The sequence below is a fragment of the Mixophyes fleayi genome, chromosome 4, assembly GCF_038048845.1.
Source record: "Mixophyes fleayi isolate aMixFle1 chromosome 4, aMixFle1.hap1, whole genome shotgun sequence".
In the NCBI taxonomy this organism is placed as follows: domain Eukaryota; kingdom Metazoa; phylum Chordata; class Amphibia; order Anura; family Limnodynastidae; genus Mixophyes; species Mixophyes fleayi.
Genome location: NC_134405.1, coordinates 344314300 through 344458478, shown reverse-complemented (window position 1 = coordinate 344458478; position 144179 = coordinate 344314300). Strand labels below are relative to the sequence as shown.

At 43.5% G+C, this 144179-nt stretch overlaps 3 protein-coding genes across 5 annotated transcripts in view; 1 reads left to right on the top strand and 2 right to left on the bottom strand.

Moving 5' to 3' along the window:
* Window positions 1-72891: 72891 nt before the first annotated feature.
* GYS2 (glycogen synthase 2) lies at window positions 72892-119121 on the top strand. Its single transcript, XM_075210809.1, has 16 exons — window positions 72892-73257; window positions 77645-77826; window positions 81885-82076; window positions 83371-83556; window positions 87975-88119; window positions 88260-88377; window positions 88911-89031; window positions 91600-91706; window positions 93018-93077; window positions 94069-94147; window positions 95515-95628; window positions 97945-98071; window positions 101435-101530; window positions 102508-102671; window positions 110732-110812; window positions 118689-119121. Exons 1-16 carry the CDS (start codon window positions 73137-73139, stop codon window positions 118908-118910), a joined length of 2115 nt encoding a protein of 704 aa, XP_075066910.1. The 5' UTR covers window positions 72892-73136; the 3' UTR covers window positions 118911-119121.
* A 1810-nt stretch (window positions 119122-120931) lies between these two features.
* Window positions 120932-128019, bottom strand: SPX (spexin hormone). The gene is made up of 6 exons (XM_075210810.1): window positions 127839-128019; window positions 124152-124232; window positions 124003-124060; window positions 123583-123645; window positions 122614-122700; window positions 120932-121306 (listed from the first exon to the last, which is right to left on the bottom strand). Exons 1-6 carry the CDS (start codon window positions 127842-127844, stop codon window positions 121248-121250), a joined length of 354 nt encoding a protein of 117 aa, XP_075066911.1. The 5' UTR covers window positions 127845-128019; the 3' UTR covers window positions 120932-121247.
* A 10739-nt stretch (window positions 128020-138758) lies between these two features.
* Window positions 138759-144179, bottom strand: part of GOLT1B (golgi transport 1B) — a 6630-nt gene continuing 1209 nt past the window's right edge. The window contains exons 2-6 of one of the 3 annotated variants that reach the window (XM_075210807.1): window positions 142713-142804; window positions 141480-141658; window positions 141018-141099; window positions 139508-139541; window positions 138759-139298 (exon numbers count right to left, since the gene is read on the bottom strand). In XM_075210807.1, coding sequence (XP_075066908.1) covers window positions 139533-139541; window positions 141018-141099; window positions 141480-141658; window positions 142713-142804 — 362 coding nt within the window. In that variant the 3' untranslated portion in view covers window positions 138759-139298; window positions 139508-139532. Of the gene's footprint in view, window positions 139299-139507; window positions 139542-139576; window positions 139768-141017; window positions 141100-141479; window positions 141659-142712; window positions 142805-144179 lie in introns of those variants that run through there. The other 2 variants (XM_075210806.1, XM_075210808.1) reach the window with 2 other exon arrangements.

Here is a 144179-nt window from a genome sequence, read left to right as displayed (position 1 = left end):
GCACAGTTCCCACAACCTAACCTATAGGTCATTGCACTAATGTTTCAACTAGAGATGTTCACTGACCTCTGCGTTTTGGTTTTGGTATTGGATCTGGATTAACTTCGTGTTTTGGTTTTGTAAAAACCGCCCCCACGTGTGTGGTTTTGGTTACCTATTTTTTTCTAAAATCCCATTTTTTTTATTTTTTTTTATTAAATCACATAATTTGGCTCTCTTTTTTTTTTTTTTTTTGTTTTTTTTGTTACTACATTATTAACTTCAATAACATTAATTTCCAGTCAATTTTATCAAGTGACTAGAACACTGCTACCCCTCCTGGTTCTTTATGAGCATAGACGCTGGATATCCTGTGGAGGGAGATACTTATGGAATCCAAAACCAGCGAGATCTGACAGCGCAACAACGACGTTTTGCCTCAAATCAGATCCGAGGACACGCGAAGGTACCGAGCCGGCTCAGATCCCCTAAGTTCGTAGAATTCAGGCCGCTCTACGTTTGGTGACCAAGGATATAAGATAAAAGGGTTTATCAAGTTGTGACTCTTCTTTTGTAATTTATCTGTTGACGTGTAGTTGTAATCTGCTGTACATTGGTAGAACGACTAGAACTTTGAACACGAGGTTCAACGAACATAGACGCAATATCTTGAATGGATTTAGAGCACATTTTGTTTTCTGACATTTTGCCCTCAAGCATAGTTTTTACCCTGATTGTCTTTCTGTCACTGCGGTAGAAATAGTGAAAGCCACTCCAAGAGGTGGCAATTGATTTAAAAGATTGAGCAAACAGGAGCTTGGGGAGCTAAATGAATCCTTGGAACTTAACGAAATTATTTAGCTTGTTGTTATGCACTATTTGTGTTGTCCTCTTCCTCTCCTTAATATAGAAAAATCAATTAATTATCTTTCCAATAGGGTTTTCTTTTGACTTTCCTTGGCCTCACTGAGTAGACCTCCTCCTCCACCCACTGCCTTGGTCACTCCCTTGATCTTGTCTTCTCTCATCTATGTGATCTCTCTGACTTCAACTCTCCCTTCCCACTCTCTGACCATCATCTACTCTCCTTCAATCTGTCCTCTTCCCCTGCTCCCCCCTCCCTAAAACTACCCTCACTAGGCGCAATCTTGATGCTGTTGACCCTACTTCCTTTTCCTCCTCTCTTGAAACTCTACTCTCCCCTCTTCCCTCCCTGGTCCGCCCTGACCACGCCACCTCTCTCTCTATAACCACTAATCACCACTGCCTTTGACGCTGTCACCCCTGCCACTTCTGTCCACCCCCGCCTATTTCCCCAACCCTGGCTCTCCAATTTCACCCACTTCCTCTAGAAGTGCACTCGTGCTGCTGAACGCCTCTGGAGGAAATCTCGCTCCCTGGCTGACTTCCTTCACTTCAAGTTCATCCTCTCCTCCTACTGCTCCACCCTCTCCCTTGATAAACAATCCTTCTTTAAGTCCCTCATTTCTTCTCAGTCCTCTAATCTCCGCCTCTTTGCCACATTCTCCTCTCTCCTCAGCCCTGCTCCTCCTCCTATCCCAATCTCCCTCTCTGCTACAGACTTTGCCTCCTTTTTCTCCTCCAAAATCGAGCCACCCGACTTAATATCTCCTCCTCCCTTCCCCCTTCTGCCTCTCTCTTCGCTCCTCCCTCTTCCCACATCCCTCCCTGGTGCACCTTCTGTCCTACTACGGGCGAAGAAGTCCACTCCCTCATTCTTTCCTCTCCCCCATTCACCTACCACCTGGATCGCATCCCCTCTGCCCCCCCTGTAGGAGTCCCTCAGGGCTCTGTTCTTGGCCCTCTACTCTTCTCACTCTATACTACCTCCCTAGGTGCTCTCATCACCTCATTCAGTCTTCAGTATCACCTATACGCCGATGATATTCAACTTTACATCTCTTCTCCCCATCTCCCCCCCCCCCCCCCTCCACTCTCATGTATCTGACTGCCATCTCCTCTTGGATGTCCTCATGCTTTCTAAAAATTAACATTGCAAAAACCGAACTCATTGTTTTCCCTCATTCTAAGTCATCATCCCATCTGGATCTCTCCATCACTGTTAACATTTCCACCATCTCTTCTGTCCCCCAACTCTGCTGCCTGGGAGTCACCCTCGACTCTTCTCTCTCTATTGCCTACCTCATTCAATCCCTTGCCCAATCTTGTCGCTTCCAACTTCGCAACATCGCCCGCATCCAGCCCTTCCTATCTCATGAAGCAACCAAAACTATTATCCATGCGCTTATCATTTCCTGACTGGACTACTGTAACCTTCTCTTCACCAGCCTCCCCTGTTCTCACCTCGCCCCCCTTCGTTCTATACTCAATGCGGCTGTGAGACTTATCTTCCTTTCTCACTGCTCCTCTTCTGCCTCGCCCTACACTGGCTTCCCTTTCCTTTACAAAATATTTTTTAAACGTCTTACCCTCACCTACAAGGCCCTCTCCCACTTTAATGCTCTTTATATCTCCAATCTCCTCTACATACACACTCCCACCTGGTCCCTGCGATCGGCCAATGACCGTCGCCTCTCCTCCAATCTGATCACCTCATCCCACTCCAGAATTCAAGACTTCTCCCGAGCTGCCCCCCCTGCACTGGAATGACCTCCCACGCTCCGTCCGTTTGTCCTCTAACTTGTGCTCCTTCAAACGGGCACTCTTCCTTAAAGCCTTTCAGCCTTCCACTTAACCCTCTCTCCATGCTCGCTCCCATCCCCTGGCTCCTCCTCTGTAGAGGTGAGCGCTTGCTCCCCTCCTCTGACTGCATTTGTGCTGGCGTCTGTTTCCCCTCCCTTTAGGATGTAAGCTCTTATGAGCAGGGCCCTTCTCCCTCCTGTCTCTCTACCTTCTCTCCTGCTCCAACTTCAATATATTTGCTTTGCCTGGAGCCTCTGAAGTCTTGGTATTACTCATTTATTGTTCTGTACTGTTATTCCCTGTACTGTCCATTGTTTGTACTGTGTACAGCGCTGCGGAAACCTTTCTGGCGCCTTATAAATAAATAATAATATTATTAATAATCCAGGTACTCTAATAGGTGGGGCTTTCTACCCCCTTTCTGCACAGAAATGCTCCTCCTTGGCAGCTGCCACACACTCGCCCCTTCCAGGGGTCTCTGTCTGCCATCCATTCATGTCTCTCTCTTCCAGACACTGTCCTCTAAGCAGCTTTCTATCCAAAGGTTTTACCATCCTTAAGACCCTCAATGTTGGGGACTGTCCCCCTCTTGTCCACTGTCATCCTGGTGCTCCTGTCATGCAGTACTGCATCACTTCATGCTCTCCCCTGCATTGGTGCCTCTTCTGAGGCACCCCTAAATGTGGGGATCCCCCTCAGCAACTCTATTTCTCTCTATATGACTCTTAGTAAATGGGGTCTCTTTTCTCTTTTGTCTCTGCCCCTTCACTGTAGGGCTTTCTCCAATAGGAACTATATCTTCCCCCTACAATGGTCATACACTTGAAGTCGCGGCTCCGCAGTAAACCCTAAATTTTGATCTCCCTCACTGGGCTATTAACTTTGGGGCACTGTTCCCCTTACAGGAGTTTTTTTAAAAATGTGCCCTGCTGCATTCGCCGTTTACTCTCCTTGCCAGGGAAAAAGGGATCAGCTTCCTCCTTCTCAGCTAACAAAAAAAGGGCTGCTTTCCTCCTAACACAGGAAACGAAAGTCTTAAATTGATGTGGGGCTCCCATAGCCAGCGCTAGCGCATTCACGAAGCACAGATAAGCTCCGTCCCTCATCTCACGATGACATGGCTGTCCACGTCATCACGTACCCCACTGGCGAGGCTCGCATCGCAAATGTCTACAACTTCCCCTCCGATGGCCTTGCCTGCCATCACAGGGGAGGGGCAGGGCCACCATAGTAATGCTGGATGTATTATATCCCAACACCTTACACAGACATTGATGAAAACCTGCATGTGTGGGGACCCTCTGCTCAGTTATACCCACGTCAGAGAGCTAGCCGGGGCAGAGGAAAGTGCAAGTGGGGACGTACATTACCCAGCTATGTAATTAGCTGGACCCAGCTAATTACATTACCCAGGACCACATGCAGAGACTGGGTGTTGCATATAAAAATATATGTTGAATGTTAATATTGTTATTGTATATTTATAAAGTGAAATGTTTAAGTTCAGCATATCACAAGGATAACAGCAGGTAAAGTACTGAACATTTTAAAAAGCATGGATTTTATACAGTGCCTAACACAGAAAAGAGCAGGCAGAAGAGCTTACAATCAAATGTGGAGGAGGATATATAAAATAATGTGAGAGAGGGTTTTCAGGGAGTAGAGTACTCTGGGTGTTAGATAAAGCAGCAGGGTGGTGCGTGGTTTAGTACTGAGGGATATAGGACCGGTGTTCGGTTACACAGAAGTCATGTAAGAGGAGTTTGTGTCATACATGAAATAAAAGACGTATATTGTTTGACCACTTTAAATCCCAATTTTAGCCACACTCACCACTCTGTACTTGCCACTTGACCTCCTCTTCCTGGGAACTCCTGCAGGGAACGGTTATACAATCGACATGTATGATTGGAGGAACAATCAGATTACTGAAAAGCAGAATTGTTGAAGCCTCTTCTTATCTGCCGAAAAGATATGACTCTGCTCCTTCGCGAGGTCACACAATTAGCACAACAATTACCTGTGTGCAGGGAGAGAACATAAAAACAAAAACCAGCGCAGTCATGCAGCTAATTCTGCTCCAATGAATTCAACTGACCGCCTTATTTTTGGGAATAACGTGGCCCGCACAGAATTACCGTTACTATGGTAATACGCATTATTACCGCTAGTACAGTAATTTCAGCGCTGAATTTTGCTCACAGCTCTCTGAGCCGCGAGCAGAAATCTACATTAAAATGACCTTACTAACGGTAATAGTGTGTGAGCATAAGGAGGGCAATTGAATTCCCCCAATATAGTATATTTTATTGCATGTTATCTTTACAAACAACAATCTTCTTTATGTGATTTATTTTAGTCTCTTAAACATTTTCCAACATTTTTACTTATAAAGAAGTTCTGTGCTGTATTCTGCCCTTTCCAGATAAAATGAATCATTATCAAAAATGATCACCACCTCTGGAGGTGTGCGGTAAAATAAGGGACTTGAGCATATTTTCACCCACTTAGATTATTGCAGCTTTATTTGTCTTTTTTTGCACTGGCGTAAAATTTACACAAAGAGGAAAAATTTGTTCCTAACGAATTGCCCCTTAAATCCACTCAGTTTCAGCAACTTTTATTATTAATCACTTATACAAAATATAATGAGCTTTATTTTTATAACTTATAACATTTAAAAATAAAAAATACAGTTTTCAATAAGACTTTGGGAATAACTACCCTAATTTCAAACTAGCTCATAATAGTAATAATATTCAAGCGTACAATCTATTGGATATAAGTGATTTTATTAGCATAGTGTCACTGGGATTAGATTTGGTATTTTAGGAATATACATATAATCATTTTATTGTTTAGCTTCTCAAAGAGTAAAAATAAATCAACCCGTTTATAGAAGTGTGTAGAAAATATGTGTGATAATCACCAAAACATATTAATGAAGGTAAAACAAACCTCCTCACACATCAAAATTATAGATATCTCTGCCCACAGCCAAAAAGATAATTTCAGATCTATCTGATCCTGTTCTGAATATTAAGGAGCACAGAAAAAAAACGATTAAGCGCGTTAGAGTAATTGTGACCTTATTACTAACTTTTGTTGGGTCTTTGCAGCAGTTCCTAATTAAGGATCTTTATCTCTGTCCGGCTAATTTGCAGCATTCAACTTCCCCCATCATTTGGGTCTATATATATATATTTTATTTTATTATATAGATGAGGTTTTCAGCTGTTTAAAAATCCTCATTAAATCATCTTATTTTTATTACCTAGTCCATTAACAGTGATATGTTGTAATGTGTATGTACACTGTGTAATTACTGTTACAATGAAAAGCAGGTTTTCTACTCACATTTACTCTACTAATTTATATATGTTACAGTCTTTGGGCTGAGTCATTAAGGATAGTAAGGCAAACAAAAGGAACAAATGTTCTCCCAGACAAACCATGTTACAATGCAAGGGGTGTAAATTAGTTTATTATTTTTCAACAAAAGATAAATACTGGCTGTTTTTAATGTAGCACACAAATACTTGATAGCTTATTTGTACACTGACATTTAAAGTTGATCTAGGACATGTCCTACCCCAGCTATTAATCTGTCCACACATTTTACATTTACCTCCCCCTCCAATGTAACATGGTTTTGCCAAGGTGCAAAGTTACTCCTTTTTTTGCTTTACTTTCCTTAATGAATCAGGCCCATTGTTTCCTCACATATCTGAGTGTGACAGTTAGTGCTGGTTTTTCTTTCCATGTGTATAACATGTGCCTGATTTCCTATTAACTGACCTGTAAACCTGAACTCTGCATTACTGACAATGGTAATAATAACATGTGATACATCATCTGCTGGTATAACGGGTCTGCAGATACAATGTATCACAGGGGCAGACACAATGTATCACAGGGGCAGATACAGTTCTTATTAGAGGATATTTGTGTTCATCAGTGCTGTCAGTGTTACTGTAATTACACATGTGGTGACATAAATACTCACATACCTGAGAAGTGTTGTACAAAACAAGTGGAATTCAGCATGTGTCCCTTACGTGTTACATAGAGGCTGGGACTTGTAGTACCACAACAGCTACAGAGACTCAGACTGTCTAATACAATAATGCAAGATTACAGGAACAATTTGTGGCATTTATTAATTACATTACTGACATATAATTGATGAATAATCATTGGACATTAGATTTACATAAACATATTGTTCTGAGTTTTATTAATAATTTTATGAATGATTTCATATATGATGAATACACACATTAGATAATGTTGGACATAAAACACAGCTGCTGGAACATTGAATGCACAACTTGCAATGAAACAAATTACTTGCACCAAGATCATATTCCTCATATACATATACACAGCTGTAGCTCCACCCACTGCTCCATTCTATGGACTAAATAAAAAAATTAATTTAAAAAAAAAAGTAGGGTAAATGAAGTACTTTTACCTCTTCCTGCAGTCATTACATCTTAGTATTGACTGTTTGGTTCAATCATTATTATTATTATTATTATTATTACTATAGAGACACCGGCTTCTAATACAATAATGCAAGATTACAGGAACAATTTGTGGCATTTATTTGCTACATTACTGACATATAATTGAAGATGATTGGACATAATAATTAGGTAAAAATATTGTTTTGACTGTTACAAATGACGCTATGAATGATTTACATTTACCGTGCAAGGAATAAAAACATTAGGTAACTTTGCACATAGAACACAGCTGCTGAAACATTGAATGCAAAACTCGCAGTGTCCACAAGATTATACACTTATTACTTGTACCAGGATCATATTATTCCTATATATATATATACACAGCTGTAACTCCACCCACTGCTCCATTCTATGGGCTTTATGTTCCACCAATCAGATTCCCCTCCCTGTAATGTCATCAGTCTCTGGGCAGATTTCTCCCAGCTCCTGACTCCCCCAGATATCTTTATACAACCGTCCCATACACAGTGCTTGGGGACTGCTGACCTGTAAAAGCCGTGTGCAGGTAAGTCTTTAGAACAGATAAAAGCATAATAATGGTCATGTAAGGATCAGCCAGAAGTGTAAGACTTTGGCGTGAGCTGGTCAGGGTAACCTATATTGTAATATGTGGAACTAACATTCCATTTAATATAGAAAAGCAGCTAGTACAAAATGAATTGTGTATTAGGTGAATGCAAAGTGTCCATGTTTTTTTGTTTATACCAGTTTTTACTAAACCCAGTCCTCAGGGCCACCTAACAGTGCAGGTTTTCAAGGTCACAAGTGAAATAATTATACAACCTGTGGCTCTTTCAAAATGTGTCATTCAGTAATGACTACACCTGTGCTCCAGCAAAGAGAAACCAAAACCTGCACTGTTACAGGTCCCTGAGGACTGGGTTTGGGAAAGACTAGTTTATACAATGTGGGCAACCCCCTTTTGCACCCGAGTCTGTACATGGAGAGTGCAGAGGATCAACTGCTTTTTGAGATATATATATATATAATTATACTATATGTAGCTGATCTCCTCTCCTGTCTATACTGGGATGACACCTCCCTACACTCCAGCTCTGTAATTTACTGATCTCCACATCCCAGTAATGTCTCTCTGTGGACACATCTCACTATTTTTGAGTTTGTGATAGTGGAAATACTAATTTTGGTTATGTTTATCGTCGTTGTGATCGTGAAAATGGAATTAATTTGTTTGTGGTGTTTTTGGAATGGATGATTCTTGAAAATGGATCTGGTTCTGCAAATGAAAATGATTGTGGTTTTTGTGGTGCTTGTAATGTTACTGATGGTGATGGTGAAAATGGAATTAAATTGTTTGTGGTGTTTTTGGAATGGATGATTCTTGAAAATGGATCTGGTTCTGCAAATGAAAATGATTGTGGTTTTTGTGGTTCTTGTAATGTTACTGATGGTGATGGTGAAAATGGAATTAAATTGTTTGTGGTGTTTTTGGAATGGATGATTCTTGAAAATGGATCTGGTTCTGCAAATGAAAATGATTGTGGTTTTTGTGGTTCTTGTAATGTTACTGATGGTGAAAATGGAATTAAATTGTTTGTGGTATGGATGATTCTTGAAAATGGTGCTGGTTTTGCAAATGGAAATGATTGTGGTTTTTGTGGTGCTGGTAATGTTACTGTTGGTGCTTTTGAAAATTGTGGTGTTTGTGCTGCTGGTAATGTTACTGATGGTGCTGCTGAAAATAATTGTGGTATTTGTGGAATATATGAAAATCTGTTTAATTTCCCTGGATAATTCTGCTTTCTGTCTGACCTGGATGCAGTTTCCCTGCTACTTGACATAACATTCTTGAATGCTACGTCTATATCCAGTAATATGTCTGTAGGTCCCAGCACACAGGTCCTTACGTTTATACCTGCTATTATATCAGATAATCCTGTGTGTAATATCCCTGAGATGAGACCCACATCCAGATCTCCTACACCATGGACCTGGTCATCATGTGTCTCTCCCTCCTCAGTATTACATGAGTTATCCCTGTGTGATTCCTCTTCTTGTACAACAGTCACAGGATCAGTCATGTTACTCAACTCCTCCTCATCATCACACAAGTCACCTGTATCTGGTTCCTGTAAGACAGTCAGTGGATCAGACATGTTACACAGCTCCTCAATGTGACGCATCTTCCTGGACAGCTCGTCCTTCTTTATTTCCAGTTGCTGGATCAGATCAAAGACCGAAAGTGAAACGCTCTCTTCCTGCCTGGAGATCTCACTCAGGACTCTCTTCTCTAGGTCTTCCAGCTGTCTCCTGATGTCTCTAAACAGGGCAGTGACTCTCTCTGTTACACCAGCTGCTTTTTCCTGATCTTCTCTCCTGCGCTCCTGCAGACTCTGGACTCTTTTCTCAGTCTCCTCTCTCTTTGTGGTCAGTTTCTGCAGAACATTTCTCAGTTTCTCCTTCTTCTTCTCAGAGGCCTCATCCAGCATCTCTACCAGGTGTCCCCGATGTTCTCCGGCCAAACTGCAGGACACACAGATACAGGCAGCGTCCTCTGTGCAGTAATACTCCAGGATCTTCTTATGGACGGAGCATTTTCTCTTCTCCAAGGAAGTGGTGGGATCAACTAAGACATGTTCTGCTGACTTGTTGTGTGTCTTACAATGTATATCACAGAGAGAAGCTTCACACCTGAGGCAGGTTCTGAGGGCAGGTACTGAAGAGTGAACACAATAACTGCAGAATATCTCAGTTTCCTCCTTTGGAATAGAACGGACATGTTCTGCTATGTTGCACAGCTTCCTGTTTTTCTCCAGGACAGGACGGTCCTGAAACACAGCTCTGCATTCAGGACAGGTATAAACTCCTGACCCCTCCTGTGTATCCAGCACCTGATCAATACAGACCCGGCAGAAGTTGTGTCCACATCTCAGTGTTACAGGATCTGTATAAATGTTCAGGCAGATGGAACAGTCCAGCTCCTGTCTCAGATCAGCAGTCGCCATCGCTGACAGCAGAAGAGAGAAATGAAAGTTACAGACTCTGACACTCAGATACCAGTGTGTGTATTGCACAATTCCCACAGCGGGGGAGGCTGAGCTTATCAGAGTAAAAGTTTATTAGTTTATATCTGACAGCAGAAGAGAGAAATGAAAGTTACAGACTCTGACACTCAGATACCAGTGTTTACATTGCACAATTCCCAAACAGGGCGAGGCTGAGCTTGTCTTTCAGGTTATTAAAATGTTCAGTGCTAATACCTTTTATCCTTGCACTTATAACTTAATGATTAAACACTTAATACCTCTTATCTAAAAATAACGACACGGACACCAGATATAAGTTTGGCAAAACAGGGGCGTATTTATTTTGTGGAAGAATTTTATTTTAAAACTCTGAATGGTGACAAGAGCGAAGCAGTCAGCTAACGACTAAACTTTAAACCAATACAGCGTAAGGTGAAGCAATACCGCTTCCCAAGACTTTACGCATCCCAAGTCTTTACGATTGGTCGGTACTAACTTGGCGTCATCGTGACTGCCCCCTTCTGGACTCACATTGTCGTATACGACCGTATATCCTCCGCCCCAGAGGCCAAGAGTCAGGTTACTGCAAAAGGGGCAGTGACGTGTGGCCAATTAAACGGTAGCACCTTCGATTAGCCGCTGACTGCATTGCTCTCCTACCCACAGCCAGGACCCTTTAACGGGAACCTGGCCCGCCACACAGAGAAAGAACTAAGGGACCTAAATGCCTATAAAGATGAATGATGAACCAATCCATGCCCTCATCTGTGAGGTGCACCCCATCTGTACGGAAAAAATGAGTGTGCCTCACCGTGATCCATGGGTGAGCAATAACAAACCCACCTAAAGCTTCGACCACTTTACTTGCGGCCTTATTGACCTTCCGAATTATGGTTTTCATAATGGGAGGGGCGATGGGAATTCTCCAAGCAAGGTGGGGGATAATGTGGGACCAACCTATCCTAATCCCAGGCCATCTAGCATGTAACGCCCTCAAATCCTCTCTTATACCGATAATTAAATCCAAGGATTTGACATGGCCTAGATCATTACCGCCTGCATGTACCAATAGAATGTCAGGGGGGCCAAAATGGTTAATTTCGTTGTCCAGAAGTGGCATGATAGCGTGCCATAACAATCCCCTCCTTCCAACCCATATGAATGTTATAGGGTTGGTAAATAGGGACCAGTCGTAGGCCATATGATGTTTCTCGGCCCAATATACATATGAGTGGCCTATGACCCATACGTTAATCTTCTGCAGGCCTAAGACCAAAAAATATAATTGGTTAGGGCCATAAAATTAATTTGCTCATTTGAACCAAACATATATATATATATATCCGCTGGTGTGAACCAACCTCTGCACTCCACAGTAGGTCATTACAAGCTTATCCTGAAGCTTAACACCCAGCGGTCCATGAGCAACTAGTTACCATAAACTTTTTCTCATAACAGAGAAAATCGTAGGTATCTAAATCCAAGCAGGTCTGGGTGTAAATTTAAAGAGACCACTTTAACCTTATAACGTATTAAAAATGGAGAAACGACCAAGCGGGTTCCGATGCTACTAACGAACCGCTTTAACATAAATTAGTATACCAAGCCGGTCCAAATGAACTATGACACGGCTTTAAACTCCATAAACTGCAGTATACACATACTAAATATTGAAGGTTCAAATACCAAGCAGGTCAATGTGCACCATAAGACTGCTTTATCCTCCAAAGCTGCAGCACATAAATATGCGTATAAAAGGTTTATTTTAAAAACACAGGTCTACGTGTTACTGCCAGACCGCTTTATCCTCCGTCCACTGACGTATGTCATACCTTTTATACTTAAAGTACAAATTATCGGGGGCTTAACAAAGCAGGTCCAATAAACTGTGTGACCGCTTTATCCCCTGAAGTGACATACGACAGCTAAAAACTATAACATGCAGAATAATGTTAACCAAGCAGTTCCCATGACTGTGGATCCGCTTTACCTTACCGATCCCTGCATGTTAGAAATACATTCCGCCAGTGCGATCCCATCACAAGAGCCGCTTTACTGTAGACTTACCAACGTGCATGCTGTTCAAACTTACCAAGTGTAAACACCTAAGCGCACACTTTACGTATTGCCACCAGCTTAAACTATTATTTTCCCTACTTCCCTGACTACAATCAGCCGTACAAGCCGACATAATATATGAATACCTGTAGTAGTACAGTGAACCATGATGGGAAGGGGTAGGCAGCAATAACCAAGGTGAAGGACAAAAAACCTGCAAACCCTGGAGGCCCATAGCCAATCAGACCTTGATCCAGTGAGAACAGGGAAAAAATCCACTCACGCCCTCGCTAAAAGCGACAAGCAGCAGAGCCCAAGGTTATTGCCATGGTGGGGCAGTATTCACCTTATGTTAGGGTTGTGGGCGTATATAAGACTTATATGCTCCTGACTTCCAGCGGCCTATTGCCTGTATAACCGAGGGCGACTCGCCTCTCTCTGCTGCGGCAGTAGCCGCCCCGATTCTAAATGAATGGGTACCATAGAGCGACGGGTCTAAACCCACATACACCAACGCACGTTTAAATACTGCATTAAATTGGAATTTGGAAAGAGGTGCACCATCTGCATGTATCAGCCACATCTTTCCTTCTTTTGGGCGAACTATTTTAAATTTTAAGCACCAAACCACCGGACATATACCCGTATCTTCGTGTGCTGCTATGTTAAACCAATGCCATTTACTGAGTTGGTCAGTCTTTGAGCGGGCTAATTTACAACCCACGTGTGAATCAGTAATATATGTATACTTCGCCAATAGCGCATTGCCAATATCTGTATTAGATTGCGCAACCAATTCGCTTATTCTAAAAGCCCCATGGAAGGCCATGCAAAATGCCGTGCTGAAAAGGAGCGATTCGTACTGATTCGTTGTGACCGCTGTGAGAGCACTCACCAATAACCTCAATATAGCTACGGAAATGGGACATCTTGCGTCCGCCTCCACCGGCCGTTCCTTTGCCCAACCTCTCAATGCCTTGGAGATCATGAAGCCCTTAGTGGGGTCCGCCACACTATGCAGACGAGCCATAAAGGAAATCCCTGACAGGGTAGAGGCCATATTGGATTTTGATGCTCCTTTTAGGTACCTACTCCACATGAAATCTAACATGGGATCCTTTTGAGTTGAAGGGTGACAGCCCGGATACGAACTCAGGAACAATTGCCATTGGTGCCATGCAGTTCTATACGATTTTCTCGTGGAAGCAGCCAACGACAATTCCGCTAGACCCATTATACCGGCTCGACCATCTGCCAAGCGGAAAGGGGACAGGGAATACCTATTAGGCTAGCTTGGGGTGCTAAAGACCGGAATCGCCGCCATTGGCAGCGAGATAGAGAGTCAGCTATGTGATTCTCTATGCCAGGAACATGTTTGGCCCGAAATGAAATGTCGAACTCTAACGAACGCAACACCAGTCTGCGCAATAAGTTAACTGCCGGCAGAGAGGCAGCGGTCTGACGGTTAATCGCTTGAACTACCCCGAGATTGTCACACCAGAATACTACGTTCCGGCCAGACAAACTCTTCGCCCATAGCTCTAGGGACAGTACTATGGGAAACAGCTCTAGCACCAACATGTTCTTAACTAGGCCATTTATATGCCATTCCGTCAGCCAAGTAGCCGCGCACCATTCCCCTTGAAAAAAGGTTCCGAAGCCGTGGGCTCCGGAAGCATCCGTGTGCAGTTCTAACTCCCTACTAGATACTGGACATTCAGGCCAAATCCGCACGCCATTAAAATCTTGCAAGAAAGTTGCCCAGATCTTAAGATCTGCCCGAATATCGGATGCTAGGCGAATCCGCGCATGAGGCCTTGTCATGCCTGCTGTGGCCAATTGTAACTTCCTGCTAAATATCCTGCCCATAGGGATCACCCTACAAGCAAAATTTAATGTACCCAGAAGTGACTGGATGCGCCGCAGAGAGCTAGCGTCGGAACTCAGCACCTCTGATATGATTGTTCGCAGTTTCTCAATCTTATCCCTGGGTAAGCGACAACATCCTACCGTGGTGTCTATCTCTATTCCCAGAAATGACAAGCAGGGGGCTGGGCCCTCTGTTTTGTCATGGGCTATAGGAACTCGTATAACAGCAAAAAGAGCTTTTGCTGCAAACAAAACTTCAGAGCGAACAGGGGATGAACCTGGGCCTATAAACAAAAAATCGTCTAAATAGTGTGCTACCCCAACGTGGCCCGTTCCTGCTTGTATACACCAATGCAGGAAGGAGCTGAAGCACTCAAAAAACGAACATGACACCGAACAGCCCATAGGAGGACAGCGATCAATATAAAAACCGTCTTGGAATTTGAAGCCCATGAATCTAAAAGATTCTGGGTAAAGCGGGAGAAGTCTAAAAGCAGACTCGATGTCCAGCTTAGCTAGAAGTGCGCTTTTCCCATAAGATTTCACTAGGGCCAAAGCTTCCTCGAAAGACTGGTAAATTACCGAGCTGTGGTGAGAATCTATGGCGTTGTTTACCGACAAACCGAGGGGGTGGGACAGGTGCTGAATTAACCGGTATTTACCCTCAGCTTTCTTAGGCACTACTCCTATAGGGGATAAGATTAAGTTCGCCAATGGAGGAGACGGAAAAGGACCCTGCATCCTTCCTAAGGACACCTCTTTATTAACCTTTTCGAGTACTACTTCTGGCAAGACCGACGCCGACTTCAAATTCCGGCCATCCCCGGACCGTACCGGCCCGGATATGGGAAGCCTAAAACCTACAGTGAAACCTTCTTTCAGAAACTTGGCTTGTGCGGCATCAGGAAAGAAACCAAGCCATCTGACCAACACATCTAACTTAATGGGCGATGGGGCCTTGCCCAGTGGGTCCAGACATGCCCCGCCCCCTTCCTGTACCTGGAGCAATCCTGGTGCATTCCCGCACTGGGTGCGGGCCTCTACAGATCGCACAGGCGTGCCTGTACCTGCATGTGTTCCCCCTGTTACAGTTGGAATTATTGAACGCAAAACATCTGTTCTGCTTACGGCGGGGGGCTCCACGCCCCCCTCCTCCTGGAAACCTGACACTTGGCCGTTGCTCTTCACTCTGAGGTCGCATAAGCTTCGACCACATTTCCACATCCTTGCATTCAAAGGGGATACGCCTCATCCCGTTGGCTTTATCCCTGAAACTCTCGTCATACCTACGCCATATTGTAGGCCCCTCACCGTTATGAGGTGGAGGTAGCGCCATACATCTACCAGTGCCTCGGGCCTGGTTTCCACGTAGCAGGCCGCGAATACGCAGAAGCCTGACAGCCAGTTATGGAATGACCGGTAAGCTTCCTCACCTATTCCCCCTCTACTACACACTGCTGTCAACTGTTTTTTGGATTGTTTTGTTAAGGAAAACATATCCACCAGGATTCCTTTGTTGATCCTGTCCCTCACACATGGTCTCACACCTGGCAGTAGCGCCGTATTGTCACACAACACCATGGGGCCCCCTAACGCTGCGCGAGGCAAGGCTACTGCGGGAGCCGCTTTCACTGGTTGAACCAAATGTTCCTTTAATAATCGCAGCAGCTTGCGCGGTCCTTGCTCGTCGTCTGACGAATCATCATCAGTAGATGACATTGGAGCGCTATGTGTCAATGGGTGCAATGTCAACAAAGAAGGGTTCTCGCCAGCAATGTTAACCGGAATCCCTTGTCCCGGCTGTGGGGCGATGGCCTGAGAACCATCAGCCGCTGTGATGATTCCTGGCATCTCGGGTCCACTGGCCGGGATACCAGCTTGTTGAGTCGGAGCTCCTCCTCCAACCGCGACGATTCCATTATCTGGCTGTGCCTGTGTTACTGGGCGAGAAGAAACGTTAGCAGACGGCAAAACATCCATTACTGCACACCCATGTCCCAAACTGCTGAGCGACATTAAGGCCCTATTGTCCCTGTTAGCACCACTACCAACACCCCGGGTTTGTGGATGATCCAAAGGCATGCCAGCCGGATAGGGGGCGAGGCTATGAATGGGACCTGCAGGAGGGAATGCATCCTATCTCAATGAAAAGCTTGCTCCGATCTGCGGCAGGCTTCTCTCCTGCGGCGGATAGGGAGCAATCCAAAGTCTGGCCACACTCTGTTCCCCTTGTGTCTGAGGGGGAGGGTAAGGGAGGGACCAGGTGCGTTATTACTTGCCTGAATGTTATGAACGTGAGAGGGCTGCCCGTATTGGGACTGATTGTTGTAGGCATTAAAGGGGGGGTTCCCCGACTGCGTTACAGCCCGCCCTCGATAAGGCAATATATTGCCCACCCCCGAAGGAAACCAAAATGAACCAGTGACTGCTGAATGTCCCCCCTGACCATAATCCCATGCTTGGTGCGCACCGTGGCCATGAAGATTATTAACTGCTTGCTCCAACATAGGGGACTGTGATCCAATTATGTTCGGGGCACCCAATGACGCTGAAGGACCTCCCGATGAAAATGGGCCACCTCTATGCATTGACCACCCCTCTGGCATTAGCGGGGGCAATCTTGTGTGTGAATACCCCGTCTGAGCACCCCTTACGTTATTACTCCATTGACTTTCAGGGGGAGGGGGCGGCCTAGCAGCGTTAGGTATGATGGAATTCTGGGATTGTATTGAAGGGGGTGCTTGAATAAAGAAACCAGGACCTTGTACAGGGACATGACTTACATTGTTTACCGAAACCACCTGTTGCCCGCTTACATTCGCCGACTTATTAATACTAACAGGATTAAACATCTGAGGTGTCACATTATTTTCCCTTAAGCGATTAACTGACAGGGATAGCCACCTACCTCCCCCCACCTCTTTTTGCTCCCCTTAATTGTTTACGCGCACCAGCATTAGAAGGGCGCACAGCCCGTTCTGGAGCACGTGATCTTCTACCCCTCTTATTAATTGCCTGGCGAATGGAGGCGCTAGAAGCCTCCTGCACTCATGCTATCGAAACTCCTGCGGCGGTGAGAGGCTCCCCTCCACCGCTGACAGGCTCATTCATTACAACTGGAGGAGAATCAGCTTCTCTCCCTATGCCCTCTTGTGTCAGCCCACTCAGGAAGCCTGTGGTGGTGTGAAGCTCCCCTCCACCACTCACAGGTTCCACATTAAAATCACTGCCCTGGTTAAGATTTCCCCCTGATCCTGCAGCGGTGTGAGGCTCCCCTGGAAAATTGGGTGAGGCTTGGGCAGGTGAGGAGATGAGCACAGGAGGGAGGAATATGAGGATTTAGAAAAGTAAAGTAGGGAGGGAAATAAAGGAGTTGAGAGAGGAAAGTATAAAGGAAAATACAGGCAGAGAGAAGAATCAATGAAAAAATGACAGAACCACAAAGTAACTAAAATATACTAAGGGTGTGCACCGGACGCTTTTAGTGTTTTGTGTTTTATGTTTTGGGTTCTGATTTGTTTTGCCAAAACACCTGACAAAAGGTTTTGGTTCTGATTTCGGCTTTTGGGTTCTGATTTATATTTAAAAAAGCATAAAAAGCACTAAAATCCAGTTTTTTTGTTTTTTTCCACTCCTACGCTATTATTAACCTCAATAACATTTAATAACAATCATTTCCACTAATTTCCAGTCTATTCTGAACACCTCACAATATTGTTTTTAGTCTGAAACGTTGCACCGAGGTATCTTTCTGGACTGCGTAGTGGAGTGGGCCCGGTACCCAATTTGCTACCGGGGCCACAATACCTCCTCCAACCATGGTACAGAGCATTCATCATTGAGATCCCATCAAGGATGTAAAAGACAGACAGGGTCGAAGTGTTATTTGTTGACTTTGTGAACAAAAAAACTGTCCCTGTTGCAAATCTTCGTGCAATGAAGAGTGACTTTTTCATTTAAAGGCTCAAGCTTTCAAGTGTAGTGTTTATAAGTTATATTATACTTTTGGTTTAATTTGTTTAATTTGTTTTAATTTTGTTTTACTTTGTGCTCATGGCAAACGACTGTTGATTGGTCATATAATGCCAAAAAAAGAAGTGCAAGATGGAATTGTCCTTGAGCCCTCCCACCCACCCTGATGTTGTTGAAATAGGACATGCACACTTTAACAAACCAATCATTTCAGCGACAGGGCCTACCAAACAACTGTGGCTGAAATGATTGGTTTGTTTGGGCCCCCACACCAAAAAAGCTATTCATCTCTCCCTGTACAGACTAAACAGGCTCTACTGAGGCAAGATGTCATCCTCATCCTGAACCTCTGATTAATCTCCCCCTTCAGTGTGTACTTCCTCATCCTCACACATTATCAATTCGTCCCCGCTGGACTCCACAACCACAGGTCCCTCTGTAGTATCTGGAGGGCAGTGCTGTACTTCATTGAGGAATTGATAATTCATTTTTATGAACATCATTTTTTCAACGTTCTGAGGAAGCAACCTCCTTTGCCGCTCACTGACCAGGTTCCCCGCTGCACTAAAAACTCTTTCCGAGTACACACTGGAGGGGGGACAACTCAGGTAAAATAGAGCCAGTTTGTACAGGGGCTTCCAAACTGCCTTTTTTTCCTGCCAGTAACAATATGGACTGTCTGACATGTCTACTTGGATGGTGTCAGAAAAATAATCCTCCACCATTTTTTCTATTGTGACAGCATCCAATGCAGCGACAGTAGACATGTCTGCAAGGTTGGCAGGTCCTTCAGTCCAGACCAGATGTTGTCTGCACGCTAGCGGGTCTTTTAGGAAAACTGAGTTTTTTCCTCGCAGCCACAGGTGTGGAAGAATATAAAGGTGAAGCTGTTGGCACTGCTTAAAAATTGAACGTATTAAATGTAATATAGATTGCAGTACCTATTCTCTGGAACTGCTTAAAGAATGAACGTAGTAAATGTAATATAGATTGCAGTACCTATTCTCTGGAACTGCTTAAAGAATGAACGTAGTAAATGTAATATAGATTGCAGTACCTATTCTCTAGAACTGCTTAAAGAATGAACGTAGTAAATGTAATATAGATTGCAGTACCTATTCTCTGGAACTGCTTAAAGAATGAACGTAGTAAATGTAATATAGATTGCAGTACCTATTCTCTGGAACTGCTTAAAAATTGAACGTATTAAATGTAATATAGATTGCAGTACCTATTCTCTGGAACTGCTTAAAGAATGAACGTAGTAAATGTAATATAGATTGCAGAACCTATTCTCTGGAACTGCTTAAAAATTGAATGTAGTAAATGTAATATAGATTGCAATACCTATTCTTTAGAACTGCTTAAATATTTTTTTTTTTTATTTATTTTGTATAATTTTTAAAATAATTTTTTTTTAGTAATTTTTAAGAGATTTTAATAATTATAAAATTTGTATGGACTTAGCACAACAAAGCACAGGACAAAAGCACCGCTGGACTCAGCAAGGACAGAGCACTGGACTGATGCACCACTGGACTCAGCAAGGACAGAGCACTGGACTGATGCACCACTGGACTCAGCAAGGACAGAGCACTGGACTGATGCACCACTGGACTCAGCAAGGACAGAGCACTGGACTGATGCACCACTGGACTCAGCAAGGACAGAGCACTGGACTGATGCACCACTGGACTCAGCAAGGACAGAGCACTGGACTGATGCACCACTGGACTCAGCAAGGACAGAGCACTGGACTGATGCACCACTGGATTTAGCAGGACAGAGCACAGCACAGCACAGCACGAGAAATAGCAGGACAGAGGACCACCTAACACACCCTCCCTCTTCCCTGATCAAAGCCCGAGTGAAGATGGCGGCGGCAAGCGGGGAATTTAAAGGTTCCGAGTATCGCGATATCCGACAGCGGTATTATGACTCAGAGCCTCGTTTTAAGTTTCGGAATCGGCGGGAATACCCGGACAGTGCTCGGATCTGACTCGGATCCGCGATGTTCGGGGGGGCTCGGATTCCAGGAATCCGAGTGCGCTCATCCTTAAAATATACTGAGCCTTTCTATCACACAGACGATGTCTCCTATCTGGCATCCAGGACAAAGAGAGAGCCAGCCCCCATCTCCCATGTAATTTATGCCCTCCTGGAAAACCACTCCCCCAGGAGTGATAGGCTGGCTGACACCAAATGTTTAACCCCTAATTAGGGATGAGCGCGCTCGGATTTCTGAAATCCGAGCCCACCCGAACGTTGCGGATCCGAGTCGGATCCGAGACAGATCCGGGTATTGGCGCCAAATTCAAAAGTGAAACTGAGGCTCTGACTCATAATCCCGTTGTCGGATCTCGCGATACTCGGATCCTATAAATTCCCCGCTAGTCGCCGCCATCTTCACTCGGGCATTGATCAGGGTAGAGGGAGGGTGTGTTAGGTGGTCCTCTGTGCTGTTTAGTTCTGTGCTGTTTAGTGCTGTGCTGTTTAGTGCTGTGCTGTGCTGTGCTGTGCTGTGCTGTGCTGTGCTGTGCTGTGCTGTGCTGTGTTCTGCAGTATCAGTCCAGTGGTGCTGTGTGCTGTGCTCTGTCCTTCTGAGGTCAGTGGTGCTGCTGGGTCCTGTGCTGTGTCCTGTTCAGTCCAGTGGTGCTGTGTCCTGTGCTCTGTGCTTCTAAGGGCATAGTTATTTCCCCAATATTCCCCTGTGTTTAAAAAAATAAAAAAAATTTTTTTTTATAAAATACCAAAAACTACTTTAATATTTTTTAATTACCACAAAATTTTCACAACCAATCCTGCAGTATAAGCCCATTGGTACTGCAATATTACCAAGTTCACACATTCAGCAGTAAAAGTCCAGTGGTACTGCAATATTACAAAGTTTACACATTCTGCAGTATCAGTCCAGTGGTGCTGTGTCCTGTGCTCTGTCCTGCTGAGTTCCGTAGTGCTGCTGGGTCCTGTGCCGTGTCCTGTTCAGTCCAGTGGTGCTGTGTCCTGTGCTCTGTGCTTCTAAGGGCATAGTTATTTCCCCATTATTCCCAAGTTTGTAAAAAATAAAAAAAAAGTAAAAAAAAATAAAAAATTAAAAAAAAAAAAAATAATATAATAATTATAACCAAATTTGCAAAACCAATCCAGCATTATAAGTCCATTGGTACTGCAATATTACCAAGTTCACACATTCAGCAGTAAAAGTCCAGTGGTACTGCAATATTACAAAGTTTACACATTCTGCAGTATCAGTCCAGTGGTGCTGTGTCCTGTGCTCTGTCCTGCTGAGTTCCGTAGTGCTGCTGGGTCCTGTGCCGTGTCCTGTTCAGTCCAGTGGTGCTGTGTCCTGTGCTCTGTGCTTCTAAGGGCATAGTTATTTCCCCATTATTCCCAAGTTTGTAAAAAATAAAAAAAAAGTAAAAAAAAATAAAAAATTAAAAAAAAAAAATAATATATAATAATTATAACCAAATTTGCAAAACCAATCCAGCATTATAAGTCCATTGGTACTGCAATATTACCAAGTTCACACATTCTGCAGTATCTTGTGCTACATATAATGGAGAGCAAAAATTTGGAGGATAAAGTAGGGAAAGATCAAGACCCACTTCCTCCTAATGCTGAAGCTGCTGCCACTAGTCATGACATAGACGATGAAATGCCATCAACGTCGTCTGGCAAGCACGATGCCCAATCTCCTAGTACAGGGCATGTAAAATCCAAAAAGCCCAAGTTCTCAAAAAACAGCAAAAAAAGAAACTTAAAATCATCTGAGGAGAAACGTAAAGTTGGCAATATGCCAATTACGACAAGTAGTGGCAAGGAACGGCTTAGGCCCTGTCCCGTGTTCATGACTAGTGGTCCAACTTCACCCAAGGATCAAAGCCCTCCTCCCCCCCCTACAAAAAATTTAAGAGAGTTATGCTGTCAGAAACAACAACAAAACAGCAAAGAACTCTGCCTTCTAAACAGATGACATCACAAATCCCCAAGGCGAGTCCAAGGGTGTTGTTGGTTGTGAACCCTGACCTTCCCATCACTGTACGGGAAGAGGTGACTCCATCCAGCATTTGCAGCACGCCCTCTGCATATGCTGGAAGGATCACCCACAGTCCAGTTACAGATTTGGCTAATGAAGGTGTGAATGTTGTGCACTGGGAGGAGGATATTGATGTAGCTGGCGCTGAGGAGGATGTTGATGATTATGATGCAGACAGATACCAAATTGCATTTCTCAATTTCTATTTATATTCTAGATTATATAACGGCTGAAAAGTTTTCTGTTTTACTCCTAGTGGAGAGGGGATCTGATGCAGACAGATACCAAACTGCCTTTGTCCATTTCTTTGTATATTTGAATTGCTAGTTCTACAGTCTATGCAGGCTGCTTTATTTATATTCAACTACAAGTGTAGGGCGGGGGGGGGGGCATAGATAGCCACCAAAGTAACGTGGTCCATTTAATTTCACTTTCTAGCTCCACAGTCTGTGCAGCCTGCTTTTTTTTATCTTCAAAGTATTTATATTTACAAGCCTTGCAATCTAAATTAACTAGAGGTAGTGACGTGGTAGAACTCCAAAAGGCAGTTTGGAAGCCCCTGTACAAACTGGCTCTATTTTTTAACTGAGTTGTCCCCCCTCCAGTGTGTACTCGGAAAGAGTTTTTAGTGCAGCGGGGAACCTGGTCAGTGAGCGGCGAAGGAGGTTGCTTCCTCACAACGTTGAAAAAATGATGTTTATAAAAATGAATAATCAATTCCTCAATGAAGTACAGCACTGCCCTCCAGATACTACAGAGGGACCTGTGGTTGTGGAGTCCAGCGGGGACGAATTGATAATGTGTGATGAGGAGGAAGTAGACACTGTAGGGGGAGAGGAATCAGAGGTTGAGGATGAGGACGACATCTTGCCTCAGTAGAGCCTGTTTAGTCTGTACAGGGAGAGATGAATAGCTTTTTTGGTGTGGGGGCCCAAACAAACCAATCATTTCAGTCAAAGTTGTTTGGTAGGCCCTGTCGCTGAAATGATTGGTTTGTTAAAGTGTGCATGTCCTATTTCAACAGCAGACCTCTCAACTGCAGCTCATCCCTCCTCTGCGGGGATAATGTCTCCTGTGCTCTGACACGTCACTCTGTGTACTCTCAGCCTCAGGATCTGACACTACAGCTACCATGCCTCTTGTAGCAGCCCTCACTCCAGGGCCTCTTCCATGTGCAGTGTCCCCCTCTCTCTTGGGTTCACTATAGTGGCATGGAGTTCTCCCCCTCATCCAGGGCACACATTCCTTGCCCTGGCTCAGTCACCACGCTCAGACTTCCAGGCAATGCTGGGGGAGCCTGGGAGCTTCCACCCCAGGTCCCCAGCTACAACTCTCCTCTCCTGTGTCTTCTCTCTCTTTCTGACACTTTAAAGATCGTGCCTTTAAATGAAAAAGTCAGTCTTGATTGCACGACTATGTGCAAGTGCAACAGGGACATTTTTTTTGGGTTTACAAAGTCAAACAGTAACACTACGACCCTGTCTGTCTGGGGTCTGTCAATGACGAATTGTCTGGAGCATGTTTTGAGGAGGTATTGTGGCCCCGGTATCAAATTGGGTACCGGGGCCACCCCACTATGCAGTCCAGATACTTGTTTGGTGGAATTCCGACACGTGGAGGGTTTTTTAATTATATTGTGGCCTCGGTACCAAATTGTGTACCGGGGCCACCACACTACGCAGTCAAGATACTTGTTTGGTGGAATTCAGACCAGTTGAGGGTTTTATTATTATATTGTGTGGACCACTCTATCTATACCACACTACAACTCTATACCACTCTATTTCCTACTTTAATTCTATTTAATTCTATTTCCTACTTTAATTCTATTACTAATTAATTACCATAAAGAGGAACCAAAAAAAACCAATTTTACCAAAAGTATAATATGACTTAGACTTACAAACACTACACTTGAAAGATCGTGCCTTTAAATGAAAAAGTAAGTCTTCATTGCACGACTATGTGCAACAGGGACAGTTTTTTTCTTTACAAAGTCAACTAATAACACTTGGACCCTGTCTGTCTTTAACATACTTAATGGGATCTCAATGACGAATTGTCTGTAGCATGTTTGGAGGAGGTATTGTGGCCCCGGTATCAAGTTGGGTACCGGGGCCACCCCACTACGCAGTCCAGATACTTGTTTGGTGGAATTCTGACACGTGGAGGGTGTATTTATTTTATTGTGGCCCCGGTATCAAGTTGGGTACCGGGGCCACCCCACTACGCAGTCCAGATACTTGTTTGGTGGAATTCTGACACGTGGAGGGTGTATTTATTTTATTGTGGCCCCGGTATCAAGTTGGGTACCGGGGCCACCCCACTACGCAGTCCAGATACTTGTTTGGTGGAATTCTGACACGTGGAGGGTGTATTTATTTTATTGTGGCCCCGGTATCAAGTTGGGTACCGGGGCCACCCCACTACGCAGTCCAGATACTTGTTTGGTGGAATTCTGACACGTGGAGGGTGTATTTATTTTACTGTGGCCCCGGTATCAAGTTGGGTACCGGGGCCACCCCACTACGCAGTCCAGATACTTGTTTGGTGGAATTCTGACACGTGGAGGGTGTATTTATTTTATTGTGGCCCCGGTACCAAATTGTGTACCGGGGCCACCACACTACGCAGTCAAGATAGATAGATGCGTATCATAGATAAAGTACATTCAGTGGTGTGGGGCAAATTGAAAAATATTCAAAATGCACTGACATTATCAAAAACAAGAGGTTGTCACACGCTAAAACTCCAACATGTATATGATGGAGAGGATGGAGGAGCAGCCGTATGTGTAGTGTAATGCAGACCTGTTGAAGGTTTTTTATATATTTTATTGTGGTGCCCAGTGCCCACTCCTCTAACGCAGTCCAGGTACATTTATTGGTGCGAATCAAACAAGTTGATGGTTTTCTTATTATATATATTGTGGTGACCCACTCCTCTACGCAGTCCAGGTACATTTATTGGTGCGAATCAAACAAGTTGATGGTTTTCTTATTATATATATTGTGGTGACCCACTCCTCTACGCAGTCCAGGTACATTTATTGGTGCGAATCAAACCAGTTGATGGTTTTCTTATTATATATATTGTGGTGACCCACTCCTCTACGCAGTCCAGGTACATTTATTGGTGCGATTCATAAAAGTTCAGGGTTTTTTAATATATTGTGGTGACCCACTCCTCTACGCAGTCCAGGTACATTTATTGGTGCGAATCAAACAAGTTGATGGTTTTCTTATTATATATATTGTGGTGACCCACTCCTCTACGCAGTCCAGGTACATTTATTGGTGCGATTCATAAAAGTTCAGGGTTTTTAAGATATTGTGGTGACCCACTCCTCTACGCAGTCCAGGTACATTTATTGGTGCGAATCAAACAAGTTGATGGTTTTCTTATTATATATATTGTGGTGACCCACTCCTCTACGCAGTCCAGGTACATTTATTGGTGCGATTCATAAAAGTTCAGGGTTTTTAATATATTGTGGTGACCCACTCCTCTACGCAGTCCAGGTACATTTATTGGTGCGAATCAAACCAGTTGATGGTTTTCTTATTATATATATTGTGGTGACCCACTCCTCTACGCAGTCCAGGTACATTTATTGGTGCGAATCAAACCAGTTGATGGTTTTCTTATTATATATATTGTGGTGACCCACTCCTCTACGCAGTCCAGGTACATTTATTGGTGCGATTCATAAAAGTTCAGGGTTTTTAATATATTGTGGTGACCCACTCCTCTACGCAGTCCAGGTACATTTATTGGTGCGAATCAAACAAGTTGATGGTTTTCTTATTATATATATTGTGGTGACCCACTCCTCTACGCAGTCCAGGTACATTTATTGGTGCGATTCATAAAAGTTCAGGGTTTTTAAGATATTGTGGTGACCCACTCCTCTACGCAGTCCAGGTACATTTATTGGTGCGAATCAAACAAGTTGATGGTTTTCTTATTATATATATTGTGGTGACCCACTCCTCTACGCAGTCCAGGTACATTTATTGGTGCGATTCATAAAAGTTCAGGGTTTTTAATATATTGTGGTGACCCACTCCTCTACGCAGTCCAGGTACATTTATTGGTGCGAATCAAACCAGTTGATGGTTTTCTTATTATATATATTGTGGTGACCCACTCCTCTACGCAGTCCAGGTACATTTATTGGTGCGATTCATAAAAGTTCAGGGTTTTTAATATATTGTGGTGACCCACTCCTCTACGCAGTCCAGGTACAATTATTGGTGCGAATCATAAAAGTTCAGGGTTTTTAATATATATTGTGGTGACCCACTCCTCTACGCAGTCCAGAAAGATACCTTGTTGCAACGTTTTGGACTAATAACTATATTGTGAGGTGTTCAGAATACACTGTAAATTAGTGGAAATGCTTGTTATTGAATGTTATTGAGGTTAATAATAGCCTAGGAGTGAAAATAAGCCCAAAAACTTGATTTTTAAACTTTTTATGTTTTTTTCAAAAAAAATCCGAATCCAATACCTTAAATCCGAACCGAGACCTTTCGTCAAGTGTTTTGCGAGACAAATCCGAACCTCAAAAATAACGAAAATCCGGATCCAAAACACAAAACACGAGACCTCAAAAGTCGCCGGTGCACATCCCTACCCCTAATGCAGTGCTGATGAAATATAGCACAAAATTTTAATTGCCCTCAGCTTAGGGCTTCACTTAAACAACTTCAGGCACAGTACAAAGGGCCATCATGCAGAACCATGTACTTATTATGGAAACAAAAAAGAAAAAAGATAATTTAATAACCTGAGAATTATTCAGGGATTAGACAAAAGTTTTAGGAGAAATACAGTCATTTAGTTTGTTACTATTTTAGAACAATGATTTATATTATTTAATAATAGTTTTGACCTCTGACCATTATACTGGAACCACTAAGGGCAAAGTTGTCACACAAGGGTTCCCAAACTTGGTATTAATTTCAGCTCCACAGTTTAGGGTGCTGGGTAAGAGCCACATTTAATCCCGGGGCCGGTAATCTGTCGGAGGTGTTGAGGGGTAAGCTGCTTTTTGTAGTCATCCTCCCTATGGAGGCAACAACCTTGTGCTGACCAGTTTGCAAGCCCGGCGCTCCCATTAGGCAAGGTTAGGCACTTGCCTAGGGCGCCGGGCTCTGGAGGGCGGCTGGAGGGCGCCACAGAATGGTAAATGACTTTAAAACTGTGCGGCGACCGCTGATCATACCTGTCGCAGCCGCCGCACAGCATCAGATGCACGGGGGAGGGGGGAAGAGGCTATTGCTCACCACCGCCGCCTCTCTGCTCTGTCTCCTCCCCTCCACTTACTAGTGTCAGTGAGTGGAGGGGAGGAGACGGAGCAGAGAGGCGGCGGTGGTGAGACAAGGTAAGGAAAGACGGGGTGAGGGCGGAGGAGGGAGCCGATTTTTGCGGGGGGGGGGGGATCAGAAGCCGATTTTGTAAAAATGCCTAGGGTGCCATGGACCCTAGCACCGGCCCTGCCAGTTTGGGACTAGAATACACTACAGTGTGTGCACTTCACCCTGCTATAGTTTAAACAGCCCAGACTGTCTGACACTGGCTCTGGTTAAGGATTTGCGGAAGGAGCATGCTCCTGTCTTTTAAATATTTTATTTTATTACACAGTTCCTGCAACCTCACCTACAGGTCATTGCACTAATGTTTCAATTAGAGATGTTCACTGACCTCCGTGTTTTGGTTTCGGTTTTGTATACCTATTTTATTCTAAAATCCCGAATTATTTTTTTTTGCCAAAATCACATAATTTGGATTTTTTTTTTGTTACTACATTATTATTAGCTTCATTAACATTGATTCCCAGTCATTTCAGTAAATTTTTGTCAAGTGACAAGAACACTGCTACCCCTCCCACTTCTGTGTGAGCAATGGGACTGGATGTCCTATGGGGGGAGGTACTTATGGAATCTAAAACCCGCGAGATCCGACAATGCAACAATGACATTTTGCCTCGATTCAGATCTGAGGACGTGCAAAGGTACCAAGCCGGCTCGGATCCCCTAAGTTCAGGTGGGCTCGGTTTTCAGAAAACCGAGCCCGAGCATCTCTAGTTTCAGTGCATGAATCGCATAGGAGAGGTGGCCGTAATTGACATGGTCCCAAGATTAATAACAAGGTACTGTACAAAATGAAAGCGGTGATTAGGCCACCTAGTGGATGCGCTATGTACTGCAGCTTATATATAAGAGGTCCTATACAGAGGGGAGAGCATAATAATTTATTTATTTATGCCCACTGTCAGGATGAGAGCATAAATCTGATATGCTGAAATAGAATATTAGATGTCAGGACCCAAAATAACTCTTTGCATGAATACCTAAATTGACTAGGGATGTGCACCGGCGACTTTTGAGGTCTCGTGTTTTGTGTTTTGGATCCGGATTTTCATTATTTTTGGGGTTCGGATTTGTCTCGCAAAACACTTGACGAAAGGTCTCGGTTCGGATTTAAGGTTTTGGATTCGGATTTTTTTTGAAAAAAACATAAAAAGTCTAAAAATCAAGTTTTTGGGCTTATTTTCACTCCTACGCTATTTTAAACCTCAATAACATTCAATAACAAGCATTTCCACTAATTTACAGTGTATTCTGAACACCTCACAATATACTTATTAGTCCAAAACGTTGCAACGAGGTATCTTTCTGGACTGCGTAGAGGAGTGGGTCACCACAATATATATTAAAGACCCTGAACTTGTATGATTCGCAGCAATAAATGTACCTGGACTGCGTAGAGGAGTGGGTCACCACAATATATATTAAAAACCCTGAACTTGTATGATTCGCAGCAATAAATGTACCTGGACTGCGTAGAGGAGTGGGTCACCACAATATATATTAAAAACCCTGAACTTGTATGATTCGCAGCAATAAATGTACCTGGACTGCGTAGAGGAGTGGGTCACCACAATATATATAATAAGAAAACCATCAACTTGTATGATTCGCACCAATAAATGTACCTGGACTGCGTAGAGGAGTGGGTCACCACAATATATATAATAAGAAAACCATCAACTTGTATGATTCGCACCAATAAATGTACCTGGACTGCGTAGAGGAGTGGGTCACCACAATATATATTAAAAACCCTGAACTTTTATGATTCGCACCAATAAATGTACCTGGACTGCGTAGAGGAGTGGGTCACCACAATATATATTAAAAACCCTGAACTTGTATGATTCGCAGCAATAAATGTACCTGGACTGCGTAGAGGAGTGGGTCACCACAATATATATAATAAGAAAACCATCAACTTGTATGATTCGCACCAATAAATGTACCTGGACTGCGTAGAGGAGTGGGTCACCACAATATATATAATAAGAAAACCATCAACTTGTATGATTCGCACCAATAAATGTACCTGGACTGCGTAGAGGAGTGGGTCACCACAATATATATTAAAAACCCTGAACTTTTATGATTCGCACCAATTCGTACCTGGACTGCGTAGAGGAGTGGGTCACCACAATATATATTAAAAATCCTGAACTTGTATGATTCGCACCAATAAATGTACCTGGACTGCGTAGAGGAGAGGGTCACCACAATATATATTAAAAACCCTGAACTTGTATGATTCGCACCAATAAATGTACCTGGACTGCGTAGAGTAGTGGGCACTGGGCACCACAATAAAAAATATATAGAAAACCTTCAACAGGTCTGAATTACACCCAAAAATAGTATCTGGACTGCATAGAGGACTGGCCACTGGCCAACACAATATAATATATAGAAAACCTTCAACAGGTCTGAATTACACCCAAAAATAGTATCTGGGCTGCATAGAGGACTGGCCACTGGCCACCACAATATAATATATAGAAAACCTTCAACAGGTCTGAATTACACCCAAAAATAGTATCTGGACTGCGTAGAGTAGTGGGCACTGGGCACCACAATAAAAAATATATAGAAAACCTTCAACAGGTCAGAATTACACCCAAAAATAGTATCTGGACTGCATAGAGGACTGGCCACTGGCCACCACAATATAATATATAGAAAACCTTCAACAGGTCTGCATTACACCCAAAAATAGTATCTGGACTGCGTAGAGTAGTGGGCACTGGGCACCACAATAAAATATATAAAAAACCTTCAACAGGTCTGCATTACACTGCACATACGGCTGCTCCTCCATCCTCTCCATCATATACATGTTGGAGTTTCAGCGTGTGAAAACCTCTTGTTTTTGATAATGTCAGTGCATTTTGAATATTTTTCAATTTGCCCCACACCACTGAATGTACTTTATCTATGATACGCATCTATCTATCTTGACTGCGTAGTGTGGTGGCCCCGGTACACAATTTGGTACCAAGGCCACAATATAATTAAAAAACCCTCCACGGGTCAGAATTCCACCAAAAAAGGGTATGGACTGCGTAGTGTGGTGGCCCCGGTACACAATTTGGTACCAAGGCCACAATATAATTAAAAAACCCTCCACGGGTCAGAATTCCACCAAAAAAGGGTATGGACTGCGTAGTGTGGTGGCCTCGGTACACAATTTGGTACCGAGGCCACAATATAATTAAAAAATTGGGCATCAACTGTCACCGTTGTTTAATATCTGATACACCTAAATATGGACTGCACAGTGGAGTGGCCCCGGTAGTAAATTTGGTGCCGGGGCCACAATACCTCCTCCAACTTCCAAGTGTAGTGTTTATAAAGACAGACAGCGTCGAAGTGTTATTAGTTGACTTTCTTAACCCTAAAATTGTCCCTGTTGCAAATATTCGTGCAATGGACAGTTACTTTTTTATTGAAAGACTCAAGCTTTCAAGTGTAGTGTTTATAAAATATAAACAACAATACAGTAGTTTTAGAGCACGTCAATACCTCTTGTTTTAAATTATGACACGGCATTTTACTTTTGGTTTAATTTCTTGTATTTTTTTAAATTTGGTTTTACTTTTTGAACATGGCAAACGACTGTTGATTGGTCATATAATGCAAAAAAAAAAGGTCCAAGATGGAATTGTCCTTGGGCCCTCACACCCACCCTTATGTTGTTGAAATAGGACATGCACACTTTAACAAACCAATCATTTCAGCGACAGGGCCTACCAAACAACTTTGGCTGAAATGATTGGTTTGTTTGGGCCCCCACACCAAAAAAGCTATTCATCTCTCCCTGTACAGACTAAACAGGCTCTACTGAGGCAAGATGTCGTCCTCATCCTCAACCTCTGATTCCTCTCCCCCTACAGTGTGTACTTCCTCCTCATCACACATTATCAATTCGTCCCCGCTGGACTCCACAACCACAGGTCCCTCTGTACTGTCTGGAGGGCAGTGCTGTACTTCATTGAGGAATTGATTATTCATTTTTATAAACATCATTTTTTCAACGTTCTGAGGAAGCAACCTCCTTCGCCGCTCACTGACCAGGTTCCCCGCTGCACTAAAAACTCTTTCCGAGTACACACTGGAGGGGGGACAACTCAGGTAAAATAGAGCCAGTTTGTACAGGGGCTTCCAAACTGCCTTTTTTTCCTGCCAGTAACAATATGGACTGTCTGACATGTCTACTTGGATGGTGTCAGCAAAGTAATCATCCACAATTTTTTCTATTGTGACAGCATCCAATGCAGCGACAGTAGACATGTCTGCAATGGTTGGCAGGTCCTTCAGTCCGGACCAGATGTTATCAGCATCCCCGCCAGCGCCTCTTTTGGGAAAACTGAGCTTTTTCCTCGCAGCCATAGATGTGGAAGAAAATGAGGGTGGAGCTGTTGGCATGTCACGGTCCTCTTCAGAGGACAATCTCCTGACCAGCAGGTCTTTGCACCGCTGTAGACTTGTGTCCGCCGGAAACAGAGACACAACATACGCTTTAAACCGAGGATCGAGCACGGTGGCCAGAATGTATTCCTCTGACTTTAAAAGAGTGACCACCCTCGGATCCTGGCAAAGCGTACGAAGGGCTACATCCACAAGAGCTACATGCTTGGTGTAATCGCAATGGCTTACCAGCTCCTCCCTCACTTTCTCCAGCTGCTTCTGCAACAGCCTGATCAGGGGAATGACCTGACTCAAGCTGGCAGTGTCGGAACTGACTTCTCGTGTGGCAAGTTCAAATGGCTGCAGAACCTTGCACAACACGGAAATCAGTCTCCACTGCGCTTGACTGAGGCGCATCCCCACTCCTTTGCCTATGTCGTAGGTGGCTGTGTAGGCCTGAATGGCCTTTTGTTGCTCCTCCATCCTCTGCAGCATATAGAGGGTGGAGTTCCAGCGCGTCACAACCTCTTGTTTGAGGTGATGGCAGGGCAGGTTCATGCTTTTTTGATGTGCCTCTAGTCTGCGGTAGGCACTGGCTGAATGCCGAAAGTGTCCAGCAATTTTGCGCGCCACCGCAAGCATCTCCTGCACACCCCTGTCACTCTTGAGGTAATGCTGCACCACCAAATTAATGGTGTGGGCAAAACATGGGACGTGCTGGAAATTGCCCATATTTAATGCCCGCACAATGTTACTGGCATTGTCTGACACCACAAATCCCCATGAGAGTCTAAGTGGGGTAAGCCACTGGGAGATAATTTTCCTCATTTTCTCTAATATGTTGTCAGCATTGTGCCTCTTATTAAAGCCTGTAATGTACAATGTTGCCTGCCTTTGCACGAGCCGCCATTTTGTAGTTGCTGCTACTGATGCAGCTGTTGCTGTTGCTGCGGAAGGGGATGCATCTACCCAGTGGGCTGTCACAGTCATATAGTCCTTCGTTTGCCCAGAACCACTTGTCCACATGTCCGTGGTTAAGTGGACAGTGGGTACAACCGCATTTTTTAGAGCACTGAGGACACTTGATCGTGCTTCTCTGTACATTTTTGGTATCGCCTGCCTAGTGAAGTGGAATCTCGACCGGATTTGGTACCGGGGACACAATACCTCCATCAACCCTCTAAATCCCACTCCACTGATGGCGGACACCGGGCGCACGTCTAACACCAACATTGCAGTTACAGCCGCAGTTATACGCTTTGCAATAGGGTGACTACTATCGTATTTTGTGGTCATGGCAAACGACTGTTGGACGGTCAATTGTTTTGTGAAAGACTTAGCGGTCTTACGACTTCCCCTCTGGGAAGATGACCGACTAACAGCAGCAGTGGCAGTAGTAGGCGTACCGCTGCAGGATTCCTCGGATGAATCCCGTATTGAGGAGGACTCAGTCTGGCTGCTGACTTGGGCTGCAGGACTGAATCTGATGGAGATTGTGGAGGAAGTTGACGAGGAGGGTGTTGCTGGTGTGTATCCAACTGGACCACGGGATTTAGGTGTCCCTGTACCGATGAGGGTCCTAGCCCCAGTTCCTGAACTAACCACTGAACTATGAAGGTTATTCAGGTGACGTATAAGGGAGGATGTTCCTAGGTGGGCAAGATCCTTACCCCTGCTTATTTGAGCTTTACATAAGCTACATATGGCCATACATTGGTTGTCTGGATTTGGATAAAAATAACTCCAGACCGAAGAGGTGCATTTTTTGGTCTTCTGACCAGGCATGACGATGGGCTTTTTCATCCCATGGACATCAGCTGTTTCCCCCCCTGGTGCCTCATTTACAATAACCACATCACCATCCTCATCATCAAGTTCCTCCACAGCGCCAGCTACATCATCAATAGCCTCCTCCCGAGCCACCTCTTCCCGTACAGTGATGGGAAGGTCAGGCTTGACAACCACCAACACCCTTGGACTCGCCTTGTGGATTTGTGATAATTTCTCTTTAGAAGGCAGAGTTGTTTGCTGTTTTGTTGCTGACAGCATAACTCTCTTCAATTTTTTGTAGGGGGGGGGGAGGAGGAGGGCTAAGATCCGTGGGTGAAGCTGAACCACTAGTCATGAACACGGGCCAGGGCCTAAGCCGTTCCTTGCCACTCCGTGTCGTAAATGGCATATTGGCAACTTTACGTTTCTCCTCAGATGATTTTAAGTTTCTCTTTTTGCTACTTTTTCTTAACTTGGGCTTTTTGGATTTTACATGCCCGGTACTACGAGATTGGGCATCGGGCTTGGAAGACGACGTTGATGGCATTTCATCGTCTATGTCATGACTAGTGGCAGCAGCTTCAGCATTAGGAGGAAGTGGGTCTTGATCTTTCCCTACTTTATCCTCCAAATTTTTGGTCTCCATTATATGTAGCACAAGATACTGCAGAATGTGTGAACTTGGTAATATTGCAGTACCAATGGACTTATACTGCTGTATTGGTTTTGCAAATTTGGTTATAATAATTATTATATATTTTTTTTTTTTTAAATTCTTTATTTTTTTTTACTTTTTTTTTATTTTTTAAAAACTTGGGAATAATGGGGAAATAACTATGCCCTTAGAAGCACAGAGCACAGGACACAGCACCACTGGACTGAACAGGACACGGCACAGGACCCAGCAGCACTACGGAACTCAGCAGGACAGAGCACAGGACACAGCACCACTGGACTGATACTGCAGAATGTGTGAACTTTGTAATATTGCAGTACCAATGGACTTATACTGCTGGATTGGTTTTGCAAATTTGGTTATAATTATATATTTTTTTTTTTTAATTTTTAATTGTAATTTTTTTTTTAATTTTTTTTTAATTTTTTAAAAACTTGGGAATAATGGGGAAATAACTATGCCCTTAGAAGCACAGAGCACAGGACACAGCACCACTGGACTGAACAGGACACGGCACAGGACCCAGCAGCACCACTGACCTCAGAAGGACAGAGCACAGCACACAGCACCACTGGACTGATACTGCAGAATGTGTAAACTTTGTAATATTGCAGTACCACTGGACTTTTACTGCTGAATGTGTGAACTTGGTAATATTGCAGTACCAATGGGCTTATACTGCAGGATTGGTTGTGCAAATTTTGTGGTAATTAAAAAAAATTAAAGTAGTTTTTGGTATTTTTTTAAATAACTTTTTTTTATTTTTTTAAACACAGGGGAATATTGGGGAAATAACTATGCCCTTAGAAGCACAGAGCACAGGACACAGCACCACTGGACTGAACAGGGCACAGCACTGGACCCAGCAGCACCACTGACCTCAGAAGGACAGAGCACAGCACACAGCACCACTGGACTGATACTGCAGAGCACAGCACAGCACAGCACAGCACAGAACTAAACAGCACAGCACGAGATCTACCAGGACAGAGGACCACCTAACACACCCTCCCTCTACCCTGATCAATGCCCGAGTGAAGATGGCGGCGACTAGCGGGGAATTTATAGGATCCGAGTATCGCGAGATCCGACAACGGGATTATGAGTCAGAGCCTCAGTTTCAGATTTGAATTTGGCGCCAATACCCGGATCTGTCTCGGATCCGACTCGGATCGGCAATGTTCGGGTGGGCTCGGATTTCAGATATCCGAGCCCGCTCATCTCTAATAAGAATGGTGAGGAATATTCAGCACAAGCTGGAAACCTGTGCCCAAGAGTGTGGGCGCAGCTAACAGGTTAAGAGCAGAGAAAACAGTGGAGTCAGTGGGCAGAAGGTCCAAACATGAGGTGGGCAGAGTAGCTGGAGAGCAAAGTTAAAAGTGGTGGAAACAGGAGGAGAGAGGGCCCTATTCAAAGGAGGTTACAATCTAAAGGGAAGGGCAGAAATACCCAAGGCACAAAGGGTGGAATAGGGACAGGATCACACGGAGCGAGAGAGGAAGGGGGAAGAAGGGATGAGAGGGAGAGGTAACCGACAAGGTGGGTAGTTAAGCAGATGACTGAGAGGCTTTTAAGAATAGGTGGGTTTTTAATGCCTGTTTGAAGCTGGGGATGTTCTGATGGAACGAGGGAGATCATTCCAATGGATGGGGTCAATGCGGGAGAAGTCTTGAATACGTGAGTGAGGTGATCACACCTCGTCTGATAACCTCATCTCACTCACGTATTCAGTCAGTTACAGAGTTTGAGTCTGTAGTTTTGAAAAATATTTTTTTTTTAACTAAGGTCAACACTATTTGGTTGTTGTCCCTCTTTGCAGAGACCAACTCCCTTAAAATGGTGTTTTGTCCACGCTGCACATTAATTTGTTCCCCTGCAGGAAGACTTGTACAGGGAAATGAACATAAAAATGTCACATTTCGCATTTAATCATGAATTCATGCCCTCACTCCCATAGTAAGAAGTGTGACACATTGTAACATACACTTGTGGGGAACGTGTCCAGTCGGTTACTCAGATGTATCCAACCCATCTCATAGACTTTTGTCCTGAGCTTGTCAATGATTCCGACCATTAGTAGAGAGTATAAAAAGGCAGCGTACTCCATTATGTTCTTGTGCTTTTTGAGGAGAACAATGACTGGAGTGTGTCAGGATACACCAGCAGTAATAGTCTGTGAGACACTTACACCGCGTCCCAGCAATTATCTTGTGTGTTTTGTTCTCAGAAGCACCAGATTAAATAAATTGTCTTTTTTAATAAACTGGTGGAAAAAAATATTTGTTTCATCGAGCACATCACATTTTCTGTGTTTTAATGAAATTTCCTATTGTAGGATAGAAAGGATTACTTTTAAGTGAAGGTGAAATTCACTCTTCTCCTATCTTCAATTACATACATTACATCATGTGTGATTTTCTCAAGGGTGTGTTCATTCAGTGCTGTATTTTCTGCAAATTACAGCCAATTTAGAGTAGATATTACATTCGTTTATCTAAGTCACATAGCGCTCAAATAAGTCAAAGTGTCTCCCGCTGGGTGACAGCGTCAGATGGAAGAGTTGTGTCTACTTGTCAAGGTAATTGTGTGGGTTTTTTTTGCCAATGTATGTGCTGTAAAATCAGAATATTCTGTTAACAGGACATGTATCTATATAGTGACCTCTCCGGCCTTGACAGTTTCATTTTCATTTAGTTTATACTGATACATTTCATGGACTGTTGGGACATACACATGGGTTATAATGTATAACAGTTCCAAAAAAAAAAATAAGTTAGATTCTGAAACAATGAAGAGAGTTAGGGCGTGTATGGAGCCAGTTCAGCGGAACAGTCAATGCTGTATCCTCTGGGTTTTCTTGTGTGACAGGCTGGAACTTATGCAGAAATCCCACCTACAACACTGTTTCACCCTTCTGGGAGCTCATCAGTGCAGGACAGGGTTTCCTGTTCAGGATGCAAAGCACTACAAAAGCAATGAAGGGATTGAGGAAGAGAATCAAGAAGCTCCAGTAGAGGAAGGAAAGGGGTAGCATGGGGGGGGGGGGGGGGTGAATTTGTGGTATTACAGCCAGCTGATAAGACTCAGTTCTGATGGGCCCCTGAAAATGTGGTTTATATACAGTATCTGTGAATGTCACTAGTAGTTGTTTTATATAAAACAACTTGTTACGGTACCAATGAAAACGTTAAAAATTGTTCTGAAAAATAATTGACCTAACGTCACCAATAAAACTTGGCCTTACGTACTCACAGTCTTCCCCCCCCCCCCCCCCTCACCAGGTCACACGCCAGAATTAATTGACCGCTCGCTGTAGAATGTGAATTTACAAATTTGCAGGGCGGAATGGCAAATCAAAAGTGCAACTCAGAGATTGTACTTTGTAACTCTGTAAAACAGCCTATTCTGCTGCTAAACTCAATTTTCTCAAAATGTCCCCTCAAATTCTCCCATCTCTAGGGCATGGGCACCGATGGAGCTGTTCATCACAACCGCTGAACCACGAGATCAAAGTGGAGTTTGAACACTCACCTGTGTGACCACTGATCCAGATATTTGCTGCTGTGCAGAGTACCTGGAGTAGTTGAACTTCTGGGTCAAATTGGTCAAAATTATGGTGATGAGGGTCAAAGGTGAGCCTTGTTTTTCACCATAAACCATCCAATTTGACTGGCATGACTGGGTAAGACGATCATTTAGCGCTGTATGGTACAACGGGCAGTGATTTTAGTCATACGGATCTAATTTTTGTTGCGCACTATGAAAATGCACAAAAATATTTGCTAACATTACTAAAATGATGGATATTAATGATCCTGGTGAATGACAAGATGCCGTCACCTATTTTGAAGTCAGGGGCCCCATGGCGCTGTTTGTCAGTAAAGTATTTGTGTCTAGAAGATGTGTGTAGTAAAAGATGAACGAACCGTTTTCCAAATGTGCTTCATATGTGAACAATAGAAGCTTCATGATCATATAAAGAGTGAAATAGGGAAAAGGAGAAAGACCTAGGATGGTTTCTTTATCACCTACAGGCTGATGGAGAGAGCTGGCAATCACTCCCTGCACCATATCCAGCTTATCACCTGCCCCAATACCACACCTAGTCAAATATATGAACAAATAATCTTATTTAACACAAATATAATGTGAGTGGTGCTTTGGATCCTCAGTGTGTGGCTGGTGGTGACGCAAGTGTGATACCACAAAACCTGAGTACCCCAGAGTAGATCTGTATGTGAGCATATGTAAATATATGTGTGTACATTAAAGAAACTGATGTATGTCGCCACTGCTCATATACATTTTTTGAGTGACTTTTGATTCTTTCACATATACAGAAGGGATATTAGAGCCGGACAATACTGCTAGATGATACATATCAATAAAAGGGGAGGTGTAACCTGACGCAGTTGGAAGCAGCTGTTCTGGAAGAAAGTGTGGAGTCTCTGGGAAACAAAAGGAATAAAACCTATATAAGATTGGAAAGCAGATACATAATATGCAATTAATGTGTCTTCGTTGTGAGGCAGGTGCTGCTGTGCCACTGGGCATGCATCACTATAGGAGAAAAACAACATGTCCCAGCAAGCTCCACTGTAGCTGGAGAGATGATAGAGGAGGAGCTGACAGCCCAGGGAATATGCGTGCTCAAAGGGAGAGAAAAAGACAATAAAACAGACAGAGTTAGTGTGTGAGGACAAATCTGAGAGGAGAGTCTGTAAAGACAGAGAAGCTGAGGAAGAAAGTTTGTGAGACAAGAGAAAATAGAGATGAAGCTGAGAGAAAGCAGCAAAGCAGAGAGAGAGAGAGATACTGTGAAGAGGGAAAAAACAGAAGCCTAAAGCTGCCATTTGGGACACAGTGGAAGATAGTAGCTTTTGAAGGAGACTTCAAACAAGGAGCTCTGGAGTAGAGTAAATGCAGTAAATATAGCTGGTTATATTACTTATTTGCTGGTGGACTAAGATGCTGTTCATAGTGTGAAGAGATTAGGGATAGTGTGGGGAGTCCTGAAGATGTGGATTTGTGTTATGCTTTTTTTTGCCAGTGCTGAGACATCTTCTGGAAGAGCAATAGAAATTAGGAAGAGGGTGATTAAGTCTGCAAGATTGAGTTTAACTTACTTCAAGTGATATAGGTGTTTGCTGAGTTATATTGTGACTTCTGTCAGAAGTTGTAGGACTGCAGGGATAATAAAGTTACTGAACAAAGAGAATTTAGGTTTTTTTACCCACCATTCTGTGTGAATACAATTCAGCCCATGAGGAGCAGATATGATATTTTGATATTACAGAAAAAGTTGTGCTATTTGCTATGTAAATCTGTAGCTTCATTTTTCAAGAGTCAAGTGCTGTATCCTGTTACCTGCTGTGTGTGATTACACATCATTTATTCAAGTGACTGTGGTTGAATTCAAGTTACTCATCTACATACAGTGATAGTGTTAAACTGTGCTATTGTTTCTAGGGAAGTGTGATTACTGGATCACCAGGGGTGTCGGAGGTCTCTGTTCAAAGGCACCTGTGTAACGTACTGTGTCCAACTCAAGGACTATCTACCCAATTTAGACATATGCATAAACTGCCAAGGATCACAGGTCACCAGTACACACCAAAATGAGATCTAAAGGTATTATTGTGCATTTACATGTTTAAAGGGTTTGAGTGGGACACAGTGTGAGTAATTAGAGTGTCAAAGGTACCTCGTCTATAGGCACTAAGTGAGAGGTAAAGGTAGTAGTGCAAGGGAAATTATCTTTTGGTATGCAAACTGTTAGCTTTCTGATATGCAAGTAATTATTATTGTATTTTGATTTGTTTTATGCCGTGTCATATATTTTTGCTATAAAATACAGAAAATAAATTGGTGCCTAATTCTCATCCAATAATTGTGCTCGGGTGACTTCTACGCCCTTCTTGTGCCCACAATTAGGTGGCATTTAAATTTGCTTGAAAATGCTAAATAATAACAGAAAATCACAAAACAAGTCCCATAAGCTGCAGGTACTAAAATGTTGTAAATGTGTCAGGAGACGATCACCTCCAAGACCAGATTATGTAATAATTCCATGAACACGTTATATTAAGGCTGTGATGTCTCTATTTTCGTGGTGATGTCGCAGTTAAGTTCTTCCACACATATGACATCAACATCTTAACACTGGTTCCTGGGGCAACTCCGGGAAACGACAGTTTGTAAATATGGTGCAAAAAAAATTAAATAGACCCTTTTACATAAAAGACCCTCCTATAACTGTACCACAATGTCATACATCACTGGAAGCCGCTGCATCGAAACTTATAAACTAATATAGAACGTTGTTACTCCCAGGAGACCCCAGACTCATTCTAAGATCTGTCGGGTTATTGTCAGTCTCTGATTCATCAGATATCAGCAAATGAAAGAGCGATCTGTGACCTATTTACCTTGTATGAGGAGACATAATACAGAGAGTTAAGTTAATTGCTAAGATTGGAACCAGCTATTTCTGAAGTGTAATCTCCAGTTATTTAGAAATACTTATTATGTTGTAGAGGTTTCGGTCTCTTGTAATCTACACAAATGATGAAATGACTCAACTTCTGATAGTGCTTTCAATATACAATTACCCGTAACTCTGAATCCTGGGTAGGGAGGTAGCTGGCGTCTTGTCTAATAAGAAAACTACAATGAATTAAAGATACACTTCTCTTAACATGTTATATATATATATATATAATTTTACACCTGGTTGTCCATTAAGAAATAGATTTTATAGTGTATACAAAGTAAAGGAATTGTGCTGTCTTTATATAACACCGGCTGACCTTCCCCCTCACCTCTCTGTGAGGCCTATTTACTATTAAATGTTTCCATCTAAAATCCATGAAAACGATCTACCGCAAAACTAAGTCGGTTTTAAATGTATCGTAGATCTCTGCTGCTTTGCGTTCATCTACGTTTTGCAGTGCAGTCCCGATAACAGTGTATGGGGACTGCTCCCTAATGCAATTTACTAATCCTAAATGCAAAATGCCTAATTTTCGCAACTTGTTCATGTTAATATGCGCCAGGTATGCTAAGCTCTGCTCCGAAGAGCAGAGCTCCACAGCGCATGTGTGGAGGGATCATGTGGTCCCTTCCTGTCACATGACTCATGCTCTTGCAGTCTGGGATTTCTGTGTACATGCCCGAGGTTTGCGGTCGGCGCATGCACACAGAGATTGAAAGGAGGAAACATCATCACAATCAGCATCGCATGGGAGGAGACGAGAAGAGACAGTGTAACGTGAGTTTTGTACTTCACAGGAACAGACGTTTTTTGGAACTACTGTTCGTGTGGACGAATTTTTAATAAATACGAACGATAGTTTAATCCTTATCTGTAAGATGGGGATTGAAAACTATCTTTCATATTTTGCAGTGGGTAATAAAGAGGGGCCTGTAGTTGCAGTCTTAGTTTGCATGTAGCGGCGTAAGTACAATTATACTCTGGGCATTACCAGGAAAGAAGATTTCCCATTGTACTACATCCAAACATATTTTTTTCTTTTATAAATTGGCAGAAGAGTTCTGGTGTCTTTCATTTTATTAAAGTGTATTTTTCCACGTTCATTATAATGGGTAATGGGATCTTACAGATCCCTTACTGTTATTCTGGAACCGCTGGGGTGACAAAGCTCCCACCCCTGATCTGTATAATCACCCACAGCTCACGGGGGCTACAAAGAGCCACCGTGTGGGGTCCAGGTAGCCTCTGTTAGGGAGGCTCCTTATCAGACTGGATCCTGCACTTACCAGTTGGTCTGGTTCCCCCCCCGCTCGCCTTCTAGCGCTGGTACTGGCTCAGGGTCCTTGGTGAGGATTTGTTCCTGTTCCGTGTTTTTATTATTTTATGTTACCATTGAGAGGTATAACAGCCATCAGCAACCTGCGGCTCCAGACACATCTGTGCGCTAGATACCTGCCGCTCAAAACACAGACATAGAGAGGAAAGCGTGCAGACACATTTAGTATGTACGTTCTTGTCTTATGTTTGTGTTTAACGCTAAATGAGTCCTGACATTTTGTATAATGCACAGTGACTATTTTTGTTGTGCATGTTAGATGAAGTTGTAGAACTTCTGATGCCTTATTACTAGTGGTGGATCTCCGCCGTAACGTTCCTGTTTGATACTGACAGTGTGAGCCTTAAACATTGCCGGCCTGCTCTGTGTATGGGACAAGAGACGCCTGGCGCAGTATAACCATCAGCCGATTCTTCTTCCATTATACAGGTCTCCTGAGACCAGGAGGATCGGCCCCTGCGTTTGAGGCCCGGTTCAACACTTTATTGAGGAGCCATATGGAGGCACTACTCCAGCACGATACCTCTCACCTCAAAGAGATCAAATCTGATGGGCCTACGTCTCAGTGCACCAGACCTCGGGCAGAGCCTGGAGAACTCGGTGATGTCATGTGCTGGGGTCTTTTATTCTTTGCCTATCTTCCTCCAAGCAATGGGAGGTAATGCAAACAAGGGACAAATATCAGTTTTTAGAAATCTGAGTAAATAAACATCAGGGGTTAGTACTTAGTGGTTAGCACTTCTGCCTCACAGCACTGGGGTCATGAGTTCAATTCCCGACCATGGCCTTATCTGTGTGGAGTTTGTATGTTCTCCCCATGTTTGCGTGGGTTTCCTCCGGGTGCTCCAGTTTCCTTCCACACTCCAAAAACATACTGGTAGGTTAATTGGCTGCTTTCAAAATTAACACCAGTCTCTGTGTGTGTGTTAGGAAGAAATAATTAAATAATATATATATATGTATATATATATATTAGGGATGAGCGCGCTCGGATTTCTGAAATCCGAGCCCACCCGAACGTTGCGGATCCGAGTCGGATCCGAGACAGATCCGGGTATTGGCGCCAAATTCAAAAGTGAAACTGAGGCTCTGACTCATAATCCCGTTGTCGGATCTCGCGATACTCGGATCCTATAAATTCCCCGCTAGTCGCCGCCATCTTCACTCGGGCATTGATCAGGGTAGAGGGAGGGTGTGTTAGGTGGTCCTCTGTGCTGTTTAGTTCTGTGCTGTTTAGTTCTGTGCTGTTTAGTGCTGTGCTGTTTAGTGCTGTGCTGTGCTGTGCTGTGCTGTGTTCTGCAGTATCAGTCCAGTGGTGCTGTGTGCTGTGCTCTGTCCTTCTGAGGTCAGTGGTGCTGCTGGGTCCTGTGCTGTGTCCTGTTCAGTCCAGTGGTGCTGTGTCCTGTGCTCTGTGCTTCTAAGGGCATAGTTATTTCCCCAATATTCCCCTGTGTTTAAAAAAATAAAAAAAAATTTTTTTTATAAAATACCAAAAACTACTTTAATATTTTTTAATTACCACAAAATTTTCACAACCAATCCTGCAGTATAAGCCCATTGGTACTGCAATATTACCAAGTTCACACATTCAGCAGTAAAAGTCCAGTGGTACTGCAATATTACAAAGTTTACACATTCTGCAGTATCAGTCCAGTGGTGCTGTGTCCTGTGCTCTGTCCTGCTGAGTTCCGTAGTGCTGCTGGGTCCTGTGCCGTGTCCTGTTCAGTCCAGTGGTGCTGTGTCCTGTGCTCTGTGCTTCTAAGGGCATAGTTATTTCCCCATTATTCCCAAGTTTGTAAAAAATAAAAAAAAAGTAAAAAAAAATAAAAAAATTAAAAAAAAAAAAAAATATATAATAATTATAACCAAATTTGCAAAACCAATCCAGCATTATAAGTCCATTGGTACTGCAATATTACCAAGTTCACACATTCAGCAGTAAAAGTCCAGTGGTACTGCAATATTACAAAGTTTACACATTCTGCAGTATCAGTCCAGTGGTGCTGTGTCCTGTGCTCTGTCCTGCTGAGTTCCGTAGTGCTGCTGGGTCCTGTGCCGTGTCCTGTTCAGTCCAGTGGTGCTGTGTCCTGTGCTCTGTGCTTCTAAGGGCATAGTTATTTCCCCATTATTCCCAAGTTTGTAAAAAATAAAAAAAAAGTAAAAAAAAATAAAAAATTAAAAAAAAAAAAATATATATAATAATTATAACCAAATTTGCAAAACCAATCCAGCATTATAAGTCCATTGGTACTGCAATATTACCAAGTTCACACATTCAGCAGTAAAAGTCCAGTGGTACTGCAATATTACAAAGTTTACACATTCTGCAGTATCAGTCCAGTGGTGCTGTGTCCTGTGCTCTGTCCTGCTGAGTTCCGTAGTGCTGCTGGGTCCTGTGCCGTGTCCTGTTCAGTCCAGTGGTGCTGTGTCCTGTGCTCTGTGCTTCTAAGGGCATAGTTATTTCCCCATTATTCCCAAGTTTGTAAAAAATAAAAAAAAAGTAAAAAAAAATAAAAAATTTAAAAAAAAAAAAATATATATAATAATTATAACCAAATTTGCAAAACCAATCCAGCATTATAAGTCCATTGGTACTGCAATATTACCAAGTTCACACATTCTGCAGTATCTTGTGCTACATATAATGGAGACCAAAAATTTGGAGGATAAAGTAGGGAAAGATCAAGACCCACTTCCTCCTAATGCTGAAGCTGCTGCCACTAGTCATGACATAGACGATGAAATGCCATCAACGTCGTCTTCCAAGCCCGATGCCCAATCTCGTAGTACCGGGCATGTAAAATCCAAAAAGCCCAAGTTAAGAAAAAGTAGCAAAAAGAGAAACTTAAAATCATCTGAGGAGAAACGTAAAGTTGCCAATATGCCATTTACGACACGGAGTGGCAAGGAACGGCTTAGGCCCTGGCCCGTGTTCATGACTAGTGGTTCAGCTTCACCCACGGATCTTAGCCCTCCTCCTCCTCCCCCCCCCTACAAAAAATTGAAGAGAGTTATGCTGTCAGCAACAAAACAGCAAACAACTCTGCCTTCTAAAGAGAAATTATCACAAATCCCCAAGGCGAGTCCAAGCGTGTTGGTGGTTGTCAAGCCTGACCTTCCCATCACTGTACGGGAAGAGGTGGCTCGGGAGGAGGCTATTGATGATGTAGCTGGCGCTGTGGAGGAACTTGATGATGAGGATGGTGATGTGGTTATTGTAAATGAGGCACCAGGGGGGGAAACAGCTGATGTCCATGGGATGAAAAAGCCCATCGTCATGCCTGGTCAGAAGACCAAAAAATGCACCTCTTCGGTCTGGAGTTATTTTTATCCAAATCCAGACAACCAATGTATGGCAATATGTAGCTTATGTAAAGCTCAAATAAGCAGGGGTAAGGATCTTGCCCACCTAGGAACATCCTCCCTTATACGTCACCTGAATAACCTTCATAGTTCAGTGGTTAGTTCAGGAACTGGGGCTAGGACCCTCATCGGTACAGGGACACCTAAATCCCGTGGTCCAGTTGGATACACACCAGCAACACCCTCCTCGTCAACTTCCTCCACAATCTCCATCAGATTCAGTCCTGCAGCCCAAGTCACCAGCCAGACTGAGTCCTCCTCAATACGGGATTCATCCGAGGAATCCTGCAGCGGTACGCCTACTACTGCCACTGCTGCTGTTGCTGCTGTTAGTCGGTCATCTTCCCAGAGGGGAAGTCGTAAGACCGCTAAGTCTTTCACCAAACAATTGACCGTCCAACAGTCGTTTGCCATGACCACCAAATACGATAGTAGTCACCCTATTGCAAAGCGTATAACTGCGGCTGTAACTGCAATGTTGGTGTTAGACGTGCGCCCGGTGTCCGCCATCAGTGGAGTGGGATTTAGAGGGTTGATGGAGGTATTGTGTCCCCGGTACCAAATCCCCTCGAGATTCCACTTCACTAGGCAGGCGATACCAAAAATGTACAGAGAAGTACGATCAAGTGTCCTCAGTGCTCTTAAAAATGCGGTTGTACCCACTGTCCACTTAACCACGGACATGTGGACAAGTGGTTCTGGGCAAACGAAGGACTATATGACTGTGACAGCCCACTGGGTAGATGCATCCCCTTCCGCAGCAACAGCAACAGCTGCATCAGTAGCAGCATCTACAAAATGGCTGCTCATGCAAAGGCAGGCAACATTGTGCATTACAGGCTTTAATAAGAGGCACAACGCTGCCAACATATTAGAGAAAATGAGGGAAATTATCTCCCAGTGGCTTACCCCACTTAGACTCTCATGGGGATTTGTGGTGTCAGACAATGCCAGTAACATTGTGCGGGCATTAAATATGGGCAATTTCCAGCACGTCCCATGTTTTGCCCACACCATTAATTTGGTGGTGCAGCATTACCTCAAGAGTGACAGGGGTGTGCAGGAGATGCTTGCGGTGGCCCGCAAAATTGCTGGACACTTTCGGCATTCAGCCAGTGCCTACCGCAGACTAGAGGCACATCAGAAAAGCTTGAACCTGCCCTGCCATCACCTCAAACAAGAGGTTGTGACGCGCTGGAACTCCACCCTCTATATGCTGCAGAGGATGGAGGAGCAGCAAAAGGCCATTCAGGCCTACACAGCCACCTACGACATAGGCAAAGGAGTGGGGATGCGCCTGAGTCAAGCGCAGTGGAGACTGATTTCCGTGTTGTGCAAGGTTCTGCAGCCATTTGAACTTGCCACACGAGAAGTCAGTTCCGACACTGCCAGCTTGAGTCAGGTCATTCCCCTGATCAGGCTGTTGCAGAAGCAGCTGGAGAAAGTGAGGGAGGAGCTGGTAAGCCATTGCGATTACAGCAAGCATGTAGCTCTTGTGGATGTAGCCCTTCGTACGCTTTGCCAGGATCCGAGGGTGGTCACTCTTTTAAAGTCAGAGGAATACATTCTGGCCACCGTGCTCGATCCTCGGTTTAAAGCGTATGTTGTGTCTCTGTTTCCGGCGGACACAAATCTACAGCGGTGCAAAGACCTGCTGGTCAGGAGATTGTCCTCTGAAGAGGACCGTGACATGCCAACAGCTCCACCCTCATTTTCTTCCACATCTATGGCTGCGAGGAAAAAGCTCAGTTTTCCCAAAAGAGGCACTGGCGGGGATGCTGATAACATCTGGTCCGGACTGAAGGACCTGCCAACCATTGCAGACATGTCTACTCTCGCTGCATTGGATGCTGTCACAATAGAAAAAATTGTGGATGATTACTTTGCTGACACCATCCAAGTAGACATGTCAGACAGTCCATATTGTTACTGGCAGGAAAAAAAGGCAGTTTGGAAGCCCCTGTACAAACTGGCTCTATTTTACCTGAGTTGTCCCCCCTCCAGTGTGTACTCGGAAAGAGTTTTTAGTGCAGCGGGGAACCTGGTCAGTGAGCGGCGAAGGAGGTTGCTTCCTCACAACGTTGAAAAAATGATGTTTATAAAAATGAATAATCAATTCCTCAATGAAGTACAGCACTGCCCTCCAGATACTACAGAGGGACCTGTGGTTGTGGAGTCCAGCGGGGACGAATTGATAATGTGTGATGAGGAGGAAGTAGACACTGTAGGGGGAGAGGAATCAGAGGTTGAGGATGAGGACGACATCTTGCCTCAGTAGAGCCTGTTTAGTCTGTACAGGGAGAGATGAATAGCTTTTTTGGTGTGGGGGCCCAAACAAACCAATCATTTCAGTCAAAGTTGTTTGGTAGGCCCTGTCGCTGAAATGATTGGTTTGTTAAAGTGTGCATGTCCTATTTCAACAGCAGACCTCTCAACTGCAGCTCATCCCTCCTCTGCGGGGATAATGTCTCCTGTGCTCTGACACGTCACTCTGTGTACTCTCAGCCTCAGGATCTGACACTACAGCTACCATGCCTCTTGTAGCAGCCCTCACTCCAGGGCCTCTTCCATGTGCAGTGTCCCCCTCTCTCTTGGGTTCACTATAGTGGCATGGAGTTCTCCCCCTCATCCAGGGCACACATTCCTTGCCCTGGCTCAGTCACCACGCTCAGACTTCCAGGCAATGCTGGGGGAGCCTGGGAGCTTCCACCCCAGGTCCCCAGCTACAACTCTCCTCTCCTGTGTCTTCTCTCTCTTTCTGACACTTGAAAGATCGTGCCTTTAAATGAAAAAGTCAGTCTTGATTGCACGACTATGTGCAAGTGCAACAGGGACATTTTTTTGGGTTTACAAAGTCAAACAGTAACACTACGACCCTGTCTGTCTGGGGTCTGTCAATGACGAATTGTCTGGAGCATGTTTTGAGGAGGTATTGTGGCCCCGGTATCAAATTGGGTACCGGGGCCACCCCACTATGCAGTCCAGATACTTGTTTGGTGGAATTCCGACACGTGGAGGGTTTTTTAATTATATTGTGGCCTCGGTACCAAATTGTGTACCGGGGCCACCACACTACGCAGTCAAGATACTTGTTTGGTGGAATTCAGACCAGTTGAGGGTTTTATTATTATATTGTGTGGACCACTCTATCTATACCACACTACAACTCTATACCACTCTATTTCCTACTTTAATTCTATTTAATTCTATTTCCTACTTTAATTCTATTACTAATTAATTAACATAAAGAGGAACCAAAAAAACCAATTTTACCAAAAGTATAATATGACTTAGACTTACAAACACTACACTTGAAAGATCGTGCCTTTAAATGAAAAAGTAAGTCTTCATTGCACGACTATGTGCAACAGGGACAGTTTTTTTCTTTACAAAGTCAACTAATAACACTTGGACCCTGTCTGTCTTTAACATACTTAATGGGATCTCAATGACGAATTGTCTGTAGCATGTTTGGAGGAGGTATTGTGGCCCCGGTATCAAGTTGGGTACCGGGGCCACCCCACTACGCAGTCCAGATACTTGTTTGGTGGAATTCTGACACGTGGAGGGTGTATTTATTTTATTGTGGCCCCGGTATCAAGTTGGGTACCGGGGCCACCCCACTACGCAGTCCAGATACTTGTTTGGTGGAATTCTGACACGTGGAGGGTGTATTTATTTTATTGTGGCCCCGGTATCAAGTTGGGTACCGGGGCCACCCCACTACGCAGTCCAGATACTTGTTTGGTGGAATTCTGACACGTGGAGGGTGTATTTATTTTATTGTGGCCCCGGTATCAAGTTGGGTACCGGGGCCACCCCACTACGCAGTCCAGATACTTGTTTGGTGGAATTCTGACACGTGGAGGGTGTATTTATTTTATTGTGGCCCCGGTATCAAGTTGGGTACCGGGGCCACCCCACTACGCAGTCCAGATACTTGTTTGGTGGAATTCTGACACGTGGAGGGTGTATTTATTTTATTGTGGCCCCGGTATCAAGTTGGGTACCGGGGCCACCCCACTACGCAGTCCAGATACTTGTTTGGTGGAATTCTGACACGTGGAGGGTGTATTTATTTTATTGTGGCCCCGGTACCAAATTGTGTACCGGGGCCACCACACTACGCAGTCAAGATAGATAGATGCGTATCATAGATAAAGTACATTCAGTGGTGTGGGGCAAATTGAAAAATATTCAAAATGCACTGACATTATCAAAAACAAGAGGTTGTCACATGCTAAAACTCCAACATGTATATGATGGAGAGGATGGAGGAGCAGCCGTATGTGTAGTGTAATGCAGACCTGTTGAAGGTTTTTTATATATTTTATTGTGGTGCCCAGTGCCCACTCCTCTACGCAGTCCAGGTACATTTATTGGTGCGAATCAAACAAGTTGATGGTTTTCTTATTATATATATTGTGGTGACCCACTCCTCTACGCAGTCCAGGTACATTTATTGGTGCGAATCAAACAAGTTGATGGTTTTCTTATTATATATATTGTGGTGACCCACTCCTCTACGCAGTCCAGGTACATTTATTGGTGCGATTCATAAAAGTTCAGGGTTTTTAAGATATTGTGGTGACCCACTCCTCTACGCAGTCCAGGTACATTTATTGGTGCGATTCATAAAAGTTCAGGGTTTTTAATATATTGTGGTGACCCACTCCTCTACGCAGTCCAGGTACATTTATTGGTGCGAATCAAACAAGTTGATGGTTTTCTTATTATATATATTGTGGTGACCCACTCCTCTACGCAGTCCAGGTACATTTATTGGTGCGATTCATAAAAGTTCAGGGTTTTTAAGATATTGTGGTGACCCACTCCTCTACGCAGTCCAGGTACATTTATTGGTGCGAATCAAACAAGTTGATGGTTTTCTTATTATATATATTGTGGTGACCCACTCCTCTACGCAGTCCAGGTACATTTATTGGTGCGATTCATAAAAGTTCAGGGTTTTTAATATATTGTGGTGACCCACTCCTCTACGCAGTCCAGGTACATTTATTGGTGCGAATCAAACCAGTTGATGGTTTTCTTATTATATATATTGTGGTGACCCACTCCTCTACGCAGTCCAGGTACATTTATTGGTGCGATTCATAAAAGTTCAGGGTTTTTAATATATTGTGGTGACCCACTCCTCTACGCAGTCCAGGTACATTTATTGGTGCGAATCAAACAAGTTGATGGTTTTCTTATTATATATATTGTGGTGACCCACTCCTCTACGCAGTCCAGGTACATTTATTGGTGCGATTCATAAAAGTTCAGGGTTTTTAAGATATTGTGGTGACCCACTCCTCTACGCAGTCCAGGTACATTTATTGGTGCGAATCAAACAAGTTGATGGTTTTCTTATTATATATATTGTGGTGACCCACTCCTCTACGCAGTCCAGGTACATTTATTGGTGCGATTCATAAAAGTTCAGGGTTTTTAATATATTGTGGTGACCCACTCCTCTACGCAGTCCAGGTACATTTATTGGTGCGAATCAAACCAGTTGATGGTTTTCTTATTATATATATTGTGGTGACCCACTCCTCTACGCAGTCCAGGTACATTTATTGGTGCGATTCATAAAAGTTCAGGGTTTTTAATATATTGTGGTGACCCACTCCTCTACGCAGTCCAGGTACAATTATTGGTGCGAATCATAAAAGTTCAGGGTTTTTAATATATATTGTGGTGACCCACTCCTCTACGCAGTCCAGAAAGATACCTTGTTGCAACGTTTTGGACTAATAACTATATTGTGAGGTGTTCAGAATACACTGTAAATTAGTGGAAATGCTTGTTATTGAATGTTATTGAGGTTAATAATAGCCTAGGAGTGAAAATAAGCCCAAAAACTTGATTTTTAAACTTTTTATGTTTTTTTCAAAAAAAATCCGAATCCAATACCTTAAATCCGAACCGAGACCTTTCGTCAAGTGTTTTGCGAGACAAATCCGAACCTCAAAAATAACGAAAATCCGGATCCAAAACACAAAACACGAGACCTCAAAAGTCGCCGGTGCACATCCCTAATATATATATATATTTAATTGTTCTATATACAAACACACAGTGGTCAAAGTGTAAATTCAAAAGTGGCAGTATCAAAAATGTAAGTGAATGGAATTGATAATTGTACAATCAAAGCCCATCTTCACCACTATATATATATGTTACCGTGAAAGACCGAAATTGGAGAATGTCGACTTTCACATAGTCGCTTGGTGTATGTCCGAAATATTAGTTAAATATCCTTATTTCTGACTTACACCGGTGAATGTCGACATTCACCATGCACTAATGGTGAATGTTGAACATGTTCGAGATTCATATTTCTTTCTCCGTAGTTCTTGCACTTAGTTTTAGCAGAAACCACTTCAGAAAGTATTTTCGAGTACTTTTCTTGAGAAAAATAAAAACAATTGTCTTCTCGTTTACTTGCAATTAATGCATTTAACTTTTCAAGAAAAAGATCACAATCCACTCCAGTATCCATTCTGTATAAATTAGGGTATCGGAATCACTCATTCCACCAGAACACAGGATTTGACAGGAAACAACCTGTCGCCTATATGTCGGCTCCTCCCTTTTCGTCCTTCACCAGAGCATGTCTGTGATTGTCGACATACACCAGTGAGGGTCCGAATGTACAAGAATGTAATGAAATATTCGATCTTTCACCGACGTATTTGGTGTTTGTTGACATTCACTGGTGAAAGTCGACATTCTCCAATTTCGGTCTTTCACGGTAACATATATATATATATATAATGTTTGTATATATGTACAACTGGTGAACCTGGGCTTGAAAAGATTTCCGGGACACTGAAATAGAAATGTTGCTCTACATAACCTTTAAAAGCACTCCCTGCCTCCTGTTATATCCACTATCACCACCAGAGGGCCTCAGTTATCTAAACACCAGGCTTCAACCTGATTACAGACATGATTCTGCTCCGCAAAGAACTTTTAAACATCTAACTCACCTCCTTGTTCCAATCACCTTAGAAGTTAATATTCCTGACAATGCTGCAATAATTGAAGCCAATAAACTATCTGGGCGACAGCTTCATGGATGAATAAAGGGAACTAGATTATATTTAAGAATGTACGAGAATAAAGAAATAAATTTTTGATCTATTGAAATCTGTTTAAAAATGAAAGGGAAGAAGAGCACCGCTGCTGTGGAATTGCTCATTTTTTCTGCAAATGGACTCTAAGATGGACTTTGAATCCAAAGAGGCACAATTAGTGACACTGCCTGATATCAGAGATGAAAACCCTGAAACACACTTTTCAGATAAAGCTGCAGAAAGCTGTGAGAAATTTAAATATGAAGGTAGCGAAGATAGATGGCAGGAAATAGAAGACACCCTTACAGCTTTTATTATTATTATTATTATTATTTATAGTGACAATTATATTACTCAGCGCTGTCCCGAGAATAATCATTCATATCAGTCCCTGCCCCATGAAGCTTACATTCCAAATTCCCAACCACATGCAAGATAGGGTCCATTTTTTTAAAGACCAATTAATCTACCAGTATGTCTTTGGGGTGTGGGAAGAAGTCGGAGCACCCAGAGGAAACCCACCCAACACGGGGAGAATATACAAACTCCACACAGTGCCTAACAGTATTCCTGTATTATTTCCACTAAAGGCAATAGAGACTTCATTGCTCAGCATTGTGGTTGGCAAAATATATATATATATATATATATATATATATATATATATACACACATATAATGTAAGGTGGCACAGTGGTTAGTATTGATGCCTTAGCACTTGGGTCATGGGGTCACATAATGATTGGTCAGTTGGTTTCCAACATTAAAATTAATTCTGGCATGTATGGTGGATGATATAGAGTGCAAGCTCCACTGGGGCAGGGACTGGTGTGAATGATTGATATTCTCTGTACAACGCTGTGCATTATGTAGGCGCTATATAAAGAACTGATAATTGAAATAAATTAGATAAATAAAAATAAATAAAATAATGTTGGATATCCTGTCCATTGAAAACCCCCATATGTCTCAGTGCTGCCATCAATAACTAACCCAAACTTCATACCAGTGGGTCCAGTAAGTGTCTGAGCAGATAAATGCCCCAATGACCGGACAGGACAGGACAGGCTGCTGTACCACAGATATCTGCCTCATTATACGACTAACATCTAAAGAAACCACCATTGTGTTTCCGAGACAAACGCTTCCCACAACAACCACGATCATCAGGTTTTATTATATCACTATTCAGGACTGAGGACGGACGCAGAACACGTTTATTACAAAACACAACAGAAATATGTCCAGCCGGAGTATAATTGTATTGCATGAAATTCTGTATTTCCCCAACAAGACTGAATCACACAGAAACATAAAACAGGAGATATAATAATTACATAAATAGAAAAATGAGCGCTAGCATCTCTCCCCGGACGTCTCTCCGCACGCTGCCATCTGTCGGGCTCTCAGGTGCAGGAGGTAGGGCAGAAACCGGTCACTGGAGCTGACGGGGACTCGCTTGGTGATGATATCGCTGAGCTCCCGCTTCCCAAAGCGGAGTCCAAAAGGGTTAAAGTTAAAGTTACTCCTGGCAAACCGGAGCCGACAGGAGATCTGACCCTCAGACTGACCCTCATGTGTAAGGAAACAGATATTGGGGTGATCTGACCAGTTCACGGCATCGGAGCTTCGACCCAGCTGGTAAAGATTCCTCTTCACTGGAATATCACTGTCTGGGTAATCTGCATCTGAGGAGATAGCGGACAGTTAGATATATCTATCTATCTATCTATATATCTATTTCATATCTATTTCTCATCTATCTATTTCATTTCTATCTATTATCGTCATCACCATTTATTTAATTAGCGCCACTGATTCTGCAGCGCTGTACTGAGAACTCATTTACATCAGTCCCTGCCCCATTGGAGCTTACAGTCTAAATTCCCTAATATATACACACACACACACACACACAGAGAGAGACAGAGACTAGGGTCAATTCTGATAGCAGCCAATTAACCTACCAGTATGTTTTTGGAGTGTGGGAGGAAACCAGAGCACCAGGAGGAATCCCATGCAAACACAGGGAGAACATACAAACTCCACACAGATAAGGCCATGGTCGGGAATTGAACTTATGACCCCAGCGCTATGAGGCAGAAGTGCTAACCACTTAGCCACCATGCTGTCCGATATCTATCTATCTATCTATCTATCTATCTATCTATCTATGATATTGTATTTAGCCTGGGCTGATAATAGGTAATGAAAAAGGATTTTAGAGATATAGATAACTGGTTACATAAGATGTAACCTTGTAGGTATATTTCTGAGTCTTCTTCTGTACCTAATATATCTTTTCCAGGTTATATATTTTCAAGGAAGATACAAAACAATATATAATTCTGCAGGTTGTGGCTCAGAGGATCCGGTGACATCACAAGGGGAACTGAGGCGCTGTTTTTGGGATTTCATTGGACCTGACTTTAGAATTATTTCACAGTTAATTAAATGTCACTTTCTTACAATCCACAAGTGATATAATAGATGCTCAGTCATTGACTGGGGCCGATGTTATTTCTATGAATGTCAACTTGGACACAAAGTAACAACAAAATATACAAATGTGACACATAAAGAGCTTCCCGGGATTACAACCTCTCCAGAGGGTGCGGACGCTACCGGTCCGGGAGATGAGGATGTTCCACCCCCCCATGAACCCCCACTTACCCCCCCGCACCCTGGGCATGCTCAAAAGATGCCTCGCTACACCCTACTGAGAGAGGCTACAGCATCATGGATGGGCCCTATGACATGGGGCCAACAATGCACAGCTCCGCCCCTTCCCCTTATCATGTCTTAGAAGTACAGAGACAGAACTGAAGAACCAATATACTAAGGGGGGGTACAGAAGTGATATTAGGCAGAATACGGACATGACGTTTCTACCGTTACCGGTTAGCGCAGCATCTGCAATGGCAGGAATCGTGGCGTCTGAACAAACATACCCATTTGTACCACAACCGATGCTGTCTGGGAACATTACGTTACCTGAGAGACCTTCCAGTCCTGAGATCGCTTGGTTCCCATAACAGCCATCTCGATAAACCGCCAACGGGATTAATACAAAGAAATAGAAGCGGACCATGTCCTAACCCTTCAAAACACAACACAAATTATATTATTTTACATAATTACTACATGGGTGAAAAGCAATTTAATTCTTATGGAAACTGGACATTATTACCTACAATTTATATAATCCATACATTTGTTTTTACATTTATATAGAAAGTTCATTTTATTTTTTATACTAAAAATAAATTGCAGATCAATTTTATGATCTCTCTAGAGATCTGCAGAACATTGCTCTGTTCCATCTACCCCCTGACAGATACATAGTGATATATTCTGCAGATTATTACATTACTGAGCTCTCTAGAGATCTGCAGAACATTGCTCTGTCCCATCTACCTCCTGACAGATACATAGTGATATATTCTGCAGATTATTACATTACTGACCTCTCTAGAGATCTGCAGAACATTGCTCTGTTCCATCTACCCCCTGACAGATACATAGTGATATATTCTGCAGATTATTAAATTTCTGACCTCTGTAGAGATCTGCAGAACATTGCTCTGTTCCATCTACCCTCTGACAGATACATAGTGATATATTCTGCAGATTATTACATTACTGACCTCTGTAGAGATCTGCAGAACATTGCTCTGTTCCATCTACCCCCTGACAGATACATAGTGATATATTCTGCAGATTATTAAATTTCTGACCTCTCTAGAGATCTGCAGAACATTGCTCTGCTCCATATACCCCCTGACAGATACATAGTGATATATTCTGCAGATTACTACATTACTGACCTCTCTAGAGATCTGCAGAACATTGCTCTGTCCCATCTACAAGCTGACAGATACATAGTGATATATTCTGCAGATTATTACATTACTGACCTCTCTAGAGATCTGCAGAACATTGCTCTGTCCCATCTACCCCCTGACAGATACATAGTGATATATTCTGCAGATTATTACATTACTAACCTCTCTAGAGATCTGCAGAACATTGCTCTGTCCCATCTACCCCCTGACAGATACATAATGATTTATTCTGCAGATTATTACATTTCTGACCTATCTAGAGATCTGCAGAACATTGCTCTGTTCCATCTACCCCGATAGATACATAGTGATATATTCTGCAGATTATTACATTTCTGACCTCTCTAGAGCTCTGCAGAACATTGCTCCATCTACCCCCTGACAGATACATAGTGATATATTCTGCAGATTATTACATTACTGACCTCTCTACAGATCTGCAGAACATTGCTCTGTTCCCTCTACCCCCTGACAGATATATAGTGATATATTCTCCAGATAATTACATTACTGACCTCTCTAGAGATCTGCAGAACATTGCTCTGTTCCATCTACCCCCTGACAGATACATAGTGATATATTCTGCAGATTATTAAATTTCTGACCTCTCTAGAGATCTGCAGAACATTGCTCTGCTCCATATACCCCCTGACAGATACATAGTGATATATTCTGCAGATTACTACATTACTGACCTCTCTAGAGATCTGCAGAACATTGCTCTGTCCCATCTACAAGCTGACAGATACATAGTGATATATTCTGCAGATTATTACATTACTGACCTCTCTAGAGATCTGCAGAACATTGCTCTGTCCCATCTACCCCCTGACAGATACATAGTGATATATTCTGCAGATTATTACATTACTAACCTCTCTAGAGATCTGCAGAACATTGCTCTGTCCCATCTACCCCCTGACAGATACATAATGATTTATTCTGCAGATTATTACATTTCTGACCTATCTAGAGATCTGCAGAACATTGCTCTGTTCCATCTACCCCGATAGATACATAGTGATATATTCTGCAGATTATTACATTTCTGACCTCTCTAGAGCTCTGCAGAACATTGCTCTGTTCCATCTACCCCCTGACAGATACATAGTGATATATTCTGCAGATTATTACATTACTGACCTCTCTACAGATCTGCAGAACATTGCTCTGTTCCCTCTACCCCCTGACAGATATATAGTGATATATTCTCCAGATAATTACATTACTGACCTCTCTAGAGATCTGCAGAACATTGCTCTGTTCCATCTACCCCCTGACAGATACATAGTGATATATTCTGTAGATTATTACATTACTGACCTCTCTAGAGATCTGCAGAACATTGCTCTGTCCCATCTACCCCCTGACAGATACATAATGATTTATTCTGCAGATTATTACATTTCTGACCTATCTAGAGATCTGCAGAACATTGCTCTGTTCCATCTACCCCCTGACAGATACATAGTGATATATTCTGCAGATTATTACATTACTGAGCTCTCTAGAGATCTGCAGAACATTGCTCTGTCCCATCTACCTCCTGACAGATACATAGTGATATATTCTGCAGATTATTACATTACTGACCTCTCTAGAGATCTGCAGAACATTGCTCTGTTCCATCTACCCCCTGACAGATACATAGTGATATATTCTGCAGATTATTAAATTTCTGACCTCTGTAGAGATCTGCAGAACATTGCTCTGTTCCATCTACCCTCTGACAGATACATAGTGATATATTCTGCAGATTATTACATTACTGACCTCTGTAGAGATCTGCAGAACATTGCTCTGTTCCATCTACCCCCTGACAGATACATAGTGATATATTCTGCAGATTATTAAATTTCTGACCTCTCTAGAGATCTGCAGAACATTGCTCTGCTCCATATACCCCCTGACAGATACATAGTGATATATTCTGCAGATTACTACATTACTGACCTCTCTAGAGATCTGCAGAACATTGCTCTGTTCCATCTACCCCCTGACAGATACATAATGATTTATTCTGCAGATTATTACATTTCTGACCTATCTAGAGATCTGCAGAACATTGCTCTGTCCCATCTACAAGCTGACAGATACACAGTGATATATTCTGCAGATTATTACATTACTGGCCTCTCTAGAGATCTGCAGAACATTGCTCTGTCCCATCTACAAGCTGACAGATACACAGTGATATATTCTGCAGATTATTACATTACTGGCCTCTCTAGAGATCTGCAGAACATTGCTCTGTCCCATCTACCCCCTGACAGATACATGGTGATATATTCTGCAGATTATTACATTACTAACCTCTCTAGAGATCTGCAGAACATTACTCTGTCCCATCTACCCCCTGACAGATACATAATGATTTATTCTGCAGATTATTACATTTCTGACCTATCTAGAGATCTGCAGAACATTGCTCTGTTCCATCTACCCCGATAGATACATAGTGATATATTCTGCAAATTATTACATTTCTGACCTCTCTAGAGCTCTGCAGAACATTGCTCTGTTCCATCTACCCCCTGACAGATACATAGTGATATATTCTGCAGATTATGACATTACTGACCTCTCTACAGATCTGCAGAAAATTGCTCTGTCCCATCTACCCCCTGACAGATACATAGTGATATATTCTGCAGATTATGACATCACTGACCTCTCTAGAGATCTGCAGAACATTGCTCTGTTCCATCTACCCCCTGACAGATACATAGTGATATATTCTGCAGATTATTACATTACTGACCTCTCTAGAGATCTGCAGAACATTGCTCTGTTCCATCTACCCTCTGACAGATACATAGTGATATATCCTGCAGATTATTACATTACTGACCTCTCTACAGATCTGCAGAACATTGCTCTGTCCCATCTACCCCTTATTTTTATGTTTCACTTCCTAAACATCTCTAGGTCTTATGGGAACTCAGTTCATGCCAATAAATGTGGACAGGATCCTGTTGCTGTCCAGGTTATCTTACTTGCTCTACTGGTAATACAGTTATTATTGGGTTTTCAGATCTCTTAGATGTAATTATTAGATGAATGTTAATGTCGGACAGAGAGCGATATGAGCATTTCTGATAAAACAAAATATTTCAGCATAAATTGTAAATCGCAGACTTACTGTTGTTGCTGAAATCGCTGTTTGTGGTGGTTGGTTAATTACTCTCTGTGTCCTTCTAGTCTTCAGCCCCTGGTGTCCAGTCTACAGTATAAGACAAATCACATAACATATTTGTATTATTTTGGGTCGTCACAGTGAGTGTCCTGAATCTCATCTGTATAATAGGTGATCTAAGTTCTGTATCACCAGCTCCTGAGATCAGAGTTATTTTATCTACTTTTAGACAATAGTCCTGTCCTGGATTTGGCTCCTTCACATTAATTACACTGCTATTGTTTATCATCAGATTATTGTAAATATTCAAATTATTATACTCAAAGTAAATTTAATGTTTTCATAATTTAACTAACAACTGAAGATGACGTCCTGGTGGTTTTGCAGAACCTGTCACACAATGTTTGTTTATAATCTGTGTTCAGTAATAATGTATTAAAGGCTACTGGTTGTTTGGTTGAATGCATATAACACATCCCCATGTTCTTATAAATATTGATACTTATTTGCTGTGGAATAAATTATATTTCTACACAACATTATAACATGCATCATTATGGTTTATTTCAAGTAATAGTAATGTAGAATCCATTCATCAGGTTTTTCTGACACTTTTAGACAACATTCTCCTGTTACAAATCTAATATGTTATTATAGACAGAATAATATGCAAAACATACATAAAATATTCACAATAGGCAAAGTTATGTTGGAAATAACCACATCTTATAACAACAAAGTGACATTATTCCACTCTCAGGGTGATCAGAAAACTTTTATTGATGCCTCTAAATGCAAAGAGCATTATTATAATAACACAATAATAATATAATATTAATATTCTGATATCCCAGGGCACAGATCTGTCACTCACCTGGGTGCTGGATGCTCCTCTATCTGGCTGTACCTGGGTCTGTGAGATGACTTATAATGCAGGGAGCTCCGCTCTGTCACTCTGTCACTCTGCCGGTGTAAGTGCTCCAGTGTCCCTGTCTTTGTGGGTTTTATGTAATTATCACTTTCATAAATCCTGACTTAATGACACTTCCAGGTCCTCCAATGTGGTTGTAACGTTTATGTCTCTGCTGCCACCTACTGTTCACTCTGTATATTACACCCCTGTTTATCTGATGTGGGTCCCCCATGATTTCCTTTTTGCAAAACTGTTGTGTACTTGGAGCACATGGATCCATTATATATTAACATTATTTAGCTATTTTACAAACAACCGTGTTTTAATTTGAGAAACAAATCTAAGCAATTATATAAGATAAAACTTCATTTATAAAAGGACCGTGCTGGACCACAGTGTCAGACTTTATCTGGGTTATAAAGACAAGAGCTGTGGTCAGTGGGGTAATGGGGCGACTTTCTGCTGCTTCTTTCTGCATACATCTAAGTAGTTCCTTACAGTCCATGGCCCACCATCCAAGTACAGAGGGTCATAGGGACAGGGTATCACCAACAGTATTAACGCCAGGGGCCCATGGAGATAATGGGGCCCTCTGCACGGGGAACTAGTGAGCTGTGGGCACCAGCTACCCCCTCCCCACTTCCCTGCACCAGGACCCACAGCTCGCTGCTCGCTAGTTATGCCCCTGGCAGAGGGCTGTGTATAAAGATCTATTATCCCCCGGGGTCCTAGAAAGACAACTGACTCAAAGGAGAAAGTCTCATGTGAGACTAATATATCATAATTTAATTAAAGTAGAACAATAAACAAAATTATCTCAAACCCAACCTAACAGCGTGAATCCTTCTCTACATAGATTTACTAAATTCTTCTTAGACCTGACCAGTATACAAACCGTCCCATTTACTAAGTGGCGGTTTCACGCCCTGCATGAGAAAACGCTGCTTATTAGTAAGAAAGTCATCGACGTGGTTCAGACAGGTGATATAACTCCGACCTCAGCTGTCTGAGCCTCATTGTCCTTCAGATCAAGGGAAAAAAATGAATTTATAGAGAAAAAAATCCCTCCCTTCAATTTACCAAGAGGCTCTAGGGCCCTCACACCTACGTCGTCCTGGCCCAATGCTGACTCGAACCGGCCTCTCATGGTACTCGTGGCCAGTGCGTAGCGGAGTAATTAAGTACTTGTGCCCCCAATAGTAATAAAATAAATATTACTGCTCCATTATTAATGTAATTATATAAGTTTTGCCCTTGTACAAAGAACATAATGAGTATAGAAGTAAAATTATAAGTAGTGCCCCTGGTATTGAATAATCAATTAATTTGTTAATGTTGCCATCATCATTTTTAAATAAATGTTAGATCCCTACTAAATTATTTTCTAAAATCTTCTTCTTTTCTCGGTCCAATGTAACCCAAAGTCAAGATGGATCATTGATCATCATTGATCTGGGAAAGTGAAAAATAAATAACCAGTTGTCCAGAACGGGCCTCTTATCAGCAGCACCAGACGCAGAATGAGCTCATTTCTGGTGAACCTGCTTATTTATTAGCCAGGCAGCCAACCAGGAGAAGTCTTACGTCGCTCGGCCAATCACAGATAAGAACCGATTCCTAACACACAGCACACCGCTGACAGGATCCCCAGCACTAGCCTTACTCTGACATCTCCTGTAACTTTCACCATCTACTTAGAATAATTATTCCTGCTAATTGCCATGGCCACACCCACAGAAAAATGTGGAAAAACCACATGAAGCCACGCCTCCAGCACAATACCTTATACAGAAACACATTATAACAAATGCTTTATTGTATCCAGAACAGTTCTCTATTGTCATGAAAGCGATGATAAAGTAACTATCCTATCCTCCACTATTGGAGACCTACAGATATGGGGCCTGTTTATTAAACCAACTTTCATGTCAATTCCCCAAAAACAGACGTCAATTGAAGTATTCCCCCATCTATTAACAGTGCCTCACAGCAGACATCATCATCATTTATTTATATAGCGCCACTGATTCAGGAGCGCTGTACAGAAAACTCACTCACATCAATTCCTGCCCCATTGGAGCTTACAGTCTAAATTCCCTAACACACACACACACAGACAGACTAGGGTCAATTTTAATAGCAGCCAATGAACTAACTAATATGTTTTTGGAGTGTGGGAGGAAACCGGAGCACCCGGAGGAAACCCACACAAACACGGGGAGAACATTCAAACTCCAGACAGATAAGGCCATGGTCGGGAATTGAACTCATGACCTTAGTGCTGTGAGGCAGAAGTGCTAACCACTGAGCCACCGTGCTACTTTGCACTTTTTTTCGGAATACATAGCAGTCCCCATAGATGTCTATGGGGACTGTTATGTACTCAATTTAACAATGAATAGAAATGCTTTTACACATACGGTAATGTACAGCTCAGGCTGACATACTTTTACCGTTTCTGCTATTTATCAGCACGTGTGTGTAAGGATCCCACGATCCCTCCCTGTCACACTCCGCTCTCAGCAACAGACGCAGCATGCGCACAAGACTTCTGTGGATCGCACAGCAGCTTCGGGAACGCAGAGGCAGTGAAAAGTTTTTAACTTCACAGGAACAGCAGTTTTTCGTGACTGCGGTTCCTGTGGAGATTTTTTAATAAATATGAGAAATAGTTTTATCCTCATCAATGCGATAAGGATTGAAAACTATTTTTCATTTTATGCGGCTGTTGATAAATGTGCCCCATTGTCCCTTAGCGGGACTATGACATGAAAATTAGGTCTAATAAATAGGCCCCTTAGTCACAAGAATGAGGTCATATTGGGGCCATTTTTGTTGTTTTATTCATTTTCCTATGGGCTCAGAAGTAATACAAATGTATAAATGTGAACGAACGCTGTAAAAGTACTAAAAACACATGAAAGAGGTTCTAGAAAGTGATTTTCTGCAGTAAACTAGCATCAGACTCCTATGTATATAATTGTGCTGTTACCCCGGAGAGTACCGGAGGCACCATCTCCACTCACCTGTACCGCGGCCAGACCTGGATTCTGAGACCTCTAATTATATTCTAATAAAACTCTCCGTTTTGAAATATGGAGCGTAAGCGGCTGATCTCAGGGGCTGGTGCAGAATCAGAGAGGATGAGAAACAATTAAACTTTGCTCAACTTTCAAATGAAAAATATGTGTTTGGAAAGAAGCCTAGAAATCTACATGTAGCAGTAATTATTTCTATTAATTAGGAGGAATAAATTGCAGGCGGCTCTTGCGGTTACACCGTACGTAGGAGAGTGTGGTTAGCCCCCTCACACACGTATATTACTTTACAAACAGCGGAGCGCCTGGAGATTGCCATTCCTCCCCCATACCTTGGTGCCGTTGGTTTGATGACTTTATTTGTCTGTTTTGTTAAGATAAAGGTTGTTTTATAGCACATAATGTTTATAACGTCATAAAAATGCTCACAGGAGTAAGAGTTAAACAAAAATTATCTTAAAAGCCATTCTCCCCTTAAATAGTCTGAAACGTCAAAACAAGAGACAATCTCTCGGCAGTAATTTCAGGTTACACAATGCTCTTTACGTGGGGAAAGTGACTGGGGGATGGAAGCTTTCTAAGGAGACAGACGCAGCCTGCGATGTGACATCCAGGCTGTCGTATTTATCAACAGAAGACAATCACTGAATAAAACACTTTACAAAGTTTCAAAGTTTTTAAAAAATTTTTTATACATTATTAGCTACTTATTTATTTTGGACAAGTAAAACTGAAAGCCCAAATATAACCAGCTGACACCACAGACACTGGTGAAGCCGAAAGTTCACCCTTTACCCTCAGACTGGTATCGGTGAGGCGGCTTCGAAGGGCCAGGACTAATTTATAACTTAAAACCTTTTGTTGATAAATAGCGGCGATGAGAGATATTAGAAGCGTAAGGAGACACAGACAGATAAAATCACAGTCTCAGATTTATACGTTATTGGCTACTTCATGCTAACAATAAGCAATCACTTTACACCTAACTATATGTTCATAACAATATTGGGATTCTGTGACAGATGTATTACTGTAAATGTGTCATATGTAATACTACATACATGTGTCATATGGTCATACTACATACATGTCTCAATGTAATCCTACCTTATAGATCATCAACTCTGTTGCAAAGGTTCCGAGCGCGACCGGACATATACTAAGTAGTAAGATACAATACGTAGAATAAAACAGACGCTGAACTGTGTTGACAGATCAAACCTGTCCTATATCAGTAACAAGTTACATTTAATATAACTTATAAGACTTAAAACAGCATAAAGATAACAAAAGATAATTTATAATGTTCTACAACAGAAAAAAAAATCACACTGTAGCCGAATAACTTAGAAATAACTTATTACATAAATGTATTACAATTAGTTGTGCAGTGTGCCCCTGTATATCATTGTAAATGAGCTAATATTGGTGTTGGAAAAGTATTGATTTGGGAGGCAGAAACCATGTTGGAGGCAACTTGTTTTTGTAACATTTTTGAAGTAAGGAAATTCCATGTTAATTAAATTTCTGCTCTAAAAATGACCAACACATCTTTTTAGCCTGAGTGCAGAGCAGGAAGTTGTCATCCTTTTATCCTGTGTGTGTCCTGTTAGAGAGATAGGGGAACTATCTGAATAACGAAACAGCAAGTTATTTGGGAAATCACAGATTGATGTAAATTTTATTAAACTGAAATTACGTTAAATCCAAGTTCAGATAAGAGCTTACACTCTAATCTCCGGCTGTCCTGTGTTGAACCTGCTGTGTCAACGCTCTGCCCGCTACCCAGCAGCCCTGGTCCATAGTAACCAGTCAGGAGGTACCAGCCAGCCCACAGCAAAGAGGTGCTGCAGCAGCTATATCAACTACCCCAGAAGTAAGCGGTTCTGGACGCCGCAAAGGAGCCCAGTAATGGCAGCCAAATTCTCCTACAACTAGTGCGCAGTCGGCGAGTGTCTGGTGACACCAGTAGGAGAGGTCAGAAACAGTCAGTAATAAGATATAATAATACATATAATGTAAGAAATTAATACCTACCTGTAATAACATATACAGTGCTACACGCTACAACACACACATCTAACAATAAAGCAGGAAGAAGGCTCCGGGAGCTGCTGGTGAAGGTTCCAGGGGCCACAGGTGAAGACTCTGGGGGCTGCAGGTGAAGGCTCCGGGGGCCACAGGTAAAGGTTCCAGGGGCTGCATGTGAAGGCTCCAGAGGCTGCTGGTGAAGGTTCCAGGGGTCGCAGGTGAAGACTCTGGGGGCCGCAGGTGAAGGCTCCGGGGGCCGCAGGTAAAGGTTCCGGGGGCTGCAAGTGAAGGCTCCGGGGGCCGCAGGTAAAGGTCCCGGGGGCCGCAGGTGAAGGCTCCGGGGGCCGCAGGTGAAGGCTCGGGGGGGCACAGGTAAAGGTTCCGGGGGCCGCAGGTGAAGGTTCCGGGGGCCGCAGGTGAAGGTTCCGGGGGCCGCAGGTAAAGGTCCCAGGGGCCGCTGGTGAAGGCTCCGGGGGCCGCAGGTGAAGGCTCGGGGGGGCACAGGTAAAGGTTCCAGAGGCTGCAGGTAAAGGCTCCGGGGGCCGCAGGTGAAGGTTCCGGGGGCCGCAGGTGAAGGCTCCGGGGGCCGCCTGTTGCTCATCTCTGGTCTAGCCTCATAACACTGCATCTTGTAATGTTTTTTTTCATAAATGAAACTTCATACGCTTTACATCCCTTAAATGATAGAGATTACGGGTGTAATTTACTCTGACACATTTTACGCCCTGAACGCACACGTAACAATCCTGTCACAAGAATTGCAGTTGTACCTGTGTATGTTGATAGCACAAGATACATCCAGCTCAATAAACAGCAGTAATTCTATATTAGGGGTATAAATACTTACACACAATGACAGCGCAGAGATGACAGTGTAAAATGGAAAAATCATTAAGTAATGCGAATAGCCGGTCTCGGGTTCATGTAATATAGCCGCTGTCACGCTAATCCTTCAAGTACTATCAGCTGGAGGGGTCAATTCACAACCAGCCAATCAGAAGCAGCTACATAGTACTGCTGATCACCAGGTACCAGACCCCCAGTACCCGCAAGAGATGCGCCACTGACAAGGCTTACCAGTCACATGATGTCTTCTATCCAGCTCACATATTACAGCAAACATCTCCTGGACAAAACCATGTTACATTGCAAGGGGTGCAAATTAGTATTCTGTTTTGCACATAAGTTAAATACTGACTGTTTTTCATGTCAATATCAACTTTAAATGTCAGTGTACAAATAAGCTATCAAGTATTTGTGTGCTGCATGAAAAAACAGTCAGTATTTAACTTATGTGCAAAACAGAATACTAATTTGCACCCCTTGCAATGTAACATGGTTTTGTCCAGGAGACTGAAATAAGAAGTTTCTCAAGTTAAGATCCTTAATGAATCAGACCCCTGGTTGCTACCGACAACACCACCTTTAATCTCTGCACCCTCTTATATAAATGTTCCCCTATGTTGTATGAATAATGTACAATCGGAGGGTAACTTTTCTTATATCACTGATAACACAGGTCTGCAAAAAAATATTTTTGGACAGCTGTTTTGGTTTAGTTGACCGATTCTTATGGTTTTTGGTGCGCTGAATCCAAAAATGACAGCCGTTCTGTCCTGGAACGTCAGGTTTTCGAACAAATGGGTGGTCATCGTTTAAAAAAATCTCTTAGCGCAAATATTTTATTTACTCATTTGCACAGGTGACGACAAAATTAACACCACACTCAAGTAGATTGCTTGAGAAATCGTCTTTTTTTAAACTCTAAACTTCTTTTTGAGCTTTTCCTCTTGTAGGTGACTTCCGGAAGATCCCTGTACAACATCCAGCAGTAGTCAGACATCATCGTAACACTCCCTTTCCCTTGATACCTTCTTTCCATTTCTTTTATATCTTGATGGGAACGTTCTCCCTGCTCTTCACTCACTGCTCCCAAATTTTCAGGAAAATAGTCAAGGTGTGAGGTGAGAAAATGGACTTTTAAGCTCATGGAGCAACCAAGCTTGTGGAACGCTTTCAACATTGTTTCCACCATTTCCTTGTAATTTGGGTCCTTTTGGTTTCCCAAAAAGTTTTTTATGACCACAGTAAAGGCGACCCACGCTTCTTTTTGAGTTGGAATCATTGAACTGATGAAGTCTTTGTCGGAAATTAGTTTTCTAGTATCCGGGCCAACAAAAACCCCCTCTTTCAGTTTTGTCTCTGTTAAACCTGGAAACTTGGATCCCAAGTACTTGAAGCATTCGCTATCTTTGGGAAGTGCCTTAACAAATTGCTTCATTAATCCAAATTTTATATGGAGTGGTGGTAATAAAACCTTCTCAGGGGGTACCAATGTATCTCTGAGAACATTCTTTTCTCCAACAACTAGATGTCTTGGTGGCCAATTTTTCTGCTTTCAGTGATTTTGTCGGTCTCTACTGTCCCATAAACATAGAAAACAAGGCTATTTGGTGTACCCAGCCTGTTGTCCCAGCAGCATACACAATACTTTTAAATCCCCACATACCAACCAGTTTTGGTTTCTGCAGTTTCTGCTGCTTTTTCACCATAAACCAAAAACTGTCAGGCGAATTTACACACTTTCTTGGAGGCATTGCACTAATTTTGAACCACACAGACAATAGCAGGATGACGACTGAAATGAAATACATGGTTGTGGAGGAATCAGAGAGTGTCACTCACCGGACTGTGAGTGCCTCTTCTCCCGTTGTTAGGAACCGTGGCCGCCCGCCATCCTGATGTTGCTTTTAGTTAATTGGCTGATCAGGCAACACTCCCTATTTAAAGCACCTGTGGTCAATACCTCGTTGCCTGATCTTGGAGTCTCATTCCCTGTGAGTCTCTGAAGGTGTTCCTGTGTTTCCTCGTGTCTTCAGCTCCAGCTGATTCCTCGCTACGGCATTACTGGTTTCCAGACCGCTTCAACTCTCCTGTGTTTCATTGTGTCTTCAGTCCCAGCTGATTCCTCGCTACTGCATTGCCGGTTGCCTGACCGCTTCCACTCTCCTGTGTTTCATCGTGTGTACTATTCCTGCTGACCTCCGCAAGAATCATCATTGCTCCTCTCGTGTGATGTTCTCTGTCTGTGTGCTTCACAGACACGGATTACCACTACCACTCTCCTGTGGTCTCTACTCGTGTCGGCGTTCAGCCGCTCAGCTATCCCTGTGTTTCTCTCGTGACAGCCTGCTCAACTGAATCGTGGTATGCTTATCCTTTATTGACTTTACCAGTTTATTGCATATCCGCTTGGACTGTGTTCTGCTCATCTACGGAGTCCTCTATCTCACGAAGTTATAGATGCTATTGACTTTGTCTCATATGTCCTGGATCTCAGTAGTGACTTTGTATCTCCAAGCAGCGCTAGTCATTTGCTATTGTATTATATATACCATTGGAATCAAGTTCCTTGTGCTCTCCGTGTTACCTTTGATGCTCCATTCATCTACCCTAGTGCCTATCCTTACCTATATATGCAGTGGTACAACTTGCTGAACGCAGACCACTGACTCCCTGTTTCCTACTGGCACCAGTTACAAGTTTCCTCACTATAAGCAGTGGTACAACTTGCTATACGCAGACCACTGACTTCCCCGTTACATACTTCCACCTGGAACCTGTCCCATCATTACAAGCAGTGATACAACTTGCTGTACGCAGACCACTGACTTCACTACCTCCTATCTATCCCTGGACATTCCTCTCACTATAGCAGTGGTACAACTTGCTGTACGCAGACCACTGACTTCACTACCTCCTATCTATCCCTGGACATTCCTCTCACTATAGCAGTGGTACAACTTGCTGTATGCAGACCACTGACTTTCCTCACGTCTTCACGTCCATCAAGATCCTCGTGTTCATATTGTTTAACTCATAACCTGTTGCTGCTAGTCATAGACTTTCCTCTAGCATCCTCTCACCATCTGCTGATTCTCCTGTTCCGCTAGTCACCCTGCTACCAGAAGACCTCTGTGTGCATACACTACTCTGGTAAGACTATATCTGGTGATATCCTGGGCAAAGACTCCTAGTGCCCGTGACAGAGAGCAAGTTAATGCATGAAAGAACATGTCCGGGCAGGCCCTAGCAAGCACACTCAACAATGCAGTGATCACCATCAGGACCAATAAACATGTATTTTCATGTTTTTAGGAGCACTGGCAGTGAAAATAAATTTGTTTTTCCATGTTCAGTTTATTTTCCCCCAAGTACGATGAATTTGAAATTTAGCGATTTCCAGCTACCTGTTCGACCAAGGCACATTTCGATTGTGAAAAAACCTGACGTCCCAGGAAAAAACGGTGGTCATTTTCGAATTCAACGCACCAAAAAACATAAGAATCAGATAAAATTATGAAAACAGCTTTTTGGTTGCAGACCTGTGTAATTATTACTTGCTGCCACAGGGTATAACATTTAGATTATGGGGTGTTTACGGATAATTTCATCTATATCCAATTGATAAAAGAACACCACATAACAAAGGTAATAATGAATACAATGTGTCATTATTCAGCTAATTAAACCAACTCTCACATAAAACTTGCACAACACAGATAACAATGCTTCATGTTTGTGCACTAAAACGCTCTAAAATAAACTAATAATTATATATCTATTAAGTGTCATTATCTAGAACAATAATAACAGTGCTCCCAGCTCATATGATTTACATATCACATCACCGGCTGTCAATCGGAGAGAAGAGAGTACTCGTTAATGCCACTCTAGTTCTGTACAATAACATGGCATATAATCATATATATATATATTCTCATGGAGCACACTGGCCCCTGGCAGCGGACGGGATCATTCTCCTCAGTATCAACAGAACTCTCATCTCTCCAATTAAACGAAGGCTGAGGATGAAATGCTGTTTCCTGGAATGAGGGCTGTGGAGATAGATTACATCTCACACCAGCGGCAGTAAATTACCTGGTAATTGTGTTGTATTATGGCAATCTGTGTGTTGCATACATTTATTTATCTCAGAAGTAGTTAATTTCGGCAGTAGGAGCGGACTGTAGCCAGGGAAGATCACATGAGCCAAAACACGACTCTACTAAACAAAGGTCCTTCTAGTAAACAGTGAAATGATGTAATACGTAGAACAAGCCAGGAGTGGGCCAGTGTGTATGATTAGTGACAGGGCCTGGCCGGCAAATGTTAGCCCAGGGGGCAAGACTCGACTCAGCAGCCTATTAGGAACATTCTTAAGCAAAAAAAATGCAGGTGGCCCAGTGACCCAGCCCAAGGTAGCCACTATGTGACCGGCCCGGGGGGAAAATGCCCCCCTGCCCCCCAGCCCAGCCTGCCCATGATTAGTGTTCAAGCTCTTCTTCCTCCATATGCAGACCTCCCAAAATTATTTAAATGTACAATAGGGACAGAGTGTGTTTCTGAAGCACTGGCCCACCCCAGCCCTCTTCATTGCCTCCAACACACGTGTCCCTGGGACGTGTAGCATTTAAGGGCCATCACTTAGTTTATATCTCTCCTGATGAGGTCACGGCGCAGCACAGTCCATACACCCAGCCTATCAGTGACTGGCAGGTGCTGCATTGCTGGACAAAGGCAACAGGTGACAATGGGTCCAACTCATGGGTGCAGACTGGGACCATGAGATCAGAGGCTGGTGGTGCCCGCTGACTCATGGGTCCTGTACACCCTGCACACATTATAGATACATAACTGCAGCAATCAGAGGGTAAATGACATCGGTCTTCCGCACTATCATGTTGCAGATGCCAGTAGTGTCATGTTTATAAACAAAAGCTTGTCATGGTCCAGCAGGAGGTGCGCACAGCAAGAGAGTCTGTAAGGGAACGTGTAGAGTGCAAATTAGAGAGGGTTCATCTGGCTGAAAAGCTAAAAGGAGTGCTCCATGAAGAAAATACATGAACATGACCAAGCTGTGGCTTTGACATCCTCTCTGAGGGGTCATTAAACACACTCATGTCTGTACCCTGTGTCTCCATGTTTGTACCCTGTGTCTCATGTCCCCAACTCACCGTTGTCCTCTCTGTCCCTGTTTTGTCTTAGGCTGTATTGTCTCTGTATACCATGCAATTATTTCTGGTAATTGCATCCATGTATTTGTTATTCTGCTTATCTGTATCGATTGTTCTCATCTGTAGGAACTTATGTCATTTTGTTGTATGTTCTAACTGTCACACGACTCGCTTCCTCCATTTGCAATCCCGGCTGTCACGGCAACAGCCGGGACGTCACTTCCGCTTCCCCTCGTCCCGACCATCTCCATGGCAACGGTTGGGACGCTTTCTGAGCAGCGCCGCGTCCCGGCATCGCTGGGCAGCCGGGCGCGTGCCCATAGGAATAAACAGCCTGCGTGCTAATTAATTTGCCAAGTTAATTCATTAGGCAGCCCTGGGGAAATTTGTAGGGCAGGGTCCTGATTGGCTTTTTGCTTTATTTAAGGCAGGGAGTGCTTAGTCTCCCTGTCGGTTATAGTGTTTCCAGTCCTGTGCTGTTGCGGACCTGTTGTTTGATTCCTGTCTGCCTGATATTCCGTTGTGACCTTTGCCTGTACCTTGGATTTTGCCTGTTTGCCTGTGACCCTGACCTTTTGGCTTGAATTCTGGACTTCGCTGATCCTCTACGGACCTCTGACCTCGGCCTATTACTGACCACCGCTCTGGTTTCATCTGTGCTACGGCCATCATTGATGAGCTTTTACTAGTCTGAGCTTAAGAGTAAGACCTGGGGCCATCTGAGTACCTATGAGCATACAAAGCTCTATGGGAAAGGCGGCTGCTAAAAGTTAAGTTCTCTACTCTAAACTGTTCTAAAAGCTCATCTTGGTGGTCGTGAGCCTTAACACTAACCCCCTTTGTACAGCACTGTAGAAGCCTTGTGACGCCTTATAAATAAGAAATAATAATAACAATCACATATTTGGAAACCCCCCTTCTAGAAATCCTATTTTGGCCCCTGCAATTCTGCTCCAACCCCCTTCATAAAAAGAGAAACATGTAATTCTGTTAGATTGTAAGCTCTGGGACACAAACGACGGGAGGTTATTTTCGGCTGTTGCCTCATCTTACCCAACAGAATGAAACTGTTTTCTCAGGTGACCCTTAATAAGTGTCAGGTATTCCTCGCCCTATTTCAGTGTCAGATATTGGAGAATGATATTGATCTGAATATTTAAATTTGTCATGCACTATACTGTTGTCAGACAAACATACGGTTTCATGTGACAGAGACAGGTTCTGGCTAATGATTGCCCCAGAACAAGTGTTACAATACTGAGGGTCACATGATTCAAGGTTCCTCTGTCTGACGTGTGTCCAGATCTGGATATTAGACCTGGCTGACAACCTCTGATCAGCTCTGTCCACTTAACAAGTCCATGTGGGATTTGCCTGTGTCTGTTTAATGGTTTGTGTCAGCCAGCGAAGCTTTAAGCCCAAGATTATCTAGTAAAAAGGGTTTCTGGTCTTCCTCTAATGTCTTAGTGAGGTGAGGATACAGGACAGGAGCAGTGAGACCATTATCCCATTGCAATAACCAGAACATTTACATTGAGGATTGGAACCGCCATGCCGCTCAGCAGATCTCTCTCTCTGACCTCTCTAAATGGTCTTCCTCAGTGGGATGAAGAAGACCTCCCTATCGAGGACCTTCTTCTGTTCGAGATCTCCTGGGAAGTCACCAACAAAGGTTTGTCAATCTCTGGTTTTCAGGGACAGATCATTGACATTTATTGTAAAACAGGCAGATGTCTTTATTTCACTTTATTAGGATTGAAGGGGTTAATGGATTAATGATCCCTAAGATTGTAAGCTCTTACGAGCAGGGTCTTCACCTTTTGGTACCAGTTCATCTTAGTATGTAAAGTCTGTGCTCGTCTAACAAACTGTACAGTGCTACGTAGACTGTGGGCTCTCTGTAAATGACGGATAGTAATAATCCATGGGAGAGATGTGGTTTTCTATTTACATTGGTTAATGATTAATGGGACTTGTTTGTTTACAGCAAAGTTGAAACAAGGGATGAAAGTTATTTAGATTATTGGTCAGTTCAGCGAGAGGAGGACATCAGAAGAACTGGTAGTCAGGGCCCGGGGGCCTCCATTAGGACAGATTGGATAGACTGGAGATTGTGTTTTTCAGTGTTAAACTGTTCTCTCATTCATCTTGTGTCATCTCTATGCTGCCACTAGGTGGCAGTATGACACAGTCTATGGAGGAGAGTTTCCCGTTCAGTGTAACTTGTATTGAATGGTCTGATAACATTAATTACTTTACCAACAGACAGACTTCTCGCCATGAAATACAATTATGTATTTATCTATTTTTTTTAACATCTTTATTTATAATTTTCATCACACAGCATACAAAGACAGAAAATTAACATTAGGGGCCAAAGTAAATATCATTCTACAGGTCAGTTTGTAGATTATTTTAAAAAACATTTGTGGCTGTCACACAATTTTATACATTGATAATATTTACATAAACATGGCAGTAACATTAGGTCTACAGTACTAATATGTAAATAGAAATTAGGTCAATATTCTGTATACGATAATATTGCATGTATTATTTGTGTTATACGTGTAAAGTGACATTCCCACGGGCGCTGTTCTGAGTGTACAGATTGGAGCGGATATGCCTTTCTAAGCTCCGGGGCTCAGTGACAGTATCAATAATAATGTCTATATGGCGTTAGCTTAAAGCAGGGGTGTCCAACCTTTTAGCTTCCCTGGGCCACATTGGAAGACGACGAGTTGGTTTGGGCCGCACATAAGATACACTAACACTAACGATAGCTGATCATCGAAAAAACCATAGAAAACATAGTTAACATATTAAACTTACTTGGAAATGAAGTTAGTAAGAGTTAGGAAACCTGTTGCACAATCATGATTAAAGCAGTAGTCCCATTACCAGCTGCAATTTAACTTACCTGCATCTGCCCCTTAGTGGGGTTCGGGGAATTAAATGCCCAAAAAAATTTTTGCCCTCTCTTTCTGCACCCATTAATAATTTTTTTTATGGACCAGTTTGAAATAGTCACCAATATAGGTAGCATCAGGAGGACTAATAGAAATCTACAGAGATTTAAAGATAGGGTGGCGGGTAAAATGGCTCATGGAGCAGTCTCCGATGAGGGTAACAGTGGGTGATAATTTCACCCTACTCAGCACTGCACATTTAAAATGGTTTAAAATATTAAAAATACAATTATCTCTTAATATTTATATTAGATACATACAGAGAACACAGCTAGTTCATAATTGCATGGTGCAGAAAGTCCAAATTCAGAGTAACAACAATAAGATACTGGATAATCTTTCACTGCTGCTGATAGTTCGCGCGGGTGACTCCTCTGTGCTGCGCTACGCAATGGATGTCGGGTGTGATGACATGACCCCCGACATTCACTGCGAGCGCCACACGGAGGAGGAGACCAGGGAGGGAGCCGGAGCACCAGCTGACGTGACCACAAGGTAAGTATTTTCTTTATTTTTTTTTGCAGAATTTTTTTTTTCAGCGCTGCCCCCTTGTCACAACCAAAACTACTGCTGGGCCACATTTACAGGCATGCTGGGCCGCATGCGGCCCGCGGGCCGCGAGTTGGACAACCATGGCTTAAAGGATAAGATGTTATTACTGGGTGATCACAGTTCTCTTTCTAGTATCCAAACATAAATAATCCCTTTCTCCTTTTCTGGTAACTAAGGAGGGTGCAGACTCTCAGAAAGTCCTTCTCCATCGTTTAATGGTCCCTGTGATGACTCACTACACTCACTGTACATGGTGGCTCAGTGGTTAGCACTTCTGCCTCTCAGCACTGGGGTCATGAGTTCAATTCCTGACCATGGCCTTATCTGTGTGGAGTTTGTATGTTCTGCCTGTGTTTCCTCCCCCAAAAACATACTGGTAGGTTAATTGGCTGCTATCAAATTGATTCTAGTCTGTCTCTGTGTGTCTGTGTGTGTGTTAGGGCACTTAGACTGTTAGCCACAATGGGGCAAGGACTGATGTGAGTGAGTTCTCTGTACAGCGCTGCGGAATTAGTGGCGCTATATAAATAAATGGTGATGATGATAATTGTACAAATGTTACATGGACCATGGAAGCATCTTTTTAGGTCCATGATATGTTTCTTATCTGGGGGATGAAGAGCAGATTAATACACCATGGACCCTATCAATGGATTATAGAATCTGTGGCTATTGACCGCTCTTGTATTACTCACAATAACACGAAAAATAAATATTATTATTTTGGTGGTCACGGTCAGAGAAGGTAAATCTATAATGTGTAGAGAAGATGTGTCAGGACTTTCTAAGTCCAGCTGGAAGTCTCTGTAGCAGAAGTCTTCTCTAGAACTTACCCCCACATCTGTCACAATAGGAACACTCAGAAAATCTTCTCATAGTTTTCTTATTCGCCCAGTGTATGTTGACCGAGTTCTGAGAAAGTTGTTTTACTTCAAGAGTCCAAGATTTAGGCTAAGCCACAAACGTGACGGTCTTGTCAACCTAGTGACTGTTTTTGACCGTGTTGGACGGCTGATGTCTTTCTCCCAAAAACAATTGTACCAAGATCAAAATCCTGTTTGTTCCCTTCAGGCCCCGTCAGCCGTCCAATTTACAACCTGATTAGTCCAATTTAGTTTCTATGGTTGTGACCAGATTGGTCCAATTTGGTTTCTATGGTCGTGGCCAAATTGGTGAAAGAATCGACCAGGAAGCATTATCTGGTGTGAGGCCATTCGTTGGGTGACAGTGGGACAGAAGACAAGATTAAGTCGATGAGAAGTATTTGTTATAGAACTGAAAGGATCAGGATTAGCTTAGAAAGGTGGAGTTGGAAGGGTAAGGTTCAAGGAGAGGTCAAACTAACTGTCAGTGTACCGACTCCCCTCCGAAAAACTGACTGCAATAATAATCTCCTCCACAAGGTGGTGCTAGTGAATACTATTTCAAGGTTATGAATTGGGCTTAAATCGCAATACTGCTGTCCTTCAGGCACACACCACCTGGCCCCCTGTCCAGTTGGCACCTACTATCCTTATAATATCCAGTAACGAGATGACTTGGGAGCTCGTAATTCCTCTAACAATATTACACACAATTTTTTCTTTCTACATTGCTAGAACACTGCAGGGTGTTTCCTCTCCATCATTTGAATCTCATTAGGGATAGGTTGCTGGCATATAGGAGGGAGGAGACAATCCTGAATAAACGAGTAGATTGATGTATCAGGAGTGATCTAATGTTCATTCAGAAATTGTGAACTGACAGTGACAAGTGACACAAGTTCTGGCAGTCATGTCGATTTACATTCCTTTCACTGGTTACTAGTAAAACACTGTTTTCATATAACATTACTGCCTGCGCTGTGCATGACGGACTGAAAGGAGCGAAACTTTCTAAACTTTTTCCTAATGTCCATATTTGGCCATAAAATTTCACAGGTTTCTCTGGCTGAATACGACCTTGAATGTTTTTTTTACTATAGGTACCTTTCTGGGACTACATGTTCCAGCAGTCTCTGGCCGTCATAGTCATGCTGGCTCTTGTAGAACTACTCTAAACCATGCCCATCGCGCAGAACGGCCACTCTGCAGAGTTGAGGAACAAAAGAGGGAACTAAAGATCGTGGGACTGATGCAGAGCTGCATTTACGCCAGTTTATGAAGCGCAAATTGCAGAAATCTGCACTGCGCAATGAACACAAGGGCCACAGTGTAGACATTGTGGAGCGTGGGAGAGAAGCAACATGCGTTATTTTTACTTGCGATTTTTTTTAAGATGAATTTGAATCCAATTCTCCATCAGCCCCCTGTGTCTCTGGAACATTGCACCTCTACGATACGCCCTGTTCCAGGCGCAATTTCGCTGCAGCGTTGCTCATCTCTAGTGAACGTTAAGTACAGAACACTTCGGGGTATATTTATTAAACTGCGGTTTTGAAAAAGTGGAAATGTTGCCTAAAGCAACCAATCAGATTCTAGCTGTCATTTTGTAGAGTGTAGTAAATAAATGAAAGAAATATACCTCTTGCAATATCTCATGTGTTTTTGTTCCCTTCAGTCGGCGGCATCTACACCGTGATCCAAACCAAAGCTAAAACTACAGTGGACGAATGGGGAGAGAACTATTTTATGATGGGTCCGTACTACGAACACAACGTCAGGACACAGGTGGAAATCTGCGACCCCCCAAACGCCGCTCTCACCAAGGCTATGGATTCCCTGCAAGCTCAGGGCTGTCAGGTAGAGACGTGCCAGGAATCTAATCTCTGACAGCAGATTACACCTTAACACTTCCAGACATTTTTATTTTCAGCAAATAGTCAGCAGATCCTATTAGTGATTTTTCCTGAGACCGATCCAATTACACACAAAGCCCAGAGTCCTCCATGACGTAGGCCTGTGTCCTGCAGTGATTTAGGGAGAGGACAGAGAGGGGGGTGGATTGTTTATAACACACAATAAATGTAACAGTGCGTAAAATCATTTTTTTTCTCATTTTTAGACATCATTAATAACATGAAAAGGAATTTAATGGAACTATTTAACACTACGGTCTCCTATTCCCCACCGCTGGGGTCACCCTCAGTCACCCCCCCCCAACCCACTCCTCATGTACTAATGTACTCACACTGCCCACAGGCCAATACCTTCAGCAGAATGACCAGGACCAGCACAGGGATAATAAATAATGTCCTCTAAGAAATAAGAGTGTGTTAGGGGGGCATATTACACCAAAAACTGACCTGTGTTCTGTCCAACATTATAAACATCTTGTACGTCTGTCTCACACCTTGTCCTGACTGTCAGTATATGTACGTCTGTCTCACACCTCCTTGTCCTGACTGTCAGTATATGTACGTCTGTCTCACCCCTTGTCCTGACTGTCAGTATATGTACGTCTGTCTCACACCTTATCCTGACTGTCAGTATATGTACGTCTGTCTCACACCTTGTCCTGACTGTCAGTATATGTACGTCTGTCTCACACCTCCTTATCCTGACTGTCAGTATATGTACGTCTGTCTCACCCCTTGTCCTGACTGTCAGTATATGTACGTCTGTCTCACACCTTGTCCTGACTGTCAGTATATGTACGTCTGTCTCACACCTTGTCCTGACTGTCAGTATATGTACGTCTGTCTCACACCTTGTCCTGTCTGTCTCACACCTTGTCCTGACTGTCAGTATATGTACGTCTGTCTCACACCTTGTCCTGTCTGTCAGTATATGTACGTCTGTCTCACACCTTGTCCTGACTGTCAGTATATGTACGTCTGTCTCACACCTTGTCCTGACTGTCAGTATATGTACGTCTGTCTCACACCTCCTTATCCTGACTGTCAGTATATGTACGTCTGTCTCACACCTTGTCCTGTCTGTCAGTATATGTACGTCTGTCTCACACCTCCTTGTCCTGACTGTCAGTATATGTGTGTCTGTCTCACACCTCCTTATCCTGACTGTCAGTATATGTACGTCTGTCTCACACCTTGTCCTGACTGTCAGTATATGTGTGTCTGTCTCACACCTCCTTATCCTGACTGTCAGTATATGTACGTCTGTCTCACACCTTGTCCTGACTGTCAGTATATGTACGTCTGTCTCACACCTTGTCCTGACTGTCAGTATTTGTACGTCTGTCTCACACCTCCTTATCCTGACTGTCAGTATATGTACGTCTGTCTCACACCTTGTCCTGTCTGTCAGTATATGTACGTCTGTCTCACACCTCCTTGTCCTGACTGTCAGTATATGTGAGTCTGTCTCACACCTCCTTATCCTGACTGTCAGTATATGTACGTCTGTCTCACACCTTGTCCTGACTGTCAGTATATGTGCGTCTGTCTCACACCTTGTCCTGACTGTCAGTATATGTACGTCTGTCTCACACCTTGTCCTGACTGTCAGTATATGTGCGTCTGTCTCATACCTTGTCCTGACTGTCAGTATATGTACGTCTGTCTCACACCTTGTCCTGACTGTCAGTATATGTACATCTGCCTCACACCTTATCCTGACTGTCAGTATATGTACGTCTGTCTCACACCTTGTCCTGACTGTCAGTATATGTGTGTCTGTCTCACACCTTGTCCTGTCAGTATATGTGCGTCTGTCTCATACCTTGTCCTGACTGTCAGTATATGTACGTCTGTCTCACACCTTGTCCTAACTGTCAGTATATGAGCGTCTGTCTCACACCTTGTCCTGACTGTCAGTATATGTACATCTGTCTCACACCTCCTTGTCCTGACTGTCAGTATATGTACGTCTGTCTCACACCTCCTTGTCCTGACTGTCAGTATATGTACGTCTGTCTCACACCTCCTTGTCCTGACTGTCAGTATATGTGCGTCTGTCTCACATCTCCTTGTCCTGACTGTCAGTATATGTACGTCTGTCTCACACCTTGTCCTGACTGTCAGTATATGTACGTCTGTCTCACACCTTGTTCTGACTGTCAGTATATGAACGTCTGTCGGTAATAAACTGCCCTCAATCCACAACCTCTTCCTATCTAACTCTCTCTCCTATTTGCTATAACTGGAACCTGGTTCTCTAAATTCAGACACCGCCTCCCATGCTGCTCTCTCCTGTGTGGTGGCCTCTCCTTCACCCACTCTGCTAGACCTGGAGAACGTCCAGGCGGTGGGGTGGACATTCTCCTAGCCCCCACTTTTGCTTTTTGTATCATTCCTCCCGAACCCTCCCTCTTCTTCTCCTCTTTTCCGTCCTTCTCTGTGTCTTTGTCATATACGCCCCCCCCATGTCCCACTTCCCAATTCACTTCCCCTCTACCTCTCCTCTGACATCCCCTCCATCATCCTAGGTGACTTCAACATCCCCAGACAACCCCACTGACCCTACTTCCATCAAGCTACTTGCCCTATGTTCCTACTTTGGCCTCTCACAATGGACCTCTTGCCCTACCCACTGCCCCGGTCACCTATGTGGTCTTCCTGATTTCTCCATCTCTCCATTCCCACCCTGTGAACATCTTCTCTCCTTCTCTCATTCACACTCTCCTCCACTTCTGCAATCAATCCTCCCCACGCCCAAGTCAGTTCCCGCTAGACACAACCTAGACGCTCTTGATCCTGCGATTTTGTCCTCTTCTCTCGAAACTCTCTTCTTCCCTCCAAAATATACTGCTTATGCTTGTCTACAACCGTCTCACCACTTACCCTTCTGAATACTCCCTGCTTGACTGCTTGATCCTCTCCAATCCGGCTTCCGTCCCCTCCAGTCCACTGAAACTGCCCTGGCTAAAGTCACCAACGATCTCCTCTTGGCCAGTTCCAGGGGTAATTTCTCCCTTATTATCATTCTGAACCACTCAGCTGGCCTTCAACACTGTGGAACACCCCCTCCTGCTTCTCACCCTCCACTCCATTGGCTTCTCCAGCACTGTTTTTTCTTGGTTGACCTCCTACCTTGCCAACCGATCCTTCTCTGTTTCCACCTCTGGTTCCTCATCCAGGCCCTTCCGCCCTTCCAGTTGAGGTCCCACAGGGCTCTGTTCTTGGTCCTTTGCTCTTTTTGCTATACACCTCCTCCCTGGTTGAACTCATCAGCTCCTTCAGTCTCTGGTACCATCTCTATACCGACGACACGTAACTCAACCTCTCATCTCCTGATTTCTCACCCTCCCTGCTCTCTCGGGTGTCTGCATGCCCTCTTTGCCCTCTGCTCATGGATGTCCTCTAGATTTCTTAAACTTAACATTGGCAAAACCGAACTCATTGTCTCCATCTAGAACCTCCTCCCCCTCTGATCACTGTTGACAATACCATTATCTCATCTGCTCCCAATTCGGCTGCCTGGGTGCCATCCTCAACTCCTCTATCTCCTTTGCCCCCCACACATTCAATCACGTGCCAAATCCCGATGATTCCAGTTACACAACATTGCTCGCATCAGGCCCTTCCTCTCCCAGGATGTCACCAAATCTCTCATCCACTCACTGATCTTCTCTCATTTGGACTACTGTAACCTTCTCCATACTGGCCTCCCCTCTCTCCCATTTCGCTCCTCTTCGATCTTTACTCAATGCCGCTGCTAGATTTAATTTCCTTTCTCGCCACTCCACATCTGTCCCCCCCTCTACCAACTCCTACACTGGCTCCCCTTCCCCACAGAATTCTTGCCAGTCAGTAAATGAACGTCTGTCTCACACCGTGTCCTGGCTGTTATCATACTGTTCTTTACTCCAGATACTTGCCGTCGCAGTGTTATAACGCGTCCGGTCCGTGTTGTGTCACATATTTGTCCACTCACCAAAGTTTGGGTTTTCGTTACAGGTGTATTTCGGTCGGTGGCTGATTGAGGGGAATCCTTATGTTGTGCTTTTTGACATCAGCTCCGCTGCTTGGAATCTTGACAGATGGAAAGGTGAATTTTGGGATGCGTGTAACGTGGGGATTCCTTTCCAGGACCGAGAGGCCAATGACGCATTGTTATTTGGATCGCTGACTGCGTGGTTCCTGAAAGAGGTAAGTTTGGTGCCCATTAATTCCTGTATATACTGTGACCGCGTGAGGGGAACAGGTGTCATCTCCAGAGGTAGGTGGTAGTGAACAACAGCAATGAAATCACACAAGTCCAGGGTTTTCGGTGCAACTGGACTCTGACAATTTTATTAAACAGAACAACAAAGAAAACTTCAAAAATAAACACCTTGCATGTTCGCCACTAAATAAACATGCAGGAACACCCTTTCTCCTCTGAAGGACCTTGTGTCCCACACACATACCAAACATAAAGATAATTGCTCACCATAAGCAGAGTCTCTCAGAAGGCATCCAACCTCCTCCCCAGGTCTGAGAGACTGACTGAGCTGAGCAGCCTTTTACCAGCAAAACTCAGGTGCAGCTCCTGATTAGCAGCTTTCAATCAGGACTCCGGCAAGGTGCTTACACAAGGCAGAAAGCCTGGGACATATCACTCTGCCATTTAGCACCATCCCAGTGACTCCGTCACAATACACAGAATATAATGTCTGAAACAAAAGTGCCAACAAAGTACAGAAGTAACATTTGAAAGTAAGAAATTGGGACCAAATAAGCTATTGCCCCATTCCACCCAAGACTCGCCCTTACCCAGTAATAATTATGGACCCAGCACCCCCATTTGTGGGTGATAATGAGGTGACATTATCACTGTTATTTTGGGGTCTGAGAACAAATAGAAATCCTGTCCAAGTATGCATGCTGGGACTTGTAGTTCCACAACATTTGGATACCCACCTGCCACTTACCGCAGTACTAAGTGCTATAGAAATGTTTCCTGTCTCTAGGCGTATGTCCTTATAGCGTTCAGCTAGCTAAGAGCGGGGGCAAAGTCCCCAGCGATGATTAGACAGGGAAGGGGCAAAAAGCCCCATCCTATTTAGCAAGTATTGTGGGGGTATATCTATCGCTGTGATACTTGTTCTCTTATCAGATGAAAATAAAGGAAAAAATACTTTATTCTTTTAAAGGTTTTTAAAAAATTAAAATATATTAAAATCTTTTGTTATCCTAATTTGAGCCCAGTTGGAATATTTTCTTTGGAAAATTCACCTCTTACGATGCAGTAACTCTTGAAGTCAGTTACGGCTGATGGGGAAGAAAGCCGGGTACCTCTACAATAAATATTTAATGTAATAATTTGTGTAAGCATTTATTTTAACGTTGTCTTATAGTGAGATTGTGGCGATAAGTATGCCAGTCGGATGTCCAAATGTGGAAAATATTTACTATTATGGGCGCTCTAGTTCATTAATATCACTTTTTGTGTTTGTTTTAGCTGACTGACCAGTTCCAGGATAAGCCAAACGTCATTGCTCATTTCCACGAGTGGCAGGCGGGGGCCGGCCTAATCCTTTGCCGGTATCAGAAGCTTCCAATCGCTACAATCTTTACCACCCATGCCACCCTACTGGGGAGATATCTGTGTGCTGCCAACATGGACTTCTACAACAAGCTCGACCAGGTATTGTTGAATAGGTAAAGGGTCTAGTTAGTGAGCCCAGGTCCAGGTATTGAGCCCAGTGCTAAGGCAGAGCGTTCAGTGACCAGCAGAGGGTCTTATGTCCAAGACGAGGGTTCAGTGCTCAGGTAGAAGGTTCAGGGCCCAGGTAGAGGGTTCAGTGTCCATATATATAGTCCAGTGACCAGGTAGAAGATTCAGTTACCAAGTAGAAAGTTCAGGGCCCAGGTAGATGGTTCAGGGCCCAGGTAGAAGGTTCAGGGCCCAGGTAGAAGGTAGAAGGTTCAGAACTGAGGTAGAAGGTTCACGGTCCAGGTAAAAGTTTAAGGGCCCAGGCAGAGGTTTAAATGACCAGATAGATAGTCTAGTGACCAGGTAGAAGATTCAGTGACCAGGGAGAGAGAGTCCAGTGTGCAGGTATACCAGGTAAAACAATAGACATCATAGGACATGGTAAATTCAATGTGGGAAGAGGTTTCTCGGCCAGTATGAGGTTGGCAAACATAATGTCTTGATTGGGTTGCAGTGCTGGGTCTTGTATTGAATTGACACAGATTTGTGGCTTAGTGAACTTGTAGCCTGTCAACTTTTACAGCACAGCAACTTTGTATATCAGATGAGTAATATAGACCAAAGCCTGAAGATCCAGTGCTGCCACCTAGCGTGGAGGATCTGCTCTGCATCAATCTCTGGTCAGTAGTAATAATATGGGTCAGCACACAGACATCTCTCAGTGTCAGTAAAATAACTGTAGGATCAATATCAATGTACGTAGATAGATGGACACACACGTCAGCTTGTGAACATGTAAAAACCATGTTCCAGGCTGCTGTGCAGGTGAACATGTATGTGCTGTGTCTAAGGGCCGATACAGAGCTGAACGTAACTTAGGCGTGATTTAGGGCCACAAAACGTGCAGGCAAAAATAGCACATTTCAGCCCAGATGGATCTCAGATAGATCTTTGCGCCCGGTTTACCAAGCGGTGGTAGTCAGTACCGTTAATGGGTACTACACCCTACCCAACACCCACATACACAGAACAATGTCACAAGCGCAATAATACTTTATAAACATTTGTTTTCATATAAACAAACGCATCTGCTATTAGGGTTCATGTAATACAGCAGATGTAGCCGCCCGTCTCATGTATGTATAAAAGAGAACTTCATTGTTAAAATACACACACAAAATCCTATAATATACGCTCGACCAATGACGACAGCACCCAGCGGCTTCAGAGGTGAAATCGCAATCAGCCAATGAGAGACGGAGGTTACCGCTGGTGATCGCCATCATCATCAGTCAATATATGCATCAGTCATCTGCTCGCAATTCTGCAAACAGGCCCTTAATGTGCTCAGCTTGCGTTAGAACGACCTCTCCTTCCCCCATCACGCCAAGTGTGGATGCGTGTAACGCTGTATGGGCGTAGGTACCTGTGGGATGTCATCTGTGCATGCGCAGAGCGACGTAACGCAAATGGGCCTACACTCACCGCTGCATCAGGTCCTAACTCTCTGAATGGCCACGCCACCACCCCGCAGTCCCGGAGAATATTCTCCGGATATTCCACCTGGGAGTACTTATATTTGATTAATGAAAAGGATTAATAAAACATATTTTAAAAAATAATAATGTTTCAGTGCAATATTCCTGTAAGAGATTTTCCATTGACCATAATCTAGTTACTGCTCTTTCTACCGTCCGCTGCGAGTAGTTCAGTTGTCGTTCTTACAGACAGGAGTGACTGTGTTGGTAACCAGCGTCTCTGTCAGATAGATTTGTATTTTAGGCTGAGTGGTCCCCGGTATATGAGGGTGAATTACCTGCGATGTTTCATTTTCCAGATACACATTGTATTAGTCAGATCTGAAATGAAGGACGGAGTTCTGCCCTTTGTGCTCTGTCGGCCTTTAAAGGTTAAATATCGGAGAGGCCGCTGGTTCTGGTGCATATTAGGCAAATCGGTTGTCTGACCTTCGCAGTGTAAGACGGAGCGGTCTCTGGACCCCCACACACTACGTCCATGGCCTCAGGGCTCTGCTGACCTTTCTCCAGCCATGGACACCCCTCATTAGGACTCCTATAAAATGTTAACGTTTGTCAGATAGTTATTAAACAAATAGGGAAATGTCCGGCAGACACCGGAGCAGTCTCCTGCTTGTATTACTTGTATTACTACGTGGTAAATGTCAGTGGGGGGGGGAATCATGTTATTGAAATTTACATACAAGGATAACAAGATGTTTTTGTCACTACAAGTATTTTCGTCAAATACGTTTCAACTTTTTGTTGTTGTAATAATTAATGATTTCATGGTGTAAAATAGACTGCGGAATCCCTGACACACGTTGGATAATTGGATCGAGCGGAGAACCTGTGCGCTGCCTCAAATATTCAATGAATTATTGCTGGTCTGGCTACAGAGGTGTCTAATAGCTGCTATTGCTTGGGGAGTACTCACCTTTACAAGCTGTGTGCAGGTCACACTCAACTCAACATAGCAACGATCACCTGAAAATTCAGAAATTCAGAGGTCTGTTTATCAAAACATTACGGTTGTAAAGATTTCCTGCCTATCATAGCGGTTTATCAATGAGCGGTCGCTGGGGCAGCTGAGTGATGCTCAGCTCACGGCGATACTAGCTGGTAGCGGTAACAGGAGTCACGCCAGCCTGAGGTCAATCTGCGCATGCGTGATCCGACCAACCAGCTCATGTACACACAATGGAACGTCCAGATTCAAGGAAATAAAAAATAATAAGGTTTGAAGAAAAAAGACAAAATAGAAAAATAAGATATATAACGTTATTTTAATTATAAAGCATTTTTTTCCATTGCTGTCCACCGGCTAACACCCTCTGATATGACGATAGCGATAGGAGGGCAGTGTCCATGGTAAATAGACTTTGCGTGGGGAACTTCGCCAGCAGGCCCGGCGCTCCCATTAGGCAACCTTAGGCAGTTGCCTAGGACGCCGGGACCTGCAGGGCGCCGCTGACTACATTTTCTAATCTAGTCAGCGGTTCAGCAGCTCAGGAACGTAGTGCAGCAGCGGCGGGGTGCTGCCGCTGTTTTTCAATGTCTGGGGCGCATCTCACACATGATCATGTGATAGTCTGTCCGGTGGCGCCTCTGAAGTTGTTCCCGACGTTCCCCTCCCCTCCCCTGTCAGCATGCAGCTAGAGGAAGAAAAGGTAAGAAAAAAAATCGATTTTTTTTCATTTTATTTAGTGTGTTCGGGGGGGGGGGGGGGGGGGTGCGGCGGCAAAATTTTGCCTAGGGCGCCGCAAACCCTAGCGCCGGCCCTGTTCGCCAGAGACCCCGTATGACAGTCGACTCTAATAGAAAGGGAGCAGACCCAAATTTGGTGAAAACTCACGTTGTAATATTTAGGGCTTATCTCTGTTTGATAAATAGACCCAGATTGGTTTTATGTTTATAGTTAATGTGAGACTGGCCAGGAGCGGAAGACTTTGGCGTGAGTCGGTCAGCTCAATCTGTATTGCGATATGTGGTACTAACATTCCCTGTTTTTAATAAAGAAGAACAGTTAGTACAACATTAATTGTGTATTAGGTGAGTACAGAGTATCCACTTTGTTTTGTTTATACAATGTGGGAACACCCCTGTTGCAGCCCAGTTTGTATATGGAGGGTCTGATTCAGCAAGGAACTATCTGCCAATTTTGAGTGTATAGAACACAAAATCACTCTGTGCATTCCCAGATCTGGGACATACTTTGAATGCAAAGGACACTTACTTCAGTCTACAATTTCGGGGAGTGAACGGGGCGGGATTTGGTGTTTTGCCGTAGTCGATATACAGTAAGGGCGCGCCAAACTCAAGCGCACGGAGCCATGTCCAAATCAAGTGCTAGGCACGGCAAAGTTACTTGTTTTTCTGCCGTATCTCTTGCTCCAGCTACAGGTCAGGTCTACGTCCTGATCAGTCGTGATGACGGCTGTGTATACAGCTATAACCATACTTGCCAACTCTCCCGGAATTTCCGGGAGACTCCCGCATTTCGCGAGAGTCTCCTGGACTCCTGGGAGAGTATGGCAATCTCCCTGATCTGCCCAGAATTCGGTTCAAATGCCGCGATTCACCGGGAATCGCGGCGTTTGGCAAGGCTAAAATGACGCGTTTTCCAAAGCCCCGCCCCCTACACGCCCATCTCCACCATGCAGCTCCCGGATGAAAATTATTGAATGTCGGCAAGTATGGCTATAACATGTGTCTGCATCAGGAGCAACTATGAACATTTATTTTATTTCCAGTAGATATTAACAACATCCTAATAAATGTATTTCATGAGGAAAAAACTACCAAGTGGTTGTGAAGCAATAATTACTTAGATGTGTATCCAGCTTAAGTCTATAATCGGTCTGATTTAGTCTTTGTGTTTTGTTACTGTAGTTTGATATAGACAGAGAAGCCGGAGAGCGTCAGATTTATCACCGGTACTGCATGGAGCGTGCATCTGTCCACTGCGCGCACGTCTTCACCACGGTCTCCCAGATCACCGGCATTGAGGCTGAGCACATGCTGAAAAGAAAAGCTGGTGAGATTTTTGATGCAAATATTGAACTAATTCTAAATTTAACAATTGTCGACCAAAGTTTGATTACAATTGACCGTATTTTGCTTATAGTGATAATAACATTTGAGGTTTGTGTTTACACAACTCCCCATTTCTCACAGATGTGATAACTCCAAACGGCTTAAACATTAAGAAGTTCTCAGCGATGCACGAGTTTCAGAACCTCCACGCCATGTACAAGTCGAGGATCGAGGAATTCATCCGCGGACATTTCTATGGGTATCTTATTCTGATAAATGTGTCAATGTAGCAAAACATATAGGAGGATTTTCATAGAGACTCTCATAATATAATCAGTTTAATTGTAATTATAACTATTGGGGGGAAGTGTTAGGAGTTCTACAGAACTTCTACCTGGGATGGAAATAATATCTGTCATTAGTACAATATGTACAGAGAGAGGATGGGGACAGCGATCTCTTCATTCATTACACAAATAAAAGTATTTTTGAAGAGCATTTGTAGCACACACGGTGGCCGTTTTGTTGGCTGAATCATCATAGATAGTAATCCATCCAACCCATTCTCTCAGCGCCTGTATGCGTGCCTCAGTGATGTCCCTGTAGTGAGTTCATAGGCTGGATTACTATGACTATTGGATCCGCCCCCCCCCCAAAATGGCTGCCTCCACTGAGCGTAGGTGACTGGTGACTTTAATATTGATGGAGCATGGTACCTTATCATTGTATTATATAGTTGTGGTATTACTGTGTAATAAAATCTAATTTATATTCTATAATCTCTCATTTCAGACATCTTGACTTTAACCTGGAAAAGACGCTTTTCTTCTTCATCGCTGGCCGCTACGAGTATTCAAACAAAGGGGCAGATTTATTCTTAGAGGCCTTGTCTAGGCTAAACTTCCTGCTCCGGGTGAGTCTTATAATCTGTGCTGTTGTAATGGGGCGGATGGTTGGCCCCCAAGAAGTAGTGTAAGGAAGGATTCTATGGCCCGGTGGTATGGTAGAGAGGCGAAGGGCCCCCCAGTAGTGTTGAAATAAAACACACAGGGATAAAACTGTAAAAACTCGTGGGTTTGTTCTCTTTTCTTTCAGCGTATGATTTTAACACAACAGCAGATAAGTAGCGGTAGTGTAGGAATGTAATACCACAATCACATCAATAGGCAATGTTATTCAACATGTCACAAAATAAATAACAATTTAGGAATCCGGTTTCAGCAATATCAGCAATCTGCAAACATAAACCACTACAACACACGGGTCACTGACTAAATATATCTCACTTTGAAGTTTGTCACTAGTGCTCCAGTGAAATTGGTTTCACTGGATAATTACTTTTGAGAGACAAACGGTTTGTGACGGGTTAATTAGACACTTACAATAAAGGCTGCCGCAGCAGATCTATACAAATCAATCACGATAGACTTTTAGTGCAATTATACAACACATTACACAAAATCAGTAGAGATGCAACAATAATTAATCCATCTTGCTCAGGTTGGATGCTTTAGAAGAAAGGACTGTAGATTAGGGTAACTTCACAATAGAGAGAACTCCCGGTTTTAAATTGTAATCCAAAGGTTAAAGTGAGGTTTCAGCTGGACACATGAAGCTTATTTACTTGTACAGGGTGAAATCAGTAATCGACTTGACGCATATGTGGCTCTTGAGATCTGCCTAAGAAACTGTACTTCTGCACAATAAATGATTTCCAGTGTAAGGAACATAATCTTCACTTATAAATCTGTCTAATGGAATAAGCAGATCTCTCCCAGCAATTGTAGAGTTAAACACTTTAAACAATAACTTTACTCCAAAGATGCTTCCTTCTGGACTGGCTTTTACATCTGGAAGTTTAGCTACAAACATCCCTCAGGGCATCAGCATTCAATAGTTCCTTGTGATGAGAGCCTTGATCATCCCAGACAGCAGTAAGTCAGCACAACTCACAGCAACCAGCAACTATGGGAGTTGTAGTTCTCTGAATGAGAGCACGCAGCAATATACAGTGATTTGCAGGGTATTACACTGTCATGGCTGCATTAATTCAGAAACATAATTGCACAATGAAATACTATGAATGAAGGAAAACTGGGCAGATGTGAGGAGAGTACATAGTCCATGTAATGGGGTATTTCATCGATAATCATTAGTTATTTGGATTTCACACCTCTCCAGGGGGGTAAATGTATTAAACTGCGATTTCTGCAAACGCCAATATTCGTAGAGTCGCAGAAACCTCAGTTAAATACAGTTACCCCCTAGAGTGTTATGTGTAGACACACTGCTGTATTATAATTGGGGGATTTCAGCCAGTAGCCTGGGACCCACATATATATCGGGAGGTGCTCTCAGAAGCACAAGGGAAACCTCCAATGGATTTAGCTCACAGAAGTAACAGTATCTGCAACTGCACAGTTTTTGGCAGGTAAATATAGGGACTATATGAGGGGTAGGAGCAAGGAAAGAGGGACTCCTAAATACAGTGTTTCCTCTGCTATGTCAGACGTTCAGGGATTATGTGAGGGACACAGCGGCAAAGAAAGAATAATATATCTTTAGATCTTCATATCGTCAGAATGGGACATGGATTCAAAATGATTTAGCGTCTCCTTTACAGCTTTAGGAATTAGCTTTAATGTGATCAATTTGCTTCCATTGGAGACAGTTTTGTACTGAGAGGATTAACCCCATCAACGTTTTCTACGTCATTTTGTTCTGAAATGAAAATTGCATCATAATAAATCCCCCAAAAGTGTTTAAAATGTCCAATATAACAGATTAATGTGTCCTCATTTTACATCCTGATAACGAGTCACGGTCGGTTCCCCAGTTACATATTTATAACTGTAACATTGTGATTCCGTAAATACCGGACAGTTCTCTTTATACCAGTGGCCTCTAGATTATTATCCATCTATGGCGTTGTCACTTTGTACTATAATACCTGGCTGCACCAGGACCATCTGTGCTGTGTCTGGACGGCTGCCTGCGAGGCGACCATCAGACTTTGTACTATAATACCTGTGCTGCACCAGGACCCGTCCATCTGAGCTGTGTCTGGACATTTGCCTGCAAGGCGACCGTCACTGCTAATAATTCTATGACCTCCGCTGAGATTTCACAGCTCCAGGCTCAGAATTATTACTGTGTGCAACGTCCTCATGATTAAGAGACTGAACCTTAAATAAGGAGTCTTGTGCGTCACCCTGCTGGGGGCGTCTGAGGGACATGTGAGGGATGTCTCTCCCAGTAATTCCACTGCCCTCACCCCCACTTTTTGCATTATCTCTGTGACAGAGTGAAATGATCCCTCCATTAGTGACAGTAGCCTCTCGTAGATGTCAGTGAGTGACTGCAGCTCGGTAGAACTTTATAGCTTCCATCTACAGAGCAGCTTTCCCACGGTGTAAGCCAACAGAAGGGGTACAAGCATCTGAGTCTCCTGCGTTATGTGCTTTGTTGTTCCTCTTCACAGGTCCATCGGAGTGATGTCACTGTTGTCGTGTTTTTTATAATGCCGACAAAAACTAATAACTTCAATGTGGAGACACTGAAGGGACAGGCAGTGAGGAAGCAGCTGTGGTAAGAACTGATATCATTTACATATAGGGCTGTATTATGTCCTATTGGCCCACTGAGCCAGTGTCCTGGGGCAGCACTGTACGGGGGAGGGGGGGGGGGGCGAGAACAGCTTCATTTACATACAGAGATGTATCCTATTGGCCACTGAGCCAGTATCCTGGGGCAGCACTGTACAGGGGAGGTGAGAACAGCTTAATTTACATACAGGGCTGTGTCCTGTCATATTGCCCACTGAGCCTGTGTCCTGGGGCAGCACTGTAGGGGGGAGGTGAGAACAGCTACATTTACATACAGAGCTGTATCCTGTCCTATCTGCCCACTAAGTCAGTGTCCTGGGGCAGCACTGTACAGGGGAGGTGAGAACAGCTTCATTTACATACAGGGCTGTGTCCTGTCCTATTTCCCACTGAGCCAGTGTCCTGGGGCAGCACTGTACGGGGGAGGGGGGGGGGGGCGAGAACAGCTTCATTTACATACAGAGATGTATCCTATTGGCCACTGAGCCAGTATCCTGGGGCAGCACTGTACAGGGGAGGTGAGAACAGCTTAATTTACATACAGGGCTGTGTCCTGTCATATTGCCCACTGAGCCAGTGTCCTGGGGCAGCACTGTAGGGGGGAGGTGAGAACAGCTACATTTACATACAGAGCTGTATCCTGTCCTATCTGCCCACTGAGTCAGTGTCCTGGGGCAGCACTGTACAGGGGAAGTGAGAACAGCTACATTTACATACAGGGCTGTGTCCTGTCCTATTTCCCACTGAGCCAGTGTCCAGCACTGTACAGGGGAGATGAGAACAGCTTCATTTGCAGACACTGCTGATTTAGAGTTGGATGTAGTTTGCACCATGTAAAAATGCGACTTGTGTCAGATTTGTCACATCGCAAATGCTCACAAAGCTTCAAGCTGTCTATATCCTATATACCTGCACCCATAGAGGAGGATCAGGGGTGTTTCCATACACAGTAAGGGGGCGCAAGTCAACCTTTAGAGATGCGTCTGATTTTGGCTTACATGTAATATTTAAATTACTCTATTTAAGAGTTGTCTGTACGTCCCGTAGCCCTTGTGCAAGTGTCTGAATTGAGGAGCGTTTTGGCGCCTGATGTATTAATGCGAGAGGTTTAAAGTAGCACAAATTAGTCCCATTGTCTGTACTTGTCGTCCTGCAGTTTGCACATTATGGACTAGGGGGAGGGGGGGGGGGGGGGTAAAGTTGTTAGTTTAATCATTCACAGTGGCCACTACACCAACACGTGTGTTACATACATGCACTAAGCGTGTGATGACTTAATGTTGTATGTTTGCAGGGACACAGCTCACGCTGTTAAAGAGAAGTTTGGTAAAAAGTTGTATGAAGCGTTACTGAGGTGAGTATATTACAGAGTAATGTCACTTACAATCATCTGATGCTTAAACGTCTATGTATATAGTACACAGACACCATAATCTGCGTGTATACATCAATGTAAATACTGTCTTTGTATATAGTGCTCAGTGATGTTATCAGCTGTCATTATCAGTGCATGAAATAAGAGGGGCAGAGAAGGGCAGCGTAAATCATCATCATCGCCATTTATTTATATAGCGCCACTAATTCCGCAGCGCTGTACAGAGAACTCACTCACATCAGTCCCTGCCCCATTGGGGCTTACAGTCTAAATTCCCCTAAACATACACACAGACAGAGAGACAGTAGGGTCAATTTGATAGCAGCCAAATAACCTACCAGTACGTTTTTGGAGTGTGTGAGGGAACCGGAGCACCCGGAGGAAACCCACGCAAACACAGGGAGAACATACAAACTCCACACAGGGAATTGAACTCATGACCCCAGCGCTGTGAGGCAAAAGTGCTAACCACTGAGCCACCGTACAGCCTGACAGCCGCCATCAGGATGGATTGAATTGCAGCCAGTGGGGTTACTGGATAATGGTGATTAGTAGAATGTTACAATAGTACAATACTCATCACCAGGGATTATTAATGACATCATTAGTGTATTATTCATCAGGAACATTTATCAGGAGTAACAGACCATACTGTGCATCATAAGGATGTTACAAGTCACCGTAGAGATTAGCGTCATATACCATTATACAGACCCTGGGCGCCATGAGCAGCCCCCTCCCTTGGACCCCACTAAAGTCCCTGAATGAGGGACATGTCATTCACTCAATGTTTTAGATGCCCCCTAAGTCCTGGCACCCTGGTGACCACCCTGGTTTGCCCAATGGTAGCGTGGATCTGAATGGAGTCAGGGAACTACAATATCTATGTGATTCAGAGCAGGGCGTAGATTATCCTATATGTAATGTTATACACAGTGCAGGTAATACAGATTTCATGATGTCTCATCAGAGGGGAGATACCTGATCTGAACAAGATTTTGGATCGAGATGACCTGACCATTATGAAACGAGCCATATTCTCCACACAGGTACCCAGGAGAATATAATATCATTTATCTCCTATATTGTACACAGCACATGAATTACAGCTCTGTGTAATGTAATATATATATATATATATATATATATATATATATATATATATATATATATATATATATTTATTCTACTTATAGTTGATTTGTTTATATCAGAATTTGAAACTATTATTTGAACCCAAAGCAGCTGCCAATTTTCGGTGGGTACCCATGATCCTTTTATATTTCACCAACTAATGTACTAAAAATCAGGGTTGTTTTTATTATTATTCATTAGAGTTTAGCAATAATAAATAAAGTTATGAAAATAAGATACATTATTAATTCAAAACAGAACCATTGACTGATTGATGGACAGAATTTGGTTTGCAGATAAAAATGTTTAAGAATCTCTGACCTATTAAATAGTTATCTCTATATCCCCTTACCCTGAACCAGACAAATTCCTGTAGACATGAGTGAGATTAGTATATTTACCCCCCCCCCCTAACTCCTGCCCTCCTCCTGGAGTCCCCCCTCTAAATCCTGCCCTCCTCCTGGAGACCCCCCTCTAAATCCCACCCTCCTCCTGGAGTCCCTCCCTCTAAATCCCGCCCTCCTCCTGGAGTCCTCCCCTCTAAATCCCGCCCTCCTCCTGGAGTCCTCCCCTCTAAATCCCGCCCTCCTCCTGGAGTCCTCCCCTCTAAATCCCGCCCTCCTCCTGGAGTCCTCCCCTCTAAATCCCGCCCTCCTCCTGGAGTCCCCCCCTCTAAATCCTGCCCTCCTCCTGGAGACCCCCCTCTAAATCCCACCCTCCTCCTGGAGTCCCTCCCTCTAAATCCCGCCCTCCTCCTGGAGACCCCCCTCTAAATCCCGCCCTCCTCCTGGAGTCCCCCCCTCTAAATCCCGCCCTCCTCCTGGAATCCATTTTTCCGCTGGTTCTGGTAGCAAATCAATAAAGTCATGAAACACTTTTTTTCTTTCAATATTTAAAAGGATAAAAGCAAAACCTGAGTATTTATAGGGTGAATCATATCCTGTTCGGGGTAATTTGCTGTCACGGTCAGGGAACATTTTCCCTAAATGTTTTCATCAAAATGTTTCCAGTAAATTTCATGGTGATTATTTATTGTCGGGGGTTTAATTATTGAATCCCCCGCGGCTGCTCTCTACCTGGATATAAGGAGCCGGCTCTGGGTCATACTAGTCCCCCATAGACAAGAAATGAGCTCCGTCTCTCTCTATACATTTACACACAAGTGGCGCTGTACAAGAGGAAGCCGTTATAACGTTATAATATCACAGATATTCATGAGTGTTTGACTCCAGAAAGATCTGTAATTTTAACCCCTCTGGTTTCCATTTGACGTCTGTTTTAGCGCCAGTCGCTGCCTCCGATAACAACACATAATATGGTGGACGACTCAACGGATCCGATTCTCAACACAGTCAGGCGGATCGGACTGTTCAACAGCCGGACAGACAGAGTGAAGGTTGGTGATGTCAACTAATATTATACATTATTCAAACGCCCAATGTTAGGTAGAAGGAGCCAGGAAGGTTCTGCTCTGCAGAGTAATATGCGATGTACGTGGCTAATTCATACTTCGCATATTCTACAATCTGCCAGGAACATTTATTTTTAAGATCCTTTACTGACCTAACCCTCCAACATTTATAAATGCAAAATAGGGGTTAAAATAAGAACTGCTCCAGCGCAGCCCAAACACGCCCGCTTTTATGAAGCTCCACCTGCTACTGTGTAGGGTCCGCCCCTTTGTAGGTCCGTCAGTCAGGACAGTCGAGAGACAACAGCGCTCAGCTACCAATCAGATTTTTCAGCTTGCCTGAATATATTCTGGTTGATTTTGCTTTGGTACCATATCATACTCTGCAACCCGGGGACAGTAAATATCAGTGCCTCATATCTCACGCAAGACACTGCAAAAACCTTAATTCATGCACTTATCATCTCCCGCATTGACTATTGCAATTCCCTCCTTGCTGGTCTTCCCCAAAACAGACTCAAACCCCTACAATCTATTTTGCACACTGCGGCAAGACTGATTTTCCTTGCAAATCGTTATTCCTCTGTTGAATCACTCTGTATGTCTCTACACTGGTTGCCTGTTTTTTACCGAATCCAATATAAAATACTTTTACTAACCTACAAGGCCATCAACAAAGCTGCACCAACATACATCTCCTCTCTTGTCTCAAAATATCTTCCAACTCGGCAACTCCGTTCTACACAAGATCTGCGTCTCTCATCCACCCTCATTACATCCTCCCATTCCCGGTTACAGAACTTTTTTCGGGCTGCACCCACTCTATGGAATTCCCTCCCTCGCACAATAAGACTCTCCTCTGGTCTACAAACTTTCAAGCGTTCTTTGAAAACCCACCTCTTCAGACAAGCTTATAATATTCCTCAACAACCCTCTTAACCTCACTACCTTACCCTATTACCATCTGTTACACAATTTTACAAAAGACAACTACCCCCTGACCAACATTGTTGTGTGACAGGATCATTTAACCTATGAGTCACTTTTACCTTTGCAGCCTGGCTGGGCCGAAATGTAAAATGTAGACTTAGCCTCATGTGTCAAACTCCCATTGTCCCATAGATTGTAAGCTTGGGAGCAGGGTCCTCTCACCTCTTTGTCTGTTTTACCCAGTTTGTTTATTAGTTTATTATGTTTGTCCCCAATTGTAAAGTGCTACGGAATATGCTGGCGCTATATAAATAAATGATGATGATGATGATGATGATGATTGTGCGGCCATCACAATGGATCTGAGTCCATTCCCATAATCCTGTTTTCCTGCTACAAATCAACATTATTCATTATTCACTGCTATAAACTATTATAATTTAACTGCTATGTTTGTTACGTGCTCTTTTAAAATTCACTGAAAATCGTTTAAGTTAAAAAAAGAGCACGAAACTTGTGTGTAGTTCCGATAACATTCAAATTCCAACATATCTCAAAAATCATCACCATTTATTTATATAGCGCCACTGATTCCGCAGCGCTGTACAGAGAACTCATTCACATCAGTCCCTGCCCCATTGGGGCTTACAGTCTAAATCCCCTAATATACAAACACACACACACACACACACACACACAGACACACAATGAGAGAGACTAGGGTCAATTTGATAGGAGCCAAATAACCAGCCAATATGTTTTTGGAGTGTGGGAGGAAACCTGAGCACCCAGAGAAAACCCACGCAAGCATGGAGAGAACATACAAATTCCACACACATAAGGCCGTGGTCGGGAATCGAACTCATGACCCCACTGCTATGAGGCAGAAGTGCTGATCACCACTGTACTGGTAGTTTCTGTTTGAATCCTGGTATAAGTCCGCTCTTCTTTCACAATGAAACCCAATGAAAGCCAGAACTTGAACTGGCCACGTCTGCGTCGGCACGCCCTCAGCACGCCCTCAGCACGCCCTCAGCACGTCTTCTGCACGCCCTCAGCACGTCCTCTGCACGCCCTCAGCACGTCCTTGTTCTACATGGCCTATTCCAGTCCACCCTTTCCGTTCTCCGCTACACCCATCAGGTTGTAGGCAGTCGTAGGTGTTATTGGCGTTCAGACATGACGTACATACGATTGCTTTTCATTGACATAAGGTCCAATTCTGGCCATGAGTGGATCTATTTCATGCACGATGCACAACGCAAACGGACCAACATGAATCAGGCCCCATTGTGGTAATTACATTGTATCATATTCTAGTTATTACATACGACTGTTGGGCACATCACAATGGACATTTCTCTTCTACAGGTTATTGTTCACCCAGAGTTTCTGACTTCCACAAGTCCTCTCCTGCCACTCGATTATGAGGAGTTTGTTCGGGGGTGCCACCTGGGTGTCTTCCCATCGTATTATGAGCCCTGGGGATATACACCCGGTGAGTGATATACAGTATAATATCTGGGGATATACACCCGGTGAGTGATATACAGTATAATATCTGGGTATATACCGGGTGTGTGATATACAGTATAATATCTGGGTATATACCGGGTGAGTGATATACAGTATAATATCTAGGGATATACACCAAGTGTGTGATATACAGTATAATATCTAGGGATATACACCAAGTGTGTGATATACAGTATAATATCTGTTGATATACACCAAGTGTGTGATATACAGTATAATATCTAGGGATATACACCAAGTGTGTGATATACAGTATAATATCTGGGGATATACACCGGGTGTGTGATATACAGTATAATATCTGGGGATATACACCCGGTGAGTGATATACAGTATAATATCTGGGGATATACACCCGGTGAGTGATATACAGTATAATATCTGGGGATATACACCCGGTGAGTGATATACAGTATAATATCTGGGTATATACCGGGTGTGTGATATACAGTATAATATCTAGGGATATACACCAAGTGTGTGATATACAGTATAATATCTGGGGATATACACCAAGTGTGTGATATACAGTATAATATCTGGGGATATACACCAAGTGTGTGATATACAGTATAATATCTAGGGATATACACCAAGTGTGTGATATACAGTATAATATCTGGGGATATACACCGGGTGTGTGATATACAGTATAATATCTGGGGATATACACCAAGTGTGTGATATACAGTATAATATCTGGGGATATACACCGGGTGTGTGATATACAGTATAATATCTGGGGATATACACCAAGTGTGTGATATACAGTATAATATCTAGGGATATACACCGGGTGTGTGATATACAGTGTAATATCTGGGGATATACACCAAGTGTGTGATATACAGTCTAATATCTGGGGATATACACCAAGTGTGTGATATACAGTATAATATCTGGGGATATACACCAAGTGTGTGATATACAGTATAATATCTGGGGATATACACCAAGTGTGTGATATACAGTATAATATCTGGGGATATACACTGGGTGTGTGATATACAGTATAATATCTGGGGATATACACCAAGTGTGTGATATACAGTCTAATATCTGGGGATATACACCAAGTGTGTGATATACAGTCTAATATCTGGGGATATACACCAAGTGTGTGATATACAGTCTAATATCTGGGGATATACACCAAGTGTGTGATATACAGTCTAATATCTGGGGATATACACCAAGTGTGTGATATACAGTATAATATCTGGGGATATACACCAAGTGTGTGATATACAGTATAATATCTGGGGATATACACCAAGTGTGTGATATACAGTATAATATCTGGGGATATACACCAGGTGTGTGATATACAGTATAATATTTGAGTGACCAGTTATGGATCAGAGAGCTGATGTTTGAGTCTCATGTTATCTAATCTGTGACAGTACATTAATCTATAACATTATTGAGCAGCTCAGGTCTCATTAAATCAAGCACATAAATTAGAATGAGGAGATCCTCACCCTGTGACAATATGGTCTCATAATAAATAAAACACCCACATAATAATCAAAGGTGTCTCCTTGTAACTGATTCATATCAGAAACGGAAGATATTCCTGGTCAGCGACTAGAACACATTAAGCAGCAAGACAACAATTACCATTTAAATCTATATCACAGAATACATTACAAAATTGTCATTTACCTTTAAAATATGAAATGATGTATGTTCTCTGTTCATAGCTTTTTATGAATCATACTTTAATGACTTTGCTAATTGATAGTGGATGTTTTCCAATGTACACTACAAATTATTATTCTTATCTTGTGTTGATAAATTTCCAACATTTCATCCAGTACTTTGCATTTAAGTGATCATGTTATGGGCAGACTATTTACAATTACTTAAAAGAGGGATTAAAGTCTTCCCAACAGAGCTTGCAATCTAAGAGATGCAAAGGAGATGAATAGTTTGATTTGTCACAATTATTTTGCTGATATACACAATGTATCTAACCAGAAAACCAAAACCAGCAGGAGAAGTGTGGACCCCAGGAGAAGCCCCCTAGTTCTTTATATTGTAACACTGACAACTTGACACTTACTGAGATATTTTCACATTAATGCATTTTCCATATCAGAAAATAGAAAACCCTTTGTGGGTTAGTGACTCCTCTGTGTCAAACATGAGACACTTTCACTAAACATGTCAGGTGCAGATGACGGGTAATACAGGCGGTGACAGGCCTGTGATCTCCTCACATTGTTCTCTGACAAATTCTCAGAACCCATCTCAGGAAGTTGTTATATGAGATCAATGTTAATGTCTTCTGGAGGAGGACACAATGTATTTAAATATAGTGTTTGAGGACAACAAATGGGTCACAAAAAGAACATTTATCTCGAGGGTCGGGTTATGGGTGATACATTTCATGTGAATGAATGATGCTCAGACAGTTAACAGAATAAGTAGAGGGGGTAGAGAGGAACCCTGCAGAATACTGGGGGACCCTGCTCCTTCCACTATATAACTCTCAGTCTGTGGCTTCCTGTTGCCTCCATTCCCCTCCTCACATCATGTCACTGCCCCTGTCACATGCAGCCCTGTCCTCACTAACACATCACTCATCTCCTGATATACTCTGTGCTGCTGGGGACCCTGCTCCTTCCACTATATAACTCTCAGTCTGTGGCTTCCTGTTGCCTCCATTCCCCTCCTCACATCATGTCACTGCCCCTGTCACATGCAGCCCTGTCCTCACTAACACATCACTCATCTCCTGATATACTCTGTGCTGCTGGGGGACCCTGCTCCTTCCACTATATAACTCTCAGTCTGTGGCTTCCTGCTGCCTCCATTCCCCTCCTCACATCATGTCACTGCCCCGTCAGCAGCCCTGTCGTCAATAATACATCACTCATCTACTGATATACTCTGTGCTGCTTGGGACTCTGCTCCTTCCACTATATAACTCTCAGTCTGTGGCTTCCTGCTGCCTCCATTCCCCTCCTCACATCACATCACTGCCCCATCAGCAGCCCTGTCCTCACTAACACATCACTCATCTCCTGATATACTCTGTGCTGCTGGGAACCCTGCTCCTTCCACTATATAACTCTCAGTCTGTGGCTTCCTGCTGCCTCCATTCCCCTCCTTGCATCCTGAAGTACTTTGTGCTGCTGTGATGATTATGATTATCTAGTTATATACAAGGTCTATCCCCATCCACACATATAAACAGATGAAGAGTGAATAAAATAAGGGGATCAGACCCTGGTCAAACATATTTTAAAAATTGCCCAGTTCCTGGAACCAAAACTCATTCCAAGTGGTTTCAAACCATTGTCTATGTTTTTATTTCCAGCTGAATGCACCGTAATGGGAATTCCCAGTGTAACCACCAACCTTTCAGGATTTGGTTGCTTTATGCAGGAACATGTAGCTGATCCAGCAGCTTATGGTAAGAGAAATGAATAGATGGATGGACGGATGGATGAATGGACAGATGGATTGATGGATGGACGTTGGACGGATGGATGAATGGATGGATGGACGGATGGACTGGCGGACAGATGGATGGACCGACGGACGGATGGATGGAGAGATGGATGGATGGACAGATGGATGGTTGGATGAATGGACAGATGGATGGACAGACGGCCAGATGGACGAATGGATGGACGGTTGGATGGACAAACGGACAGACAGATTGATGGTTGGTTGGATGGATGGACAGATTGATTGATGGACGGTCGGCGGACAGATGGATGGACGGATGGACTGGCGGACAGATGGATGGACGGATGGATGGATGGATGGGCGGACGGATGGATGGACGGATGGGCGGATGGACAGATGGATGGAACGATGGGTGGATTATACAAGGTGGTACATATACAATACAGCAACATGTGTTCTTCATATGAACCTAAACCAGTCTCCATCCTGCCATGAAATGAAATTAGCACTTAGAATCCTGCACTGATCCCAGTGATGATTGAGCAGGGTGGGGGGTCAGTCTGAGAGGGGGGGTCACTCTGAGAGGGGGTGTCAGTCTGAGAGGGGGGTCAGTCTGAGAGGGGGGGGTCAGTCTGAGAGGGGGGGACCCTGCTCTGAGCCAAACTATCAGGGATAGATCATAGATATGTTTATTGCCCCTGGTTATCCTGCTGACACCACAGTGATTATTACTTTGCATCAATTACATAGTACTTTAGAAAGCTCTTTACATTTACCGCACTGTACACTGTGCATTCTGTGCCCATAAATTAAATAATAAGTTATTTCTTCCCCTTTCCGTGTGGGGGGAAGGTGGGTCCAGACACAATCACCTATGTGATAACTAACAGGAAAAAATGACATTAACTAGAGGATCATCTATATAACAACTAGTGGATCATATATACAGTAATTAGTTTATATCTATGTAAATTTTAGGTATTTACATAGTCGATCGAAGGTTCCGATCTCCAGATGAATCGTGTAACCAACTGACCCAATTCCTGTACGGCTTCTGCCAGCAATCCCGGCGCCAGAGAATCATCCAACGGAACCGAACGGAACGACTTTCAGACCTTCTGGACTGGAGATACCTGGGCCGAGTAAGTGCTAATTATCCCTTCTTACCTGTAGACAAATGTTCAGTACCACTTCTCTAGTCTGCTGAGTGCAAAGTCCACTTCACTTCTGAATGTATATGACAATTGTACAGTACCAGCTCATGCTGGGTATAATTCTCAGTATCTGTTCTTATCCTTACATAGGGACAACAGCACAGTACCCCTTCTCTTGTTCTGTATGCTTGATGTAATTCTCAGTACCTGTTCTTATCCTTACATAGGGACAACAGCACAGTACCCCTTCTCTTGTTCTGTATGCTTGATGTAATTCTCAGTACCTGTTCTTATCCTTACATAGGGACAACAGCACAGCACCCCTTCTCTTGTTTGTTATTCTGTGTACTGGATGAAATTATAAGTATATGTTCTTAGTTTCAGGCTGTTTAAGTTGTGTTTTTTTTCCCCCGGAGTGATTTGCCAGTCTGAGGCAGAGATACAACATTGTATTACCCTACATCACTGAGACTACTACTCCCCTGATCCTATTCATATACGATACTACTCTGCTGCATTCCTGCAATCACTTTATGTTCAATTCAGCAAATTACTGGAAATTGCACAATAAAATAGCTTATGCCTATCACAAGAATGTTCCTGGAGATGGTATTATATGTTGGTAACTGTCTCACTGAACAAAACATTATGTCCAGACCTCTGAGTAGCTTGTTATGTTTGTGTGTCCAGGCCTCAGGTTCTGAGCTGCAGAGCAGGTGTGCCTTCCCTGTGAGTCTATTGGAAAACTTCACTCTTTAAATTCTGACTGGACGTGCACTCTTTGCCAATGATCGCATTTGACATGAGCATGAGCATGCTCTTGGCTCCTGTATCCTGACCTGTTTGTTCCTGTCCCCGCACCAGTTCCTGTTTCAACATTTATTTGATATCTGATTTCTGGACTGCTCTGGACATCTGAAACTTGGTTGCTTTATTTAGTTTGATTCTTCCTGGCATTGCTTCTGTGATCTCCTGTCTTCAGCTCTGCATCAATTCAGGATGCCCAGATTGGATTTCGGTAATTATTCGTTGCCCTCCAGTTAAGCTTCACAGTTATTATTGGACTCTGTGAACATTGGCACCAACCTTGCTACAAGAGATATTAATTTCTACCTTGCATTGCCTAAGACTGTGTTATCTTACACCAGAAATATCTTCAGTGTCCTATTTCATATTTTGCATTGCCTCAGCCTGTCATATTAATGCATGATTCCTATGTAACCTTGTGCCTTATCATACCAGCGTCAGAGATTTTGTTTATTTCAAAGAAATCCATATTGTTTGTAACAACTGCATACCTCATTATTCCTCTGATTTTTCATAACATTATCGCTGGCCCAATACCAGTTCAGAAGGATGTTGTCAAAGATGTTTGGCCACTGGAATTTATTACGTTATTTAGTTCTTTTCAGTAAGCACAAAACGGGAAGTCAGACTCTATTTTGGAAGCTTATGGGAATGTGAATTTACCACCTTTTGATGCATCTTTACTGCGTGCTTAACAGCTAAATATTTATCTCCTCCACTCTCAACTAACTTAGCTTCTGACTTTGGTGCCTGATATCTTGAAGCAATTCTGAGGCTTCAGAAAACTAGACATAGAGGAGATCCACATCCTTTTCTGGACATCGCAGAATAATTTACTATATATGTCTCTATGGTACCAGTTCTGAGCATTATCTTCTGCAATGCCTCCTGTGAAAGGCTAGACCTTCTGCAATGCCTCCTGTGAAAGGCTAGACCTTCTGCAATGCCTCCTGTGAAAGGCTAGACCTTCTGCAATGCCTCCTGTGAAAGGCTAGACCTTCTGCAATGCCTCCTGTGAAAGGCTAGACCTTCTGCAATGCCTCCTGTGAAAGGCTAGACCTTCTGCAATGCCTCCTGTGAAAGGCTAGACCTTCTGCAATGCCTCCTGTGAAAGGCTAGACCTTCTGCAATGCCTCCTGTGAAAGGCTAGACCTTCTGCAATGCCTCCTGTGAAAGGCTAGACCTTCTGCAATGCCTCTTGTGAAAGGCTAGACCTTCTGCAAAACGTTCTGCCAAGTCCGAGCTGCCATCACCGTTCATTGTGCTCTAGATGAAGTGTTCCAAAGGGGTTGTCATTCCCCCATTGTGCTCCAGAGGGGGTGTCATTCCCCCATTGTGCTCCAGAGGGGATGTCGTTCCCCCATTGTGCTCCAGAGGGGTTGTCATTCCCCCATTGTTCTCCAGAGGGGATGTCGTTCCCCATTGTGCTCCAGAGGGAGTGTCATTCCCCCATTGTGCTCCAGAGGGGATGTCGTTCCCCATTGTGCTCCAGAGGGGGTGTTGTTCCCCCATTGTGCTCTAGATGAAGTGTTCCAAAGGGGGTGTGGTTCCCCCATTTTGCTCCAGAGGGGGTGTCCTTCCCCCATTGTGCTCCAGAGGGGGTGTCGTTCCCCCATTTTGCTCCAGAGGGGGTGTCGTTCCCCCATTGTGCTCCAGAGGGGGTGTCGTTCCCCCATTGTGCTCCAGAGGGGGTGTCATTCCCCCATTGTGTTCTAGATGAAGTGTTCCAAAGGGGGTGTCATTCCCCTATTGTGCTCCAGAGGGGATGTCGTTCCCCCATTGTGCTCCAGAGGGGGTGTTGTTCCCCCATTGTGCTCCAGAGGGGGTGTCATTCCCCCATTGTGCTCCAGAGGGGGTGTCGTTCCCCCATTGTGCTCCAGAGGGGTTGTCGTTCCCCCATTGTTCTCCAGAGGGGATGTCGTTCCCCATTGTGCTCCAGAGGGAGTGTCATTCCCCCATTGTGCTCCAGAGGGGATGTCGTTCCCCATTGTGCTCCAGAGGGGGTGTTGTTCCCCCATTGTGCTCTAGATGAAGTGTTCCAAAGGGGGTGTGGTTCCCCCATTTTGCTCCAGAGGGGGTGTCGTTCCCCCATTGTGCTCCAGAGGGGGTGTCGTTCCCCCATTTTGCTCCAGAGGGGGTGTCGTTCCCCCATTGTGCTCCAGAGGGGGTGTCGTTCCCCCATTGTGCTCCAGAGGGGGTGTCATTCCCCCATTGTGTTCTAGATGAAGTGTTCCAAAGGGGGTGTCATTCCCCTATTGTGCTCCAGAGGGGATGTCGTTCCCCCATTGTGCTCCAGAGGGGGTGTTGTTCCCCCATTGTGCTCCAGAGGGGGTGTTGTTCCCCCATTGTGCCCTAGATGAAGTGTTCCAAAGGGGGTGTCATTCCCCTATTGTGCTCCAGAGGGGATGTCGTTCCCCCATTGTGCTCCAGAGGAGATGTCGTTCCCCCATTTTGCTCCAGAGGGGGTGTCGTTCACCCATTGTGCTCCAGAGGGGGTGTCATTCCCCCATTGTGCTCCAGAGGGGGTGTCATTCCCCCATTGTGTTCTAGATGAAGTGTTCCAGAGGGGGTGTCGTTCCCCCCTTGTGCTCCAGAGGGGATGCCTTACATAGGGACAACAGCACAGTACCCCTTCTCTTGTTCTGTATGCTTGATGTAATTCTCAGTACCTGTTCTTATCCTTACATAGGGACAACAGCACAGTACCCCTTCTCTTGTTTGTTATTCTGTGTACTGGATGAAATTATAAGTATATGTTCTTAGTTTCAGGCTGTTTAAGTTGTGTTTTTTTTCCCCCGGAGTGATTTGCCAGTCTGAGGCAGAGATACAACATTGTATTACCCTACATTACTGAGACTACTACTCCCCTGATCCTATTCATATACGATACTACTCTGCTGCATTCCTGCAATCACTTTATGTTCAATTCAGCAAATTGAACATAAAGTGGAAATTGCACAATAAAATAGCTTATGCCTATCACAAGAATGTTCCTGGAGATGGTATTATATGTTGGTAACTGTCTCACTGAACAAAACATTATGTCCAGACCTCTGAGTAGCGTGTTATGTTTGTGTGTCCAGGCCTCAGGTTCTGAGCTGCAGAGCAGGTGTGCCTTCCCTGTGAGTCTATTGGAAAACTTCACTCTTTAAATTCTGACTGGACGTGCACTCTTTGCCAATGATCGCATTTGACATGCATGCTCTTGGCTCCTGTATCCTGACCTGTTTGTTCCTGTCCCTGCACCAGTTCCTGTTTCAACATTTATTTGATATCTGATTTCTGGACATCTGAAACTTGGTTGCTTTATTTAGTTTGATTCTTCCTGGCATTGCTTCTGTGATCTCCTGTCTTCAGCTCTGCATCAATTCAGGATACCCAGATTGGATTTCGGTAATTATTCGTTGCCCTCCAGTTAAGCTTCACAGTTATTATTGGACTCTGTGAACATTGGCACCAACCTTGCTACAAGAGATATTAATTTCTACCTTGCATTGCCTAAGACTGTGTTATCTTACACCAGAAATATCTTCAGTGTCCTATTTCATATTTTGCATTGCCTCAGCCTGTCATATTAATGCATGATTCCTATGTAACCTTGTGCCTTATCATACCAGCTTCAGAGATTTTGTTTATTTCAAAGAAATCCATATTGTTTGTAACAACTGCATAACTCATTATTCCTCTGATTTTTCATAACATTATCGCTGGCCCAATACCAGTTCAGAAGGATGTTGTCAAAGATGTTTGGCCACTGGAATTTATTACGTTATTTAGTTCTTTTCAGTAAGCACAAAACGGGAAGTCAGACTCCACTTTGGAAGCTTATGGGAATGTGAATTTACCACCTTTTGATGCATCTTTACTGCGTGCTTAACAGCTAAATATTTATCTCCTCCACTCTCAACTAACTTAGCTTCTGACTTTGGTGCCTGATATCTTGAAGCAATTCTGAGGCTTCAGAAAACTAGACATAGAGGAGATCCACATCCTTTTCTGGACATCGCAGAATAATTTACTATATATGTCTCTATGGTACCAGTTCTGAGCATTATCTTCTGCAATGCCTCCTGTGAAAGGCTAGACCTTCTGCAATGCCTCCTGTGAAAGGCTAGACCTTCTGCAATGCCTCCTGTGAAAGGCTAGACCTTCTGCAATGCCTCCTGTGAAAGGCTAGACCTTCTGCAATGCCTCCTGTGAAAGGCTAGACCTTCTGCAATGCCTCCTGTGAAAGGCTAGACCTTCTGCAATGCCTCCTGTGAAAGGCTAGACCTTCTGCAATGCCTCCTGTGAAAGGCTAGACCTTCTGCAATGCCTCCTGTGAAAGGCTAGACCTTCTGCAATGCCTCCTGTGAAAGGCTAGACCTTCTGCAATGCCTCCTGTGAAAGGCTAGACCTTCTGCAATGCCTCCTGTGAAAGGCTAGACCTTCTGCAATGCCTCCTGTGAAAGGCTAGACCTTCTGCAATGCCTCCTGTGAAAGGCTAGACCTTCTGCAATGCCTCCTGTGAAAGGCTAGACCTTCTGCAATGCCTCCTGTGAAAGGCTAGACCTTCTGCAATGCCTCCTGTGAGAGGCTAGACCTTCTGCAAAACGTTCTGCCAAGTCCGAGCTGCCATCACCGTTCATTGTGCTCTAGATGAAGTGTTCCAAAGGGGTTGTCATTCCCCCATTGTGCTCCAGAGGGGGTGTCGTTCCCCCATTGTGCTCCAAAGGGGTTGTCATTCCCCCATTGTGCTCCAGAGGGGGTGTCGTTCCCCCATTGTGCTCCAGAGGGGATGTCGTTCCCCCATTGTGCTCCAGAGGGGGTGTCGTTCCCCCCATTGTTCTCCAGAGGGGATGTCGTTCCCCATTGTGCTCCAGAGGGAGTGTCGTTCCCCCATTGTGCTCCAGAGGGAGTGTCGTTCCCCCATTGTGCTCCAGAGGGGATGTCGTTCCCCCATTGTGCTCCAGAGGGGATGTCGTTCCCCATTGTGCTCCAGAGGGGATGTCGTTCCCCATTGTGCTCCAGAGGGGGTGTCGTTCCCCCCATTGTTCTCCAGAGGGGATGTCGTTCCCCATTGTGCTCCAGAAGTAGTGTCGTTCCCCCATTGTGCTCCAGAGGGGATGTCGTTCCCCCATTGTGCTCCAGAGGGGGTGTTGTTCCCCCATTGTGCTCTAGATGAAGTGTTCCAAAGGGGGTGTCATTCCCCTATTGTGCTCCAGAGGGGATGTCGTTCCCCCATTGTGCTCCAGAGGAGATGTCGTTCCCCCATTGTGCTCCAGAGGGGGTATCGTTCCCCCATTTTGCTCCAGAGGGGGTGTCGTTCCCCCATTGTGCTCCAGAGGGGGTGTCGTTCCCCCATTGTGCTCCAGAGGGGGTGTCGTTCTCCCATTGTGCTCTAGATGAAGTGTTCCAGAGGGGGTGTTGTTCCCCTATTGTGCTCCAGAGGGGATGTCGTTCCCCCATTGTGCTCCAGAGGAGATGTCGTTCCCCCATTGTGCTCCAGAGGGGGTGTCGTTCCCCCATTTTGCTCCAGAGGGGGTGTCGTTCCCCCCTTGTGCTCCAGAGGGGTTGTCGTTCCCCCATTGTGCTCCAGAGGAGATGTCGTTCCCCCATTGTGCTCCAAAGGGGGTGTCGTTCCCCCCTTGTGCTCCAGAGGGGGTGTCATTGCCCCATTGTGCTCCAGAGGGGGTGTCATTCCCCCATTTTGCTCCAGAGGGGGTGTCGTTCCCCCCTTGTGCTCCAGAGGGGTTGTCGTTCCCCCATTGTGCTCCAGAGGAGATGTCGTTCCCCCATTGTGCTCCAGAGGGGGTGTCGTTCCCCCCTTGTGCTCCAGAGGGGGTGTCGTTCCCCCATTGTGCTCCAGAGGGGGTGTCATTGCCCCATTGTGCTCCAGAGGGGGTGTCATTCCCCCATTGTGCTCCAGAGGGGGTGTCGTTCTCCCATTGTACTCCAGGAGGGTCCTCCATTGTGCTCCAGAGGTGGTGTCTTTCCTCCATTGAGTTCCAGAGGGTTTGTTGTTCTCTATCATGCTTCCAACTGGGTCCTGCCTTCTACTCTGGAATGCAAGGGTACAGTTGCTCCCACATAAAGGTGAATGTCCAGTACAGGTCCCTAGAGGTCAATTCTCTCTTGATATCACCACCTTAAAGGTGCAGTAATTAGGAGGTTCTCGCAATCATCGGTCCTCACATTCCTCGATACTACTTCTAATCCTGTGTCCACCTCAGATCTTAAAGTACATTCAGAAAAGTCGGGTCTTGCTGATCCATTTGCTTCATCAAAGACTTTGTTTTGCACAGAATGGTCATAAAAGGAAAAACAAAATGAACCCTAGTAAATCCAATTTAGGGTCCATTGACCCTTTTCTCAAGAAGGGGATATTCTTAGGGTTAAATTAGCCTTGCATTCTGTGAGCACACAAGTCTGTCATGTACTTCAGGTACATAGCCATGTCTCCCTCTGAAGAACTCTTCTCTGCATTTCTGCTTTTAATTAGTTCTGAGCTGCGGTGCTATTGAAACACTTCATTATTTAAACCAAACCTTGACTGGCCATGTGATAGAGTCTGACATGTATTCTCTTGGCTCCTGTATCCTGACCTGTTTGTTCCTGTCCCTGCACCAGTTCCTGTTTCAACATTCGTTTGTATCTTGATTTCTGGACTGCACCTTACAGTTCTGCTTATTCTTGCGTTGCTCATTTTGGACACCTGGAATTTGTTGCTTCATTTAGTTTGTTTCATCCTGGCATTGCTTTTGTTTTTCTTCTTGGCATTTGCTCCTGTCTTCTGGAATGCATCTTCTTAGAATTTCCAGACACAGACGGTGGTAAATATTCTTTGCCCTCCTGTAGGGCTTTGCAGTTATTTTTGGACTCTGTGACAATCTGCACCAGCCTTGCTACAAGAAACATTAGTTACTAAGTTGCATTGTCTAAGACTGGGTAACCTTGCCTCAGAGAGTCATATTACTGTATGATTCCTGTGTAACCTAGTGCCTTATAATACCAGCATTTCTTCAGAGATTGTCTTTATTTCCTGTCTGCTTTTGAACTCTTGAGTAAACTCCATATTGTTTGTAACTTCAACATACCTTGTTAGTCCTCTGATTTCCTAACAAACGTGTTATGTTTGTGTATCTAGGCCTCTGAATAACATGTTATATTTGTGTGTTCAGGCCCTGGAGTCGCATGTTGTGTATTATACTTTCTCTCCAGTGAGAGTGAAATTCTTCATGCCTGTTATGTTTTTGTTGTAGTTTTACATGCATACAAGACACCTGGCCCTTTGTAGGATGTTTCCGGACAAGTTTGAGATGGAGCCAAGTGCCCCTCCAAAGGTGAGACCCTGAGGTTATGTGAAATGTTTACATGTGGGGGGGGGGGGACATAGAATGGAAAAGAGGGACACTGAGAATTCCACATGGGAGCCTGATCTTTGTGTTGTTCAAGGTGATATAATGCAGTTTATAGATTAGCATGAGATTGATGGAGTTTCCTTATACTTTAGATCATTTAATTGTCGTCACAATCTTAAATATCACCGACAATAGGGTTAGCACCAGATATTGACACCAAACCGTGAGGTGGATCCAGAACAAGTGTCTGTCCCAGCCAACAATTTATTACAGGAGATTCAGCTGTGTCTATTACCCTCATTATTAGTGTTACATTAAACACGACATACTCATGTGACCTCTAAAACCTGACTCCAACCGATCACCAGAGCAGTTCTACCACCCAGGAGACATTAAGGTTTCACTTTGGGGTTGTAATGACTAAAAACAGCTTTGATCCCAAACACTCCAGTCCAAGCAAACCCGTTTATTAGCAAGATCCCAAAACCTTGGCGATGGCTCAGGTCATGAACCTTGATGGGATGGGGCAGAGGGTGGTAAAACTAGGGGGCAAAAATTCTAAAAGCAAGTCTGCGAACTTTGTTCCTATTTCCCTATTTATCACCCATCTCACCCGCCTTTACCCCATGTCTATCAGTCATTTACCCCTGTATCTATCACCTACCCCGGTGTCTATCAGTCATTTACCCCTGTGTCTATCACCTACCCCTGTGTCTATCACCTACCCCTGTGTCTATCAGTCATCTACCCCTGTGTCTATCACCTACCCCGGTGTCTATCAGTCATTTACCCCTGTGTCTATCACCTACCCCTGTGTCTATCACCTACCCCGGTGTCTATCAGTCATTTACCCCTGTGTCTATCACCTACCCCGGTGTCTATCAGTCATTTACCCCTGTGTCTATCATCTACCTCGGTACCCACTACAGATGAACAATATTTTCATAAATGTTCCTCATCCTTGCCTGTAAAAGGAGACCACACCGTCAACACTCTTAGGGCTGTGTATTACACTGGACTTTATTGCCTTAAGCATTTGTACATTTATCATCATCATCATCAACATCATTTATTTATATAGCGCCACTAATTCCGCAGCGCTGTACAGAGAACTCATTCACATCAGTCCCTGCCCCATTGGAGCTTACAGTCTAAATTCCTTACTATAGACAAACACTCACACAGACAGACAGGGAGAGACTAGGGTCAATTTTTGATTGCAGCCAATTAACCTACCAGTATTTATGCAAGTGGATATTGATTCATTCATCTATGCTTACCCCTGATTATCCACTGTTTGTTCATATTATCCTGCATATGTTCTCTCTTTAAGTACAGCAATTTTATATGTATGAATATACCATCTCTATTACATTATTTATTTGTTTGCATCTTATTATGACCTTGTACACAGCACACATTCAGGTGCCTGGGGACCCCATAGATTTATCTTTGGCTTTTTGATACTCTTCCCTGGAGGGTGGGATCCCCTCCATATACAAATCCCCATTTCTACGGCAGCCATTCCAGAACATCATCATCATCATCATTTATTTATATAGCTCCACTAATTCTGTAGCGCTGTACAGAGAACTCACTCACATCAGTCCCTGCCCCATTGGAGCTTACAGTCTAAATTCCCTAACATACACACACACACACACACACACACATACACACGCACACAGACACACACACACAAACAGACTAGGGTCAATTTGTTAGCAGCCAATTAACCTACTAGTATGTTTTTGGAGTGTGGGAGGAAACTGGAGCACCCGGAGGAAACCCACGCAAACACGGGGAGAACATACAAACTCCACACAGATAAGGCCATGGTTGGGAATTGAACTCATGACCCCAGTGCTGTGAGGCAGAAGTGCTAACCACTGAGCCACCGTGCTGCACTGGTGAATAGCGCAGATACTCATCTCCATTTTTTGTATGCAATCGCCCTCGTTCTGCACGGAATTTCACACATTTCAGCAACAGAATGAACCATTAATTGCTCTCAGTTCTACCCCAATCACAGGTAGAATCAATTAACAATCGTTATTCCAGCTCTATTCATAGAGTATAAATTCCACGAATGAACACTCATGGCGAGAAATGGTGAAGAGAAAGCGCAACTGTAAGATTGTATCCTCGGAACGTCGCATCTCTGTCATATAAAGCTCAGTTTGTGCCGATCCCGCGACCTCGTTCTTCCCTGTTGTATATTACAGGTTTTACGATATATAGAGTGAATTCCTGTAAGTTAACGAGAGGAATAAGCCTCACGGCCACTGATGGGTCGTATTAGATTCTCTTCAGGCGTTTTACTGACATCCAGCTGGTTGGTGCTTCCTTCCTTGTAAATAACATTCTATTGTGACCGATCGATAATATCATAAAATCTGCCTTAGAAATGCTGATGGCCGTTCTGTACAGACAGATGGTCATAACTTCTACAACAATTATATCCAATGTGTCAGGTAATGAAGGTAACAAATGGAGCAAAGCAGAATATAATTGATTTTTCTTCAATGGGTGTCGGACGTCAGGACTCATATAATTTACTAGGATATAATGTCCGTCGAGTCCCAGAGACCTGGAGGATATTGTATCTGTTACTTGTGCAGTGTTATATGTCTCCTATCTCCTCTGTACAGAGATATTAACTCATGACTTAGTGACTGTGGTATCTGGAGCTGGATAATAAAATATATCAATATTATTGGGCAGTGTGTAGATTAATTCCTATATATTGTGCCTGTGGGAGGAAACAATTAAGGGTACCCCAAACTAGAGACGTGCGTAGATCTCTGTGTTTTTGGTTTCGGTTCTAAAACCTTTTTGTGTTTAGGGTTTGGTGGTGGTTTTGCCCCTTACAGTTGTATACCCTGAACCCCCTGAGGGCGTCCTTGAACGTAAGACCCACGCTGGACATAGTGAGAGCCCGGTGAACCTCCTCGTGTGTCTTACCATGAACTGAAGTCAAATAAAACGGTTTGATTGGACGGACACTGTGACAGAGGAAGACGCCGACAGCTTCTGTGTCTGACATGTTCAAATAGCTGTGGGTCAATATCCAGCCTGTGAGCTCAGCACAGTGCACACCGTCCAGATGTTATACATCCTGTGCTGCTACTCTTACATGATCGTGAAGAGCCAGTGAGATGAATGGAGCAGATTCTATACAGATTGATGACGTCACAAACGTTTTCACAGGAGCCTGATAACATGGACGACCAAACAAAGTCTCCCTTTGGAGTGAAATATGCGGAAAATAAACGTCTGCAGAACTTTATCATCACTAAGATGAAAAGTTATTGCTTGTTGTCTGCCAAACCGAAGGGAATACAATGACATGCTGGTTTCTTTCAATAAGGAAAGACTAATGTGGCATACTTGCCCACTCTCCCGAAATGTCCGGGAGACTCCCGAACTCCGGGTAAGTCTCCCGGGAGAGCAGCAACTCTCCCGCATCCTGCTCACTTCATAGTGAATTGGGCAAGATGTGGGGCTCAGTGGCGCGATTTGTGGGGAATATCGTCATTTTGCCCCCCCCCAACATGTCAGTTTGGTCGCGGGGGCGAGGTCAAAATGATGCTATCGGCACCGTTACGGCCCCTCCCCCTCCCTCCTGTTACGCCCCCTCCGGGATCTTTAAAACATCTAAAAGTCGGCCTGTATGTAATACGGCTGTAAGCTGAAGTTGTTGTGGAATTATTTAGTGATGTAACTTGTTGTCAATAAGGGTTTAGAGCAAAACCTTTTTGAACAGAGAACAGAGATGAAAGAACTTGGCAGACATGGAAGAGAACCAGAGGAAACGTTCTGCTGCCTGGTGGGACCAAACCAAGTTGCAACAGATATTTATATATGAGAACTGAGGTTTAACTGCAGGAAATAAACATTGTGCTGCGCAATCCAGTAATGGGAGATTATTTCTTCCAACATATTGATGTTGAACTGAATTTTGCTTATCTGAAAAAAAGGGTTTCAAGCGTAGTGAACGCTGTGCGGCAAAGTTGGAAAATGAACACATGTTCTGCAATGAGGGTAGTCTTGGATCCAAATTTTGACAGTCATGTATCAAAAAAAGCAACATTATGGAACGACCCGTTTGATGAGCAGGTTGCAAATTCCTAGATAAACGTGTATGACTATAATAGCAACTTTAATCCTGTGAAAACCCTAGTACCATGACTTCCGATTGCTTCAGGATATGCAACTTTGTCGCCCACAAAACTGTTAAAACATCAGGACCAGTGCGCCTCCCGTCCAAGTCCATTTCACCAGGAAAATTTACATTTGCAAGGTGCACGTGGAATCGGGCAACAATTACCTATAAAAGTGTTCGTTCAACGTTGCTGGAAAAGAGACTTCCCAATAAATGGCTTTTACTGATACAGATCAACATTCTGGTGTCCTAGTAACATCAACTATGTTTCAGAACCAAGTCACACAAATAAGTACATCCCACCCAAACAACACTGTCGTTCCAGAGAATCTAATGTCTTAATGTATAGTGTTTACATCCAAGTCTACAAGACATACATGGATGGCTCTAAAAGAAGAAGTGAACAGGAAGCTTTAATTCCAGCCGACCAGTATCAAACTGGTCATCAGAAACAAAACAGTTTTCTCTGTCAAAATATGGTGTCTAGTAACGAAGAAACGGACCCCAGTGAAGAGAATTTTGTGAACTGTGAAAATAATATCTATAAAATATTCCTGTACTTATGTTTTGAGGAAATGTGTGTTTCTAATGCCAATTTCATGCCTAAAGAACAGTTAATGAAGAGATTAAAGAAATATTCATCATTCTTGTCATTAAATAAAAAGGACTGAGATTTAAAGATCCAATCTTTGAAAACGTTATGTTATGTTCCAGTTACTCCAGTCAGTGAACCATGTAAAGTGTAGAATTCCACCTCTAGACTACCTCTTACTTCAGTTGGTAGCAGATGACATTTCTTTTACAGCTGCTGCAATGTTTTATATGCGCTCACTGAATGCTTAGATATTTTACTGGCCACCAACAGCCTCCCCTGCACTGAACTCTCATTATTTAAGAAATTCTGCACCACTAAGTTTACTGTGTGTACAGCATGGTACATGTTGAAATTCACCAGGTCGTAATGCAAACAGAAAGTTCACTCCGCTATCAGCAATGAGGAATCCTGTGATTCTTAGCGGGGTGAGAAATTGCTATCACATTCCTGAGTTTCTCCAACAGATTGACACCGGTATGTTTCTTTGTGAAACCAGCGATACAGAGGAGCTTATCTGTGAATGGCCTGGCATTGAGTGCTGGCACTACTGTGATGTATGGATGAGCAGGAGGAGGGTGAAGCTACCAACTCTACTGCTGCTGATGGCGATACACCTGCCGAGTGGGCTGTCATGGTCATGTAGTCTTTGGTTAGACCAGAACCGCTTGTCCACCTATTCGTAGTTAAGTGGGACTGAATGATTTCTTGTTTAACCTCTTGGTACAGCTGAGGAATTGCTGTTCGAGTGAAATGGAATTGAGATGGAATTTGGTAGCGTGGACACATGACCTCAACTAATCGGCTAAAACATGATGCATTAATGGCAGAAATTGGATGCACATCCAATGCTACAAAGCTGTTATGGCTTTAGTGATCTGCTGTGCAACAGGAAGCTAGATGTCCTACTTGGTTCCTCTTCCTCTATACTTCACAGACAATTGTGTAAAACTAGGCTTACTTTTCTTGGTCCCCTTCTGTATATATTTATAACCCCCAGCAGCAGCAGCAGCAGCCGTAGTGTGCAAGGATGTCCTTTGGGAATCATGGACTGCATTAGTCGGTTGGAATTGGCAAATTGGATTCTGGACAATGTACTAATAATGGAGGTTGATGATGACGTGTTGACGATTACATGAGGTGTCTGTCATTCTGCTGCTACCTGACGCTGGGCTGCTTGTTACTATACAGGATTTTCCACGGTGTGAAACACGACTTGAATGAACCCACTGCAAATGGCGTAACATGGAGGAGGTTCCTATATGGTCAATGTCCCTTCCTCTACTTATTGTGGCCTGAAAACGTCTAAAGATGCTTTGACAAATGTTGTCTGGGTTGGGATAAAAATATTTCCAAACATAAAAGGTGCTTTTTTTCATCTTCTGCCCAGGCATGACAATGTGCTTATCATGGGCATGAGGTGGTACCACTGGTGGCTGCCTTACTTCAACACAATCATCATCATCCTCCTCATTATCTCCTTTAAGTACAAAACATTCATTTTCAGATCTACAATTATCCTCATCCTGTTGCAAGTTCCAACGCAGCATCTTTAATTACTATCTCTAAGTTATCATCATCATCATTACTACTCATCCTCACATGTGCAAATAGCTGTGAAATTTTGGAAGGAGGCTGCTCTATAATTAGTGTCAGAGTCTGAAGCGTCAGCCCCCATATAGCATAATGGATACCCTTACATTGTCCTCAGGGTTCTGTGAGTGCCCAAGTTGTTCTTCAGCCTCCATGCTCTTTTCATGTCCTGATGTGGCTGTTTTGGAGGTGACAGAAGGTGGTACATGGGAAGTTATAGAAGACCCATGACTGTGTTGGAAACTCTGTTTTGCAATGGCCATTCTAGTGCACATACCAGTACCAGCAGTAGCAGGACCCCTACTAGCAAACAGTGGCCGCGGTCTGAGCCTTGACTCGCCGCTGCCGGTGGTGTATGAAATGTCAGCTATTTTCCTTTTTTGGACAAATCACCACAGAGATAAACTTCTCTTTAATCCTCCTCCTTACATCACGAGCTGATGTTTTCTTTGAGATTGGATTTTGAGGACGCTTTATTACACTTTGTTCCCACGTGACCTGTTTTAACTGTAGAGGTCAAAAAAATACTACTGCTTCCAGCAACGGTACTGGGGTGCTCCTGATCTGTAGACTGATCCATGATGGACAAGAGGAGCAATGTCCAATGAGACAGGGAAAGGAGGGCCTGTGACCTCCCCATTCTTCTGACCCTGCTCCACAATATCATTCAAATTTAGACAGTTGCTTCCTAAAATATATATATATCTGTATATGTTTTTTATTGGGGGGGGGGGGGGTGCCGCTCAGTCAAATTACTTAATAAAAATGTCACTGACTCTCACAAGATGTTTTCACTAGAAACACTTTGGATTTTAAAAGCAGGAAATATATTTGTTTTTTGAGGGGTGCTGCAGACATGTCACTGGCCCCCACATTATACCAGATGTGTCCATATATAGGATACCAGGGGTCTGACACCCCCCGTAGATCAGGAACACGGGATGGAAACCTGTCTCACTAACATTATTAGAATCGGCTTGATCTGTTTTATCCTTTATATGAAGAATTCACAACATACACGTGTTACTGCTTCAGGAGCTAGACATAACTAAAGAGAAATTATGGGCCGGAGTCATTAAGGAAAGTAAGGGAAGAAAAAGGAGTAAATGTTCTCTGGGACAAACCATGTTACAATGCAAGGGGTGCAAATGAATTTATTATTTTGTACATAAGTTAAATACTGGCTATTTTTTCATGTAGCACACAGATACTTGATAGCTTATCTGTACACAGATATGTAAAGTTGATCTAGGACATGCCCTACCCTAAATATAAATCTGTCCCCACATTTTATATTTACCTCCCCCTCCAAAGAAACATGGTTTAGCCCAGGTGCAAATTTACTCCTTTTATTATACCTTCCTCTTCTTAATGACTCAGGACCTATATGTTTTCATTCCTGTATAATGTATAATGACCGCAGGGACTAAAGCTTGTACTCAGTACTTGTCTTTATATCATCCATTCTATGTCCATAAACATCACTTGTCCGTGTCTTCTATCTCTAGACTGATGGATTCCGATACCCCAGACCATCCTCCGTGCCCCCCTCCCCCTCAGTATCACAGCCGTCCAGTCCTCATGACAGTGAAGATGAAGAAGAGGATGATGATGAACGGTACGACGAGGATGAAGAAGCGGAAAGGGATCGGCAGAACATTAAGTCTACATTTGCCCTTGGCCCTGTGTCTCGGGGAAGCAAGAAAAAACATGGGGAGTACAGAAACTGAATTGTTACAGAAAATATATGTAATACCTCTGTGTGCCAGCAGAGGGGGCTACAGGATGCTGTTATACAATACCCTAGGCCCCCTTGTGGCAGGAAGAGGTAATTCAGTCGTTTGTCCTGTAGGATCTAGTCTAAGCCTTAATGGTGTTATGTGACTCTCCCAACCAATATGTATTTGTGGTACAGAAATAGTTAAACCTTCATTGCTCTCACTCCGCTGTGTCTCTAAGTTATTACAATTCATTGTTGAAATACGCTAACTCGGTATAATATCAAAGTGATCCCCTGCAACTTCATTGTGATTCTACACTCAGCAACTAATATTGTGCTGTGTGTGTGTTTTAATGGGACAATTATACCATATATTTACATGGAGATGTCCAGGGAAGAGGCATAGGAATTTCACCGAAATGTGGTAGAATGCATTGAGCAACTTCTGATTTTCCGATTAAATTGAGTGCAAAGTCCATTTGTGATAGCTCTTTAAACATCAATACAGCAGTGGAGAGGAGATGTGCTGCACTTTGCATAAAATCTAAAAAACCCTTGAAAAATTATTTTTTGTAATTTTTGCAATTTTTGAGATGTAAAAAAGATAAAGTTTGTGTAATACTCTACTCTGAAACCGCACTATAAATATATATGCTGATATATAGCAATATATACTACACTATAAGTAGTATACACAGGTGTACAGTGAGGTGAGGAGAGTGTTTGGACTGTTACTTTTCAGATATTCTCCAAATGGCTCAGACATTGTACTTAACTCACTGTATCTCTCTTCCTAATTACACATCTTACCTCTATGCCTGACTCCTGATATATACTACTAGGATTTTATGGCATTTTGGTATTACAGACAGACAATAGAAGGCAATTTGTCTTAGATGCCCCCAGGTCTCGCATCCACGAGGCCCATGGAACTCTACTACATCAAGCAATGGAAACCGGACAAGGACTAGGGAACTAAATAATAACACACAGACTAGGGACAACCAGACAGGGATAATAGTAAGTTAAGAACTCAGATGTAGAGGACAATGAACGTACGTCCTCAATGAATAAGTAAAATCTATCAGATGTATATTTCATCTACACAATGAATTTGGGTTAGTCAATATTTAGGCTTTACTATGTGAGGTGTAGTAATTATATCCTGTTAGAGATTTATACAGCAGTGTCCAGCGTATAAATGTCATGTATGTAATGTGTATTGTACATTAATCAGAGTGAGGTGGTCACAGGGTAATTTCACGCAGTGAAACGATACTGGAAGCGACACAATTGCTTTATCTCTTATCCCCATGTAAAGCATTTTGGGGATTTCTCAGTCAGTTTTTCGTTTCCAGTTTCCTTAAAGATTGGACGATCATGCTGCGGTTATAATTAATGATTATAGTCCGGTCAGTCCCCTCTCTGTACAATCACACAGTATTACTGGAGCTGGAGAAGACGAAGCTTCAAGTACAACGTCTTTAATTAATTCCACCTGAATCTACGTTCATCGGAGGAGCCACAACAAACTAATGTCATTCTTTCAACCCATGAATTTTATTAGAAATATGTGTATTTCTTGAAGACATTTTACCCTTAAATTTGTCCATCAGGGTCCTAAATGGCATCTTATTGTATCCACTCGGCATATGATGCAAGATTTTATATTTGTTGGTGTTTGTGGCCTTATCCAGTGAGTTGTCTATTATGTGGATTAGTGGCTGGGTTGTGTATATAGGAGGAGCTCATGACTCTCAGATGCCCCCAGGACTTACATGCACAAGGACCCTGGAACTCTTCTACAGCCAGTAATGGTAACAGGACAAGTATTAGGGATATAACTGATACTGCACAGACTCAGGACAATTGTCCTTTTGTGTCTCTCTTTAGGTATCTGATACGTCAGAGTTCATAAGTTGATCCCTTATTACGAGTTATCTACATAACCATAAACTCACAGCACCCACAAAAAATCCCCAATAAGTGCATCCAGTTATTAACAATTTGATACCCAAAACGTAACCAAAATACCTCAGATGACTTTTATTTGCCTCAGGTCTGTGGATATAAAATAAATTTAGCATATTTTAAATTGTCCTCTTAATTTTGTTGCTGCAGCTTTTAATGATCTTCAAATGAAATAAACAGGATAGTTGAGCGTCACTCAAAATAAAATGTACAGGTTAAAATATTGCAAAGTGTCCGGTGAGGGCTCATTAAAGTGTAATATTATAATAACATTGCGCCCATGGGTACACGGCCCACGTATCGAGACGCAATAACATTTCACATGAAGCGAGGGATTTGTCAGCGGCCAATTATGACGACGTTCTTCAAAGCGATTTCACCAACTGAATAGAGATTCCGGCAAATACCCGGCTTGGTCAATGGCGCCATCTTCAGCTGCAGAAGAAAATAAATATTATATATAAGGTAAAACATCACATTGTTTAGTACTGTGTGTATTACAGCGGTTACATTAATCACTAAAGTTCTTTTCTGGTTTTATTTACATGTTACATGATACCAAGAAATACACTCTCCTCGGTCATTACTGGACTGATGCAAAATGCTGATATTGTGACTTAAATAAAGCGATTCCCATTACAGGTGAATAGGATGCAAAGGATGAATAATTCCAAGTGGATGAGCAGCAATCATTGGGTGAGGAGAATGGCGTCATGTACCCATCACTACGCAGACAAACTACCTGCACACCTGGCACTGCTCAGGACAGCGTGAAGTTGTTCTAAGTTTAATTAATTTACCTCATTCTTTTCATTTTTACCAAAATGTTCAGCAGCAGCCACCTATTCCTGGGGGGAGGAGCCTGAGCATGTGGGCGCAGCCAGCCATAGGGGGCGTATTCACAATATCTAGGATAGAGGCAATTTTAAATATGCCTCATCTAATCCCCTGATCCCATAGTATCTCCAGATGGGAAAAGTTCCCAGGACAGGTCTCCTTTATTTCACCTATAATCGGGAACGGACAATGCTCATGTCCCCATTAATTCCCCTACAGCATATAAATTACCTGTATAAGTGGCCATGGGGCATATATCTGTACTATTATTTGCCCCCTAAAAGAAGGAAGGATGGGGTGGATTCTGAAGCCTGAACAAACTTTTAATTCTACAGTTAGCAGAACCTTATTGTACCTCGTCTTATAGAATTATTATTATAATTAGAATCAGCTGTTCTGTTATCTTGCTCTATATCATTATATCTGTGTGTGCAGGACACAGTTTACATCCGTCAGGCCCATACTGAAGATCACTGAACTAGTAATTCATTTTTTTGTACTTAATTTTGTAATATCCTAAAAACCTGGACAGTGAGATCCTTTGCTCCCAGCTCTAATCCCTGAGAGCCGTAACAGGGCCAATGACCCATTACAGGTACATATATAAAGACCAGTCCTTGCAATAGACCTTCTCATGAACAATAAAACTCAATCTATTTACAGAATAAAGGAAAGATTTCAAATGGAGCCAACTGCAGCCTCATTCTGGCTAAAATACCAACTACCCGGGAGCGACAATCTCTAACCAACCAGGAAGTCTTCTAGCTGCAAGAGCTGGGCGACAGATATCACCCAACCTTTGCCAAAATTTTGCCCCTACTCGCCGGCAGCCCGGTGACCACAAACGGAGGCTTCACATTGGTGACATTATTACATCATAGACCAAGTAACGGAGATCTCTGTACCTTCCTCCTGAGCTTTCTGTAGAGAGCTGAGGAACATGGCGGCCGCTTCTGATATGGTGATTGGACTGGTGTTCCGACTACGGGTCTCTGGAAGAGAATGATGTATATTAGTCACAGAGATCAGAGGCCGCGATCTATGCCGGTGGCTGATACTTTATTGTCTAGTTTTATAGGGGCTTAGTCACATTGGTGTTTGTGATGTTTCTTTCTTGGAATAAACACATCTGATAATAATAGACCAATCGGAATTACTTTCATAATCAGCCCATAGATGCTAACTAGACACACACTTAAGGCAGAATAGAAATGACATTATTTTCATATACTGACCTCCTAGTTTACTTTGTGGGGGAGTTTGTATAGAGAGGTGGGGGGATATGGGGTACACATCTATTAGGGAGTATTCACTCACATTGCTGGGACACAAGACATAAAGCCCGGTGATTATTCTATGTTGCAATATAACGACCCCTCGTCACTCTTTATGGGGAAACTTTTTTTGCTGTCAAATTTTTCTAAACAATGTTTAAAATTTTCTGCTTCCAGCAGGTCAGATTCTCAGCACAGACAACATGCCAGGTTTTCTGGATATCTCTGGCTAGTTACACCTGGGTCACATACAGAGAGATAGACCTTTCCACTAGCACATATTACCTGTGTTGTATGACCCACTAAGCCTGACACACGTGTGATACACGGACTGCACGGCCGCACGGAAACATGTGCAGATATGTAACATACATCCTGTGACTGGCTACATGATAACCCCCCCCCCCCCCCCCCATCATATCTGTCTCACGTCATGTCACAGTCTAAGGTCTAAATGTTTCATTCCAACTGCAAAATGTTCAGCAAACGAAGGGGATTCGCTGATCTCTCTGTAGAAATATTCTCATTAAATATAAAACAAAGATCTGTACGAGACTTTGTAACACATAATATTCTGTGAGGGAAATGTCTGATTATTACCCAGCTGTAATCTGTCATAAAGATCTTTTCTCTGACTTTCATCTGAGATGAAGCGACGTCCTTCTGTAAGACAATGGGACATAACACTGCTTTATTGTACAATTTAGATGACACAGTACAGTGTTTATATTGTGCGTTACGACAAATACATTGTGAAAGGGATTGAGGTCTGGTGATTATACCCAGGATAGTTACTGTTATAGGATATATATGGGGAATAGAATCATAACATGTATAATGTGTCACAGAAAAGGCAGATACACCAGGACCCGGGTCACTGGTTCTATGACCCCCCCCCAGCAATGTATATAGAGCTGTGAGTACCGGTGGGGCTGGAAGGGGTGTAGAGGGGGGGGGGGTACATTACTACCCTCCTGTAATGTGTAACACGGTGGGGGGGGACGACAATCAGTCACTCACGTGCTCCCTTTAAGTACAGCATGGCCTGTGGGGTCCAATTTCTTCTCTGGAAATGACTCTGACACCATCAGAAGAAAAAACAATGAATGAGATTAGAAATACGGCAGATACAGCGGGAGCAGAGTTATGAATGGAGAACGGTCTCCTACCTGGGGGAGACTCCATGAATGAGGGATGACGGAGGCTGAGACCAGGAGGATCAGAGTGCACGCTGCTCGGGAGCCGGAGTCCTGCAGACAGGAGATATTATATTATTATTGTATTATTATACACAGATCAGCCACAACATTAACCCACTGACAAGTGAAGTGAATAACACTGATTATCTGGTTACAATGACACCTGGCAAGGGTGGGAACAATGGATTGTCTGAAATGGTGTTTAAAAACATCTAAAAGTTTTCTCAGATTCTCCTATAACTACAGATGTCTGTACAGGTAAGATTCATAATTTGTATCATTTCCCCCATTATCCCCCACACAGGATGACAACCTATGATTTTTAGCCAGTAACACTTCCTTTTACAAAGAGCAAATAATTAATGTGAGACCACCTGCGGAAAGTACACGAAAAACCATTCTGCAACCCCCGGAAAAGTGTCCGGAGCTATGAACGTTTAATACCCACAGCAACAGAATACAAGTGCTAATAAAAGTCTAGAAATACACAGATCAGCCAAAACATTAAACCCACTGACAAGTGAAGGGAATAACACTGATTATCTGGTTACAATGACACCTGACAAGGGGGGGGATATATTAGGCAGCAAGTGACCAGTCAGTTCTTGAAGTTGATGTGTTGGAAGCAGGAAAAATGGGCAACGTAAGGATCTGAGTGACTTTGACAAGGGTCAAATTGTGATGGTTAGATGACTGGGTCAGAGCATCTCCAAAGCAACAGGTCTAGTGGAGTGTTCCCGGTATGCAGGGGTTAGTACCTACCTAAAGTGGTCCAAGGAAGGACAACCAGTGAACCGGAGACAGGATCATGGGCGCCCAAGGATCACTGATGCGCGTGGAGGGCTAAGGCTATCTGTGTGCTCCAATCCCACAGAAGAGCTACTGTAGCACTGTTGCTGAGAAAGTTACTGCTGGCTGTGATAGGTGTCAGATCACACAGAGCATCGCAGCTTGCTGGGTATGGGGCTGCGCAGCCACAGACCGGTCAGAGGGCCCATGCTGAGCCCTGTCCACCACTGAAAGTGCCTACAATGGGCACGTGAGCACCAGAACTGAACCATGGAGCAATGGAAGAAGTTGGCCTGGTCTGATGAACCCCGTTTTCTTTTACATCTGCTGGTTGTGTGCATCATTTACCTGGGAAGAGATGGCACCAGGATGCACTATGGGAAGAAGCCAAGCTGGCGGCGGCAGTGTGATGTTCTGGGCAATGTTCTGCTGGGAAACCTTGGGTCCTGGCATCCATGTGGATGTTACTATGACACGTACCACCTACCTAAACATTGCTACAGGCCAAGTACACTTGTTCATGGCAGCGGTATTCCCTGATGACAGTACATGTACGTTGTGCACACATACTGCCCAGGTCTATTTCTATGCTGCATTGTGGAGGTGATTGAGGCCACGGCCTCCTCAAATCATTAAATCAGGTTTTGCATTTTACCCACCAGGTCATGTTTTTAGGATTTCTGTCTGTTGCAACATGTGGGTTAATTACTGACCCAAAAAATAGATTCCCTGTGCATGATTAAAGAACTCCTGAAAACATGACCTGTCTGTGGCTCTTCGGGACAGAGTTTGGGCCCCTCTGCACTGAGTGATTCACACAATTTCTGACAGATCTGATTTCATGTAGATCTGATAATAGTATCACTTCAACTTTAACAATCTGCAAAATAATCCACAAGTTCCGGAAAGGGGATTTACATGTGACGTATGTTCAGAAATAGCAATCACGGAGTCTCCCAGCACAGTCACATGTCCTCTCTGCTTCTTGTCCTATGGCTGACACCGCACTCTACACGGATGAGCCCCAGGACTGAGGAGCATGGAGGTGACCTCAGAGAGGGGTAAACGGTGTATACAATGTATCATGTGTGTAATGTATCATGTGTGTATAATGTATCATGTGTGTAATGTATCATGTGTGTATAATGTATCATGTGTGTATAGTGTTACATGTGTGTATAATGTATCATGCGTGTATAGTGTTACATGTGTGTATAATGTATCATGCGTGTATAGTGTTACATGTGTGTATAATGTATCATGTGTGTATAATGTTTCATGTGTGTATAGTGTTATCTGTGTGTATAATGTATCATGTGTGTATAGTGTAACCTATGTGTATAATGTATCATGTGTGTGTAATGTATCATGTGTGTATAATGTATCATGTGTGTATAATGTATCATGTGTGTATAGTGTTATCTGTGTGTATAATGTATCATGTGTGTATAGTGTTATCTGTGTGTATAATGTATCATGTGTGTATAGTGTTATCTGTGTGTATAATGTATCATGTGTGTATAGTGTTATCTGTGTGTATAATGTATCATGTGTGTATAGTCTGGGGTCTCTGCAGTCTGATTAAACACTGCAGGTGAGGTGGTCACATTATTTACGTTTCTCAGTCTTGTCTCTCTCAGTAACACTGGATACATGTGAATACCTGTCTGCTTAGAGGGTCTATAATGATATAAACAGTAAAAGGAGACAATGGTCTAATGTCAGAGATGGAAGAATGATACATTAAGAACTGTCCCTGGGCCCTAATCATCCAGTGGCCCCTGGACCAGGACTTGGATTCAGTTACATGTTTCTCTCAGTATACAATAAATTAGATGAAATGTTTTAGTAAATCAGAAGGTTTTATGTTTAATCCTATTAGAAGTTTTTATTTTACTAAATTGCAGGTTTTCAATTTAATAAAGTTAAATGTTGGGGCGATGTCGCCCCTTTGTCTCTATAATGTGCCCTCGGATACGAGTTCTGGGTGTGAGTTGAGAGGATTCCAAACTGAAGTCAGATAATTACAGAGGAGATTACTGTGATCCACTCACCCGGGACAAGTGACCCTTCCCCTGGGAGAGAAGGGGTTAATTAATAAATGACAAAACTAATGTCCAGCGAGACATCGACCAGTAATTACAGCGAGCGTCTGTCTGACGCTGAGCACTGCGCAATATATTTAGCTCATATCTATCTATCTATCCGCTGGTAATAGCTAATTAACCAATGTAATAATGATTTGTTACAAGATTACAACACATTGTAAAATGTAATATTAGAGAAGCTTCCCATGTTTACCTAGTCCATCAGATGTGTTAATTGTTCTTAAAAGTTATTATCTCTGATAAGGTGGAATTATAGAACAGACACAGTCAATACAAATAAATACTAATTTTTCCATGTAAACAACTAAATCAATTAGTGAATCTTAATTATACTAATACTGCCTGTAGTCAATATTTATTGTCCATACAGCTGTAAAAATGAAATGTAATTTACACTAAACTCTGTATTAGTAAAAAAAAAAAAACATTCTTTCATATATCAATAAAAACACAAAACGTCTGAAACATTTTTGAAAATAGAACTGAAGCTTTTAAAAGGTAACTTTGTATCTTTATTGTATCTCAGTATCATAAAAAGCAACTTTGTATCATTCTTGCATTTTACTATCATAAAAACAACAACTTTGTATCATTATTGTATCATTTTACTGAAGTACAAGATGTGAATTGTTTTTCTTTATTTCTGAAGACAACAAAGGTCACTGTCCCTCTTCTCTCTACATTCAGTTCTAAATAGTTGTGAGCTTAGAAATGAATTTCACTACAACGACCAACATTTGTATTTCTGTGGATAACTCACCTTCATCTTTCTGGGAGTCCGGACGCCTCTTCTACAGTCTCTCTGGATGACACCTCTATTTGGGTCTGGTTTTAAATCATCTGTGTTGAGATCTCCTCCCTTCTGCCTTCCCAGGGATTAATCTGGACTGATGAGCCCTCTTGTCAGCTCTAATGGGTCCCCTCTGGGGGCTTCACCTCCCTGAGTATGGGGAAATGTGATTGAGGGCTGGACAAGGAAATCTGCCATATTTTGAATAGATCAAACTCACCGTCTCTCCCCGTCCTCCCGATACCAACGTCATAACTGAGTCCAGTGATCAATATCCACAGCTGGAAGCTAAAGGTGAAGTGGTTAATGAGATTGGACGTGGTCAACCCATTGTATATCAAGATGTCACTGATAATAGCCAGGGAGATTGCAGAGATACCAGGGAACTTTAACACAAAGGAGAAGGACGACAGAAGGAGAGTCCAAATCTGGTGACGGTGTAGAGATCCCAGGTCCTGGACACAACTCCCGGGGTACAGACACCACGATTATGTACAAATACATATGTATAAGGTCTGAGTATTAGTCCTATAGATGTATCACAGGAGGTCTGAGTATTAGTCCTACACATGTATCACAGGAGGTCTGAGTATTAGTCCTATACATGTATCACTTAAGGTCTGAGTATTAGTCCTATACATGTATCACAGGAGGTCTGAGTATTAGTCCTACACATGTATCACAGGAGGTCTGAGTATTAGTCTTATACATGTATCACAGGAGGTCTGAGTATTAGTCCTATAGATGTATCACAGGAGGTCTGAGTATTAGTCCTATACATGTATCACAGGAGGTCTGAGTATTAGTCCTATACATGTATCACAGGAGGTCTGAGTATTAGTCCTGTAGATGTATCACAGGAGGTCTGAGTATTAGTCCTGTAGATGTATCACAGGAGGTCTGAGTATTAGTCCTATAGATGTATCACAGGAGGTCTGAGTATTAGTCCTATACATGTATCACAGGAGGTCTGAGTATTAGTTCTATACATGTATCACAGGAGGTCTGAGTATTAGTCCTATACATGTATCACAGGAGGTCTGAGTATTAGTCCTACACATGTATCACAGGAGGTCTGAGTATTAGTCCTATACATGTATCACAGGAGGTCTGAGTATTAGTCCTATAGATGTATCACAGGAGGTCTGAGTATTAGTCCTATACATGTATCACAGGTGGTCTGAGTATTAGTCCTATACATGTATCACAGGAGGTCTGAGTATTAGTCCTATAGATGTATCACAGGAGGTCTGAGTATTAGTCCTACACATGTATCACAGGAGGTCTGAGTATTAGTCCTATACATGTATCACAGGAGGTCTAAGTATTAGTCCTATAGATGTATCACATGAGGTCTGAGTATTAGTCCTATACATGTATCACAGGAGGTCTGAGTATTAGTCCTATACATGTATCACATAAGGTCTGAGTATTAGTCCTATACATGTATCACAGGAGGTCTGAGTATTAGTCCTATACATGTATCACAGGAGGTCTGAGTATTAGTCCTATACATGTATCACAGGAGGTCTGAGTATTAGTCCTACACATGTATCACAGGAGGTCTGAGTATTAGTCCTATACATGTATCACAGGAGGTCTAAGTATTAGTCCTATACATGTATCACTTAAGGTCTGAGTATTAGTCCTATACATGTATCACAGGAGGTCTGAGTATTAGTCCTATACATGTATCACAGGAGGTCTGAGTATTAGTCCTATACATGTATCACAGGAGGTCTGAATATTAGTCCTATAGATGTATCACAGGAGGTCTGAGTATTAGTCCTACACATGTATCACAGGAGGTCTGAGTATTAGTCCTACACATGTATCACAGGAGGTCTGAGTATTAGTCCTATAGATGTATCACAGGAGGTCTGAGTATTAGTCCTATACATGTATCACAAGAGGTCTGAGTATTAGTCCTATACATGTATCACAGGGGGTCTGAGTATTAGTCCTATACATGTATCACAGGAGGTCTGAGCATTAGTCCTATAGATGTATCACAGGAGGTCTGAGTATTAGTCCTATACATGTATCACAGGAGGTCTGAGTATTAGTCCTATACATGTATCACAGGAGGTCTGGGTACTAGTCCTATACATGTATCACAGGAGGTCTGAGTATTAGTCCTATACATGTATCACAGGTGGTCTGAGTATTAGTCCTACACATGTATCACAGGAGGTCTGAGTATTAGTCCTATACATGTTTCACAGGAGGTCTGAGTATTAGTCCTACACATGTATCACAGGAGGTCTGAGTATTAGTCCTATACATGTTTCACAGGAGGTCTGAGTATTAGTCCTACACATGTATCACAGGAGGTCTGAATATTAGTCCTATACATGTTTCACAGGAGGTCTGAGTATTAGTCCTACACATGTATCACAGGAGGTCTAAGTATTAGTCCTATAGATGTATCACAGGAGGTCTGAGTACTAGTCCTATAGATGTATCACAGGAGGTCTGAGTACTAGTCCTATACATGTATCACAGGAGGTCTAAGTATTAGTCCTACACATGTATCACAGGAGGTCTGAGTATTAGTCCTATAGATGTATCACAGGAGGTCTGAGTATTTGTCCTATAGATGTATCACAGGAGGTCTGAGTACTAGTCCTATACATGTATCACAGGAGGTCTAAGTATTAGTCCTATAGATGTATCACAGGAGGTCTGAGTATTAGTCCTAGACATGTATCACAGGAGGTCTGAGTATTAGTCCTACACATGTATCACAGGAGGTCTGAGTATTAGTCCTATAGATGTATCACAGGAGGTCTGAGTATTAGTCCTATACATGTATCACAGGAGGTCTGAGTATTAGTCCTATACATGTATCACAGGGGGTCTGAGTATTAGTCCTATACATGTATCACAGGAGGTCTGGGTACTAGTCCTATACATGTATCACAGGAGGTCTGAGTATTAGTCCTATACATGTATCACAGGTGGTCTGAGTATTAGTCCTACACATGTATCACAGGAGGTCTGAGTATTAGTCCTATACATGTTTCACAGGAGGTCTGAGTATTAGTCCTACACATGTATCACAGGAGGTCTGAGTATTAGTCCTATACATGTTTCACAGGAGGTCTGAGTATTAGTCCTACACATGTATCACAGGAGGTCTGAATATTAGTCCTATACATGTTTCACAGGAGGTCTGAGTATTAGTCCTATACATGTATCACAGGGGGTCTGAGTATTAGTCCTATACATGTATCACAGGAGGTCTGAGTATTAGTGCTATACATGTATCACAGGAGGTCTGAGTACTAGTCCTATAGATGTATCACAGGAGGTCTGAGTATTAGTCCTACACATGTATCACAGGAGGTCTGAGTATTAGTCCTATACATGTATCACAGGTGGTCTGAGTATTAGTCCTACACATGTATCACAGGAAGTCTGAGTATTAGTCCTATACATGTATCACAGGGGGTCTGAGTATTAGTCCTATACATGTATCACAGGAGGTCTGAGTACTAGTCCTATAGATGTATCACAGGAGGTCTGAGTACTAGTCCTACACATGTATCACAGGAGGTCTGAGTATTAGTCCTATAGATGTATCACAGGAGGTCGCTCACCATATATACAGTATTTACTGATGTATTCATCCAGTTTTGATATTTCCTTTGTAACAGGTAAGTAAAATAATTACCAGGTCATTGAGGATCAACATTGACAAATATATTATTGCATTCTGGAGGGGGGGGGGGGTTTCTGGAATATTCACCAAACATATTCCAGGCAGATATTGGGGAAACATTTTGTTTAATGTTAAAATAACTAAATTTCACACTAAATTTAAAAATACATCTTACAGCAGAGCCCAAGAAGCCAACGCACCTGAGAAGTTACTGGTGAATAACATTTATATTATATACATTATATTTAATGTCAGTGGACACATCTTACCTCAACGATTCCACTGACTGGACCCCAAATTTAACAATAGTTTTGTTTTTCTTCCATTTTTTAAACTCTTTTCTGTAGTGCTCCGTGAATTCATTCTCCCTCTAATAAATGAAACGCCCTTTATGAAGTTGTTGATAAGATGCTGATTAGAAGATAACAAAGTGGATTCAAAGCCAAAAACGTATTTATAATCTGATCGTTTTACTAGAGATGAAATCTCCTAATTTAGAATAACATTATATTGGACAAAAATTTCCTTTTTTAAGAATTTTATAACAGTTACAAACATTTGCGGCCATCACCACCTCAGCTAATGAGATTTAAAATTTATTTGCTTAATTAGAGATGTTTTCCCTTTTATAGAATATGTTATTCATGTATCATTGCTTTATAAGGCGATTGCTCACATTGAGACATCCTGTTCGGGGGGTTAAGGTCAGGGTCTTACGTGGACGACAACCCTTTAATCCCCTTCTATAGAACATTACCAAGTTAGATTCTGCTTAGCAGAAAACAAACCACTGTTATTATTATTATCGTAGATTTGTAGGCACCATAGTGCTCCACGGCGCCGTACAGTAGGGAAGACAAAGACATACGTAAAACAAGAACAGACAAAATGAATGGAGACATGAAAACAAAGGGTATGGAGGACCCTCCTCATTACAGAACTTACATTCTAAAGGGAAGAGGGCACAGCTGAAACAAGAGGAGCGAGTGTGGCTCAGAATGGAGATTGGGATAGTTGTGAGGGTGCATTAGTGTGAATAGTGTTATCGAGAATGAGGTCACCTCAACAAAAGAGATGGGTTTTCAAAGAGTATCAATGTCCTGATATAGTCATGAAGGTATTTGTTTTACAATGATCTATAATTTAGTTGTCTTACCCATAATGCAAAGCTGCAAGTTAGTCACATAAAAACTAATGACTGAACGACCAGTTTATAGATTTCAATTTAGACTTATAAAGAACATCCACCTTAAAATCACTTTGAGTGCTGCATCGGTCATTGGATAATCGGGTGACATACACGGTATTCTTACACTGCTGGAATAAAGCTCATATTACATTTATTTTACATATAAATTCTGATGCCAGAATTTCATAAATTCGGACATCTCTCTACTTCACCAGGTCAGTGACTCTGATCCTCTCTGCTCCTCGTTATACACTAAGCGGCATCCAGCCAGCTGTCCTGTAAAGTGACAGGATTCTCTGGAGGCAAACAGAACCCAGTCTATGTGGTCCTATACTCCTGATGGGCACTGCCAATACACCCTGGCAAAGGCCTTTTCTGCATCTGTTCATAGGGGATCGCCAACCCTCTGCCGGGTGAATCAAATCAACCATTGTGGTGTTGTCCCGGGACAGAGCCAATCTGATTATTATTAATATTATTATTCTTTATTTATAGGGCACTACATGAGGTCCGCAGCACCGTACAGAGGGCAAATAACAAGACAGTACATGGACAATACAGCAAACAAATAACACTACAGCTCTCACCACAGCTACTGAACGCCTAGATGGCTAATGGGGAGCAAGGGGTGTATTCAGCACAAGCTGAAACCTTTGCGATGAGCGTGGGTGAGACTAACAGGATCAGAGATAGAGGTGTGTGCCCAAGGAGGAGGTGCACAGCGTAGCTGGTAAGCAGAATTTCTATCTAATAAGAACAGGAGGGAAGAGGGTCCTGATCACTAGAGCTTACAATCTAAAGGGAAAGGGGCAAGCAAACGAGTAACAAATGGGGGTGAGTATCACGCTCTGGTCCCGCATACAGGCACCTGTCTCGTTACCTGCCTCTCACAGATCATGAAACCAGCATGTCCTGGCATCAGACTCACATCATAAGTTTCTATACTGCTAGATCTGCGCAGGGTCTGTTCTCCTTCAGGACCTCCTCCCTTTCCTTATTGGCCATGGGATATTGGAGCACTATTTAAACCTCCTGGATTCACCTGTCTGATGCCTGTTCTTCAAGTTCACTTCCTGCAGCCTGTGGTTCTGGTTCCTGTTCTCCTTGTGGTTTGCGTTTGCTCCCGACTGTCGGCTCACAGTCTCCTGCTGTGTTGAACTATCGCTGTTCCAATACCTCTATTACTATCTCCTGAATATTACATCGTGACAGCTTCAGTTCTCTCATCGCTACTGCTCTGAGCCGCTACTATGTCTGTGACTCATCAGCTGTTGTCCCGAGTTACTACCGCTACTTCAGTCTGCTCTCAGCTAGTGGTCTGTGTCAAACTACCGCTGCTCCAATACCTCTATTACCATCTCCCTAATTATATCAGGGAATACTGCTGCCAGGAGAGGTCCTTGTAGCTTATTACCATTGAGGGCTTGTCTAATACAACTTATTAGTTGGGGTCCTGACCTCATTTAAGACTTTTGCGAGGACATCCACAGTCCATTGGTGTGTGATGCCTTCTAATGTGGAGGATATTGTGATGGCCTCTGTTGTCGAGGTCATCCAAGGGGGCTTTAAGCTCCCATAAATCAGAGGCCGGAGCTGAATCCAGCAGCTTCGCCACAAAGTCCTCAGCAGCTTCCCATCACAGCTCACAATCACAGCTCTCCCAGCGCACGTCCATGCAGGGTAAAGGCCACACTACATCAGTGACAATGCTGCAGAAGTGAGACGTAGAATCATGGGTCCTAGCAGAGCATCCCAAAATGCCTGACAGGTAAGAGCTGGAAGGAAAGTCGGATCTGCTCATCCTCATTCCAACCAGTATGAGGTGAAGGTAATATTCTGGTGGGTCACACAAAGCCTCCAGCATTCAGCACTAGAAGTAAAGTGGGTCTAGGACCAGTACGGATCACTTTGATGCTGGAGGCCTTATACTCGAAACGAGTACAGGGGGCCTGGACGCTACATGTTGCCCACCAGTTAAGGTAGATGCCCTGGGCTTACAGCTCTGCATTCAGGTGGGGGTGTCATCAGAGTAGGGGATGAGATTCTTGGCTTCATACAAAGTGCCATTAATAACCGGTTGGTGGAACACTGGGCATTGGGAGGACAGATTTTACCGCTTGTTACTCTCTGCCACCCAGTGGACTGCCCAGTATCAGAAGGCCATATTCATCATCATCATCATTTATATAGCACCACTAATTCCGCAGCGCTGTACAGAGAACTCACCCACATCAGTTCCTGCCCCATTGGAGCTTACAATCTAAATTCTCTAATACACACACACACACACACACACAGACATTCCTCAACTCTAGTGAGGAGAGACCCCGTACTTTCCTTGATGTCCCAGAAGATCGGCCAACAGAGACACAAGATGCCACGAGGCCTGTAGTGTAATGGCGGGTCACTAGTCCACAGGGGTGCAGGGCTGTCAGATCTCTGATAAATGCCTTGAGCATAATTATGTGGCCCCACTGTCCTTTAACCCAAGGTAAGCAGAGAAACAGATGGCACAGGATTCGTGTCTCAAATAGCAGAGCATTAGAAACACGACCATCCCGGCTGGCTCCCGTACTACAATGAAGTCAATTTTATTTAGGAAAAAACAATATCACAATTTATATTACTTTAACATTGAATTAATATTCATTGCTTAGCCCTTAATTGTTCATAGTTAGTCCAGACAATGTCATTCAGCTGCCTAAAGCTGGGTACACACTACAGAAATGTCAACCAACTTTTTATGTCGAGCGATTTTACATGCGATCGCTCGGTCCATGGACTGCATACACACTGGCCTTGTTTAGGACGATAAAGGGAAGAGCGGACGTCCCTTTAGCGACTTTTTACAGCCATGTTGTTGTGAGCAATGACTGTAATTTCGTACTCACTGTTGTGGATCGGTCGGAAGTTTATACACACTACACAGCGGAAACGAGATTGGAACGAAAATATTAAACGGTACGACCAACCAAATGAGGCGACAATCGTCCATTTGGGCAGACTTTCGACCATCGTGTCACTGCACACACTGACCCGACTTTTGAACGAGCGGTCGTATGTCGGCTGTTTGAGCCGATTATTGGACGAAAACCGTGTAGTGTGTACCCAGCTTAACACCAAGGATAATGTCTGTTATAAACCGGACGTTCCTGGAGCTAGTAACCCAGCTCCTCTGCCTGGCCCCAACAATGGGTGTTACCCCAGTAAATTAAGGAAGCGATGCCGTCTCTAATGCACTTCAAATATCTGCATCACAAGTCTCAGGTCATTGCAACAACATTGTCGTGATTCCGGCAATGTTAGATTGAAAGCTCTTTGGGACATGGAGCTCTTTTCTATTCTATTTTAAAGAATACATTTGCTGTTCCTCCCAATTTTGTTCACACACTTGTATGCAAAATTTGGGGCACCCCTACGGTTGATATCTAACAACAATATCTACCTGATGTTAAATGGAGCTTAAAAAAATCGTCTAAATATTTCTTAATATATTCTTAGAAATGTTTCCATAAGAAAAGAGCTTGTGCATTATAATCATCAGTGTAAGTATAATTCCTCTTTATATTGTACATTGAGTTTTGGAAGATTAATAAACCAATGGGGTTTATCTGAGTAGAAGTGTAGGTGTTAGTGTCTATCAGTTTGAAATCTCTCTTCAGACATTTGCTTTTGTGATAAATTCATAGGACAGGTTTCCCTCTCACAACTACTCCTTGCAGAAAATTCACACTGTTCTGTGGAACCGTGACCCCTACTCTGGTGTCAGCTAAACCGTCTGCGGGTCTCATGCAGTGATATGTGGGTTCTGCGGGGCTGTAGAGGGATATGCTGAAAGTAGACCCAACATCCTGAGAGGGTCAAAGGCTCAGAGTATTTATCCAAAATGAAATTGTCGTCACGTGGCTGAATTTAAGATCTAAGGACACAATCTAGTTTTGATTTGATGTATTAATGAATCAACAGGAACGAAGCCCAAACATTGGCACATACCACATTCAGTGTTTTATTTTATATCTGTTAAATTCAGCAAAAAACTAGTTGTACAATGGGGCCATCTAAGAAATTTGGACCTAGGATACATTGTCGGCCTCACAGGAAGATGTACAGAAAATGGTTTTATTTATTGAACAGATCCACTCATCTATATATGAACAGGCTTTCACTATCTTTATATTTTAAATATAAAATGTGCACTATACAAAAATAAATGTACGTCTTGTATGTGACCCAGCGCAGGCGGTATCAGTCATCAGCGCTCCGTAAATGAGGATTCCATGACAGATCACCCAGACAAAGGCTGTGACCTTCCTCTATTGTCAGGACTAATTCCAGAGCCTGTCACGGAGACGGGTCTCCCCCTGGGGGCTCTATCATACATCCCCTGCTATCCACTCGTCCAGGTTACGGAGTCTCACCGCACGGAGGACGGTCAGTGAATACGCTCTGTCCCTGAACTGACACTCGGGCTCAGATCCATCTTTAACTCCTGTCCGGCTTCAGCTGAGTTCTTGAAAGTTACAAGTGGGACAAACCCATCCTGCAAAACACGTCGAACAATCTCTCAGACAGGAGAGAATCTTTACAGAAAGGAGATTTCTCATCCAGAACCACGTTTAACCAGTTCATGACCGCAGGGGGTTTTCTTCATTCCTGATGGAGCAATTTTCACGGTTGATTCAGAGAGAAAAACTCTTCTATTTCTTACTCCACACAAATATATGTTATATATTATATACAGGATGGAGAGCTTCCTGCTGGGAGAAAACTGGAAGACTGATGTTTGTTTTAGGGTCATTATATAGAGAAAATGGGAAATAATAGGGAATAAAAATCCTTTATACGTGATTCCTGGTCTTGATACTTTTATGCAATTAGAGAGACCACTGATATTTAGCCCAAATTGAAGTAAAACAGCCCCCTGGGTCTAGAGATGCCAAAGATATGCCTATTATATAATGTCTGACATCGTTATAGGGTCCATGGGGCTCTTACACTAAGGAATCCCAGTGATACGTCATAGTGATATCACTGTGAGATATATATATATATATATATATATACACACACACACACCCCAATACACTTATGTTGCATATTTAGGTTGGCTTGTATCACAGGGGAACCTGTTCTGTCTGCCTGTCAATTTGCAACCCCCCCCCCCCCCCTCCATACCAGCCTCAATGTACCCTGGATTATTGTCCTGTGGCTCCTCCCCCACCATACCTGCACCAATGTACCCCCAGTTTATTATTTCTGGAAAGAAGTCAAAGTGATCAGCTGGGACACCCAGAAGTGATGCGAGAAGGGCAGATCGTGACTAACGAACCTTGTGATTGGCCAACATCAATCTACGTACCGTCTTCTTCAACCCAGAATGCCTTGCACCAAGTGTTACAGCGTCTCCCAGCTGACCAATGCTGCGGCTTCAGACAGGGGGGATCCTACCATTCCAAACTACAAAATAGTGTCTGTTCTCACCGCGCTTTATCTGGATGTACCGTGAGGATAAGACGGTATTGGTGGTCTGTCTAACGCTTAGATGAGAAGAGAGTGCAGAGGACCGGGGCTCAGGGAAACGCTCACAATGGCTGGATATTACACCGTCCACCAGTACTTGTCCTGCTCTACAGAGAACAGAACCTAGCAGGGTGAGGATTCCTAAGACCATCTTTGTACATGTTTAGTAAAAGGTCCACACCAGCCCTGCTCCATCCCTATGATACAGATCCTCCTCTCACACGACAGCCATGTGCTACAATTCTACAAACAATTACACATAACAGAGAATGACACTCTCTGTACAGCTGGGTACAGGTATAATAGGGGGATAGGAAACAAAACTTTATATCTCGTTACAAATAACTTACAAACCCCCCCCCCCCCCTCCAGACATCGGAATAGAGACCAGAGAACCTTACCCACAACTGTAAGCAGAACCAAGTCCAACAATTTATATCAGTTTTTACGTTAACTAGTTTCGACCAATACAGAGAAATCCGTTTTTACTGAAGAAAAGAAAAGCGTTTGTTTAGAATCATATTTACAAAAAATGGTTTTATTCACACAGTAATAACCTGATTTTCATTTTTTCTTATATAAATCCATTTTTCGGTTCTTAAAAATGACACCATCCAGCATAGCTTTCATGCATCACGTGTGGGCCTTCTCGGTAACAGGAGTGTCTCATTTTTATTCCACATTTCTATAAATAAAATAAAAATCCCATTTTCCTCAAGTGCAAAAAAAACCCCCAAACAAAGGAACAGCTACCACAGTTACACCGGATATCGTGGGCTCAGAGAGATCTCCAAAGGAAAGATTACAGTCTTGTAAATGAAGTTTGTAACTTCTACGACGTTTGTGGACCCTGAACAGAGCGGTTGAACCCAACGCGTTTCAGATAGAAGCTCAGGAGCCTCCGAGTGAACGTAACAGGCTATATTAGTGTGATTGACAGTCTCCGAGTGTGACCTCCTTCTTAATTTGCACTTTTGTAGAAAGAGCACAGCGCCCATTGACCAATCCGTGACCGTTCTTATACCATGTTGTTACTTTCGCCAGCTTTGTCCGCAAGCTAGAGAGAAAAACAAAGAGGTTACATGGTAAACCCGGGGAATAGGTGGCCGATAATACACCGCCAGCGCCTCGTGCCACGTACAGGAGCGGTAAAGGGGGACCGAGTACGACTTAATGGGGTATTTATGCCGGATGCAGGTAATGAGGACGGACGACACGTACAGATCTCCCATGCAGACATTACAGAGAAGAAAGACAGGGACTGACCATGACTGTGGGAATCCGGCTCAGCCTATGTCGGCTTTAAACAACAACAACAAAAACAGTTTCTCAGCGAGGAGCGTCACATAGAACAGGGGGTCCCCAAATGCCAGTATAGGGTCTGAAGACATTAATACACAACTCATCTTATTAGAGAAAGGTTTTATCTTTGTTATACGCCTGGTAATCTACATCTATAATATAAGTGAACAGACCTCTAATGACCTCTAACTGAGGGATCACAGGGCCGTCACCATTTCTGTTCACTGAAATAAATGAGAAATAAAGAGATTACGTTAAACTGAGAGGGCAACTTTTTATTTTCATATTACTGCAGCCCCCAGATTTCTCCTTCCTCCTATATTCTTTAGGGATGGGGAACATCAACAAATCTCAGCCTCTGTTTGCCATGAGGGGGACGGGAAGGAGGGGGGGGGGGGGGCAGATCTATAATTCCCTCATTAATACAATATCAGCAATTGTTATTTACATCCGTGACTGCAGACTGCTGATACAGGATGTAAGTAGAGGCGTCACCTGGTGGCAGCTTCTGTAATTCATTCCTAGAATGGAATATTCTAAGTAGCCTACAGGCCTGCACTACATTTTCATATTTGCAAATTCCCATTCAAGGTGCACAACCACTTCCTGGATTTGTAGTCACACCTAAAAATACGTCACTTCAAAGTCTCAGTTTGGAAGCCCCCTCTTCATTCATTACAGCTTACCGCTGCGGTTCTGAAAGTGATCCGAGAGTGTCAGAACATTGAGACTTATCTAGTGGTTCTGTGGCATGTATAAATGTCTTTATTTCCTTACGTGCTGTACACCTGGAACGTTCTTCCCCGTATAAAGTCACACTATAGATATAGGACAAGGTTTGATTCCCATCACCTCCGAGGGCATGGGAAGAACAAGTCCCCATAGAAGCATCTTTCTACCTCTTCAGTTTCTATCAAATAGCGCTGTCCCGAAAAATGACAACTGATTTTAGCATCTGGAGGCATAACTAGGCGCATCCATGTCCGTGCTCAGCAAGGACAGCCGCAGATCAGTTCCCCCCCTGGTGAAATCGCCATTTTCCGGTGTGAACGCAGATCACACAAGTACTAACGCCATTGGCCCTGCAGGGCCCACACTCAGTGTACAGGACACCAGCTTATGGATCCACCACAGTCCTCTACATCCCCCTGAGGAAGGGGCAGCTAGAGAGAAGCTGAGGGGTAGGAGCTTTAATGAACATCTAGTTAGATCCTAATTAGTATCATCTATTCCATAGCAAACTGAGGTCAGGTCGTATGTCCCATATTTACCAATGATACACCATAGTTTCTGGCTGGGGGTAGTAGATTTTGACACAGGGAACCCCCATACTTTCCAGCGGTGAGGGGCACTTTATAGAGAATACAATGTGACTGCATCACCTGGGAACAGGACGTGGTTTCTACAACATTTCCTATAACTAGTCTCTGACATTCTCTCATTCAGTCTCTGGTCAGCGAGATCAGATCCTTACCGAGCTTATTCCAGGTAAATTGAGGATGGATCCTAAGACGGGGACCCGTCGTATGAAGCCGATCACCACAGGGAAAAATCCCCTTGAAAAGAAAAAAAAAAACAAATTAGTAAAGAGCGATTTGCATATTTCTACCCATAATTCTCAGGATGAGGCTTAAGCCTTCACTCCTTGGTTCTGTGGATAACGCTAGATGACTAGGGTCACAGATCTGGGGTGTAGATCAGGGGCGCCCAGGCAGCAGCTGCAGGACACCCCAGGCAACGCATCAAACACACAGCGGTCATATGGAGCCCCTCCATTATAGATACACAGCAGGTGGGATGGATCGCCCCACACCCTCTACTACACCCAGGAGGAAGTCTCCGGGATCACACAGTGCACGCGATCACATACGCCACAGAACAACAAGAGCCCCCTCCCCCAAAATAACAGCCCTCGCTGCTCACTCCCAAGAGTTACCTGAACAGCAGGAAGAACCCATAAATCTCCAGTACCATCCCGATGAGCGGCCAGCCGATGAGGACCACGAATACTCCTCCCAAGAAGAACGCCGTGGCTTTTACTTTGTGTTTCTGGAAAAAGAACCGGAAAGTTCGCTCCAGTCCGATGACGAACGCCAAACCGGCCACAAATAAGACCTGAAAGAGAAGAACGGGTCATCAGCCAGATCTAGGATACACAGTGCACCGGGGGATATCGCAGGACACACACAGTGCACTGGTGGGGAGGCTGACACACACACACACACACACACACACACACACACACACACAGTGCACCGGGGGATATCGCAGGACACACACAGTGCACTGGTGGGGAGGCTGACACACACACACACACACACACACAGTGCACCGGGGGATATCGCGGGACACACACAGTGCACTGGTGGGGAGGCTGACACACACACACACACACACACACACACACACACAGTGCACCGGGGGATATCGCGAGACACACACAGTGCACTGGTGGGGAGGCTGACACACACACACACACACACACACACACACACACACAGTGCACCGGGGGATATCGCAGGACACACACAGTGCACTGGTGGGGAGGCTGACACACACACACACACACACACACACACACACACACACAGTGCACCGGGGGATATCGCGGGACACACACAGTGCACTGGTGGGGAGGCTGACACACACACACACACACACACACACACACAGTGCACCGGGGGATATCGCGGGACACACACAGTGCACTGGTGGGGAGGCTGACACACACACAGTGCACTGGTGGGGAGGCTGACACACACACACACACACACACACAGTGCACCGGGGGATATCGCGGGACACACACAGTGCACTGGTGGGGAGGCTGACACACACACACACACACACAGTGCACCAGACCCACTTTCTGGGGCTGTTTTTGTCCGGTGGAACATAACCCAAACATTATTTCCCCTACTGCAGATGGAGAAGGCAGGTTTGTCTGTCTGGAATGACTATGCCGATATGTTCCCATGGGCATATGATAGTCACTCTGTGGAAACGTGTGTTGACTGATGGATTATGTGGATTAAACGCTGGGTTTATATTACCTGTCTGATTGCCGACTGATAATACCAAAATGTCACATTCAACTCTCATGTCAGCGTCACACAGGAGACATCTCAAGTTCTATAGAGACCGTGCACTCACTGCCCCCTCAACTTACGTTTCCAATGGCCAGAAGAGCCTTGTCAAAGAAGAGGAGCATCCCGAAGAATAGGAAGAAGACGCCGAAGCCGGTAAGGCCCATCCCAATCTCTGCGGGAAGAGAGAAGAAGGTTACAGACAGAACAAGGACCAATAATGAGCATCACCGCGTGCCTCAGATCTTATACAGAACGAGCGTTGCGTCAGGGGCCTCAGATCTTATACAGAACGAGCGCTGCGCCAGGAGCCTCAGATCTTATACAGAACGAGCGTTGCGTCAGGGGCCTCAGATCTTATACAGAACGAGAGCTGTGCCAGGTGCCTCAGATCTTATACAGAACGAGCGCTGGGCCAGGTGCCACAGATCTTATACAGAACGAGCGCTGGGCCAGGTGCCTCAGATCTTATAATACAGTGAGAACTGCGCGGGGTCTCTGGGTCTAGTACCCACAAGCCTTTGGTGCATCTCGCCTGTTTCATGGCTGTCTGAGTTTCAGCGAGCAATATGCACGTTTTACAGAACTCACTACGGGGATCTACTATATAAAAGCCTAGTGGCATGTGTCTGTGTATGAAAAAAAAAAAACCAAGCTGCAGCGCCACCTGCTGGGCGGAGTTATACACTGACCTACTAAATTCTTAGTGTGTGTGGGAAAAAAAACTCAGAAAAGGGCTGAAATTTGGTAAACTAAGATGTTTTTAATTTGTTAATTTAATTTGTTAATGGTTAAAAGTGTTTATAAAGATTTTAAAAATATATATATATATATATTTCTTGAAGGAGAAGTGACAGTTGGGAGTGGTTGGTGGTTGCCGGGGGTGACAGTGGGGAGTGGTTGGTGGTTGCCGGGGGTGACAGTGGGGAGTGGTTGGTGGTTGCCGGGGGTGACAGTGGGGAGTGGTTGGTGGTTGCCGGGGGTGACAGTGGGGAGTGGTTGGTGGTTGCCGGGGGTGACAGTGGGGAGAGGTTGGTGGTTGCCGGGGGTGACAGTGGGGAGTGGTTGGTGGGGGTGACAGTGGGGAGTGGTTGGTGGTTGCCGGGGGTGACAGTGGGGAGTGGTTGGTGGTTGCCGGGGGTGACAGAGCGAGAGGAGTGTGATACTCAGGACCGCTGAGAGAGATCCCTGTGTCTGGATAGACATCTGGATAGACGTGGCTATAAAGATGAAGGATGAGGTGATGGAGAAAAATGATGAGGTGGTGACATGTGGACAAAACCACGTTAAAAAAGGGCGCTTGTGTCGGGAAGTAACGCTCTTCCCCTGAGGAGGCCTGGGCTAGCCCCAAATGCATGACAAGAACCTTTTTAACACCTTAAGTAGCTTGATTTGACTAGAATGCATGAGTATCATGCACGGGTTAACTTGTATTTAAATAACAGTTTAACACACATCTTATCCGTCTTCATAATAAAGGTGACAGAGGCTGGTAATATAATAACATTATTACCTCCAGCAAGGTGTATGTTACTCTTCATAATACAGGA

Excerpts from the sequence above, each read along its gene's own strand:
- GYS2 (XM_075210809.1), top strand. The coding sequence starts at position 73,137 with ATGCCGCTCAGCAGATCTCTCTCTCTGACCTCTCTAAATGGTCTTCCT. Across the intron at positions 89,032-91,599 it reads GGCTAAACTTCCTGCTCCGG|GTCCATCGGAGTGATGTCAC; the intron begins GTGAGTCTTATA and ends TCCTCTTCACAG. Across the intron at positions 101,531-102,507 it reads AGCTGATCCAGCAGCTTATG|GTATTTACATAGTCGATCGA; the intron begins GTAAGAGAAATG and ends TGTAAATTTTAG.
- SPX (XM_075210810.1), bottom strand. Across the intron at positions 123,646-124,002 it reads GCTGTACTTAAAGGGAGCAC|AAGGACGTCGCTTCATCTCA; the intron begins GTGAGTGACTGA and ends ATTGTCTTACAG. Across the intron at positions 122,701-123,582 it reads TTATGACAGATTACAGCTGG|AGACCCGTAGTCGGAACACC; the intron begins GTAATAATCAGA and ends ATTCTCTTCCAG.